The sequence below is a fragment of the Salvelinus fontinalis genome, chromosome 23 (assembly GCF_029448725.1).
Source record: "Salvelinus fontinalis isolate EN_2023a chromosome 23, ASM2944872v1, whole genome shotgun sequence".
Taxonomy (NCBI): domain Eukaryota; kingdom Metazoa; phylum Chordata; class Actinopteri; order Salmoniformes; family Salmonidae; genus Salvelinus; species Salvelinus fontinalis.
In genome coordinates, this window is record NC_074687.1 from 9,836,027 (window position 1) to 9,952,080 (window position 116,054).

At 43.2% G+C, this 116,054-nt stretch overlaps 1 protein-coding gene across 4 annotated transcripts; it reads left to right on the forward strand.

Annotated features, from left to right (window-relative positions):
* The first annotated feature begins 27,675 nt into the window (after nucleotides 1–27,675).
* Nucleotides 27,676–99,146, forward strand: LOC129820832 (anion exchange protein 3-like). 4 transcript variants are annotated; one of them, XM_055877844.1, is made up of 22 exons: nucleotides 27,676–27,765; nucleotides 47,042–47,213; nucleotides 51,887–52,143; nucleotides 52,390–52,589; nucleotides 54,331–54,533; nucleotides 69,063–69,208; nucleotides 71,491–71,671; nucleotides 72,434–72,569; nucleotides 75,623–75,797; nucleotides 78,365–78,473; nucleotides 79,200–79,384; nucleotides 79,639–79,858; nucleotides 80,439–80,657; nucleotides 81,035–81,183; nucleotides 81,724–81,918; nucleotides 82,134–82,337; nucleotides 82,563–82,652; nucleotides 82,848–83,014; nucleotides 89,727–89,980; nucleotides 91,580–91,749; nucleotides 92,556–92,729; nucleotides 96,116–99,146. In XM_055877844.1, the coding sequence occupies exons 1-22, from the start codon at nucleotides 27,712–27,714 to the stop codon at nucleotides 96,194–96,196; spliced, it is 3,741 nt and encodes a 1,246-aa protein (XP_055733819.1). In that variant the 5' UTR covers nucleotides 27,676–27,711; the 3' UTR covers nucleotides 96,197–99,146. The 4 variants fall into 4 exon arrangements, with proteins under 4 accessions (XP_055733819.1, XP_055733820.1, XP_055733822.1 ...); XM_055877845.1 differs by having other exon boundaries at nucleotides 75,623–75,755; XM_055877847.1 differs by lacking the exons at nucleotides 27,676–27,765; nucleotides 47,042–47,213 and having other exon boundaries at nucleotides 52,054–52,143; nucleotides 52,395–52,589.
* Nucleotides 99,147–116,054: the final 16,908 nt, after the last annotated feature.

Sequence of the window (116,054 nt, forward strand, 5' to 3'; positions counted from 1 at the left end):
TATCTAATTTACATACACTACCGTTCAAAGGTTTGGGGTCACCTGAAAGAAAAGTACATTTTTTGTCAATTATAGTAAGATCAAGTTGATCAGAAATACAGTGTAGACATTGTTAATGTTGTAAATAACTATTGTAGCTGGAAACGGCAGATTCTTTTATGGAATATCTACATAGGCGTACAGAGGCCCATTATCAGCAACCATCACTCCTGTGTTCCAATGGCACGTTGTGTTATCCAACTTTATCATTTTAAAATGTCAATTGATCATTAGAAAACCCTTTTGCAATTATGTTAGCACAGCTGAAAACTGTTCTTCTGATTAAAGAAGCAATAATACTGGCCTTCTTTAGACTAGTTAAGTATTTGGAGCATCAGCATTTGTGAGTTCGATTACAGGCTCAAAATAGCCAGAAACAAAGAACTTTCTTCTGAAACTCGTCAGTCTATTCTTGTTCTGAGAAATGAAGGCTATTCCATGCAAGAAATTGCCAAGAAACTGAAGATCTCGTACAACGCTGTGTATTACTCCCTTCACAGAACAGTGCAAACTGGCTCTAACCAGAATAGAAAGAGGAGTGGGAGACCCCAGTGCACAACTGAGCAAGAGGACAAGTCCATTAGAGTGTCTACATTAAGAAACAGATGCTTCACAAGTCCTCAACTGGCAGCTTCATTAAATAGTACCCGCAAAACACCAATCTCAACGACAACAGTGAAGGGGCGACTCAGGGATGCAGGCCTTCTAGGCAGAGTTCCTCTGTCCGGTGTCTGTGTTCTTTTTTTTTTATTGGCCAGTCTGCGATATGGCTTTTTCTTTGCAACTCTGCCCAAAAGGCCATAACAAAGGGGTTGAATACTTACTGACTCAAGACTTTTCATTTTTTATTAATTGGTCAACATTTAGAATTTTGTTTGTAGACCAGTATGAACAAAAAATCTACATTTAAAATCTAAAGGCTCTAACAGAACAAAATGTAGAAAAAAAATCAAGGGGTTTGAATACTTTCTGAAGGCACTGTAGATGCATATTTCTTGTATATAGTTTGTTCTTCCTAAAATGACTGTAACGCTCGTCTGAAGAAGAGGACCAGAGCGCAGCGTGTTACGTGGTCATGATAATTTATTCAAACTGAACACTGAAACAAAATAACAAAGTGAGAACAAAACAAAACAGTTCTGTCAGGTGCAGACAAAAAACAAAAAACAACTACTCACAAAACACAGGTGGGAAAAGGCTGCCTCAGTATGATTCTCAATCAGAGACAACGATAGACAGCTGCCTCTGATTGGGAACCACACTCGGCCGAAAACAAAGAAATATAACACATAGAATGCCCACCCTAATCACACCCTGGCCTAACCTGAATATAGAGGCTAAAACCCTCTCTATGGCCAGGGCGTGACAATGACACATGTAAGAGTAGGCATTGTTCCCCAAAATCACTATAAAAGTGCAACTTTTTAAAAATCCCTTCTATCCAATCATGATTCTCAAGCTTTTAATTCAAGGCTGTAATTGAGAGCAACACAAAATGTCTGAATCTGACTAATAAAAAAGCGCAAAAAAATGTGTTTTCAATGGTTTTTGAGTTACCCTGCTTAACGTGAGAACCACATGTATAATTGGTTTTACATGGTGGTAGGGAAATGATTTGCACCTAGTGGAAAATCTGTAGAGAGTTGGGACCACAGAGTATGACTCACTGCCCAGCTATCTTAAAGGGGGGTTAGAAGGATGTCTAACTTAGAGGGGGGGGGGGGGGGGGTAGAGGGACGTCTAAGAGGGAGGATGGCGGGACCTCCCAGTCTTTGAATGCTGGACTCAGACTTTTGTTTACTTTCCAGGCAGTGTAGCCTGGGAGGCTTCAGGAGGGTAACCCATAATGCAGGGCAGAAGAACATGACTCTTCAGGGTTCATTGACTCAGAGACCAGGGTCAGAGCTAAGCTATAGCTAAAGCTAGGTATGTACATACTGTAGGAGTGTCCGTATGCTGCAGCATGTGGGATATATTATAAGCAGGAAAAAATTCGTAATTACCTTCCATCTCAAGCTCTAGCTCAGTCTTGTGCTATTCTGGCCTCATCACGCAGTTGCGTTAATCAAGGAGCATTACATGCAAAAAAAGATATACGGGACATTTCTGTACCTTTTGGAGAAAAAAATACTTGATGGATTGCAAAGAAACCTTGATTATAGTAAACCATGCATAGTCTTTAATGTATGACAGAATTATGATAGTTGGACTTTGTTCCTCCAGCCAACATTTTATTGAGGAGCACAGTTGTTTTTTCCCTACTATTTGCATCTGGTCTACCTCTCTGGGTAAAAGTAAGACTGGTGGAGTATCCTCATGTTTTGTGAGACAGACGAGACAGCGCAGAGTAACAGACTGGGAAATTATGACTACCGCTCCAGTCTCAGGAACTCAACCAAGTATTTCCTGAGATGTCTGGCAGGTTCACCACAAGGGACGTAGGGGTATCACTAATCTTTAGGCCAGAACCACAGGCTAAAATTACATCAAAATGTCATGAATTTTAACCACTTTTAAATAGACATTCATCCATAATTTCAAAGCTCAATACTTTGAATCACACATGATTTAAAAGCCCATTTCATAGAGAATGATACAAACTGGGCCATATGTACTAACTTACTTTGAAGAGACGGTGATTGGGTCTAAATAGATGTTTGGTGTTTGATGTTTGGTAGATTCTGTGTACTTTGACTTGAAATGGCAGTTAAAGAAGACTCGTCCCACACACCAACAAATGTTTCTCAGCCTCCGAAGCATCTACATTCACCACATGTTGTGTGTTTATCCTTAGACGTATTCTCCAGACGTATACATAGGGTATTGTTAATAGGTTGCTCAATTTCTGTTTTAGATTACATTTTCTGATTACATAAACTGGATGCACGAATTTCCTCTGTGTTGTCTTTGGAAATCAGCCTTCTCTGTGTTGGTCTTGCCAACCCTCATTGTCACTCTGAGAAGCAATGGTTACATCATGTAGGTCTGATATCTGATTGGATGTTACCTTTACAGTAATACTTTTGAATCCAAACAGCTCAGATGCTTATAAAAGGGTCTTAGATTAATTGTTCTTACTTTTATTTGATCCTGACCTGCTGTGGTGAGATACTCTTTCTTTCTTTACATTTTTTTTCTTTCTTTCTTTCTTTCTTTCTTTCTTTCTTTCTTTCTTTCTTTCTTTTCTTCAGTCTTTCTCTTTTTCTTTCAGTCTTTCTTTCCTTCTTTCAGTCTTTCTTTCAGTCTTTCTTTCTTTCTTTCTGTTTTTCTATCTTTTTCTTTCTTTTTGTCTTTTTCTTTCGGTCTTTCTTTCTTTCAGTCTTTGTTTCTTCCAGTCTTTTAGTCTTTCTTTCTTTTTATTTCTTTCTTTCAGTCTTTCTTTCTGTCTTTCTTTTTCTTTCTTTCAGTCTTTCTTTCCGTCTTTCTTTCTTTTTTCAGTCTGTCTTTCTTTTTCTTTCTTTCTTTCAGTCTTTTTTTCTTTGTCTTTCTTTCATTTTCTTTCTTTCTTCCAGTATTTCTTTCTTTCTTTCTTTTTTTCTCCCCCATGAGATATGGGCCATGGCCATTTCTTTGTCTCTCTCTCTCTCTCTCTCTCCCGCTCTCTGACCATGCTTAGAATATTGCGTTGTAATGCTTGTTAATGCTTTGTAACTTAAGCGTCATGCCTTGTATGAGAATCCATACATTTCCAAAGTAATTAAATACACTTGTATTTAGAATTCCATTCTCAGACGTTTCTTCATTGCCTATTACTGTAAGTCAACCATAGTCTCTAACATATTGCTAATTACACTATGTATACACACGTATGTGGACACCCCTTCAAATCGGTGGATTCAGCTACTTCAGCCACACCCGTCGATGACAGGTGTATAAAATCAAGCACAAAGCCATGAAATCTCCTTAGACAAACATTGGCAGACAATGACCTTACTGAAGAGCTCAGTGACTTTCAACATGGCACCATCATAGGATGCCACCTTTCCAACAAGTCATTTTGTAAAATTTCTGCCCTGCTAGAGCTGCAAAGTGGAAACGTCTAAGAGCAACAATGGTTCAGCCACAAAGTGGTAAGCCACACAAGCTCACAGAACGGGATTGCCGAGTGCTGAAGCGCCAAAAAATTGTCTGTCCTCAGTTGCATCCCTCACTATCGAGTTCCAAACTGCCTCTGGAAGCAACATCAGCACAAGAACTGTTGAGAGCTTCATGAAATGAGTTTCCATGGCCTACTAGCCTCACACAAGACTAAGATTACCATGCACAATACCAAGCATCGACTGGAGTGGTGGAAAGCTCGCTGCCATTGGACTCTGGAGCAGTGGAAACGTGTTCTCTGGAGCAATGGATCACGCTTCACCATCTGGCAGTCCGACAGACGTATCCTGGTTTGGCGAATGCCAGGAAAATGCTACCTGCCGGAGTATATAGTGCCAACTATAAAGTTTGGTGAAGGAGAAATAATGTTCTGGGTCTAGGCCCCTTAGTTGCAGTGAAGGGAAATCTTAACGCTACAGTGATATTCTGGACGATTCCGTGCTTCTAAATTTGTGGCAACAGAAATTGGTTGTCGAGATCGATGTGGAAGAACTTGACTGGCTGCACAGAGCCCTGACTTCAACACCCCCGAACACCTTTGGGATGAATTAGAACGTCGACTGCGAGCCAGGCATCATCTCCCAACATCAGTGCCTGACCTCACTACTGCTCTTGTCGCTTAATGGAAGCAAGTCCCTGCAGCAATGTTCAATCATCTAGTGGAAAGCCTTCCCAGAATAGAGGAGGCTGTTATAGCGGCAAAGGGAGGACCAACTCCATATTAATGCCCATGTTTTTGGAATAAGATTTTCGAGTAGGTGTCCCGATTCTTCTGGTCATGTAGTGTATCTTTATGGAGTCAGATAAACATTTGAATAGGCTAATAGCTTAGTCTTATTACGAGTCGCATGTGAAGGCCTATAGAAAATGATTTACTTTTCTGTTTGATAAGTGACTGAAGTCTCAGAGAAAAGTGAATATTCAGATTGGCGCCCTCGTCAAAAGTCAGTTGAAAAAAGATAGATTGCTTGCTAATTCCCAAACAGTCTCTGACAATTCTAACGTAAGCCTTGAGGACATTCAAAGTATGTTAAGCCTACAAAAAAGTTGGTCTCTTGCATACAGAAACACACACGTGTAGTCCTGCTTATGTGATTAACGTTTAGCTAAGTTATTTTGGCAAAAGTAACAGTCTCCTGCTTAGTGCACTAACAAGAGATAAGCTTTCAGATGGTGTTCATATGGTAAGCCTACATATCATACCAATCTACCTGGTCTCAAATTTATTGATTCATTGTCGATTGACTTATTATTATTATTATTTTCTTTCTCAATTGCTTGGTAAGATCTTTAAGTATTTAAAAAAGTGAAGAAAATGTTGGTATTTTGTGTTACAGCTGAACAAAGAATGTACCTGGTTCGGTTCAGAAGTAGCATACATCACTTAACATTAGTGGAAGAAGTAGACGATAGGAGATACTGGGAGTTGGCGCTCTTTGAAAGAATTAAAGCTGGACTTAAACGTAGTTAATGGAGTCATTGGGAAACCGATCTCCTGATGTATGTTTGTATATCATAGTGGTGAACATCAAAAGGCATTATCCTAGTCAGAATAGGAACCCATAATAGTTGTTGCATCTTTAGATCTCCCCTCTTTAAAACATTTTGAAAGATATTTCCATCTCTGTCCATGAAACCGCTCAGTGCGCATTTTAGAACCGTGTTCTCCCGCACATTGCATTTTGGAACATTTGTATGTAGGACTACTGCCGTGTGCACATTACTGCATGTGGAATTTGAAGAAATAATAGTTGATTAACATTTTAAGCGAAACATTCTGATCTGTTCAAACAGCCTTATTAAATGATGCGGCGTATACCTTCACAACACTAATTTGACACGCACCGTGGGGATTAAATGCCCTCTGAAAAATTATTTGGTATACGTATATCCTTCACTACACAACTGAATAACACATACACAAAAAAATACAATCCCTATTGCCTCAATAATGGCAGAAGTTAGAGGGGTTTGCTTCCATTGCAGCCCATACACACACCATTCTGCTCTTTCATTCTGTCGAAATTGGAGCAATTAGACTCTTTTGACATAGAGACAAACATCATGTTCCTCCAAACCCTAGTGACCACAAGTTGGGGAAGCATTCTGCAAACGGAAGGAGACAATCTTAAGGCTTTACTGGGGTAATAAAGCCATCTCTCCTTACATTTTATGATGAGGCCAAATCCAATCTCCATGGTTCCTGGGAACTTTCACTAGGAGAGGAATCTCTACTCACTAAACCAACACCTTAGGCTCAATCTAATTGTATAGCCTCCAACATCACTGTAGAGCCTCAAACAATTTTAAGGATGTGTTTACACTCTTTTACTGTACATTTCTGAAACAATGTATACAAAAACTTTTGGTTAATTTTAATGCTGATAAATAAAAAAGTTGTTGGCCTAAATGCAATGAAAGACAAGCCACATTTCCTGGTGAGAAGGTTTACACTCTTCTACAACACCACTAGGTATAAAACAAATGTGCATGCAGCTGATGTCATACTTTTATAGAAGGGCCCTGTGAGTGAGCTCCTTTTTTCCACAGTAGAGAAGAAGAAAAATAAATGCTGCTCCAGTAAGTTTAATCCAGATGCTTCCACAGATGCTTTAGCCACCCCCATGTGTCCAGTGAGTGAGGGGGATGGGGGGGTATCCTATCCTACTATCCATAATGGAATGTTCCAGTGAGGTTTATCATGCTGAGGTCTGTGAGTCAGGAGGAACCAACATCTATTATTTCCTTTGGAAAAAGTAATGAACATGGGAAAGTTACTGGTAATACAGGCTAACTTAAATTTTGTGACAATTACACGGCAAATAAAGTACCAAATAAATAACAGTGAAAATATAATTCTGAGCTGGACTCCTGTGTACTTTTTCAATAAAAAAAAAATGTTTTTTAGGAAGGTAGTTGGAACCGCCAGATCTCCTTGTGTCATCAATACATCTCAGTGCTAGAGGCGTCACTACAGACCCTGGTTCGATTCCAGGCTGTATCACAACCGGCAGTGATTAGGAGTCCATAGGGCGAGGCAAAAATTGGCCCAGTGTCGTCTGGGTTAGTGTTTGGCCGGGGTAGGTCGTCATTGTAAATAAAAAATATGTTCTTAAATGACTTGCCTAGTTAAATAAAGGTTAAATAAATAAAATAAAGGTTTCAATAAAATCACCTTGACGTCCCTTGACTCCCAAGTCAACACTAAACCTCTCTTTCTTCAAGGTATCCTCCCTCATGAAAGGCATGCTGCTGCAAGCTTCTACAAAGACAATGTGTGTAAACCAGTACTAAAACTGAGCATGATTGCCGCTGCAGTGGAGCTGATTGACGGATGAATGAATGGATGGATGGATGGATGGATGGAGAGGGAAAGCAGAGCCTCAGGGAAGGTTATGTTACAAAGAGCTGGTAGGTGAGTAATGACAACTCAGCACAACGTGATTTATATAACACTGCCGGGGCTGTGGTTGCTACAGGTAATGTGTTTGCTGTGTTACTGACGGCCAGGCTGCAGAGGTCTGTGTGAGTGTCTTGTCATTGGTCTGAGGTGTTGTTCATGGAATCCAAATCAGAATCATAAAAATCACAGCGCTCACGGACTGTTCCTAGAGACATCCATTTGATGTTTGCTTTTATTTAGCTCCATCAATCCTTTCCTCTTGAGTCCGCATCCCACCCATACCTGTGCAGTTGGACTTATTCAAAGTACTCAAAGTGTGTGCACAGTGAGTAGCCGTTGATTAGACTCAAAGCCCTTTATAGAGTTGTAAAACAGTCATACATTCTCTTCTTAGGCAGACCGTCTACCTCTACCAAATAGTGTTATCTAATCCAAAGGCCTACAGCCAGCAATAATCATTTGCGATTGAGCAGGTCCACGTGTTTCTTGTTCCCCTTCTAAACTAGCTGTGCTTGGCACAGCCTGATTTTTCTTGTCTTCCAGTTTGCTTTATGTTTCGTCTGAAAATGCTGCTTTGCATCAGTCATCAGTACTTCTAACCAACTTGTAGTTTTGTCAAACCGTGTTATAACCGTGTTTCTGCTATTCCAAGGCAAAATGACCCCAGCCATTATCACAGCTTCGTTCACCTCAGTCGATCTACAAACACAATATTAAATCAAAATCAAATCAAAATTATGTTCGTCACATGCTTCGTGAAAAACAACAGGTGTAGGCTAACAGTGAAATGCTTACTTACGGGCCCTTCCTCACAATATTAGCTATAAAATGAGCTGCTACACATTAACTCAGCACTGGGATTAAAAACTATACTTGAATACATACTGAGGGATCTGTTAGCAGAAAATTAATTTTATTATCAAAAGGTAAACATTTATATTTGCTTTACAGAACTTTTTTTGTGCAGTTTTACGTAACATTTCTTGCAATTATACCCATTTTGCCATGGGGTGGGGAGACATAAAAAAAACTGCAATTCTACACATTTAGCCATGATTTATGCCAGGTTAATATGATATCTGATTGAGAGTGACTAACAAAACCCCCTCGAAGTCAGAAAATGGTGGAGCCATAATGAATGGAGGACAGAATGGACGATGACCTCAGCTCTGAAGATCTGTTCACCGCATCAGGCTGGGAATGAGAGGCTGGGCTAATGACCTAGTAGTTACCTGGAGCCACAGATTGACCAGAGGCCCTGGTCTGGCCTGGTCTGGCCCCTGACTGGGCTAGAACGTAGTGAAGGTCTACCCAACTTGGTAGTACTGAAATTACATTTCTTTGTAGAGGTACTGATGTGGCCTTAACCTTGACAGTAACTTAATACCACCAATTGCATTCTAGATGCTTAGCTAAACGGTATACTGTACATGCAGTCCAATGGACCAACTTCAAAAAATTCCCTCACAGTGTTAACGTTGATATTTTCCCTCAAATAGGGATGTTGGTCTAAGCAATAGCTGAAACTCCTCTTTACCTGACAAAAGCCGGGAGTAGCTTTCATCATATCTTCTGTCCAGTCTGAAGACATTTTGATAACTGAACATCCTCCAGTTGTGTGACATGCTGGAAAAGGGACCAGAGGGTTAAAAGTCATAGGGAAGTTTGAGATTAGGCCCTCAACTGTCTGGTCTATGCACGATACACGTTGGAATAAAATTGACTGTTCAATAATGGAAATCATTCAGTATGTATTCGAAAGGTTATTCTCATATTTAACATGTGATTTTTTGCAAATGTGTCTTGAGTAGGAATTTAACACCAAAAGAGAGGGACGGCAGAGATAATATATTTTTCACACTCCACACACCAGGGCCGTGTTCATTATGGCACACTGTGGCAAAAAGTTTTTCAACAGAAAATGAGCATTTCATAATGTACAGGTCAAGTCATACACCCAGTACATCACTGGGGCCGAACTCAGTCCATCTAAGACCACTATATCAGGCGGTGTGAAAGGAAGGCCCCGGAAAATTGTTAAAGACTCCAGTCACCCAAGCCATAGTCTGACACCAACGGGTTCATGAACAGCTTCTATCCCCAAGCCATAAGACTGCTAAATAGCTAACAAAATTGCTACATTGACTATCTGCATTGACCCTTCTATTGCTTGAGTTTTTTTGCACCGTCACTATGCACACACACACACACACACACTCCATGACACTTCACACTCACTCACTCACATCATTTGCTCAAACACACACAGCACACTCATACTGTGCATTCATATTGATTCTACACACACCCACTCACATACAATCATCAAATACGCTGCTGCTATCCTGTTTATATACACTGAGTGCACCAAGCATTAGGAACACCTTCCTAATAATATTGTGTTATGTGCATGTTATGTGTGTGTGAGCAAATGAAGTGTGTGAGTGTGAGTGTGTGTGAGTGAGTGCACTGAGTTGTCATTTTGGAGAAGTGCTTCACACTGATTGAAGCAGATTTAACAAGTGAAATGAATAAGAGTTCATAACATTCACCTGGATTCACCTGGTCAGACTGTGTCATGGAAAGAACAGGTGTTCTTAAATGTTTTGAATACTTATTGTATATACTGATGCATTGTCACCTTACCCCCATACATACAGTATCTAACCCTACCACTTCAGTATCCTTGCACATTGTAATACGGGTATTGGCACTGATCCTGGAACTGTCCCTGTACACATCTACTGACCCTGGAACTGTCCCTGGATATAGCTACTGACCCTGGAACTGTCCCTGTATACAGATACTGACCCTGGAACTGTCCCTGGATATAGCTACTGACCCTGGAACTGTCCCTGGATATAGCTACTGACCCTGGAACTGTCCCTGGATATAGCTACTGACCCTGGAACTGTCCATGTATATAGCTACTGACCCTGGAACTGTCCCTATATATAGCTACTGACCCTGGAACTGTCCATGTATATAGCTACTAACCCTGGAACTGTCCCTGTACACATCTACTGACCCTGGAACTGTCCCTGGATATAGCTACTGACCCTGGAACTGTCCCTGGATATAGCTACTGACCCTGGAACTGTCCCTGGATATAGCTACTGACCCTGGAACTGTCCCTGTATATAGCTACTGACCCTGGAACTGACCCTGTATATAGCTAATGGCCCTGGAAATGTCCCAGAATACAGCTACTGACCCTGGAACTGTCCCTGTACACAGCTACTGACCCTGGAACTGTCCATGTATATAGCTACTGACCCTGGAACTGTCCCTGTATACAGATACTGACCCTGGAACTGTCCCTGGATATAGCTATTGACCCTGGAACTGTCCCTGTATACAGCTTACTTACTATCTCCTCTTCTTCTTATATCTATTTATTGTGTATTTTTGTTCTACTTGACGTATATATTTTTTTCATAGTACTACTGATTTTAATTACTACTGCTATTGATTACTGCTGCTATTGATTACTGCTGCTATTGATTACTACTGATATTGATTACTGCTGATTTTGATCACTACTGATATTGATTACTACTGATATTGATCACTACTGATATTGATTACTACTGATATTGATCACTACTGATATTGATCACCACATTGTTGGGAAGGAGCAAGCAATAAATGCATTTCACTGTACTAGTGCCCGTGACAATTAAAAGTAGAGAGACTAGGCTGTGCCCACACACACACCTATGTTTGCTCTGTTTGATGGGTGGGGCTTGAAGCTATGAGGGATGTATTTTGAAGGGCAGCGGTGCATTTTGAACCCACAACCCAACCTCTCCACGTTGTTCAACAGGTCGTTCGGGAAACAGTTTCCATTTATTTGTATGTCGCATTACGTTTTTTTAACTGGTCGTTCTGAACAGCCCTGTTCCGTTTAATTGAATGTTGCATTATGTTTAGGGCTAGGCGTCCCGCTAGCGTGACAACTTCCGGTGAAACTGGACGGCGCGCAATTCAAATAAATAATCATAAATATTATGGATATTTAACATTTAGGTACATGTAAGTGTCTTATATCGGCTGAAACTTGAATTCTTGTTAATGTAACTGCACTGTCCAATTTATAGTAGCTATTACAGCGAAAACATGCCATGCGATTGTTTGAGGATGGCGCCCCACATCAAAATATTTTTCCACTTGCACAGGTTTCATACATTCACAAATAATGATTAAATATTCACTTACTTTTTGAAAATCTTCCTCTGATTTGTCATCTAAAGGGTCCCAGCTATAACATGTAGTGTCGTTTTGTTAGATAAAATTATTCTTTATATCCCAAAAATCTGTTTAGTTGGCGTCATCGATTTGAGTAATCCACTCGTTCAACATGCAGAGAAAGGAATCCGAAAATCTACCCCTAAACTTTGTTTCAACAAGTCAAAATACGTTTCCATTTCACTCCTCAGGTACCCTAAAATGTAATCAAACTATAACATTTCTTACAGAAAGAAGTATGTTCAATAGGAAACCGATTTTAGCAGGTGCGTACTGTCTTCAAGGTGCGCGCAAACATGAATTTCCAAGACTGTGTCCCTATACTAAAACTGATATTTCTTATTCGTTTTTGAAATTACACACCTGAAACCTTGAACATAGACTGCTGACACCCTGTGGAAGCCATAGAAATTGCATCCAGGGAGCTAATTTTCAATATGTCCTTTGGTCTCTCTCAAAACAAAATTATCTGGTTGGTTTTTCTTTGGATTTTCTCCTACCATATCTATTGTGTTAGATTCTCCTACGTCATTTTAACATTTCTACAAACCTAAAACGTTTTCTTTTCAATGGTACCAATTATATGCATATCCTGGCCTCAGGGCCTGAGCTACAGGCAGTTTACTTTGGGCACGTCATTCAGGCGGCAATTGAGAAAAAAGGGGCATAGTCCTAAGAATTAACTGTTGATTCTGAACAGCCCTGTTGCATTTAATTGAATGTTGCATTGCATTTTTTGGAGCTCTGGTGACTTTTCCTACTTCACTCTGATATAACAGAAATTAATGGTGACACCATTAAAATGTACTTTTGTTGAGATTAGTGCTTCCCAAACTTTTTCTGTCATGCTCCCCTTTATCATGGGGCAACACTATTTGTGCTCATGAATTTGCCATGTTAAATGTGAAGTCAGCTCACAGAATTGAGGGTTTGTTGAGAAGAGAGAGGAGAGAGAGAATGAGAGGAGTTATTGCTCCGTTCTCCTCATGTAACGGATGTGAAATGGCTAGCTAGTTAGCGGTGGTGCTGGTACGCACCCGGGTAGGGGCGAGGAGACGGACCTAAAGTTATACTGTTACATTGATGCTGTTGACCCGGTTCACTGGTTGCCGCGGCCTTTGTGGAGCGATGAGTAACGACGCTTCGTGGGTAACTGTTGTTGATGTGTGCAGAGGGTCCCTGGTTCGCGCCCGGGGAGAGGGGACGCCATAAAGTTAAACTGTTACATTGGTGCCGTGACCCGGATCACTGGTTGCTTCGGAAAAGGAGGAGGTTGAAAGGGGGGTGAGTGTAACGGATGTAAAATGGCTAGCTAGTTAGCGGTGGTGCGCGCTAATAGCCTTTCAATCGGTGACGTCACTTGCTCTGAGACCTTGAAGTAGTTGTTCCCCTTGCTCTGCAAGGGCCGCAGCCTTTGCAGAGCAAGGGGAACCACTACTTCAAGGTCTCAAAGCGAGTGACGTCACCGATTGAAACGCACCACCGCTAACTAGCTAGCCATTTCACATCGGTTACACTCACAAGTCTTGCGCATCTTTGCAGTTTTTCCCCTTCACAAACCACGGCCTCTAAGGACCTGTTCAACCAAAAGCATAATTGGCAGAATCCAATCAAAACAAGAAGAATTTAGTAGTACCGTGTAGTGTAAAGACACAGAAAGCCAGTAGCGACTTTGAGAAAATAATTTAGAATCCATCAATTTCCTCATGATATATTATTGTGGTGGTCTGATACACACGGACTAATACAAACGTGAAACTTGAAGAACGGTAAACTTGAAACTTGAGGTAGTTCCTCCCCGTTCAATTCTATTTTCTTATTTATTTTCTCATGGTGCCATATGAATATGTGCCAGAATACCTGTTAGAATGAGTGCAGTTTCCCAGTGTTTATCCAGGTCCTTCTAGCTCCATGTCCCAGTTTCCCTCTGTGTAGACATGTCTGGGAATCTGTTTACCCAGCAGTCAGGGCCTTATACTGCCATCTCGTTAAAGAGAGCCCGGGATATGTCAGGCCACAATAAGACTGACACCTTGATATATGGCTCACATGTGGCACAAAAAAAAAAGTTTTCAACACCTTTTTGTCCCAAAATGCCCCCCACCCCCATGTGGATCAAAAGTCATGCTGGGGTTCATATTCATGAAATGTGGAGATATGAAGATATGCTGTCTGTAAGACATACAAACTATTAAAGAGTGGGCCACCAACAAGAGGGTCAACAATAATTGTAATTTTGAACCATTGTTGATTTTTCTGAACAACTGACTCTCTGTTTTGGTATTATGTAGGACCTTTTGGTATTTGCAGCCAATGTGAATAATTTGTTAGTTTCTGTGTCTTCTTCAAGACTATTTCCCACTGGACAAAAACAGGTTGAATCAACATTGTTTCCACGTCATTTCAACCAAAACATTCAATGTGATGCCGTTAAATCAATGTGGAAAACTGATTGGATTTTAAAAAAGTCATCAACGTTAGGGAATTACATTTTGTTTTCACACAACTTTAACCTAAATCCAATGAAGGAAATGTTTTTGTTGATTTCATGTTGAATTCATGTTGGTTGACAAAGCAACCAATTTTAAATCAAAACTAGACATTGAACTGACGTCAGTGCCCAGTTGGTTCTAATCTTGATCAAAAACATATCCAGTATCCGAGTAGGTTTGCATAAATTACAAGTGCAAATAAGTTGCTTTCAGTTTCCATAAGGTTGGCTATGTGCCAGGCTCCATTTCTGTTTTGTAGTTTGCGATCATGGTTGTCAGGATTCAATGACCAGAACCAGTCTTCAATCTTCTCTATTGTAGGAAGCTCAGGCCAGAAAATAACAGAGTACATTCTGTTGTTCCAGAGTGTTACTAGGACTCCTGAAATGTATCTACTCCTTGGGGTCTTCGTGGGTGTAGAGGCTGTGCAGATGTTGTTTGTAAAGTCGGATGTCTTGTTTGCGGTTCCTCTACTGTTCAGCTCCCTGCTTTGTGCGGCTGGTTGAACCGTCTTCTCTGTCTGTTTAAGTCTCTCCCTATTGTTATGGAGCTTCATAAATATTTTTGGGGGATTCTTTAGTCAATAAGGTCTCAATTATTGTACTTAAATGTGCAAGGCACTGTTGGAAATATAATATAATTGTGCAATTTTCAGACAGGGTTTATTGGAAGGAAACCTTGGTTGTTCCTCTCTCCTCACATGGCTATCCTTCTCTAAAACAAAATCAAAATCTGACTCCACCTACTGCGTTTGAGTGTGTGCTCTTGTGTACTTGTAAGTTTGGATTGGCTTCAAGTTTGCACATTCGGATTTAAACTTTTGATTCCACGAAGTCAATCTTTTAATATATTGTGATAAGTAAGTTCAGTTACTTACCATACATAGGAAAATGATCATTGTTCAAACTCCTAACATACGTACATGTACAATTCAACTGCTTCAACCATGCATTCATCTTCTGCCCCAGAACTGTTCTTTTAAATATTTAGTTCCTGTGAACTGGGATCTCAAGGGCCATGTTTTTCATCATCTGCACATTTGCAGCCTTTCTCCTGCCAACTTTCTTTCAAAATGTCTGCCTTGGCCTCGCTGTATGTTCTGTTCCAGCAGACATGTGCTGCGTTATACTCTGAAGAAAAACACACCAAAAAAATAATCTTTGCATTAAAAGACAGCATGTTTTGTACGATTCTATTTTTCAAAAAAATGTACACTTTTTGAGTAAGTGTTTTATTTTGAACATATCTGAGTTTTGCCCACTAGTATAATTTCTTTCATTGAATTTTTGCTGTATGGCATTTTAAAAGAATATCTATGTACATTTTAAAATGAGAAAAGCTGCAGATCCATGCATAACAGACAAACAAAAACGGGAACATACAGTATGTTGTTCTTTCACAATTCTCTCAGGAAGCAGTAGAGATTCTTTGCCACATTCTTACACTGAAGCCTCGGTATTCAGTATTTGGAGATACTGCTTCAGCTAATTGTCAGAGGCAGTACTCATTGCACAATAGATGCATTTCATGAGGGCACAAAGGCGCTCTGTGATCATGTCTGAGACTCCGCAGGGTCATCTCTTCACTTTCTGTGGGCTTGATTTATATAGTCACTAGTCAGATTCAGATTCTTTACCAGTCACATTAAAAACGTGAAACGTGTCTTCTTTGGTACAAGCATGTCTGAAATATACCTCGTTTACATATCCTGCTCGATTTGACAATATGCCAGGAAGAACTAAGTCTTCAAGCAGTGCTCTCCTCTTAACAGTTCTCTACACTATTCTTCCCAGTGGTCTTTAAGCAGTGCTCTCCTCTTAACAGTTCTCTACACTAGTCTTCCCAGTGGTCTTCAAGCAGTGCTCTCCTCTTAACAGTTCTCTACACTATTCTTCCCAGTGGTCTTTAAGCAGTGCTCTCCTCTTAACAGTTCTCTACACTAGTCTTCCCAGTGGTCTTCAAGCAGTGCTCTCCTCTTAACAGTTCTCTACACTATTCTTCCCAGTGGTCTTTAAGCAGTGCTCTCCTCTTAACAGTTCTCTACACTATTCTTCCCAGTGGTCTTTAAGCAGTGCTCTCCTCTTAACAGTTCTCTACACTATTCTTCCCAGTGGTCTTTAAGCAGTGCTCTCCTCTTAACAGTTCTCTACACTATTCTTCCCAGTGGTCTTTAAGCAGTGCTCTCCTCTTAACAGTTCTCTACACTATTCTTCCCAGTGGTCTTTAAGCAGTGCTCTCCTCTTAACAGTTCTCTACACTAGTCTTCCCAGTGGTCTTCAAGCAGTGCTCTCCTCTTAACAGTTCTCTACACTATTCTTCCCAGTGGTCTTTAAGCAGTGCTCTCCTCTTAACAGTTCTCTACACTAGTCTTCCCAGTGGTCTTCAAGCAGTGCTCTCCTCTTAACAGTTCTCTACACTATTCTTCCCAGTGGTCTTTAAGCAGTGCTCTCCTATGGGAGCTAGGTCTCTAATCACTGAAGAAACAGCCTAGCCCCTAGGGCACAACCACAGTGCCTATGTCACTATCTAGGAGACTGGGAGACAACAGATACTTACAACCCACAGGACTACTGAGAAAGACCATCTGAATGACTATGTAGGGGGGAAACTGTCTGTGGTCTGGACAAATAGTTCAAGCTGATCACTTCTGGAGTAAATTGTTTACACTTTCCTGTAAAATGAAACTCAACCTTAATTTTGATTTTGTGTATCTTTAGCATTGGTTAAGGTTTGCATTAAGGCTATCAAAGCTGAGGAACATTGTAAAACTAAAATCCAAGGCATAAATTAAAAATGTATACGTAATCTACAGTATATATCTACAATACAGTATGTTTAATGTTTGTACTATAACGGCTGCTCCAAACTTGATATTAAATCTTATATTGTATCTCCCATGTAAGGCACTTGGTGAATACCAATAGGATTGTTCCACAACTAGTCCCCAACCCCCACCCCTTCGTCGTTTGACACTGCTAGGAACTTTTTGTTTGAAAATGGCTCTCGTCATAGCTTCACTTAGCTGGCGTCGCAAAACAGGGGAATGGAGTGTCAACATTTATCCAGAAGTCTTGTGGATTTGTGTTTAAAACCACATTTCTAGGGGCCGGTCGGGAACTGGATTCCAACTAACTGCCGTTTTATTTTCCACAAGGGAACAAGAATAAAATTCAACATGAGCTTTTATTAACCTTTAATTAACTGATGAAAAAAGTGGACTCTATCTTGGTTTTTACGCATTTTATTTACAGTCTTGCCGTGGTTGGTGTCCAGTAGGAAGAAAATGGTTTGAAGTGAAAGCACCTGAACTCTTCCAATCAGAAACACTCATTTTAGTTTTCTGTTCCCAAAACGTTTTGTAACGGTGCGTTCTATGCCCTGCCCTATTGAACACGACCCTGGTAGAGACTTTTCTCCTAGCCTGCTCCTCCATCTTGGTTCTGTTTGTAGTAGTGACACACTTCAGCAACTTCAGACAATCTGTCTTCCAGATTTCCACCCGTCACAGTGATGGAGCCCCCCCCCCCCCCCCCGGTTTATAATTAGGCCGACACCATGGCCTCCATCTAGGCGTTGACATTCCAGGTTGCTGGGTCACAACTTGCTGTCTGCAAATGGAAGAACATGAAAATAAACGAAATGGACAGTTCATTGATAGGGGGAAATGTAGTCTCTTCATCTGTAGGCCTAACACTCCTCAAAGAACCATATCCTGTTTTTTTTTGCCTAGTTTGGTTGTTGTTCATTTCACATTATTTCAGTATTGAAAGAAAGTTCTTGAAGTTTTTATTTTCTGTGACTAGTTAAACATGTTATAGAATGTTTGGCATTTGCCTCAGAATTGTGAAATAACTGAACTGCTTTTTATATCTGGTATCAGTATCCCACCTAGTGAGCAAAGTGTGTATTGCTAATTCTGAAACAGCCTGCCCTGCCTCTCTACCAATCCCAAGTCGACCTCTAAACCGTAAACCCTATGCACTTTTACACAGACCTCTGTGTAAAAAATATGCATTTTCTATTTTACACTGTAGTCTTACATGCTAATTACAGGCAGCTATTATAAAGTAGAATTCAATATCTTATAGAGTCCAACATGCTACATAACAGCCCTTACCAGACCTTATACCAATTAATATAATTACTTCACTTCATCAGAAAGTCTCATCAATTAGCTTTTTAAAATGTGTGAGAAGCTGAAGGAAAAAAAGACGTGAAGACATGCACTGTTAGTGTCTGTAAATGAGCAGCTCTGCCCAGACCTCTACCCAGGCAAACCGGCCACGCAATATGTTTGCATTGGAAGACAACGTGTTAACTCTAACATAGTCTATTAGCTAGAAAGCTATCTTGGTGGCACACATTTCCAGCAATTCTACACAGTTTGGCATGGAGCTGAGAACATTTTTGGAGTTATGAAGCAAATTTCCTGAAATGAAATGCATTTTATGGATTTTCAATTCTCCCTGACTGTCTAGCTTTAATTTGACTATTAGTTGTCAAATATGGTATTATTTAAAATATTTTTCGTTCAATATCTTTTCTGCATGCATTTTAAGTTGACATAAACTGTTTTTTTTTCATCCCAAAAATTGCCACCTAGAAGGCCCACCTAAGAATTTTCCTATACAGAAAACCCCCTGTAATTAGCTCCAATGACTGTTTCTGCTCCATAGGGACAGTTCGAGACTTTGCAATGAAGACCTGTATCTACTTCAACCAGAGTCAGATGAACAGGAACAGCTAGCCTGCTATCAGCTAGCCTGCTATCTGTTCCTGTAAACGTCCAGTCACTGAGCTAGTTGGCATTGGCTTGTGAAACTACTTCTAACTTATTTCATACTGGACACAGAACCATAAAAATGGTATCCACAATGGTATTCTGTTGCAGCTAGCGATATTCCCAAAATAATGATTTTACTACTATTACTACTACTAGAAGTGAACTATTCTGTTGTGGACCAGATGCCTGGGGATGGTTGCTTCATTGGTCACGTGGTTAAAGCATCATTCTATTAAGCAGCTGGCTAGATACTAGCAGCGCGTTTTCAATATGAAGCATCATCGCGATTGCTGCGCGATTTGACTGCAAGCCTTTCCTCCCGTTTCCAACTGGACGGCTCTCCAAACGCACAGGTAAGCGTTCAAATCCGATTGACAAAACGTTCAGACCAAGACCATATGAAAAATACATACAATGTTGCTATGCTATTCGGAAAGAACAATACAGACCACTAGCCATCGTCTTGACTCAAGGAAATTGGTAGGAGGAGTCGCTGCTTCTCCTAAACACCCAGAACTACGTTTATCCAGTCATCAAAGTAGCCTATTTACGGTTAATATTAACCTGAAATAAAGGACTTGATGATACATGCAACATTCAAATGCAACCTTGTAAATTAACATCTAAGGGTCCACGCATGTTATCCAAAGGCTACAGACGGATGATAGCGCTGTGTATCGCAAAATGCTCACTGTATCGATGCAGGTGAATCATGGGTTGCTGCAGAGGCGGCTTGGCGCTGCATTTGACGGCTTTATATTTGTGTCATTAGTTTAATGGTGCTTTTCTGCCACCTTTTAAGGTAAACCGTTATGACAATTACTTAGGCCACTAAATCAACATGCAGATAAGAATGCTCATTTGCATGAACAAAGGACTGTGGATTGTTGAATGAAAGCGCATCCCATCACGTTATTATTGGCCGAATTCGGAAATTATATGTAAATAGTTTAACCGAAAATAGTTTAATCTTATTATTAATATTCTTAGTAATATTTAAGTCAATACAAAACGCGTGAATTATTCCCCCAATTTCCATCTGTTCATGCCATGCAGCCTTCGCTATTCTGTTTTATGGCCCATGCCATGCATTTGATTGAAGGACAGCGGAGGATAAATTGACATCAGGTGCATGACTTCATTCCACAAGCCTATTGGTTCTGCAGAATGGGAGGTGAGCAGTGTTCTTTTGTTGAAAACCACATGGCCTCGGTATTATGAGTTTTCAATTTCAATATAGTATCAATTAACATACATGCAGTTGAACAGCATCACAATTATACCCATAGGAGTCGTTAGGGTTTGCCCGGGGTAGGCTGTCATTGTAAATAAGAAAATGGTTCTTAACTGACTTGGCTAGTTAAAGAAAGGTCAAATAACTAAATACAAGTATACTGTATCTAGGCAATAAGGACATCTACTGTACAGTAGCCTAAGAGATACAGTACTAGTCAAAAGTTTGGACACACCTATTCATTCAAAGTGTTTTTCTTTAGTTTTACTATTTTCTACATTGTAGAATAATAGTGAAGACATCAAAACTATGAAATAACACATATGGAATCATGTTGTAAACAAAAAAGTGTTAAACAAATCAAAAATATATTTTAGATTCTTCAAAAGTTGCCACCCTTTGCCTTGATGACGGCTTTGCACACTCTTGGCATTCTCTCAACCAGCTACATGAGGAATGATTTTCCAACAGTCTTGAAGGAGTTCCCACATATGCAGAGCACTTGTTGGCTACTTTTCCTTCACTCTGTGGTTCAACTCATCACAAACCATCTCAATTGGGTTGAGGTCGGGTGATTGTGGAGGCCAGGTCATCTGATGCAGCACTCCATTACTTTCCTTCTTGGTCAAATAGCCCTTACACAGCCTGGAGTTGTGTTGGGTCATTGTCCTGTTGAAAAACAAATGATAGTCCCAATAAGCGCAAACCAATTGGGATGGCGTATCGCTGCAGAATGCTGTGGTAGCCATGCTGGTTTAGTGTGTCTTGAATTCTAAATAAGTAACAATAAGCTCACATATTTGTCTGTATCAGAGTCTTTAGTTTCAACCAGCTAAGCCTATATATTGAGGAAAGCAGCATTTTGTAATTCCTGGCCTGCTGGCCTTTTGCCCAGCTTAGATCACATGCATCATCTCTGTAACAGAGTCAATTATTTCAAATGGCTGTGAGACTGCTCAGGTAGTTGAACCAAAATGCTTTTTTGGAATGTTCTACCTAATTAAACGGATCCAGGTCTTCTCCACCATAACACTGTCTGTCTGAGGCCGTTTTTCTATCATGTGAACCATCCTAGTGTTTCTGCAGTAGCCCACTAGTCTCTAAACATAGATACATACATCAGCAGATAGGACGGCTAATAGCTTGCCTAGAGTGGGACGATATCGCCTCAAGTGAGCTGTGTTCTCGGCTTGCCTACCATTGAAGTGCCCATTGAATGACAGGGTGTTCTCGGCTTGCCTACCATTGAAGTGCCCATTGAATGACAGGGTGTTCTCGGCTTGCCTACCATTGAAGTGCCCATTGAATGACAGAGTGTTCTCTGCTTGCCTACCATTGAAGTGCCCATTGAATGACAGGGTGTTCTCGACTTGCCTACCATTGAAGTGCCCATTGAATGACAGGGTGTTCTCTGCTTGCCTACCATTGAAGTGCCCATTGAATGACAGAGTGTTCTCGACTTGCCTACCATTGAAGTGCCCATTGAATGACAGGGTGTTCTCTGCTTGCCTACCATTGAAGTGCCCATTGAATGACAGGGTGTTCTCTGCTTGCCTACCATTGAAGTGCCCATTGAATGACAGGGTGTTCTCGACTTGCCTACCATTGAAGTGCCCATTGAATGACAAGGTGTTCTCTGCTTGCCTACCATTGAAGTGCCCATTGAATGACAGATCAGCATTCTCAGCTGAATGTCTGGCAACGTTTTTGTCAGGCTTACTTTGTATTAGCCTGGATACTTACTTACAGTGGCCATTATCACAATGTAATGACAATTTTTAGACTTTTTAACCGGGACCTGCATTTCAGAGTGGGGAAACTGATCTAGGATCAGTTTTGTATTTTACATCATAATGTATACGATTTCAAAGACGTGGGGGAAATGGGGTCGTATTCCTAAAGCATCTCAGAGTGTGAGTCCAGTATTTTTCAAGTGTCCATAGTATCTTATTCAGCCATCCAGGAAGTACATGCCAGGTGGTCTGAGAAAGGCCCGAAAAATTGCCAAAGACTCCAGCCACCCGAGACATGGACTGTTCTCCCTGCTCTTGTCCAGTAGGCGGTACCAGTGCAACAATATCAAGGCTCAGACAAACAGACTCTTATCCCCTGGTCATAAGACTGTTAAATGGCTAACAACTACTGTATGCTCTCCCTCTCCCACAGCCTATCCACACGGACTCTATGCCCATCCACAGGTCTCTACCCACTCAGACACAACTTACATTGCTGCTAAAGTGATTATTGATCAGATACATTACTCCATTACACTGCTGTCCAAAGATTTGTTTGTATACTCAGTGTATAGTATTATCATTCTTACCATTGCATTGTTGGGAAAGAGCTCTCCTGGTAAGAATTTCACTATACTGTTTTACACCTGTGTACATGAAGAACAAACTTTTAAACTTGAAACGTATTCATTATTATCAATCAATCAAATGTATTTATATAGCCCTTCTTACATCAGCTGATGTCACAAAGTGCTGTTCAGAAACCCAGCCTAAAACCCCAAACAGCAAGCAATGCAGGTGTAGAAGCACGGTGGCTAAGAAAAACTCTAGAAAGGCCAGAACCTAGGAAGAAACCTAGAGAGGAACCAAGCTCTGAGGGGTGGCCAGTCCTCTTCTGGCTGTGTCGGGTGGAGTTTATAACACAACATGGCCAAGATGTTCAAATGTTCACAGATTACCAGCAGGGTCAGATAATAATAATCACAGTGGTTGTAGGGTGCAACAGGTTAGCACCTCAGGAGTAAATGTCAGTTGGCTTTTCATAGAGATACTCTGAATGATTGGCTATCACACCTGCTGTCTCTAGAGAGTTGAAAACAGCAGGTCTGGGACAAGGTAGCACGTCCGGTGTGCAGGTCAGTGTTCCGTAGCCGCAGGCAGAACAGTTGAAACTGGAGCAGCAGTATGACCAGGTGGACTGGGGACAGCAAGGAGTCATCAGGCCAGGTAGTCCTGAGGCATGGTCCTAGGGCTCAGATCCGACTAGAGAGAGAATTAGAGAGAGCATACTTAAATTCACATAGGACACTGAATAAGACAGGAGAAATACTCCAGTCTTAACAGACTGACCTTCGTCCCCCGACTCGTAAACTATTGCAGCATAAATACTGGAGGCTGAGACAGGAGGGGTCGGGAGACACTGTAGCACAGTCCGACGATACCCCCGGACAAGGCCAAACAGGCAGGATATAACCCCACCCACTTTGCCAAAGCACAGCCCACTCACCACTAGAGGAATATCTTCAACCACCAACTTACCATCCTGAGACAAGGCCGAGTATAGCCCACAAAGTTCTCCACCACGGCACAAACCAAGGGGGGGGGCGCCAACCCAGACAGGAAGATCACGTCAGTAACTCAGCCCACTCAAGTGACGCACCCCTCCAAGGGACGGCATGAAAGAGCACCAGTAAGCCAGTGACTCAGCCCCTGTAATAGGGTTAGAGGCAGAGAATCCCAGTGGAGAGAGGGGAACCGGAGAGGCAGAGACAGCAAGGGCGGTTCGTTGCTCCAGAGCCTTTCCGTTCACCTTCAGACTCCTGGGCCAGACTACACTCAATCATATGACCTACTGAAGAGATAAGTCTTCAGTAAAGACTTAAAGGTTGAGACCGAGTCTGCGTCTCTCACATGGGTAGGCAGACTATTCCATAAAAATGGAGATCTATAGGAGAAAGCCCTGCCTCCAGCTGTTTGCTTAGAAATTCTAGGGACAATTAGGAGGCCTGCGTCTTGTGACCGTAGCGTACGTGTAGGTATGTACGGCAGGACCAACTCGGAAAGATAGGTAGGAGCAAGCCCATGTAACGCTTTATAGGTCATTCATTAGTGAATAAGAGTTCAACGTTCATACCAAGTTGCCATGCTATATGCTCATTCTATATTCTGGCTGGTATAGTCGAAATTCATCCTTCCGGCATGTAGGTCGTCACCTTCACATTGAAATTTGATGCTAATTTCGTTAGGTTCTCTAAGGTTGGCTTAGTTCTGTAGGTGGTCTTTGTCCTTTCAACGTGGGGACCACAAGTCCACACGTCCTTGGAACCAGTTATTATCTGAGCCCTTTTAACGTAGGACCGTCGCCCTAATGTCCTCGGAAAAGAAAGTTACATTTTCGTCAAGGGGCTTATATAGGATTGGGAGAGAGGGCCGTGTTTCATAGTTTACAACCACTGTCTGTTCACATGGGCGTGGCCACTGAGTTGGCAGAGTTTACTCTATGACAAATCGTTCTCTCATTAAGAAGCTAAATTACATTTAATCTTTTCACATATAGTTTCACATTCAAACATTTAAATTGCACAACAATACCATGTAAATCTGATAACTATAATGTGTAGACTTTCCAAGATACAGTTTGTCGTCCTATCATCAGTAATCATGTCTCAGACGCCAACTGAACAGACATCATATTCATTAAGTCCCAACGCATATTTTCAACTGGTTGGATTACCGAAATATGGTTCTGTTTCCCATCTTTTGTTTGCACCAGAATCTCTATATTAACAAAGGGCTTTTTCAAGAGTCAACTCTATAGAGTAGAGAGAGAGAAACGGGGGGGAAGGTATTTATTGGGGTCATAAACCTCCCCCATCAAGCCAACGTAATGACAGATGGTAGGATGCCACTGGAAATGATCAGGAGTTGTGGAGGGGGACTGGAGTGGGATAATCAGGAGTGGTGGAGTGGAGGGGGACTCGATTGGGATGATCAGGAGCAGATGTTTGTTCTGGCCACTATCCTGAGAAGACCTATTCCTTCAGTGCGTGTGTGTTTTTTTGCTAGGCAGCAGTCCTCTGCAACATCATACTCTCCCTGTCATTTTCCACTGGCTGAGGAAATGTTGCCCTTGGCTAGCCCCGAGCAGCTTAGGTTAACATTTGGCAGGGGTTCCCTGACCCGCTGGTCAATTCCTGGGTCATGGACAGTAGGCCAAAAAATTGAAGAAAGGTTTTAAAGCTGAGTGAAACGGAAGAGGTACAATCAGACCATGTCCAATAAGAATGATTGTTTGTGTTGTGCATTTTTTAATTATTATTCTCCATGTTATGGCCTAGTAAACATTACCCATGTAGCCTACTGTATGAAGGGTCAGGGCACCAGGGTGACATGTGGGTCAATGACCTCACTGGGACAGAGGAACTGTCCTTGTCTGTGATGGTTTCACATCTCATGTAATTTAATATTTATTGCACTTGCATTTTACAGTCATTGAATTTCACGCTGTTACCTGTCTTGTTGTTGTGTGAAGTGTATGCTATTTGAATGTGGTGCACTAACTGAGATCAACATTGTTGTACTGTGTTATAATAACCCAGTCAGCATCACCTCTCAATTTCCTCATACATGCCCTCACTCAATTCTATCACACTTACCTCTCCTATTCTCTTTTTTTTGTGTAAAGTGTCTTTCAAATACTCTAAGTGTTATACAGTTCACCAATGTTTAAGTTGTCTACTCTGCTCATTCTGTCAATGTTGCTCTAACTGAAATCAAATGATGTGCCAACTCCTTTAGTGTTCAGGTTTCAACTGGGGTTAGGGTTTCAACTGGAGTTAGGGTGAGTTAGGGTTTCAACTGGAGTTAGGGTTTCAACTGGAGTTAGGGTTTCAACTGGGGTTAGAGTTTCAACTGGGGTTAGAGTTTCAACTGGGGTTAGAGTTTCAACTGGGGTTTCAACTGGGGTTAGGGTTTCAACTGGGGTTAGGGTTTCAACTGGGGTTAGAGTTTCAACTGGAGTTAGGGTGAGTTAGGGTTTCAACTGGGGTTAGGGTTTCAACTGGGGTTTCAACTGGGGTTAGGGTTTCAACTGGGGTTAGGGTTTCAACTGGAGTTAGGGTGAGTTAGGGTTTCAACTGGGGTTAGGGTTTCAACTGGGGTTTCAACTGGGGTTAGGGTTTCAACTGGGGTTAGGGTTTCAACTGGAGTTAGGGTGAGTTAGGGTTTCAACTGGGGTTAGGGTTTCAACTGGGGTTAGGGTTTCAACTGGGGTTAGGGTTTCAACTGGAGTTAGGGTGAGTTAGGGTTTCAACTGGGGTTAGGGTTTCAACTGGAGTTAGGGTTTCAACTGGAGTTAGGGTTTCAACTGGAGTTAGGGTGAGTTAGGGTTTCAACTGGGGTTAGGGTTTCAACTGGGGTTAGGGTTTCAACTGGGGTTAGGGTTTCAACTGGAGTTAGGGTGAGTTAGGGTTTCAACTGGAGTTAGGGTTTCAACTGGAGTTAGGGTTTCAACTGGAGTTAGGGTTTCAACTGGAGTTAGGGTTTCAACTGGAGTTAGGGTTTCAACTGGGGTTAGGGTTTCAACTGGAGTTAGGGTTTCAACTGGAGTTAGGGTTTCAACTGGAGTTAGGGTGAGTTAGGGTTTCAACTGGGGTTAGGGTTTCAACTGGAGTTAGGGTTTCAACTGGAGTTAGGGTGAGTTAGGGTTTCAACTGGAGTTAGGGTTTCTACTGGAGTTAGGGTTTCAACTGGGGTTTCAACTGGGGTTTCAACTGGGGTTAGGGTTTCAACTGGGGTTAGGGTTTCAACTGGAGTTAGGGTTTCAACTGGAGTTAGGGTTTCAACTGGGGTTAGGGTTTCAACTGGGGTTAGGGTTTCAACTGGAGTTAGGGTGAGTTAGGGTTTCAACTGGAGTTAGGGTTTCAACTGGAGTTAGGGTTTCAACTGGAGTTAGGGTTTCAACTGGAGTTAGGGTTTCAACTGGGGTTAGGGTTTCAACTGGGGTTAGGGTTTCAACTGGGGTTAGGGTTAGGTAAGTGAGGTCTCTTACCCACAAGTGGGGCAGGGTGCACGGGCACATAGGTTTGATAAACTTCTAGTAACACTTCTACAGGCTGTTAAGACTGTATGTGTGGGGGTCCCACAGCAAAGTCCAAACTACCAGAATCAACAAAAAGTGCTCTGCAGTGTTTGTAAAGGGTCACAGGTGGGTCCAAATGTTCAGGAGCTGTGGTTATAAAGCCCAATATAAGGCCTTCTTGTTGGGAGAAGAGACCACCACAAGATCAAAACCTCTAAATATGTATACCCTTAAATAAATATATATTAAATGATACTGAATCAATATTGTAATTCATTAAGTTGTAAGTGCTAATATAGGCAAATCAAGAGTTATGGTTAGGGTTGCAGCTGGAGTTATGGTTGGGTTGTGTGTGTGTGTGTCAGTTGACCTAGTTCCAAGCTAAACAAGGTTCCTTTACCACCTACCTCTCACTTCTCTCTCTTGCCTACACAGGTTATGCCACCCCACAGGCTTCCTGGAACCCCCACTGTGAAAGAGAAGGGCTGATCCCCAGTCCTCAAGCTCTAGCTACTGTCCTCCCAAGTCCACCCACCCCTCTGCCCCCCCCCCCCCCCCCCCCCAACCACACCTAGCCCCCCCAATCCCAGACCCCGGCCCCATGGCTGCAGGAGGCCATGGCCCTGCCAAGGATGTGTTGATCAACCTGCATCAGGTAAGATTGATTTATTGATTATGTTGATTTTCCTTCAAGAGGAAATTTCTTCCGCAGCTCTCAATAGAAGGAGTAAACATCCCTAATACCTGAAACATAGATACGAGTCAACTGGGATCTCAACAGGGAGACAGGCAGATGAGCTCACAGGTCAGCTATCCAATAGCACATACACCCAGCAGGGATGCAAACCAGTTGCTTGTTTGGCAACATGACATATCCCTCTAAACACAGCACTAGTTGTGTACTGAACAAGTTCTTACTCATCAGTCACGATTTCAATTGTTGCCTTTTTGTCTGATGTCCAGCTTACCAAAAAGTCATACCCAGAGCAGAGATTTGAAAAACATTTGGAAAAAGGCAACAGAATTCAGGTTGTGAAGTAGAATGACTTGAATATCCCTGATTAGACTGGGTTGCTACGGTGTCTCCTAAGCAACCACCACTAGCGCATTTTCATGCCAAGCCATGTGAGATGCACTATGACATTTGCGACTACTCACTGAGGAGAAAGTGTGTGTGTGTACGGATAGATATACTGTAGGTATGCTGGCACTGCTGAATGTCTCTATGGGATTTTGTCCTGAAAAGGCCAGTGGTAAATAGACATCAATGCCATGCATACAGTGAGCTACTGTATCAAGGATTTCCTTTAGCTTGCAAGTTCTTTAATCTCCCAACATTTGTGACATTTCTACATGAAAGGAAAGCAAATGACCTGTCAATGATTGACCTGATGTCTCCATTTCCTTTGAATGGAATGTAAACAAGATAATGAAGGCTGTATTTCTGCTTTGAGTATGATGAACATTCAGTAGAGCATAGGGTAGTCAGTCCAACTGTAGTTGCTCCAAAGCTATTTCTAAATGAATCTTTTGTGACTGCAGCAAAATGTGAAAGTGACGAAAAAACAGGCTAATGACTGGTTTGTAATAAGTAAAGGGGGTTTACAACCATAGGGGGAGAGAGAGAGAGCGAGAGAGAGAGCGAGAGAGAGAGCGAGAGAGAGAGCGAGAGAGAGAGCGAGAGAGAGAGCGAGAGAGAGAGCGAGAGAGCGAGAGAGAGAGAGAGCAATTTAAGGTCATGTAATTATTTTATCACAATAGTTTAACCAGAGTTTTTTGCAATATTTACTGATCTGTCTTTCAGATTCTTTCAGATACACATTCATTAGTCATTCAATAATGACTAACTTCTTGTAGTAGCCATTAGGCTATAGAAAATTAACACAGATCTCATTCAAAAATCTCTCAAGCCCATGTGTTGGTCCTGTGTGGCTCAGTTGGTAGAGCATGGCGCTTGCAACGCCAGGGTTGTGAGTTCAATTCCCATGGGGGGACCAGGGTTCAATTCCCATGGGGGGACTGGGATGAATATGTATGAACTTTCCAATTTGTAAGTTGCTCTGGATAAGAGCGTCTGCTAAATGACTTAAATGTAATGTAAATGTGTTAGTGAATTTAGCCAATTCATCTTTATATTTCATGTTTAGCCAACTTGGCTCTTCGCTAGCTAACAAGGTTGAACAGTTTAATTGTTATGAACACAACTGTCTGTCCGTCTCCAACTGTTTGAAAAGCATGTTAACCTGTCCACTTTGTTCAGATGTTGAAATCAAGTGGCCTACCTTATTACTCAGAATGAGAACGAGTTGCCAGTTCCTTATATAATTTGGCTAAAATGCTGCTAGCGGTAAGATAAAATAACATTTTATTTGTCACATGCGCCGAATACAACAGGTGTGTAGACCTTACAGTGAAATGCTTACTTACAAGCCCTTAACCAACAGTGCAGTTTTAAGAAAATGCCTAAAAAAACAAATATTTAAAGGTAAGCGATAAGAAGAACAAATAATTCAAGAGCAGCAGTAAAATAACAATAGCGAGGCTATGTACAGGGGGTACCTGTGTCTAGGTAATTGAGGTAATATGTACATGTAGGTAGAGTTATTAAAGTGACTATAAATAGATAATAACAGAGTAGCAGCAGCGATCCAGGGGGGGGGGGGGGGGGGGGCAATGCAAATATCTGGGTAGCCATTTGATTAACTGTTCAGAAGTCTTATGGCTTGGGGGTAGAAGCTATTTAGGAGCCTTCTGGACCTAGACTTGGCACTCCGGTACCACTTTCTGTGCGGTAGCAGAGAGAACAGTCTATGACTAGGGGGCCTTCCTCTGACACCACCTGGTGTAGAGGTCCTGAATAGCAGGAAGCTTGGCCCGGTGATGTACTGGGCCGTACGCACTACCCTCTGTAGTACCTTGCGGCCGGAGGCCGAGCAGTTGCCATACCAGGCAGTGATGCGGCGCCCCCGTGTTGAGGATCAGCGTGGCGGATGTGTTGTTACCTACCCTTACGGGGGCGGCCCGTCAGGAATTCCAGGATCCAGTTGCAGAGGGAGGTGTTTAGTCCCAGGGTCCTTAGCTTCGTGACGAGCTTTGAAGGAATTATGGTGTTGAACGCTGAGCTGTAATCAATGAATATCATTCTCACATAAGTGTTCCTTTTGTCCAGGTGAGAAAGGGCAGTGTGGAGTGCAATAGAGATTGCATCATCTGTGGATCTGTTGGTGAGGTATGCAAATTGGAGTGTGTCTAGGGTTTCTGGGATAATGATGTTGATGTGAGCCATGACCAGCCTTTCAAAGGTTTTTATGGACACAGATGTGAGTGCTACGGGTCAGTAGTCATTTAGGCAGGTTACCTTAGTGTTCTTGGGCACAGGGACTATGGTGGTCTGCTTGAAACATGTAGGTATTACAGACTCAGGCGGGGAGAGGTTGAAAATGAGAGTGAAGACACTTGCCAGTTGGTCAGCGCATGCTCGGAGTACACATCCTGGTAATTCATCTGGCCCTGCTGTCTTGTCAATGTTGACCTGTTTAAAGGTCTTTCTCATATTGGCTACGGAGAGTGTGATCACACAGTCGTCCGGAACAGCTGATGCTCTCATTCATGCTTCAGTGTTAGCTGCCTTGATGAGAGCATAGAGCAAATATATACTCACAACTATACTTAAAAAACAAAGTATAGTTGTGAGTATATATTTGATTAGTAGGGACCCAATTTAAGTACATTTTACTAACCTGAGTACCATACGTAACTGAGCAAAAAAACATAGAATATAAATTACGATACTGAGTAATTTACAAAAAAAAATAGTATTTCTATACAAGGGAATATGCAAAAAGAAACAGTTTTCAACTTCAACACCTTTTTCATTTTGAATAAAGGTTTTCTTCAAACTTCAATCTCAAATTGCCCCTTTAACCCTACTCTTTAAGCATTTGTGGAGAGTTCATTATTTTGTCATCTGTAAGAATTCTGGGTAGAACTCCACCTTGCCTCCTTAGGTAAAGTTACATCCAGATTGCTTGCACCAGACTACAAATCATTTCAGATCTTCACAACTGCATAAAGTTTAGGTGATAGTTTGGGATTAGCACTTTGACCTCACATCTTGTACAGTTTGGCAAGACTTCTCTGGTGGTCTGTGTGCCCCTTAACAAAGCAGTACTTTAACAGAAACATAAATTAACGATGTATCTTAGACTTTACACAAAGCACAATATGAACTTCAGCTCAAATACAACCTCATTCAAACTGTTTTAGATTAATCAAAACATGGGTTTTCAAAACATACATTGCACATATTGTTACAAAATATATGCCAAATTCTCCCTTAAACCTGACTTCACTAGTGAAGACCATATGGACATATTATTTTGACAGGTATAAGCATTCTGGGTAAAGTTACATCCAGATAGCTTGCACCTGACTACAAATAATCTCAGAAATCCACTAGTGCATATGAGGTTAGTTTTAAAACTAAGCTGTTTTTTTAAACAGGAATTGACAGTGTCTCGTATAACTTCACCTGACAAAGAGCATCATGTAAACTGTAGCTCCTATACCACCTAGCAACTAGCTTTTCAGCTTTCCAAGTAGGATTTAGACCACAGTTTGAGTGGCCCTTTGAGAGTTCTCATAGATATCTTTAAATATCTCTGAAAACAAGTAACTTCATCTTTAGAACTTGGACCCGTGGGGAGGTCCTGAGATCATCAAGTTCCAAGAATACTTTTTGGAACACCTCAAAGGCATCTTTCAGTTCTTTGGGGCACTTTAGATTTAAGCCATAGATGAGGCCCAAAAGCAAGGTACATGACTGTAACACTGGGAATACCAGCCAGGACCTCTACTCCTTCAATGCAGATCCCATGAAATCATGGGGCCCAACAAGCCTTAATGTGAGTTACAATGAAAACACAAACATTTGAATATATTGACAAACCTTGTCAATGTATTCTGGAAAGTATGGTCTGTCCAGTACTCAGGAACGTCTGAATACCTAAAGAAGACGAGTTGTATTAAAATCTATGACAATGTCAGGAAAATAAAACTCAAATGACTTCAGCTTTAGATAGCTAGCTAGCTAAAATAACAGAAACATCGCAATCCAAGCTGACTTGGAAGAGCTGCTTGTTATCTATCTTACTAGCCAGCCCACTTATTTCATTTAGCTAGTTTGGCTGTTAGATATTGACTAGATAACTACTGCACAAGGTCAACATTTGCAGTGCTGCCTTGAACATGTGAATACGTGCACAACAAGAAGGTATCTGCAAGGACAGGTGTAGCTAGATAGCTAGGTGTAGTTAGCTAGCTACGTATTGTTCCTACTTGTCTCTTCCTGAGTAGCTTGCCTAGCAGGCAAACATTACCTTGCAGGGGCACACGTGTTCAGTTCTACTGTAATGTTTGCTGACAATGCATTTTTTGGTAAGCTACATAGCTATTTTGGTTAATATAAAACTTACACAAAAATGACAAAAGTTAGAAACAGCGCTGAGGCGAGTAAATGCACTGCTAACTTACTAGCTAGTAGCATGCCCACCACTAGCTAACTATACAGACATTTTATTTGCAAATGCCAGTCTTTCAACACATACAAATAAATGAAGTACTATATTCAAAAATGTAAATAAAATAAAAAACGTATTATTTTATGTAAAAATCTTCTTTTGCAATATTTACTAAGCCCGTGTGTCATTTTTTTATAGTGTAGCCCACCTCAACCTAGCTGAGGTGAAGGTTGAAAGAGCAGTCAAGCTTAACTGAAAGAGACAGAAGCTCCACCTTAGCGTGCGATGGTGTAGCTTAGTGGTATTTAAATTAAATTTAACCTTTAAAATGTTTTCAGTAGGTAATTACAGTTTTACGATGTAGCAGTGTAGCTAACTACTGGAACTACACACTACTGTTTTACCATGTAGCTAACTACTGGAACTACAATTACTGGAACTACAATTTAGAGCAAAACGTGTCACTCTGTTCTGGGCCAGCTGTAGCTTAACTAGGTCTTTCCTTGCAGCACTGGACCACACAACCGGACAATAAGATTAGACAAAACTAGAGCCTGCAGAACTTGCAGATGGGTGAGGGATAGTAACAGAGGGGGGGGGGGGGGGGGTTAAATGAACCACATGCCCTAACCCCAGGGACCAGCTGGGACTGGGTTTACAATGGTGAGAGGGCACATTGTGACCACAAACTTAGATTAGGTAAATGTGTGCCCAAGATGGATCATTGTTAACTGGTGGTGCTGGATGGAAGAACATGTTATATAGGTTCCAGAAGACCAGCTGTGGGAATGGAGAAGTCTGCTAGCTGCCGCCCATGCAGCGTTCTACCTCTTATCTGGCACAGCCTGCTGCCTTCTGTCTGCAGTTTACTCAGAGCCCTATTGAAGAGAGTACAAACACATCTGTAAGCCTCTCCTGAATTCCCAGCGCCATCCATTCTTGTTTTGTCTCGCTTGTGTAACAAATGGAAATGCAATCCATAACCTTTTTACTGCACTCAATTACCATTCATACAATGGACGGATAAAATGTGCGTGCCGAAAAGACGAGAGACAAACACTGTTCAGGCCCACATGTTTGTGTTGAGTATAGATTGTTATCAAAAGCAATATACTTCAATGTTGTGCTTTTGCTTGTTTACAGGTGTCCTTTTCTCAGTTGAAGCAGAGATTTAGAACAAATGCTTGTGTGCCTGTACAGTAAAGACACTTGCACATTGTCTCAACCCGGTGAATGCTGTTTGAACATGTCAAACTGGACAAAACATTAATCAAACAGAAAAGTGAATCACACCAATCTGACTTTTTTGTGCCGTTTGTATGGCGGTAGTTACAGTTGTGGACACCCAAGAGAACAGGGAATTGCTCTGTCACTGCTCATCCATATATTTTAGACTTATATATTCTCATCCCATTCCTTTACTAGAATGTGTGTATTAGGCTTTGTAGTGGAATTTGTTAGATATTAGGTTTTGTTGTGGCGTTGTTAGAGATTACCTGTTAGATACTGCTGCACTGTCAGATCTAGAAGCATTTCACTACACTCACAATTACATCTGCTAACCATGTGTATGTGACCAATACGATTTGAATTATTTGTATTTTACAGAGAGATCATCTGTGATAGTGAGCTTGACAGTACAGTATTCTACTCATATGAACATACTACCTTGACGATAGCATCAATAGCACACTTCATCATCGATGAGCTAACCACCTCCGTCACCGGCTTCATTAGGAAATGCATCGGTGTGAAAGGAAGGCCCAGAACATGTTGTGTGTATGTAATGATACAGTGCCTTGCAAAAGTATTGTCACGTTCGCTAGAATAAATATCGGACCAAGGCGCAGCGGATGCTGAGTTCCACATAATTTAATGAATAAAGTGAAACTTAGCAAAACAAAAAAATAAACAAAAAACAAACCGTGACTACAGAGGTGCTAGGTGCACTAACTCAAAACAATATCCCATAAAATACAGGTGGAAAAAATGCTACTTAAATATGATCCCCAATTAGACACAACGATACCCAGCTGCCTCTAATTGGGAATCATACAAATCACCAACATAGAAATAATAGCCTAGAACCCCACATAGAAATAATAAACTAGAATACCCCATAGACATACATATACTAAATCACCCCCTAGTCACGCCCTGACCTACTAGAGAAACAATGTTTCTCTATGGTCAGGGCGTGACAAGTATTCATCCCTCTTGGCATTTTTTCCAATTTTGTTGCATTACAACAACATTTTAAATGAATTTTCCTTTGGATTTCATATAATAAACATACACAAAATAGTCCAAATTGGTGAAGTGAAAAAATTTACTTGTTTCAAAAAATTCCTGGATCCCAGGAGATTCTACTCAGACCTTGTAGAGTGGAGCATCTCCAGTAGTTTTTTGGGATATTAGCCTGTAGCATAAAGACATCAGTACAGATTTGAGGGATGGCATCCAGTCATGTTCTATGTGTCAGTGTAACTCAAAGGAGAAATGACAATGTCCAGCGTGTCATACTGTAGTGACACTGTCATGATTAAAAATAACCAAACCCTGACCGACACACAGACACACACTTCAAATCAATTGTTTTTGTCGCATGCGCCAAATACAACAGGTGAAATGCTTACTTACAAGCCCTTAACCAATAATGCTTTAAGAAGTTAACACATTTTTCTTGAGTAAAAAACTGAAAATAAAAGTAACAAATAGTTAAACAGCAGCAGTAAAATAACAATAGCGAGGCTATATACAGGGGGTACCGGTACAGAGTCAATGTGTGGGGGCACCAGTTAGTCGAGGTAATTTAGGTACAGTTCCTTGCAAAAGTATTCACCCCATTGGCATTTTTCCTATTTTGTTGCATTACAACCTGTAATTTAAATAAATTTGTATTTGAATTTCATGTAATGGACATACACAAAATAGTACAAATTGGTGAAGTGAAAGGAAAACATTTTAAAATGGAAAAGTCGTGCGTGCATATGTATTTGCTATGAAGCCCCTAAATAAGATCTGGTGCAACCAATTATCTTCAAGTGGCACTATGAAGACCAAGGAGCTCTCCAAACAGGTCAGGGACAAAGTTGTGGAGAAGTACAGATCAGGGTTGGGTTATAAAAAAATATCAGAAACTTTGAACATCCCACAGAGCACCATTAAATCCATTATAAACAAATTTGGAAGAATAAGGCACCATAAACCTGCCAAGAGAGGGCCGCCCACCAAAACTCACAGACCAGGCAAGGAGGGTATTAATCAGAAAGTCAACAAAGACACCAAAGATAACCCTGAAGGACCACAGCGGAGATTGGAGTATCTGTCCATAGGACCACTTTAAGCCGTAAACTCCACAGAGCTGGGCTTTACGGAAGAGTGGCCAGAAAAAAAGCCATTGCTTAAAGAAAGAAATAAGCAAACACATTTGGTGTTCACCAAAAGGCATGTGGGAGACTCCCCAACATATGGAAGAAGGTACTCTGGTTAGATGAGACTAAATTTGAGCTTTTGGCCATCAAAGACAATGCTATGTCTGGCGCAAACCCAACACCTCTCATCACCCCAAGAAAATCATCCCCACTGTGAAGCATGGTGGTGGCAGCATCATGCTGTGGGGATGTTTTTCCATCGACAGGGACTGGGAAACTGGTCAAAATTGAAGTAATGATGGATTGAGCTAAATACAGGGAAATTCTTGAGGGAAACCTGTTTCAGTCTTCCAGAGATTTGAGACTGGGACGGGGGTTCACCTCCCGGCAGGACAATGACTCTAAGCATACTGATAAAGCAGCACTCGAGTGGTTTAAGGGGAAACATTTAAATGTCTTGGAATGTACTAGTCAAAGCCCAGACCTCAATCCAATTGAGAATCTGTGGATTGACTTAAAGATTGCTGTACACCAGCGGAACCCATCCAACATGAAGGAGCTGGAGCAGATTTGCCTTGAAGAATGGGCAAAAATCCCAGTGGCTAGATGTGCCAAGCTTATAGAGACATATGCCAAGAGACTTGCAGCTGTAATTGCTGCAAAAGGTGGCTCTACAAAGTATTGACTTTGGGGGGGTGAATAGTTATGCAAGTTTTCAGTTTTTAAACTAGACATCGGGCCGATACCGATGTTGCCATTTTTAGCTAATATCGGCCGATTCCCGATATGTTCACCGATATATTTTGCATCCCTACTCTATACTGTAAGTCATTCTTCATAAGAGCATCTGCTAAATGAGTAAAATGAATAGGCCCCTGTTGGTCCTTCACCACCATAGCAAACACCACCCACTTCTTCTAGTCTGTGACCCTGACAACAGACTCCTTCTTGACTTCAAAGCCCAGATCAAAGCCTCTGGAGGCCAATGAGAGCTAAATTGTTAGGCCGCCTCAGCTCTAGAAACCCCCTGTGATTATGTACTTTGGTAGATGATTTGTATTTGACTCATTATGTTATCTGTGAGAGCACGGGCAGCGCAATGGAGGACAAATCTATCTTGAATTTCGTCAATTTTATTATTCAAATACTTCTATGAGTTGGTAAACAAACTGAAAGGGTGCATACTGCCACCTGGAGTGTGTTGTTTGAACAGGTATGAAGCAAGGGAGGCTGCTGAGGAGAGGATGGCTTATAATAATGTTGGGAATGGAGAGAATGGAATGGCGTCAAACACATGGAAACCATTTAATACCATTCCGATGATTCTGCTCCAGCATTACCACGAGCCTGTCCTCCCGGCCGCCTGTGGTATGAAGCCAAGGTTGGCGATTTACTGCCGCCTGCATTTTTGGAATGTATAATTCATTGGATAATCCCTCCTGATGACCTGAAAGGAATGATATGATCCTCCCTTAACCCATAGGAAGCCCCACCCAGTTGACTACTTCAAAATGGTGAAAGCCCTCAATTCTTCAGTGTTGCTTTCCTCGAAGCGAGCATAAACGGCATTTAGCTCGTCTGGTAGGCTTGTGTCACTGGGCAGCTCGCGTCTGGGTTTCCCTTTGTAGTCCGTAATAGTTTTCAAGCCCTGCCACATCCGACGAGCGTCACAGCCGGTTTAGTAGGTTTAATATTCAATCTTAATCCTGTATTGATGCTTTGCTTATTTGATGGTTCGTCTGAGGGCATAGCAGGATTTCTTATAATCATCCGGATTAGTGTCCCGTTCCTTGAAAGCGGCAGCTCTAGCCTTTAGCACGATGCAGATGTTGCTTGTAATCCATGGCTTCTGGTTGGGATTTATACGTACGGTCAAAGTGAGGACGACGTCGTCGACGCACTTATTGATGAAGCCGATGACTGTGCTAGCAAAACAGTCCTGTAGCGTATCATCTGTGTCATCTGACCACTTCTGTATTGAGCGAGTCACTGGTACTTCCTGCTTAATTTTTGCTTGTAAGCAAGAATCAGCAGGATATAATTATGGTCAGATTTGCCAAATGGAGGGCAAGGGAGAGCTTTGTACGCATCTCTGTGTGTGGAGAAAGTTGGTCTAGAGTTTTTTTCTTTTCTGGTTGCACATGTGACTTGCTGGTAAAAATTTGGTAAAACTGATTTGAGTTTCCCTGCATTAAAGTCCCTGGCCACTAGGAGTGCCACTTCTGGATGAGCATTTTCTTGTTTGCTTATGGCCTTATAGTGTTGGTTGAGTGTGGTCTTAGTGCCTTGGTAAGGGAGGTGACCAAGAACCCGATGGTAACTCTGACAGAGCTCCAGAAGGACAACTGTCTCTGCAGCACTCCACCAATCAGACCTTTATGGTAAAGTGTGCAGACGGAAGCCTCTCCTCAGTTAAAGGCACATGAAAGGCCGCTTGGAGTTGCCAAAAGGCACCTAAAGACTCAGACCATGAGAAACAAGATTCTCTGGTCTGATGAAACCAAGATGGAACTCTTTGGCCTGAATGCCAATGCGTCATGTCTGGAGGAAACCTGGCACCATCCCAACGGTGAAGCATGGTGGTGGCAGCATCATGCTGTAGGGATGTTTTTCAGCGGCAGGGACTGGGAGACTAGTCAGGGTCGAGGGAAAGATGAACGGAGAAAAGTACAGAGAGATCCTTGATGAAAACCTGCGTCAGAACTCTCACCACTTCAGACTGGGACGAATGTTCAACTTCCAACAGGGCAATGACCCTAAGCACACAGCCAAGGTAAGAGTGGCTGCAGGACAAGTCTCTGAATGTCCTTGAGATGCCCAGCCAGAGCCCAGACTTGAACCCTATCGAACATCTTTGGAGAGACGTGAAAATAGTCGTGCAGTGACCCTCCCTCTCCAACCTGACAGGGATTGAGAGTATCTTCAGAGAAGAATGGGAGAAACTCCCCAAATACAGGTGTGACAAGCTTGTATTGTCATACCCGAGAAGACTCCAGACTATAATCGATGCCAAAGGTGCAACAACAAAGTACTGAGTAAAAGGTCTGAATACTTATGTAAATGTTATATTTCAGTTTTTAAATGTATGTATTTGCAAAAAAGCTGTTTTGCTTTGTCATTATGGGGTATTGTGTGTAGATTGATGAGGGAAAATATGTTTTTAATCCATTTTAGAATAAGGCTGTAACGTAACCAAATGTGGAAAAAGTCAAGGGGTCTGAATACTTTCTGAAGGCACTGTAGGCTGTCCTCTGTCCTAGCACCCATAATGAGACACGGGCTAAACTGTAACATTTTTATTCATTTAACTTGACATGTCAGTTAAGAACAAATTCTTATTTACAATGACAGCCTACCCCAGCCAAACCTTATACCGGGCGATGCTGGTTCAATTGTGCGCAGCCCTACGGAACTCCCAATTACAGCCAGTTGTGATACAGCCTGGAATCAAACCAGGGTCTGTAGTGACGCTTCTAGCACTGAGATGCACTGCCTTAGACCGCTGCGCCACTCGGGAGCCCTGAAATTGATGTGGTATAACTACAGCTGTGTTTAGACAGGCTGCCCAATTCTGCTATTGTTTTCCACTAATTAGTCTTTCGACCAATCAGATCAGCTCGTTTACTGATAATTGGGCAAAATATCAGAATTGGGCTGCCTGTGTAAACGCAGCCATGCATTGGGACTGTCTCTCAGATGAAGGAAGGACAGAAGTGTGTTAGCCTCACTTCCTCTCTCAGCACTTTGCTACATCGATCCTGAGTTGGTTGCCGTAGTGAAAGGTCCCCTTGTGTATACATAGTACTAACTAGCACAAGGTTTCCCAAACTGATGCAACTTGTGTTATCGACGGTACGTTTGTTTATCCCATGTGTAACTCAGTGTTGTTTTTGTCGCACTGCTTTGCTTTATCTTGGCCAGGTCACAGTTGTAAATGAGAACTTGTTCTCGACTGGCCTACCTGAAATAAATAAAGTTGAAATAAAAATAAAATAAACCTGTAACTGACCCTTCCTCTTTCTAACACTGGTGAATGGTCTGCACTGTGACAACTTGCTGACACGTTGAAAGTTGGTTTAATTTGGTAAATATTGTAATACATTGGAGTAATTAGATACATAGCAACTTGATTTAAGTAGCTTGATTATGAAGAGCTTGTAAGAGCTGAATCTGTGACATTGACAACTTGTAATTACACAGTTCCCACTTTCTCTCTCTCTATCTCTCGCGCTCTCCCTGTCTTGCGCTCTCTCTCTCTCTCTCGCTCTCATCTCTCTGTCTCTTGCGCTCTCTCTCTGTCTTGCGCTCTCTCTCGCTCTCTCTCTCTCTGTCTCGCTCGCTCTCATCTCTCTCTCTTTCTCTCTCTGTCTTTCTCTCTCTCTCTCTGTCTTGCGCACTCTCTCTCTGTCTCTCTCTCGCTCTCTCTGTCTTGCTCTCTCGCTCTCTTTCTCTCAATTTCAATAGAAGGGGCTTTATTGGCATGGGAAACATAAGTTTACATTGCCAAAGCGGCCTTTCTCAATAGCAAGGCTATGCTCACTGAGTTTGTACATAGTCAAAGCTTTCCTTAAGTTTGAGTCAGTCACAGCTGTCAAGTATTCTGTGTACTGTGTACTCTCTGTTTAGGGCCAAAAAGCATTCTAGTTTGCTCAGTTTTTTTGTTAATTACTTGACACATAGGAAAGAATTATCTTTTTGTTTTCTCATGATTTGGTTGGGGCTAATTGTTTTGCTGTCCTGGGGCCCTTTGGGATCTGTTTGTGTTTGTGAACAGAGCCCCAGGACCAGCTTGCTTAGGGGACTCTTCTCCAGGTGCATTTCTCTGTAGTTGATGGCTTTGTTATGGAAGGTTTGGGAATCGTTTCCTTGTAGGAGGTTGTAGAATTTAACGTCTCTTTTCTGGAAATGTATAATTAGCAGGTATCGGCTCTGCATGAATTATTTGGTGTTTTACATTCCACACAGAGGACATTTTTCCCGAGTTCTACAGGCAGAGTCTCAATTTGGTGTTTTCCCCATTTTGTGAACTCTTGGTTCGTGAGCGGACCCCAGACCTCACAACCATAAAAGGCAATGGGTTCTATAACTGATTCAAGTATTTTTAACCAGATCCTAATTGATATGTCAAATGTTATTTTCCTTTTGATGGCATAACTTCCACAGCTTTGTTGAATTTACCTGTGGTGCTGATGTTTAGGCTGAGGTATGTATAGTTCGTGTGCTAAAGGACGACAGTGTCAAGATGGAATTTGTTTTTGTGGTCCTGACCTTTTTTGAACACCATTATTTACTGAGATTTATTTGTCAGGGCCCAGGTCTGACTGAATCTGTGCAGATGATCTAGGTGCTGCTGTAGGCCCTCCTTGGTTGGGGACAGAAGCACCAGATCATCAGTAGACATTTGACTTCAGATTCTAGTAGTGTGAGGCTGGGTGCTGCAGACTGTTCTAGTGCCCTCGCCAATTCGTTGATATACAGTGGGGCAAAAAAGTATTTAGTTAGCCACCAATTGTGCAAGTTCTCCCACTTAAAAAGATGAGAGAGGCCTGTAATTTTCATCATAGGTACACTTCAACTATGACAGACAAAATGAGAAAAAAAAATCCAGAAAATCACATTGTAGGATTTTTAATGAATTTATTTGCAAATGATGGTGGCAAATAAGTATTTGGTCAATAACAAAAGTTTCTCAATACTTTGTTATATACCCTTTGTTGGCAATGACAGAGGTCAAACGTTTTCTGTAAGTCTTCACAAGGTTTTCACACACTTGCTGGTATTTTGGCCCATTTGTCACGCCCTGGCCTTAGTATTCTTTGTTTTCTTTATTATTTTAGTTAGGTCAGGGTGTGACATGGGGAATGTTTGTGTTTTGTTGGTTTTGGGTGTTTTTATGGTAAAGGGGTTGTTGGGTATAGTATATGGGTTTGTGTGGAGTACATGTGTCTAGTGTTGTCTATGTATGTTTAGTTGTCTAGGAGAGTCTATGGTTACCTGAATGAGTTCCCAATTAGAGACAGCTGATTTCGGTTGTCTCTGATTGGGAGCCTTATTTAGGGTAGCCATAGGCTCTCATTGGTTGTGAGTAATTGTCTATGTGATACGTTTGTAGCCAGTGTGTGCACATCGTTGTTTTAGCTTCACGATCGTTTTCTTGTTTTGTTTAGTGTTTAAGTGTTTTTGTTTCGTGTGCCTTCTTCGTAAATAAAAAGGAGATGGCTTATTTTCCTAAAGCTGCGTTTTGGTCCGTCAATCCTCCACACGATCGTGACAGAATTACTCACCATTATAGGACCAAGCGGCATGGAAAGCGGCAACAGGACCTACCTACACAGGATTCATGGACATGGGAGGAGATACTGGATGGTAAGGGGCCGTGGGCTCAACCGGGAGAATATCGCCTTCCTCGTGAAGAGCTGGAGGCAGCTAAAGCCGAGAGGAGGCGATATGAGGAGGCAGCACGGAGACAAGGCTGGAAACCCGTGAATACAACCCAAAAATTTCTTGGGGGGGGCCTTAAAGGGAGTGTGGCGAAGTCAGGTAGGAAACCTACGCCTACTCCCTGTACTTACCGTGGAGAGCGAGAGTACGGGCAGACACCGTGTTACGCAGTAGAGCGCACGGTGTCTCCTGTACGCGTGCATAGCCCGGTTCGGTACATTTCAGCTCCACGTATCGGCCGGGCTAGACTGAGCGTTGAGCCGTATGTCATGAAGCCGGCCCAACGCATCTGGTCACCAGTGCGTCTCCTCGGGCCGGCGTACATGGCACCAGCCTTACGCATGGTGTCCCCGGTTCGCCTACATAGGCCGGTGCGGGTTATTCCACCTCCCCGCACTGGTCAGGCGACGGGGAGCATACAACCAGGTAAGGTTGGGCAGGCTCGGCGTTCAAGGGAGCCAGTACGCCTGCACGGTCCGGTATTTCCGGCGCCACCTCCCCGCCCCAACCCAGTACCACCAGTGCCTCCTCCACGCACTAGCTATATGGTGCGTGTCTCCAGCCCTTTACCACCAGTGTCTAAACCACGCACCAAGCCTCCTGTGTGTCCCCAGAGTCCTGTGCGTCCTGTTGCTGCTCCCCGCACTAGCCCTGAGATGCGTGTCACCAGCCCGGTGCCACCAGTCCCGGCACCACGCACCAGGCCTACAGTGCGCCTCAGCCGGCAGGAGTCTGCCGTCTGCACAGCGATGACTGAACTGCCCGTCTGCCAAGCGCCATCTGAGCCATCCGTCTCCCCAGCGCCATCTGAGCCATCCGTCTCCCCAGCGCCATCTGAGCCATCCATCTGCAATGAGCCTGCAAAGCCGCCCGTCTGCCATGAGCCTGCAAAGCCGCCCGTCTGCCATGAGCCTGCAAAGCCGCCCGTCTGCCATGAGCCCACTGAGCCGCCCGTCTGCCATGAGCCCACTGAGCCGTCCGCCAGACAGGAGCCGCTAGAGCCGCCAGCCAGACAGGATCCGCCAGAGCCGCCAACCAGACAGGATCCGCCAGAGCCGCCAACCAGACAGGATCTGCCAGAGCCGCCAACCAGACAGGAGCAGCCAGATCAGTCAGCCAGCCATGAGCAGCCAGATCCGTCAGCCAGCCATGAGCAGCCAGATCCGTCAGCCAGCCATGAGCAGCCAGATCCGTCAGCCAGCCATGAGCAGCCAGATCCGTCAGCCAGCCATGAGCAGCCAGATCCGTCAGCCAGCCATGAGCAGCCAGATCCGTCAGCCAGCCATGAGCAGCCAGATCCGTCAGCCAGCCATGAGCAGCCAGATCCGTCAGCCAGCCATGAGCAGCCAGATCCGTCAGCCAGCCATGAGCAGCCAGATCCGTCAGCCAGCCATGAGCAGCCAGATCCGTCAGCCAGCCATGAGCAGCCAGATCCGTCAGCCAGCCATGAGCAGCCAGATCCGTCAGCCAGCCATGAGCAGCCAGATCCGTCAGCCAGCCATGAGCAGCCAGATCCGTCAGCCAGCCATGAGCAGCCAGATCCGTCAGCCAGCCATGAGCAGCCAGATCCGTCAGCCAGCCATGAGCAGCCAGATCCGTCAGCTAGCCATGAGCAGCCAGATCCGTCAGCTAGCCATGAGCAGCCAGATCCGTCAGCTAGCCATGAGCAGCCAGATCCGTCAGCCAGCCATGAGCAGCCAGATCCGTCAGCCAGCCAAGGGCCGTCCCTCAGTCCGGAGCTGCAGTCCCTCAGTCCGGAGCTGCCGTCCCTCAGTCCGGAGCTGCCGTCCCTCAGTCCGGAGCTGCCGTTCCTCAGTCCGGAGCTGCCGTTCCTCAGTCCGGAGCTGCCGTTCCTCAGTCCGGAGCTGCCGTTCCTCAGTCCGGAGCTGCCATTCCTCAGTCCGGAGCTGCCATTCCTCAGTCCGGAGCTGCCATTCCTCAGTCCGGAGCTGCCCTTCCTCAGTCCGGAGCTGCCATTCCTCAGTCCGGAGCTGCCCCTTACCCTGGTGCTGCCCCTTACCCTGGTGCTGCCCCTGACCCTGGTACTGCCCCTGACCCTGGTACTGCCCCTGACCCTGGTACTGCCCCTTACCCTGGTACTGGCCCTTAGTCCGGAGCTGCCATTCCTCAGTCCGGAGCTGCCCCTTAATGCAATGGGGTTAATGTGGAGGGGGGTCATTTGGAGGAAGCCTAGGAGGTGGTTAGGGACTGTGGTGACGTGGGGACCACAACCAGAGCCGGAGCCGCCACCGTGGATGGAAGCCCACCCAGACCCTCCCCTAGACTGTGTAATGGTGCGCCCGGAGTTCGCACCTTAAGGGGGGGGTTATGTCACGCCCTGGCCTTAGTATTCTTTGTTTTCTTTATTATTTTAGTTAGGTCAGGGTGTGACATGGGGAATGTTTGTGTTTTGTTGGTTTTGGGTGGATTTATGGTAAAGGGGTTGTTGGGTATAGTATATGGGTTTGTGTGGAGTACATGTGTCTAGTGTTGTCTATGTATGTTTAGTTGTCTAGGAGAGTCTATGGTTACCTGAATGAGTTCCCAATTAGAGACAGCTGATTTTGGTTGTCTCTGATTGGGAGCCTTATTTAGGGTAGCCATAGGCTCTCATTGGTTGTGAGTAATTGTCTATGTGATACGTTTGTAGCCAGTGTGTGCACATCGTTGTTTTAGCTTCACGATCGTTTTCTTGTTTTGTTTAGTGTTTAAGTGTTTTTGTTTCGTGTGCCTTCTTCGTAAATAAAAAGGAGATGGCTTATTTTCCTAAAGCTGCGTTTTGGTCCGTCAATCCTCCACACGATCGTGACACCATTCCTCCATGCAGATCTCCTCTAGAGCAGTGATGTTTTGGGGCTGTTGCTGGGCAACACGGACTTTCAACTCCCTCCAAAGATTTTCTATGGGGTTGAGATCTGGAGACTGGCTAGGCCACTCCAGGACCTTGAAATGCTTCTTACGAAGCCACTCCTTCATTGCCAGGGCGGTGTGTTTGGGATCATTGTCATGCTGAAAGACCCAGCCACGTTTCATCTTCAATTCCCTTGCTGATGGAAGGAGGTTTTCACTCAAAATCTCACGATACATAGCCCCAGTCGTCCTGGTCCCTTTGCAGAAAAACAGCCCCAAAGCATGATGTTTCCACCCCCATGATTCACAGTAGGTATGGTGTTCTTTGGATGCAACTCAGCATTCTTTGTCCTCCAAACACGACGAGTTGAGTTTTTACCAAAAAGTTATATTTTGGTTTCATCTGACCATATGACATTCTCCCAATCTTCTTCTGGATCATCCAAATGCTCTCTAGCAAACTTCAGACGGGCCTGGACATGTACTGGCTTAAGCAGGGGGACACGTCTGGCACTGCAGGATTTGAGTCCCTGGCAGCGTAGTGTGTTACTGATGGTAGGCTTTGTTACTTTGGTCCCAGCTCTCTGCAGGTCATTCACTAGGTCCCCCCGTGTGGTTCTGGGATTTTTGCTCACCGTTCTTGTGATCATTTTGACCCCACAGGGTGAGATCTTGCGTAGAGCCCCAGATCGAGGGAGATTATCAGTGGTCTTGTATGTCTTCCATTTCCTAATAATTGCTCCCACAGTTGATTTCTTCAAACCACGCTGCTTACCTATTGCAGATTCATTCTTCCCAGCCTGGTGCAGGTCTACAATTTTGTTTCTGGTGTCCTTTGACAGCTCTTTGGTCTTGGCCATAGTGGAGTTTGGAGTGTGACTGTTTGAGGTTGTGGACAGGTGTCTTTTATACTGATAACAACTTCAAACAGGTGCCATTAATACAGGTAACGAGTGGAGGACAGAGGAGCCTCTTAAAGAAGAAGTTACAGGTCTGTGAGAGCCAGAAATCTTGCTTGTTTGTAGGTGACCAAATACTTATTTTCCACCATAATTTGCAAATTGTCACGTTCCTGACCTTATTTCCTTTGTTTAGTCTGTGTTTAGTTGGTCAGGACGTGAGCTGGGTGGGTATATTCTATGTTATGTGTTTCATTGGTTTAGGGTTGTCTAATTGGCCTGATATGGTTCTCAATCAGAGGCAGGTGTTTTATGTTGTCTCTGATTGGGAACCATATTAAGGTAGGCTGTTCTCATTGTTTGTTTGTGGGTGATTGTTCCTGTTCGTTGCGTTCTTTGTTTTATAGGTTCACATGTTCAGGACTGTAGCGTCGTTGGTTTCGTTTTGTTTATTGTTTTTGTTTGTGTAAAAGAAGTATTCAAATAAATATGGATACATACCATGCTGCGATTTGGTCCTCCTCTCTTCCATCCAACGACAAAAGCCGTTTACACAAATAAATTCATAAAAAATCCTACAATGTGATTTTCCTGATTTTATTTTTTCTCATTTTGTCTGTCATAGTTGAAGTGTACCTATGATGAAAATTACAGGCCTCTCATCTTTTTAAGTGGGAGAACTTGCACAATTGGTGGCTGACTAAATACTTTTTTGCCCCAGTGGCACTCAAGCTGCATCCCTGTCTCACCCCCCCTGTGGCCCTGTGGAAAGAACTCTCTCTCTCTCTCTCTCTCTCTCTCTCTCTCTCTCTCTCTCTCTCTCTCTCTCTCTCTCTCTCTCTGTACAGATTAATGTGAAAGAAGAGGAGGAGGATGACGACTTTTCCAAAGAGGAGCAGGAAGAGGACGAGGACTGGGAGAATGCATTATCAGTGGAGAGGTTCGGGAACATCATCACTGACTCCGCGTTCAGCGGCGGAGAAAAAATGGGCCGCAACTACAACGAGAAGGATTTTGAGTGTAAGTCATTCAACAATCTTCTTTATCTTCTCTGCTTTTGTAGAACACAGAGTAAACGTTCCATGAATGTCTGCTTACTAGTGTTGTCAAGATACCAGAATGTTTACTTCAATACCGATACCAGGTACACTATCACAATACTCGAGACCATTACGGTACTCCATACCTAAACGATACCGCAACAAGAAAGAAGCCTAATTAGTGAAAGTCACAGAATTCCACTTGCTCCAGACAGATAACCTCAGCTCCTACTCTGTTCAATTGTTGGGCATCTTGTGAGTTCAATATAATTTAATCTGAACATTTTATGTACTTGTTTGTAGTTGAGACAGCCATGTATGCATTAATTTGATCAACTGTACAATCATCCAATCAATTTGACTTGGTTTTCACCAATCTAACTACAGAACATAATGGTAATAGTTTATTTGAATGGTAAATTTCTATTGATAAACTGAGTAAATCAAGATGTAGACTAGGTCTATACACAATACAGGTAAATTAATATTATTCAATAGGAGTGTGTGCATGCATATTATTCAATAGGAGTTTGTGCATGCATATTATTCAATAGGAGTGTGTGCATGCATATCATTCAATAGGAGTGTGTGCATGCATATTATTCAATAGGAGTGTGTGCATGCATATTATTCAATAGGAGTGTGTGCATGCATATTATTCAATAGGAGTGTGTGCATGCATATTATTCAATAGGAGTGTGTGCATGCATATCATTCCATAGGAGTTTGTGCATGCATATCATTCCATAGGAGTGTGTGCATGCATATTATTCAATAGGAGTGTGTGCATGCACATTATTCAATAGGAGTGTGTGCATACATATTATTCAATAGGAGTGTGTGCATACATATTATTCAATAGGAGTGTGTGCATCCATATCATTCAATAGGAGTGTGTGCATGCATATTATTCAATAGGAGTGTGTGCATGCATATTATTCAATAGGAGTGTGTGCATGCATATTATTCAATAGGAGTGTGTGCATGCATATTATTCAATAGGAGTGTGTGCATGCATATTATTCAATAGGAGTGTGTGCATGCATATTATTCAATAGGAGTGTGTGCATGCATATTATTCAATAGGAGTGTGTGCATGCATATTATTCAATAGGAGTGTGTGCATGCATATTATTCAATAGGAGTGTGTGCATGCATATTTTTCAAAAGGAGTGTGTGCATGCATATTATTCAATAGGAGTTTGTGCATGCATATTATTCAATAGGAGTGTGTGCATCCATATCAGTCAATAGGAGTTTGTGCATGCATATTATTCAATAGGAGTGTGTGCATGCATATCATTCAATAGGAGTTTGTGCATGCATATCATTCAATAGGAGTGTGTGCATCCATATCATTCAATAGGAGTTTGTGCATCCATATCATTCAATAGGAGTGTGTGCATCCATATCATTCAATAGGAGTGTGTGCATGCATATTATTCAGTATGAGTGTGAATGCATTGAGTTATTCAGCTTGTTTTAGCTGATAGCATGGGGCTACAGATGACAAATGTTCCCTTAAATGTAGGACTTATTTTATTGCCAACTGCTATTAGAACATATTATTTTATTGAAGTGATCAATAACATTTGCATAGAAGAAGCAATCGCTTCTTTTATAAATGGGTGCGCTGTCTCTTAAAAAAAGTAATGTCTTAATTTTCTCGGCAGAAAGTGTCTGTGGAATCTAGTGGAAACCAGATGATAGGCAAGGGAAATGAAGAAGTGAATTGTTTTTTTTGTGGCTAGGGAGACTTTAAAATCAGTATATTTTGCTTAATGGTTAGCATATTATCACAAACACAAAAGTACTAAGGTAGGGAATTCAGCTGTAAGCTATCAAGGAAAGTTCGCCTACAAAGCTAGATGCTACCGATATCTTCTTGCATTGTAAAGTGTTCTAGCCTGTAGGAACATTGTTTTGAGAACAGCAATGAACAGGTTCCACATTTCTACATTCTGTGTAGCATTATTTAAGTGTGTTAACTTCTGTGCAGAATGAGTGGAGAGCTAATGCAGCCCAGGCTGCTCTAGCGATGAATGAGGTAGTGGAGCTCTTTGCTCTTCACGGGTTAAATGAACTGCGCTCTGAGACAGACTTAATCCGCTCGATCACGTGAGACAACATTTGAACGTAACAAAAATTCTAGTACCGTTTTATGATTTTTTTTTTATCAACAAAGTACCAAAGTGTCGGTATACCGTGCAACACTACTGCTTAGCCAGTTTTTTGTGGGTGTTTTCCATACTTTTTCGAATATCTTTTTTTGCCAACAGGAATGTGTTTTGGCTTAACATTTTTATTTTGGTATCACTTAAAGGAAGATTTTATCTCCATATCAAATCATTTCTGGGTAGCAATTAAGTACCGTACTTTGATTGTTTTCAATTAAAATGGTTAAAAAAAAAGACAGCTTCTTAACAAAGAGCAATTTCTCAAGCAAGAATTTTACTAGGACTGTCTGGGAGTGGTCTGAGTGGGAATGGGAAAACAGGAAACGAACTGTTATCAGCAGAGAGGTTTGAAACTATGTCTTTTTGGTTTGTTAACTAATTTACTGCCTGCTGAGGACAAAACTCCATCCCGCCTTAACAGGCTGAAATTTCAGGCGGTCTTTTCAAACAGCTGTTACACTAAAATGGCATTATCATTATTTTCACAATTTCACAGTATTTTTCCAACCTCATAGTGTGGAAATATACACTGAGCAAAAATATAAACACAACATGCAACAATTTCAAAGATTTTACTGAGTTACAGTTCATGTAAGGAAATCAGTCAATTGAAATAAATAAATTAGGCCCTGTTAGGTTCTAAACAAACAGAGGAAAAGCTCAAACCAAGTTTATTCCAGCACAGCTGGAATAACATCTGCAAAGACAAAGACATGTTTAAACAAGCACATATATTTATACCCTCCTACTAGGCGGAGTCAACTCCTTGCACGTCTAGACAGCCAATACATCTCTGTTGCTAAGTCAGGAACTTAATTGGTTCCTCTCACTGGTGTAGTCATGGCCCCGCCTCCTGCTAGAACCTTCATGGTTATGGAAGTATATGTGTGTGGGATAGGACTGTTCCTTCTCACGTCATCTGACCTGACCTCGGGCTGAATTCCTTGCTCCTCCCTAATCCACGACTGTCCTACCTTATCAGTGACTGAAACCAGACCTCCATAGGATCCATCAGATTTAACGGTAACATTTTTTAACAGAATGTAAACTTTCTACCTCCTCCTTTCTCACTCAGTAACTTTCCATAGACAAAGTTATTATCCACCCTCCACTGACTCCAACACGTACATTCCTTGTATATGTAAAGTAATCAATAAGTTCTAGTATGGAAACATGAATTAGTATATTTCAAACTGGAATCCAACAGCTCTAATCTATGGATTTCACATGACTGGGAATACAGATATGCATCTGTTGGTCATAAAAAAAAGTAGGGGCTGTCACATATACTCCCTTTCCGGCGCTCGAAGGTCGCCAGTCTGCTTACTTTAACACACACCTGTCACCATCGTTACGCGCACCAGCACCTCATCAGACTCACCTGTACCTTCCTGATTACCTTCCCTATAACTGTCACTCCCTTTGGCTCTTTCCAAAGATCTTATTGACTCTGTTTTGTGTTCCATGTCTGTATGCTACTTGTGTTTCTTGTTTTGGTCTATGTTCATTTATTTCTTAAATACACTCCCAGTACTTGCTCCCCGACTCCCAGCTTACACGTTACAGGGGTGTGGATCAGTAGACCAGTCAGTACCTGGTGTGACCACCATTTTCCTCATGCAGTGCGACACATCTCCTCCGCATAGAGTTGATCAGGCTGTTGCGACATGGGGCCGTGAGTTATCATGCTGAAACATGAGGTGATGGCGGCAGATGAATGTCATGACAACGGGCCTCAGGATCTCGTCATGGTATCTCTGTGTATTCAAATTGCCATTGATAAAATGCAATTGTGTTCGTTGTCCGTATTTTTTGCCTGCCCATACCATAACCCCACCGCCACCATGGGGCACTATGTTCACATCGTTGACATCAGCAAACCGCTCGCCCACATGACGCCATACACATGGTCTGCGTTTGTGAGGCCGGTTGGATGTACTGCCAAATTCTTTAAATTGACGTTGGAGGCATTTTTGACACACCTGTCAGGTGGATGGATTATTTTGGCAAAGGAGAAATGCTCACTAACAGGGATGTAAACAAATTTGTGCTCAACATTCTAGAGAAATATGTTTTTGGTGAGTATGTAAAAATCTTGATCTTTTTTTTCAGCTCATAAAACCTACACTTTACATGTTGCATTTATATTTTTGTTCAGTGTATTTAAAATATAGGGAAATCACGTTTTTGACTGACAATGGGCCTTTAATTTAAGCCTGCCAGTATAATTCTTTATAACTTGTTATAAGCATATGAGGCTTTGTAATATCAGGGACATTTCTGTCTGTTCATCAACATTTCAATTGCCTTAAAATGTCTGGTATTTTGTCAGGATCTGTATGAGTTTTTTTTTTTACTGTCAGATAGTTCAAAAACGTCATAAGCAGTTACAACGCTTTTATAACAAGTCTTGCATTCATTATGCCGGCAGGCTTGGACGGTATTTTCACTTAAACGCCTATCATTCCTTTCACAGATCACCGGCACACCTTTCACCATACCCACCACCCGCTGTCCACCCATCTACCCCCACCCCAGCGCCTACGCAAGCGGGTGCTCAGCATGGACCGCAAACGCCGGCGCAAGAAGAAGCGCAAGAACAAAAAGACCTCCATGGCGCCCTCGGAGGTCACACCCACCATCCATGAGGTAGACGAGGAGGAGGAGGAGTCTGAGACAGAGGGGAGGGACGTGGCAGCCACGCCCACCGAGCAGCCCGACGACCAACAGCAGGTAACATAACAGAGAAATGTGTGATCATGTCTGACAGCTTATCAGAATACCTCTTTTTGTTATTGATCATTTATTGTTTATAGAGTCCAATACAATGTTTGGAATGTTGCAAGTAGAAGTTTAGTTGATTAATTTGTTATATATTCATTCAGTGTCTTCATTTCAAAGACACTCCAGACAGAAATATCTGTCACACATGACATGAGAGGTACTAAGACCAATGTAACCAACTCCCTCTCCTCTTAGTTTAGCCTGGGGAGTGAGGAGAATTTGGAGCCGGCTGTCCCGTTAACTTCCTTCCACATGGAGAGCGAACAACAACACCCGCCGTCGGAGAAGGCCACACTGGCCACGGCAGAGGTGGTGGAGGGGGAGTTGGAAGAGGCGCAACAAGACCTTCGGGAGCAACCAGAGGATGAGGAGGGTGATGAAGAGTCCACCAACAGGTGTGACCAGAATCAGATGTTTGGATGCATAAAGCAATGTGACAGTAGCTAGCAGGAGATTAGGTACAGTAACTTGGCTGTGTGGTGAAACAATGTTTTTTCAAATCAACCAATTGTATGGATCACTTCAATATGCAGCAACCAGCAATCATCTCTTATTTTGTTAGCAAAGCTCGCCGTAAGACACAAGGTGATACTAGGATGTAACTAGAAAGATGATAGGCTTCATGAATTGTGAACGAAGAAAACACAGAACTAGAGTGCACTAAAAATAGTACAGTGCCTACAATATTTATGTTGTATGACAGAGGTGAGTAGTCAATATTTGAAGATATTTAAAGGGCTCATCAAACAAATAGCTCTTCATTTTAAAAACTTCAAAAATTCTGTGCTCATTTCTCCCGATTCTGGAAGATTTATCTGTTTTTTAAGTGATCATCTAAAAACAATCAAAACATTTATGTGGCTTAAAAGGACACCTTGTACCTATCACCATCATGTGTCGTGTCCTAGATAGGTTTGCTCATAAAGATCCTATCTGACTCATCAACACAGAGCTATGAGAATATGAATTATTTGGTAATGGATTGAATAACATATGCATTCATCCTGGGACGTCAGAGACTGTGTGGAGTCGAGGGTCATATTCATTAGGGCTCAACATAGAAAAATATTTTGCAACGGAAACAGAAAATGTACATTTCTTATTGGACAACTCCAGGTATTCCTTCCCTGTTTCATTCTGTTTTCTTCCGCTTGGAGCCTAATGAATACAACCCAGGTACTTGTTTCCCTCTCTGCAGGTCGGTTAATCTCACTGATTTATTATTATTGCAGCAGCAAAAAAAGGAACGTAGTCACAATGTCATGTAATGTTATGCTATTGTTGCCTGAGTTAAAGCAGCCAACGATTCACCGGGTGAGGAAACCAGTGTTGCAGTGCTGTGTTCTGGTGCCCTCTGTTGCATGATGGACCACACTACACCCAACGATCTGACCCCTCCCAGATTATTCATACTGTGTGTGTGTGTGTGCCAGTCAAGATGTTTGTTTGTATAGACTGGGTTGACGTTTGATACCATGTTCATTTTAAAGAAGGATTTAGTGGATTCTGGAGTTTTAACACTGGGACGAAAAACTCAAACTCTGAACTGGTTTATGGCTGATGGTCCTTCATGATTTGTATTTATTTATTTTATTTAACCTTTATTAAACTAGGCAAGTCAGTTAAGAACAAATTCTTATTTACAATGAATGTCTGGCAAAAGGCCTCCTGCGGGGACGGGGGCTAGAATTAAAAAGAAAAAGAAATTAAATAAAAATATAGGACAAAACACACATCATGACAAGAGAGAGACCTAAGACAACAACAGAGCATGGCGGTAACACATGACAACACAACATGGTAGCAACACAACATGGTAGCAGCACAAAACAGGGCACAAACATTATTGGGCACAGACAACAGCACCAAGGTCAAGAAGGTAGAGACAACAATACATCACACACAGCAGCCACAACTGTCAGTAAGAGTGTTCATGGTTGAGTCTTTGAATAAAGAGATTGAGATGATACTGGTAGTTGATAGTTGACACAATGGATAACAGATAGTTATCTGACATACTTCAAAAGCAAATTTTTGAAGAATCAAATACAATATTATCTCTATGATGGGTTTTCACACATACTCAAGTGATCCCGCTGCACTCTCCGTGATTCCCCCCTATGTTCCCCTCCCCAGGTGCCCCCCCTCTGCGGACCCCCCCACCCGAGGCTGGTTCAGGAGGAATCCTCTCCACCCTTCACCGCGGACCAGTTACGACCTGCGGGAGCGCGTCTGTATCGGTAGCATGACGGCCATGGAAACAGCCGTGTACCGGGAGGTGCCCACCGACGAGGCTGAGGCTCAGATGTTGGCTAGCGCCGACCTAGACGACATGAAGAGTAAGACACACACATACACACCAGAGAGAACGGACCGTTCCCAAATCAACCCCTCTAGCCCACCCTCCTGCGGCCCTAATCTACCACACCTGATTCTACTAAACAGCTGCTTATCTGGACTTTGGTTGAATCGGGTGTATTTATGTAGGGCTGGAGCAAAAGCCTGCATACCCAGCTGCTGGAGGAGGGTTGACCACCCCTGCCTGGTGTAGCCCCTTTTTCCTGAACAAGGGCATACCATTTTTAATGAAAGTAGAGGGTAAAGGTAGTGTAGTTTAATACAAAGTAACGTTTGGTGGCAGGTTTAAATAAAAAATTCATACCTTGAGACTTGGAACTTAGTAAATATATTTTAACCAAACCTTTGGGTTCCTCACTTGGTGCCTCTTGATGGACAGACCCAGTCAGCATCCTGTACGCCTGACAAAGGCAGGTTGCTCCAATTAGATGCCATGCTCCAGTTGCCTTCCCAGCTGTTCTGCTGTTGGACAGTTTGAGGGTGACAGTTTGAAGCAGGTCTGAGTATAGGGATAAAATATGAATCACTTACACCGCAGGATTGATGTACTGTAATAATGCCACAGTAGATAAGTGTGGCAATATGTTTAATGATACTGTACTGTACAACCATAGTTCATATTCTTGAACGTAACAAGTGGAGGGAAAATCTGCTAGTTTAGGGCACCCTCTATTGACGTAACAATATAGGACATATCTGTCTAATATATCATCTGTGTGATATTCTATTTAGGGTATATGTCCTTATGACAGAGTGTAATACATGGTGTTGCTATGTTTTAGTACTAGGATATACTGTGATTTGATAGGGTGGATATGTGAATACTGGGATTTGATAGGGTTGATATGTGAATACTGTGATTTGAAAGGGTGGATATGTGAATACTGGAATGTGATAGGGTGGATATGTGTATACTGTGATTTGATAGGGTGCATATGTGTATACTGGGATTTGATAGGGTGGATATGTGAATACTGGGATTTGATAGGGTGGATATGTGAATCTGTGATTTGGTAGGATGTGAATACTGGGATTTGATAGGGTGGATATGTGAATCTGTGATTTGATAGGGTGGATATGTGAATACTGGGATTTGATAGGATGTGAATACTGTGATTTGATAGGGTGGATATGTGAATCTGTGATTTGGTAGGATGTGAATACTGGGATTTGATAGGGTGGATATGTGTATACTGGGATTTGATAGGGTGGATATGTGTATACTGGGATTTGATAGGGTGGATATGTGAATACTGGGATTTGATAGGGTGGATATGTGAATACTGTGATTTGATAGGGTGGATATGTGTATACTGTGATTTGATAGGGTGGATATGTGAATACTGGGATTTGATAGGGTGGATATGTGTATACTGGGATTTGATAGGGTGGATATGTGTATACTGGGATTTGATAGCGTGGATATGTGAATACTGGGATTTGATAGGGTGGATATGTGAATACTGGAATATGATAGGGTGGATATGTGAATACTGGAATGTGATAGGGTGGATATGTGAATACTGGGATGTGATAGGGTGGATATGTGAATACTGGAATGTGATAGGGTGGATATGTGAATACTGGAATGTGATAGGGTGGATATGTGAATACTGGAATGTGATAGGGTGGATATGTGAATACTGGAATGTGATAGGGTGGATATGTGAATACTGGAATGTGATAGGGTGGATATGTGAATACTGGAATGTGATAGGGTGGATATTTGATAGGGTGGATATGTGTATACTGGGATTTGATAGGGTGGATATGTGAATACTGGAATGTGATAGGGTGGATATGAATACACTGTGATTTGATAGGGTGGATATGTGAATACTGTGATTTGATAGGGTGGATATGTGAATACTGGAATGTGATAGGGTGGATATGTGAATACTGGAATGTGATAGGGTGGATATGTGTATACTGTGATTTGATAGGGTGGATATGTGAATGCTGGAATGTGATAGGGTGGATATGTGAATACTGGAATGTGATAGGGTGGATATGTGAATACTGGGATTTGATAGGGTGGATATGTGAATACTGGGATTTGATAGGGCGGATATGTGAATACTGGGATTTGATAGGGCGGATATGTGAATACTGGGATTTGATAGGGCGGATATGTGAATACTGGGATTTGATAGGGTGGATATGTGAATACTAGGATTTGATAGGGTGGATATGTGAATACTGGGATTTGATAGAGTGGATATGTGAATCAAAAGGGACAGAAATAAGACAGCGAAAGGAATGTGTGAATGTTGAGAACATTTGCTATATGTGAATGACAGTGCGTGTGCGTATGGCCTCCCGAGTGACGCAGCGGTCTAAGGCAGAGGCGTCACTACAGACCCGGGTTCGATCCCAGGCTGTGTCACAACTGGCCGTGACCGGGAGTCCCACAGGGCGGCACACAATTGGCCCAGTGTGGTCTTATAGCGCTCTGGCGACTCCTTGTGGCGGGCTGGCTGACTTCGGTCGTCAGCTGAACGTTTTTTCCTCCGACACATTGGTGCGGCTGACTTCTGGGTTAACGGGCGGATGTTAAAAAGCGAGGTTATGGCGGGTCAAGTTCCGGAGGACGCATGACCGACCTTCTCCTCTCCAGAGCCCGTTGGGGAGTTGCAGCGATGAGACAAGATCGTATTTGGATATCACAAAATTGGGGAGAAAAGGGGGGTCATTTTTTTTTCAAGAACGTGTGCTTGTCTGTTCACTAGCCGAGTGAGAAATAAACCACAGAGAGAGACAAATAGAGCGAGTGATACAGAACAGAGAGAGAGAGAGAGAGACAAGAGAGAGGCAGGAACCTGGACTTTGTCATCCTACAAGAAACATGGTATAGAGGAGATGGACCACTGGTTGCCCTCTAGGTTACAGAGAGCTGGTAGTCCTATCCACCAAATTACCAGCTGTGAAACGGAAGAGTCTCAGGGGGTATGCTAATTTGGTATAGAGCAGACCTAACTCACTCTATTAAATTAATCAAAACAGGAACATTTTACATTTGGCTGGAAATTCAAAAGGAAATTATCGCAACAGAGAAAAATGTTCTCATGTGTGCTACCTACATCCCCCCACTAGAATCCCCATATTTTAATGAAGACAGCTTCTCCATCCTGAAGGAGGAAATCAATCATTTCCAGGACCAGGGACATGTAGTAGTCTGCGGCAGTTAAAACAGGGCTGTGGAGTGCAGCTTGAGCCCCACCCTCTTCAACATACTGTATATAAACAAATTGGCAAGGGCACTAGAACAGTCTGCAGCACCCGGCATCACCCTACTAGAATGTAAAGTCAAATGTCTACTGTTTGCTGATGATCTAGTGCTTCTGTCCCCAACCAAGGAAGGCCTACAGCAGCACCTAGATCTTCTGCACAGATTCTGTCTGACCTTGGCCCTGACACTAAATCTCAATAAGTCAAAAATAATGGTGTTCCAAAAAATATCCAGTTGCCAGGACCACAAATACAAATTCCATCTAGACACCATTGTCCTAGAGCACACAAAAAACTATACATACCTCGGCCTAAACATCAGCGCCACAGGTAACTTCCGCAAAGCTGTGAATGATCTGAAAGACAAGACAAGAAGGGCATTCTACGCCATCAAAAGGAACATAAAATTCAACATACCAATTAGGATTTGGCTAAAAATACTTGAATCAGTTATAGAACCCATTGCCCTTTATGGTTGTGAGGTCTGGATTCCGCTGACCAACCAAGAATTCACAAAATGGGACAAACACCAAATTGAGACGCTGCATGCAGAATTCCGCAAAAATATTGTCTGTTTCCAACGTAAAACACCAAATAATGCATGCAGAGCAGAATTAGGCCGATACCCGCTAATTATCAAAATCCAGAAAAGAGACGTTAAATTCTACAACCACCTAAAAGGAAGCGAATCCCAAACCTTCCACTTACAGAGATATTAACCTGGAAAAGAGTCCCCTAAACAAGCTGGTCCTGGGGCTCTGTTCACAAACACAAACAGACCCCACAGAGCACCAGGACAGCAACACAATTAGCCCCAACCAAATCATGAGAAAACAAAAACATAATTACTTGACACATTGGAAAGAATTAACAACAAAAAAATTGCAAACTAGAATATTTGACCCTTAACAGAGAGTACCCAGTGGCAGAATACCTGTCCACTTTGACTGACGCAAAATTAAGGAAAGCTTTAACTATGTACAGACTCAGTAAGCATTGCTATTCGAGAGGCCGCAATAGGCAGACATGGCTCTCAAGAGAAGACAGCCTATGTGCACACTGCCACAAAAGGAGGTGGAAACTGAGCTGCACTTTCTAACCTGCCAAATGAATGACCACATTAGAGACACGTATTTCCCTCAGATTACAAAGACCCACAAAGAATTGTAAAACAAATCCATTCTTGATAAGCTCCCATATATATTAGGTGAAATACTACAGTGTGCCATCACAGCAGAAAGACTTGTCACCTGTTGCCCAAAAAAAATGGCTACCAGTGGAGCACAAACACCATTTTAAATACAACTTATATTTATCTGTTTATTTATCTTCACTTCACTTATCACTCACTTTCACTTTCAAATTGAATTGAGAGAGAGAAAGGGAGAAAGAGGGAGAATATATTTGATTGCATTCTCCATGCCATCAACACCTTTTGAATGTAATTTAATTGAGAGAAAGAGAGGATGGACCATTTTGGCAAATAGATGGGCAGCACTCTCTGGTCTATCCCATGATCCTGCGGCAATAATTAACACGAGATCAGTGGTCGATTCTCCTTGACAGCGACCCTGCCCCAGGCTCTTCCTGCTTTTACCCACCCAGCATGGGAATCATTGACCGGCCGCTCAGACTAGATTAAAATAGAACCAGAAACAGACAAGCTATCAGGGGACGGAGAGAAAGATTTCAGGCTATACAGCATATATCCATTAGCTGATGTATTTTCCACCTCTTCCACTTTGATGAGTACATATTGTAATTCAGTCACAGCACACAGTAGTGTATTTATCATGCGGGATGATAGTTGAATGTGGTACTGGTTGATGGTTTGATGTTTCGTGATGGTTAACTGACATTATGTAAGCCGTAGAATAGATTTTTTTTTAACAGGACATAACTGTCATTAATTACTATTCCAAACAAATGAAACTTCTCCATTGACTTGTTTGACTTGTTCAGCAAAGTCTTGTCACAGTAAAACGTCCAGTAGAGTACTGCAGTTTAATGTAGTACTGCAGCAGTCATGACAACCGTTTCAAATGTTGACAAGAGGTTTGCCCTGTCTTGCCCAAGGCACTGTGAGTTCCATTGCCCCACTGAGAGTGTACTTGTTCATTCACTGTGAGTAACATGGCTGATGTGGGCTACCAATGGCTGATGTTGGCTACCAGCGACCATGCTTGACACAATGCTATGGAGCAGGCTTGCTTTGAAGCTTAACCAACTTGTGCTTATGTTTAGAATGCCTCTAAGCAAGTGAAACGCACACGCTGTAAACACAGGTCTGAGGAAAGGTCAGTGTTCAACTCAGGTACCCGTTGTGGGCGAAGGATGACAGGACATTTAGAAGTAATCACCGTTTCCATGGAGACAGCGCTGGAGACAGGCTCTTGCTCCTAACCAGAGTTCCATTCTGTACAGAGGCAGTAGGACTACTGTTTTTCTGTCTCTGTGTCTGTGGTTGGTTATAATGCATTTCTCAGTTGTTTGGATTTTTTTCCTGAGAGAAGAAGAGAGCTTTCACTTCCATGTTTTTTATTGAGCCTCTGGTTTAGCCTTGACTGTGCTCCTGCTGCCTGCCCTGGCTGTGACGGGGTGCCATGGAAACCAAAACGGGGGTGCGTCACCCCACCCGCATGCCCCGCCTCATCCCAGCATCTATCCCAGGATCAATGGACGGCTGGCATCACGGAAACTGGTGAATCAGCCCAATAGATTAGAGGAAGGTCTGAAAACAAGTGCAGCAGTTTGTATCAATATTTATTTTTGGAGTGACAGCTTGAGCCAATCTGCTGCTGAATCGTGCCCAGCCTAAATCTACCAGAGACACCACTACCTCTCTCTGCGCCACTGAGAGGACAGCAGCAGTGACCTTTCTTTTCCACTTTTGTGTTTGAAGATAAATATCTGTTTTTAGTCTTTTATTGTCAGCTTTTTTATTCCAAACCGTTATCTAGAGTGGACTTCCAGTGACAGCAGATACTTCATAAGAGGACCTATTTATAGTAGTCTGCAGAGTGGACATAGCCTTTTTGTAACCAGTAGCCACTACTTCAGCTTGGCTTGTGCTGCAGCTTCTGTTCCTGACGAATAGCAACCCCATCAAAACACAGAACCGCTCTCTGGTTCCGTGAGGCTCAGGCTTGGATAACGGTGAGAAGCAGCAGGTGAGAGAACGCCAGAACCCTGGATGAGCAGGGCGCCCACCCGGAGTGGGGTGGGGAAGAGGCACCACAGACACCGTCACAGACCCAGGAGATGACAGACCCCGTGGGGCAGGAGATCCAGGGACCACCAGCCCCCTGTCCAGAGGTGGTGGTGGGGGAAAAACACCCAAAAACCAAGAGGACCACCAACAGTCTCACACCAGGGACCTTGGGCACCCCACATCAGCGCCCCTCTGTGAACCACCGGCACAACGAGGGAGAAGAGGTTGTGCGCCGCGCCTCGCAGTTCAACATGGAGGGCTTGGAGGACTTTGAGGAGTTTGTGTTGAATTTTGACGATTATGACCTGCTTGAATCCATCCATGACCACCTGGGGTCCCCTGAGGACGCAGTCCCCCTGGAGCCCGACCATGACCAGCTGGGGTCCCCTGAGAACCGAGAACCCTTGGGACCCATCAGTAAGTACCAGAGCTCTCACCCCCCCAGAGGGAAGCAATGTGTGGCCATGGAAGAATGGGAAACACTTAGCATTACGTTGATCTTCATTTAGGCTAGTGTAACTGTATAAGGAAATGACAATCATACATACATTATGTTGCTGCTAGTTACTCTGGCAGAGTTCTATGAAACGTGACTGTATGATTTAATCACGAATGAGGAGTCAGTGTGTGATAACCTTTTTTGTTTGGTATACTGTTTCCAGATAAGGTTCTTATTTATCAATATTAGAACGTTTTATTCTCAGATGCATGGGTCTCATTCAAGCATGTCTGATGTAAAGTATAACTGGTGAGATATCTAGTTACTATTTGCTTAATAGTTTTTTTTTCATTGACATACGCTGGATTTTTGGAAACACATTATTGCAGTGTTTCCCAAACTGTCCTCGGTACACCAAGGGTTGCACGTTTAGTTCCCCCCCTAACACAGCTGATTCAAATGATCAAAGCTTGATGAGTAGTTGATTCTTTTTCATCAGCTGTGTGGTGCTAGGCCAAAATGTGCAGCCCTTGGGATCCCGAGAACCAAGTTTGGGAAACCCTGCATTATTGGTAAACTTAATTGTTTCCCTTGGCTATAAACACTGTATCTCTGTTTACAGACATGCATCATAATTCCCATTCACTAATGTACTTCATAGCAACTCCAGCATTCCAGTAATATTACATAGCTGTTTCCATACTCACGAGTGTGAGTCTGACGTGATGGAATAGCACTCTGCCCTTTTGGTGGAAAGCCCTGACATTGGCAATTGATTGTGGAGAATTCAGAGTTGTTTTCATTGATTTGTATGTAGAAACAAACACAAGCTAATTAATGCCAATGCTTGGTTGGCCTGGCAATGGTGGTGTGGAAATCAAAGCTCTCTCAAGTCCTGGGTCATGGGTGAATTGGCACCCTCTCTACCTCTCGCCGTTCCCTGCTAACCTATTGATCGTTTGGCCCTGGGGGGCCTCTCCACTTACTGGACTGGAAAGATATCCCATTGACAAACTGTACTGCTGTTTTTCTGACTACCATTGGATTGGGACACACTGGTATTCTGCAGTAGTGCTGTGAGGGTTAGCTAGGTGCTGGTCACTATGACATTGTAGCGAAGAGGAGGCTAGTGGGAGGAGCTATACGAGGATCGGATCATTGTAATGGCTGGAACGTAATTAATGTAACGGTATCAAACACATCAAACATATGGAAACCACATGTTTGACTCCATTCCATGCATTACAATGAGCCCTTCCTCATATAGCTCCTCCCACCAGCTTCCTCTGGTGTAGCGCTGCTGTACAACGATGGATAGAATGGACATGAAGGGCAAGCTCCTAAAGATCTCCTCAGCGAGAGACAGAAAGAGAGAGAGAGAGGGGGCGGGGAAACATGACAGAGAGAGGGGTGGGACAGGACAGGTAGAGAGAGAAAGAGTGAACCAAGGCCTGATCATTCAAATTGACAAAAAAATAAAAATAATCCTCATTTGTTGATTTAAAAAACAACAACATTTGACTCAATTTGGCTTGAGGGTCTGCTATACAAATTCATGGACACCGTTGTTGGGGGGGAAGCATATGACATTATAAAATCAATGTACTCAAACAACAAGTGTGCAGTTAAAATTGGAAATAAACACACGGATGTCTTTCCTCAGGGCCATGAGATGAAACAGGGATGCAGCTTGAGCCCCACCCTCTTCAACATGTATATCAATGAATTGGCAAGGGCTAATTAACTAGAACAGTCTGCAGCCCCCAGCCTCACCCTACTGGAAAGGCCCGGTGTCTAGTGTTTGCAGATGATCTTTTGCTACTGTCCCAAAACAAGAGGTCTTCTGCACAGACTTGAGCCATGACAGTGAATCTCAGTAAGACAAAAATAATGCTGTTCCAAAAAAGGTCCAGTAGCCAAGACAACAAATACAAACTTCTATCTAGACACCGTTGCCCTACAGCACACAAAGAATTACACCTAACTAAACATCAAAACCACAGGTAACTTTCTCAAGGTCGTGATCGATCTAAGAAACATGGCAAGATGGGCCTTCTATACCATCAAAAGGAACATAAAACTCAACATCCCAATTAAATCCTTGGCTATGTACAGACTCAGTCAGAAAAGTATTGCTATTGAGAATGGCTGCTATAGACATGCCTGGCTCTAGAGATGACAGGCTATGTGCCCACTGCCCACAAAATGACCTGGAAACTGAGCTACGTTTCTTTATATTCTTATTTTTTTCTCCCAATTTCGTGGTATCCAATTGGTAGTTCGCCTCTCCCGTACGGACTCGGGAGAGGCAAAGGTCGAGAGCCGTGCGTCCTCCGAAACTCAACCCAGCCAAGCCGCACTGCTTCTTGACACAATGCCCGCATAACCCGAAAGCCAGCCGCACCAATGTGTCGGAGGAAACACCGTACACCTGGCAACCATGTCAGCGTGCACTGCGCCCGGCCCGCCACAGGAGTCGCTAGAACGCGATGGGACAAGAACATGCCTGCCGGCTAAACCCTCCCTAATCCGGACGACGCTGGGCCAATTGTGCGCCGCTCCATGGGTCTCCTGGTCACGGCCGGCTGCAACACAGCCTGGACTCAAACCCAGAATCTCTAGTGGCACAGTTAACACTGGGAGTGAGCTACATTTCTTAACCTCTTGCCAAATGTATGACCACATTAGAGACACACATTTCCCACAGATCACACAGACCCACAAATAATTTGAAAACAAATCAAACATTGATAAACTCCCATGTCTGTTAGTGTAAATACCGCAGTGTGCCGTCACAGCAGCACGATGTGTGGCCCGTTACCATGACAAAAGGGCAACCAGAGGAGCACAAACATTGTAAATACAACCTATATTTATCTGTTTCTTTATTGTCTCTTTCGTACTTAAACTACTTGCACATTGTTACAACACTGTACATAGACAGTTATATAACATTTGAGATGTCTACATTATTTAAACACTTTTGTGAGTGTGATGTTTACTGATCATTTGTATTGGTTATTTCCCTTTTTGTTTGTCTATTCCATTTCCTTTGGTATTGTAAACATATGTTTCCCATGCCAATAAAGCCCTTTGAATTGAATTATGCAAGAGGGAGAGAGACAGAGGATGCATAATCTAGTTGATGGCTCTGTATAGATGAGCCATAATGTTTATTCGTTACACCTTCCATAGGGTACGTATAGGGGTTACCTTAGGGACACAACCAGCCCCAGGGATTTGTATTTATTTAACCAGGGAAGTCAGTTAAGAACAAATTCTTATTTATAAGGACAGGCTACTCCTTTCTCTCTGTCAGGGAATTGAACCCCAGTCTCCCACGTGACACACAGTGACACACACCACTATACTAAAGAGGAGAAGGTGAGGATGATGGTGAGTGGATGATCGATCAATATCTCAATTGGAAAAGTCACAAAGTCACTCTGTCGTCAGGAATTGACAATATACTACATGTATAAACCACATAATACGCATTTGTGCAATACTTCTACACTGTTGATGAAAGGCAATAAAGGGGCTACAAAGAGACCTGTGGTAGAATACAGAATGAACGAACATGACTTCCTCACTAAGGGGCGATAGAAGATTCACAGAAGGAGACGAGACCAGCTATATGGGGTGCTACGTTGGAGAGACTATGGCAAGGAAATGGGGTGTCCATTTCCACTACTGTGTTCATCTGAATCAAAGCTGTGCCATTCAGAGTGGTAATTGTAGAATCGGAGGGGCAGACAGGGAAAAGTGGTGTTCTCAAGGGCATATTCAGTGGCACAAAGAGGGTATGGGAAGGGCCGAGCGAGAGAAGTGCTTTTATAGAGGGTTTAGAAGGGACACAGAAACCAAATTGAGCCTACAGACAGGACAATATGGACTACTGAAGGACACAGAGACCAGGTAGAGCCAACAGACAGGACAATAGGGACTACTGAAAGACACAGAGACCAGATAGAACTAACAGACAGGACAATAGGGACTACTGAAAGACACAGAGACCAGATAGAGCCTACAGACAGGACAATAGAAACTACTGAAGGACACAGAGACCAGATAGAGCCTACAGACAGGACAATAGGGACTACTGAAGGACACAGAGACCAGATAGAACTAACAGACAGGACAATAGGGACTACTGAAGTACAAAGAGACCAGATAGAGCCTACAGACAGGACAATATGGACTACTGAAGTACACAGAGACCAGATAGAGCCAACAGACAGGACAATAGGGACTACTGAAGGACACAGAGACCAGATAGAGCCTACAGACAGGACAATAGGGACTACTGAAGGACACAGAGACCAGATAGAGCCTACAGACAGGACAATAGGGACTACTGAAGGACACAGATACCAGATAGAGCCTACAGACAGGACAATAGGGACTACTGAAGGACACAGAGACCAGATAGAACTAACAGACAGGACAATATGGACTACTGAAGTACACAGAGACCAGATAGAGCCTACAGACAGGACAATATGGACTACTGAAGTACACAGAGACCATATAGAGCCTACAGACAGGACAATATGGACTACTGAAGTACACAGAGACCAGATGGAGCCTACAGACAGGACAATATGGACTACTGAAAGACACAGAGACCAGCTAGAGCCTACAGACAGGACAATATAAACTCCTGAAAGACACAGAGACCAGATAGAACTAACAGACAGGACAATAGGGACTACTGAAGAACACAAAGACCAGATAGAGCCTACAGACAGGACAATAGGGACTCCTGAAAGACACAGGCGATACTTTGAGAAGTTATGATGATCACTTGAATTTACATTGACATGCGTATTGTAGTGACATTAACCCAACAGCTATCGGCCTCGTCAAGGATTTCTTGGCGTTCGCCGCTAAGGTGTTGGATTGACAAGCTATACGGAGCTCCCCTGAAGGAAGTGGGTAGTGTAGCGACCTTAACCCAACACATAGTGTCCTTGTCAAGAGGTTAAGATAAGGTATTAGGTTGACAGTCGCTGGCCCTGGGTTCTAGTTCCAGTTGGGGTGACATCCTGAATTAGCTCCAAAATATTATCCCATTATGAAGTCACAACAATGACTTCTTATTATGGTTAACTGGTGAGACAAAGGGACTGTGAAATGGCATCTGTCAAAAGAATGTGTGTTGTTGTTAAGCGAATGCACTTTACGAGCAGCAGAAGAACTTGTACTTAGCTAGCAAAGCTCAGTGCGAGTCCAGCCAAAGGGCGTCTCTTCCAGTTCAATACCGACTTCTCCCTGGGAGCACTCCCAGACTTGTTAGCACAGAGCCTTTTTTATTATGAATATATTGTCTGAACAGAACCACACAAAGAAGAATGGAAGGATAGAGGGATGAACTTTGGGTCAGAAGGATGGAGGATGAGAAAGGGAACATTGTTTCTGGCAATCTCTGTGGTGGGTGTGTCTAGAACACAACACAGAGCAGCTGAGGCCTAGAGGTGGTCTGGTCTTCTCCCCAGATTGTCTGCAAAACCAGCCCTCTGATTGGCAGTGCATCTAGCATCTACCCAAAGCTGTGAGTGAGGTCCCACCCCCATTCCCCAGGGAGATGACACAGCCCACGGTCGAGCATCTGAATACACACAAGAGTATTCTCTCTCACACACACACACACACACACACACACACACACACACACACACACACACACACACACACACACACACACACACCTGGCTAGCCTTTTCCCCCAAACGTTGTCCTTAGAGGGCCCTCTCCCTCTTTCCACCCCCTCATAGCCTCACTAGGCCCTCTCCCCCTATATCCTCTCCAGACCCTCTTCCTTGTTCCACCCCCTATACTCTCCAGGCCCTCTCCTCCGATAGCTTCACCAGGCATTCACCCTCTATCCCAGCCCTCTCCCTCATTCCACCACCTATAGCCTCGCACTCTCCCTCATTCCACCCTCTATAGGCCCTCCAGGCCTTCACCCCCAATTGTTTTGCCATGCTCTCTCCCTCGTTCCACCCCATATAGCCTCACCGAGCCCTCTCCCTCGTTCCACCCCCTATAGCCTTGCCCTCTCCCTTGTTCCACCCCTCTTGCCTCTCCAGGCCCTCTCCCCCTATAGCCTCTCGAGGCCCTCTCCTCCGAAAGCCTCACCAGGCATTCACCCTCTATCATCTCGCCAAGCCCTCTCCCTCATTCCACCACCTATAGCCTCTCCCTCTCCCTCATTCCACCCTCTATAGGCTCTCCAGGCCTTCTCACCCCTATAGCTTCGCCATGTCCTCTCCCACTTTCCACCCCATATAGTCTCGCCATCTCCCTCCTTCCACCCCCTATATCCTCGCCAGGCCCTCTCTCTCGTTCCAACCCCTAATAGCCTCTCCAGGCCCTCTGCCCCTATAGCCTCTCCAGTCCCTCTCCCTATATTGCCTCTCCAGTCCCTCTCCCCCTATAGCCTCTCCAGTCCCTCTCCCCCTATAGCCTCTCCAGTCCCTCTCCCCCTATAGCCTCTCCAGTCCCTCTCCCCCTATAGCCTCTCCAGGCCCTCTCCCTATATAGACTCTCCAGGCCTTCACCCCCAATTGTCTCGCCAAGCTCTCTCCCTCGTTCCACCCCATATAGCCTCACCAGGCCCTCTCCCTCGTTACACCCCCTATAGCCTTGCCCTCTCCCTCGTTACACCCCCTATAGCCTTGCCCTCTCCCTCGTTACACCCCCTATAGCCTTGCCCTCTCCCTCGTTACACCCCCTATAGCCTTGCCCTCTCCCTTGTTCCACCCCCTATAGCCTTGCCCTCTCCCTTGTTCCACCCCCTATAGCCTTGCCCTCTCCCTCGTTCCACCCCCTATAGCCTCACCAGGCCCTCTCCCTCGTTCCACCCCCTATAGCCTCACCAGGCCCTCTCCCTCGTTCCACCCCCTATAGCCTCACCAGGCCCTCTCCCTTGTTCCACCCCCTATAGCCTCACCAGGCCCTCTCCCTTGTTCCACCCCCTATAGCCTTGCCCTCTCCCTTGTTCCACCCCCTATAGCCTCACCAGGCCCTCTCCCTCGTTCCACCCCCTATCGCCTCACCAGTCCCTCTCCCCCTACAGGCTCTCCTGGTCCCTCTCCTGATGAGTAGATAATGCCATTTACGCAAAATTCAATAAAATATTTTTTGTGGCCTGAAGAGCTTTAAAATTGAATAAGGATTATTTTTAGCTTCTACTGGTCTGTTGTGGACGAAGAACCACCCAAAATAAGCTCCCCTGTGCGTTACCCTAGCTGTGCACAGAACCTCAGTTACCTCATGCACCTGCTGCTTCCCCTTATTTCTTTGTTCTCTTTATTTCCAATGGAAACTTAAATGAACACCTAAAATATGATTATATTTTTATTGACATAGCACCGCCATAGAGAAAGTGCTCAGCCAGTCTTTGGCCCTAGTACACACAGGTTGTATAACGCATTTGGCACAATGATTGTGATAAAAAAAAAAAGATGGAGACGGTTCTGTTGTGCAGACAAATAAAAACAAATGTCAAATGTGTCATACATCAGTTGGACAACCTGAGTGTGTACTATCGTAGGCCTTTGAGTGAACACAGTTGACCTTTTCTGCAGCTGACCTCATTAACAATAGCTCCTGTTGTGGTGCTTTAAGGTCACCGATTCGAGGACAACCCTGGGGTGAGGCGTCATCTGGTGAAGAAGTCATCTCGATGCCAGCTCACTCAGAACAGCAACAGCTCTCCGCCCCAGTCCAGCCTGAAGAGGAAGAAGAGAGTGGCTGACAAGAAGACCCATGAGGTGAGACATCAGACAACACAGCGCCAGTTGATTGGTTAATTGATAAATTCATTGATTGGATGTATTAGAAAATTAATAGCACACGATCTTCCGAGTAATTTTTTACTAAAGATTAAGCAGCTCTAAAGCCAGGGGACTTCACTTTACAGTAAGGACTTCACTTTACAGTAAGAACACGTGTTGCCAGAATCTTCTGTTGGAGTCATGACATAGGCCTAAACCCTCAGTCATGAGTTTAGGAGATCTATTTTTAGACTGTATGATTTAATCAGTGACCATGGGAACATATGTTTTACATTTGTTTACTATTTCTATCAGTGTTATCTGAGTAGATCACATTCTGTCCCATTTGCAACGGAGTGACTGTTTGGTCCCCTGAATGTTCCTGGAAGGTTAGATCTAACATCTACTTTATTTTTCTCGGTTATTGGACTAGAAAAGAAGACACAGTTGACTTTTTGGTAACTGTAGGTGAAGTAATGGATGACTAGTTGTCTGTTTGGTACCTTTTGGTGAAGTTATGGAAAACTATATCAATCAAATGTATTTATATAGCCCTTCTAACATCAGCTTTACTCACAAAGTGCTGTATAGAAACCCAGCCTAAAACCCCAAACAGCAAGCAATGCAGGTGTAGAAGCACGGTGGCTAGGAAAAACTCCCTAGAAAGGCCAAAACCTAGGAAGAAACCTAGAGAGGAACCAGGCTATGAGGGGTGGCCAGTCCTCTTCTGGCTGTGTCGGGTGGAGATTATAACAGAACATGGCCAAGATGTTCAAATGGTCATAGATGACCAGCAGGGTCAAATAATAATAATCACAGTGGTTGTCGAGGGTGCAACAGGTCAGCACCTCGGGAGTAAATGTCAGTTGGCTTTTCATAGCCAATCATTCTAAGTATCTCTACCACTCCTGCTGTCTCTAGAGAGTTGAAAACAGCAGGTCTGGGACAGGTAGCACGTCCAGTGAACAGGTCAGGGTTCCATAGCCACAGGCAGAACAGTTGAAACTGGAGCAGCAGCATGACCAGGTGGACTGGGGACAGCAAGGAGTCATCATGCCAGGTAGTCCTGAGGCATGGTCCTAGGGCTCAGGTCCTCCGAGAGAGAGAAAGAAAGAGAGAGAGGAGGAGAGAATTAGAGAGAGCATACTTAAATTCACACAGGACACCGGATAAGACAGGATAAATACTCCAGATATAACAGACTGACCCTAGCCCCCCGACACATAAACTATTGCAGCATAGATACTGGAGGCTGAGACAGGAGGGGTCGGGAGACACTGTGGCCCCGTCTGATGATACCCCCGGACAGGACCAAACAGGCAGGATATAACCCCGCCCACTTTGCCAAAGCACAGCCCCCACTCCACTAGAGGGATATCTTCAACCACCAACTTACCATCCTGAGACAAGGCCGAGTATAGCCTTGAAGATCTCCCCCACAGCACAAGTGACGTACCCCTCCGAGGGATGGGATGGAGGAGCACCAGTAAACCAGTGACTCAGCCCCCGTAATAGGGTTAGATGCAGAGAATCCCAGTGGAGAGAGGGGAACCGGCCAGGCAGAGACAGCAAGGGCGGTTCGTTGCTCCAGTGCCTTTCCGTTCACCTTCACACTCCTGGGCCAGACTACACTCAATCATATGACCTACTGAATATATTTTGTCTGTTAGTTGTCTGTTTGGTACCTGTAGATTAAGTTATGGATAACTAGTTGTCTGTTTGGTACCTGTAGATTAAGTTATGGATAACTAGTTGTCTGTTTGGTACCTGTAGATTAAGTTATGGATAACTAGTTGTGTGTTTGGTACCTGTAGATTAAGTTATGGATAACTAGTTGTCTGTTTGGTACCTGTAGATTAAGTTATGGATAACTAGTTGTCTGTTTGGTACCTGTAGATTAAGTTATGGATAACTAGTTGTGTGTTTGGTACCTGTAGATTAAGTTATGGATAACTATCTGTCTGTGTGGTACCTGTAGATTAAGATATGGATAACTAGTTGTCTGTGTGATACCTGTAGGTGATACCTGTAGTTATGGATAACTAGTTGTCTGTTTGGTACCTGTAGATTAAGTTATGGATAACTAGTTGTGTGTTTGGTACCTGTAGATTAAGTTATGGATAACTATCTGTCTGTGTGGTACCTGTAGATTAAGATATGGATAACTAGTTGTCTGTGTGATACCTGTAGGTGATACCTGTAGTTATGGATAACTAGTTGTCTGTTTGGTACCTGTAGGTGAAGTTATGGATAACTAGTTGTCTGTTTGGTACCTGTAGGTGTTTGTGGAGCTAAATGAGCTGATAGTGGATAAGAACCAGAAGATGCGCTGGAAGGAGACGGCTCGTTGGATCAAGTTTGAGGAGGACGTGGAGGAGGAGACAGACCGCTGGGGAAAACCCCATGTGGCTTCACTCTCCTTCCGCAGCCTGCTGGAGCTCCGCAGGACCATCACACATGGTGACGCGCACACACACACACGCACACAGATACACGCACACAGATACACACACACAGATACACACACACACACACACACACAGATACACACACACACACACACACACACACACACACACACACACACACACACACACACACACACACACACACACACACACAGATACACACACACACACACACACAGATACACACACACACACACACACAGATACACACACACACACACACACACACACAGAGACACACACACCACAAACACACAGATACACACACACACACACAGATACACACACACACACACAGATACACACACACACACACACAGATACACACACACACACACAGATACACAGATACACACACACACACGCACAGATACATACGCACAGATACATACACACACACGCACACACACACACACACACAGATACACACACACACACAGATACACACACACACACACACACACACACACAGATACACACACACACACAGATACACACACACACACACACACGCACACACACGCACAGATACACACACACACACACACACGCACAGATACACACACACACACACACACACACACACACACACACACACACACACAGATACATACACACACACAGATACATACACACACACAGATACACACACACACAGATACACACACACACACACGCACAGAGAGATACACACACACACAGATACACACCCAGTCATAAAACCTTGTCTCCCCCCTCCATGCCACCCCCTAAGGTGTCGTCCTGTTGGACCTGGAGCAGACCACTCTGCCTGGCATCGCCAACCTGGTGGTGGAGACCATGATCATGTCAGACCAGATCAGAGCGGAGGACCGGGCCAACGTGCTCCGTGCCCTGCTGCTCAAACACCAGTGAGTGGTCAGCTGCCCAGGCTTTAGCTCAGAGGACGTTAAGATTCCACACCCGTTAATATACATGCTGTCAAGAACGTGTATCATCACCACGAAGTCTTAATCAGATGTCAATCAGAGAGAGGAAGTCCAGGGCTGTTTTCCAAACTGCACCCTGTTCCCGATGTAGTGTCTTACTTTTCAAATTAAATCAAACTTTATTTGTCACGTGTGCGGAATACAACAGGTGTAGTAGACCTTACCGTGAAATGCTTACTTACGAGCCCTTAACCCACAATGCAGTTGAAGAAATAGAGTTAAGAAAATATTTACTAAATAAACTAAAGTTAAAAAAGAAAACAAACAAAACTGTGCTGCCCTACTGTTTACCAAAGCCCATAGGATCTGTGGTTCTGGTCCTACTGTTTACCAAAGCCTATAGGATTTGTGGTTCTGGTCCTACTGTTTACCAAAGCCCATAGGATCTGTGGTTCTGGTCCTACTGTTTACCAAAGCCCATAGGATCTGTTGTTCTGGTCCTAATGTTTACCAAAGCCCATAGGATCTGTCGTTCTGGTCCTACTGTTTACCAAAGCCCATAGGATCTGTGGTTCTGGTCCTACTGTTTACCAAGCCCATAGGATCTGTGGTTCTGGTCCTAATGTTTACCAAAGCCCATAGGATCTGTGGTTCTGGTCCTACTGTTTACCAAAGCCCATAGGATCTGTCGTTCTGGTCCTACTGTTTACCAAAGCCCATAGGATCTGTGGTTCTGGTCCTACTGTTTACCAAGCCCATAGGATCTGTGGTTCTGGTCCTACTGTTTACCAAAGCCCATAGGATCTGTGGTTCTGGTCCTACTGTTTACCAAAGCCCATAGGATCTGTGGTTCTGGTCAACAGTAGTGGACATTTTAGGGTATAGAGTGCCATTGAGAGGCCACATCTACAGGGGTTCCAGTAAGTGATGTTAACCCTCAAACCAAGATTACAAGTGAGAGGTCAACAGTAGATAGCAGAGATTGTTGCATAAGACAGATAAAACATTTGTTAAAAAAGCCTCACTTGACAAAGAGATGTAAATCTCAATGTGAATTCCCCGGTGAAATAAGCTACTGCAGAGTTTTAATTCAAATATAAGTCATTTCTGTCCTACATGAAAATACAAAAGAGTATCACCCCGATGCCAACCCTCCCTCCCAGCCTCCATTGGTTTATCTATCTATTGATCTACAGTTCATTACCATTTGCCCTAACAGAGCTGCTGCGTTGGCGGCACATGATAGATTTCAACCAGAATTATACAGAATCATGGAGAAAAAAGGCTTGATTAATATCAGCAGTCAAATGTGATTAGGATGAGGGAAGAGAAGGATGAACACATGAATGAAGGATAAAGGAAGACTTTCTCTATGTGTGTTTTGTTGTCTTTAATGTGGTGGTTTGCCACAGTTCAGTACAACCCCAAAAGTTGCCTTATGTTTGTTCACAGGCCTATGTGGCATCAATGCATCTCAAACTATACACATGCACACACACCTTTTCAATATGTGTGAACCCTCCCTTCTATCGGTCTCTGAACTCAGATTCAGTTTTTGCTAAGCCCAGATTGATCCCTAGGCCCAGATTGATCCCTAGTCCCAGTTTGGTCCCTAGGCCCAGCTTGGTCCCAGCTCTGTCCCCAAACCCTCCAGTGAAGAAGAGGACAGAATGGTACCATGTTTGTCCATCAACAGTATTAATTTAACATGGTGTTACTCTGTGGTGGAACATGAATGTTTTACGGAGACTCATCAGTCATGGTTTTCTGACTAGTGTTGTGGTGTGTTCCTGGTGTTTGCTTGAAGCAATCATCCATTTTTATTTTAATGGTATGCCTTTTGGATGATCGGATGGATAACTCTCGGCCTTTTGGGGTCAGTGTCTGAGATCGATCGTTGTGTTGTATTAGTGCGTTCTTTTAGACCTGTTGCTACAGAGCCTTTGGATTGGTATAGGTTACAATCACCTCATTTCAGAGTCTGTCAGAAGGGACAATAGGGAAATAGCATCAATAATGTCTCTTATGGAAATCAAAGTCCTTTTTATAGTTGTGATATTGAAGCTTGAGGACAAATATGGTTTCAGTTGTATTAAGTCCATACATTGTCAAGGTATTCTGGCTTCATCCCAGAAGTAGCACCTGCCTAGTCTCTGTCTTATGATGCCAACCTCCCTGTACGCCATGTTACACCAAGGGTCAGTGACAAGTCACCTGACAGTCTGTCACCAACCATAGAGCAAACTGGGCCAGGTGGCACCTCTGTCAACCTTCAGAGAGATTCACTGTATGTGCAGCATACACACACACACACACACACACACACATAACAGACGGCGATCAACACCCACGCCACCAGGCCTCGTCACACACACCCCATCAGTTGAACCCTTTCGGCAACGTTTCCCACCATGTCACCAGCTGCTTTCCATGGGAAAAAGCTGTATAATTGGCTGAGCCAGTTCAACATAGGAATTGATGATGTGGAAAGAAAGACATCAAGGTGGCTGTAGAATTTAGCTCATGGCTTACTCAGTCTGGGCGCTGCCTGAGCACAATCCGGTGTGGTGTCACACCTTGTTCCTTTGTTTTGTTGCGCTTTTGTGTCCAACTCGGGAGGCGGGTAACGAGAGCAAACGGACCTAATGATGGTGGTGATGTCACTTTTGGGTTGGAGCGGGAGTGTGATCAAACTGTCTGAGTGTTGTGAGGGGCCTGCTCACACACACACACACACACACACACACACACACACACACACACACACACTGCAGTGTCTTTGTTAACAGGGACACACCCATTACAATCCAGTGGAGCCCATATGCTGAAAGAGCTGTTGGACAGTATGTATGGAGGATTGTTCCCTTTCTGTTTCCTTTCCTTTCTGTCTGCATAAACTATCAGCCACTCACCAACTTATTGAAGTAACACATTATAGAGTATAACAACCTGAAGTTCCAATCCTATTGCATTGTGTCCCTCTCCCAGTCCCATGCTTTTAATGTAATACAACCTCCTGTATCTCCTGCTTCCAGCCACCCCAACGACGAAAAGGAGGGCCTTTTCCATCGCAACCACTCTACTAAAAGCCTTCACGGCAGCTTCCAACGCAACCACAACCACGTTCCCGACACCACGGTGCCCCTAGTGGCTGAAGATCCTACAGAGGTCCTCCACCATGAAAAGAAGCAGCAGACCAGAGATGTGTTTGTGAGCTTGTCTGTTTAGTTTAGTGCACATCTATAGGCTTGTGTGGAGATGGGTGCTGCTTGGGTGCTGCTTGGGTGCTGCTTGGGTGCTGCTTGGGTGCTGCTTGGGTGCTGCTTGGGTGCTGCTTGGGTGCTGCTTGGGTGCTGCTTGGCTGCTGCTTGGAGGCTGCTTGGGTGCTGCTTGGGTGCTGCTTGGGTGCTGCTTGGGTGCTGCTTGGGTGCTGCTTGGGTGCTGCTTGGGTGCTGCTTGGGTGCTGCTTGGGTGCTGCTTGGGTGCTGCTTGGGTGCTGCTTGGGTGCTGCTTGGGTGCTGCTTGGGTGCTGCTTGGGTGCTGCTTAGAGGCTGCTTGGCGGCTGCTTGGCGGCTGCTTAGAGGCTGCTTGGCTGCTGCTTGGAGGCTGCTTGGGTGCTGCTTAGGAAGAATGTTGCTCTTTATTTTATTTTGTCCAGCAGGCAGCCTAGTGGTTAGGCAGGCAGCCTAGTGGTTAGACAGGCAGCCTAGTGGTTAGACGGGCAGTCTAGTGGTTAGTGTGCCCAGTGTGGCAGCCCCACGCACCTCTCCAAAACCTGTATATCAAATCAAATTGTATTGGTCACATACACATGGTTAGCAGATGTCAATGCGAGTGTAGCGAAAAGCTTGTGCTTCTAGTTCCGACCATGCGGTATGTGGGGCAGCAGCGTAGCCTAGTTGTTAGAACATTGGACTAGCAACCGAAAGGTTGCAAGATCAAATCCCTGAGCTGACAAGGTACAAAATCTGTCGTTCTGCCCCTGAACAAGGCAGTTAACCCACTCTTCCTAGGCCGTCATTGAAAATAAGAATATGTTCTTAACTGACTTGCCTAGTTAAGAATGTAGGTGTGTCTTTTGGTTTAAAAGCAGTCAAATTTCAATTCGTGTGCAATTGACCAATAAAGTGATCTAAGGGCTCTAATTCATCTGGATCACTGAAGTGTTACAGATTGTGCGATAGAAATGTAAAGGTCATTTCAGAATGAGCCGATATAGGCAGCATTTACCTTGAATGCTGTCTGCACTAACGCGGGAACAGTGCCAAACACGGCTGTAACGCTGAACTTCCATTATACGGATTGAATAGAGCCCAGTAGTTCTTCATCTTAAACAGTCGGCTGGAGTGGAGATGGATGTTTACAGTTGTGGTCCAGTACAGTTAGAGTTGCGGAGACAATTGTAATTTTACATTTGTGTCTACATCTGAGTCACACGCCTGCATCGTCCTTCAGATGGACAGACTACACTGCTTCGTGGCTCAATAGCCTTGTCCAATTCCTCTGAAAACATTAGAGGAGTCATTAGAGTAGATGAGTACAAGTTCTGAGACATGGAGGATATTACATACAATCCACCTTGAAATGTCATATCCTATTCTATTTTGACCCCATTATATACACCTGTCTATAACATACATTAGGCCAGGGGTATTCAACCCTGACCCTACGAAGTCCACAGCCTGCTGGTTTTATCTTCTACCTGATCATTAAGTACACCCACATGGTGTCCCAAGTGTAAATATGTCCCTGATTAGAGGGAAACAATTTTTAAAAAGCAGTGGAACTGGCTTTGAGGTCCAGAGTTGAGTTTGAGGGCATTATCGAGTGTGCTAAAACATCAGATATATGCGGCTAGTACAGTAATGCAGCCACGGTGGGAAACAGAGATACACAGATAGTTCTTGGAATTGGAAACAGAAAGAAAGCTCCTATTAGCCACTCCACATGTGGCGAATTAGGTTCTTAGTCAGCTTACAGAGGTGCTCCTTGTTAAAACTTCTTGACTGTGAAATTGTAATGTGCCCCGTGGCTTGAAACGTTGGAAAATGTCATACAACTCATAAAAATCAATAACTCCAGTCGTATTAAAAACATTTCAAAGGGATTTTACCATTTCGTACTTTTGTCACTTTGTCGATTTCTGTATGTCAGGGGTAGACGACTAGATTCAGCTTCGGGCCGATCTTTGCGGAGTGGATGGTCATGGGGGCCGAAACATAATTATAATATTTTGTACTCTGCAAATTGATCCCAACTAAGCTCAAAAAGAGATTGTATTTGAAAATAACAAAAAATTAATAACTTGATTACATTGAGACATGATCACGTATGTTTCTTTGTTTGTCCCCACAAAGTTTTTGTCATAAACAAGACTGGAAAATCACTGTAAAATCACCAAGAATTCAGCAAAAAATATATATATATGAATTCTTGGTGATTTTACAGTTATTTTACAGTCTTGTTTATGACAAAAACTTTGTGGGGACAAAAGAAAAATCCCTCACGGGCATTTAGCCGACCCCTGGTGTATGCTATAAAACACTGATATTCACTGTTCGACTGTTCGAGGTTCATAACAGTCAGTAAAATTGACAAACGTAGCCTTTTTTTTAAATAAATGTGAGCTTTGGACCAACTGAGGCCAAGGAAAGAGCCTGTGCTGTGAATGTCTGGTAAAAGCTTTGTGTTAGCACATGCCACAGGCTTAACATGAAATAAATTCTGAAGTTGATCTTTTACCCACCTGTTAACGTTTGTCTGGTTTATCACATCAGAAATCACTCCATCCCCCCCTGCCGATGGCCCTCCAACAACAGGTTACCAAACACACAAAACTCCTAGCCAAGATTCCCAAGGACGCAGAAGCAACTGTGGTCTTAGTGGGTAAGCTTAAGGAGTGTGTGCGTGTGGGCGATGGTGCGGGTGCCTATTTGCAAGCATGTGTGCAGGAGTGTGTGTATTTGTGTGTGTGTGTTTTTGTATGTGTGTGTCTGAATGTATGTTGCGTGTGTTTTGGATGTACATGTATTTCCAGGCTACATTTGTAAATATTGACTTTTTCCGTTCACGTGACAGGCCAAAGGCGTTGTGTACCAGGGTTCTCCCCAAAGAATGCAAGCGTGGCGCTGCGTCACCTTGTGGACTGGCTGTGCCACTATGTCAAATATATATATTTATATATATATATATATATTTTTTTTTAACCTTATTTGTTATCATTTAAGGCCGTGCACCATACCTTAATATAGTATTTTTTTTTGCTCTAGATTTCAGGAAATGGCAGTTACTTATAGGTGTTAAAAAAACTAAAATCTCTGAATCACTCCCCCTCTCCAGTCACCGCCTCCACCCCCCGCCGTACTCAGCAGTACCACCTTGTTCAAAAATCCTGGGGTGAACCCTGTATACCAATTCATTTAATTTCTAGCTGGCACAACCTCTCCCCTGATAGTGATAGCAAATGCGATTTCTCAAACAAAATAGCTGCCCTGGAATCACCCGTTGGATATATCCAGTCCATGCATTGTTAGCATAACTTGCCTTTGTTAGCCATCACCCATCAGCACAAGCATTGCTCCCAGAGATCCTCCACTGTGTGTCATTCCTCAGGTTGCGTGGAGTTCCTGGAGCAGCCAGCCATGGCCTTCATCAGGCTGAGTGAGGCGGTCCTGCTGGAGTCGGTCCTGGAGGTGCCGGTGCCGGTCCGTTTCCTCTTTGCACTGCTTGGACCCGCTCAGTCCAACATGGACTACCATGAGATTGGACGCTCCTTCTCCACCCTCATGTCTGACAAGGTAGCCAACCTGGAAGAAAAAAAATGTCACAACTTTTTCCCTAATTCCTCTGAGCTGTAAATGGTACCAATAGTACAAACATTCAGGGCTGGTTTCCCGGAGTCAGATTAAAACTAGTCCTGGACAGAAAAATCATCAGTAATCAACCTCCATTGAAAGTGCTTCCAAGTCAAGAACTAGGCTAAATCTGGGTCAGGGAATCAGTTCTTCAAGATCTTACAGACCATTGCCCATCTCTTTAAAAACCTCCCCAGAACTTCCACGAGGTGGCCTACTTTGCGGATGACCGGCAGGACCTGCTGAACGGCATTAATGAGTTCTTGGACTGCAGCATCGTCATCCCCCCGTCGGACGTGGAAGGCAAGGACCTGCTGAAGACAGTGGCCTCCTTCCAGAAGCAGATGCTGCGCAAGAGGAAGGAGAGAGAGACCACCAAGACCCACACCACCCCCTGGACAGACCAGGAGACCAAAGGTGATTATAATGTCTTTGATTGATTGAATTACTTTTTATTTTTGGATTTTTTTGGATTCATACAGTCCATATATAACAATAAGGGTATATTTTCTAAGACCATTCATTTATTCAGCCGATACCTTATGTGTGAAGCACATATGTACCCGTTTAGGGTCCCAGGACTAGATTGAGAATCACAGGCATAAGTTTCTGTCTGTCTGTCTGTCTGCCTGCCTGTCTTTTTTTTTTATTTTTTTTTTATTTTATTAAATTCACCTTTTTTTTCACCTTTATATAACCAGGTAGGCCAGTTGAGAACAAGTTCTAATTTACAACTGCGACCTGGCCAAGATAAAGCAAAGCAGTGCGACACAAACAACACAGACTTACACATGGGATAAACAAACGTACACAATAGAAAAATCTATATAGAGTGTGTGCAAATGTAGTAAGATTAGGGAGGTAAGGCAATAAATATTCCATAGTGGCGAAATAATTACAATTTAGCAATTAAACACTGGAGCGATAGATGTGCAGAAGATGAATGTGCAAGTAGAATGAATGAATGTGCAAGTCTGTCTGTCTGTCCAAACCGCAGAGGTGAGCCAGGATGAGCAGGAAGATGAGGAGGATCAGGAGGTGGACCCCATGAAGAGGTCGGGCATCCCCTTTGGAGGCCTCATCCATGACATCAGGCGGCGCTACCCGCGCTACGCCAGCGACATCAAGGACGCCTTGGACTCACAGTGCATCGCCGCCGTCATCTTCATCTACTTCGCCGCCCTCTCACCCACAATCACCTTTGGAGGGCTGCTGGGTAAGAGAGCATGGGGGCTCATGCCCACAATAATTGTTTTTCTTCTACCTCAAGAATGTGATTGACTGACTTGTCAGAACAAACAATGACTTGTTTGCTATCTGTCCTAAGAGGATGTGTACTCTATAAAGAGCTAGCTAGCTAAATAACCAGCTAGCTTGATAGATCCTCAAATTTGGAAAAACATTTGTGACGACCTAGCTAGCTGGGCATCACCATTTCCTTGTATCTCTACTGTACATGTCACTGTAGGTTTTAGATACTGATTCGTTCATTGTTACTGTACAGTGTTCTCATTAACTAGAAAGTAGCTGTTACTGAATGAGAGGAAGTTTCAAACTGTCTGTCAATATCCTTCTGCCTTTCCATTTAAACAGGAGAGAAAACAGAGGGCATGATGGGAGTGTCTGAGCTCATCATCTCCACAGCGACTCTGGGGGTACTTTTCTCTCTGATGGCTGGACAGCCCCTCCTCATCATCGGCTTCTCAGGACCCCTGCTGGTGTTTGAGGAGGCCTTCTACAAGGTGCCTGAACAGAAACATATTTACAGCATGGCGATGGTAGATTATAATCCATCCAAAAATCACAGTCATTTTATGCATTAAAAAAATTGTCATGACAACGTTAGGAAAGTTCATGTTCCATTTGAAAACCTATTTTCTTCTATTCTGAGCCTAATAGGCCTCTCCTGCAGTCAAACGACCTAGTGGCCTCATGGGTGGAATGTTATACATTTTATCAGAAATAGTAAACAATATTTTTTTAAACCCGCTGAAAGGTGTTTCTATGTCAAACCGTTTTGTTATATTTCAGTCTTCTGTGATGTATGTAAAGTGTAATTTTGGGATGCACATTTAAAATGTAATACATTTCAACTCTATATCTGATGTGGTACATGTGTCTTCTTTATTCTAAGGCAAAAACCATGTGTGTGAGGTGTATACTTTTGTTTCAAAGTAGATTTGTTTAAGACGACCAAGAAACACTCTGTCTAACCCTGATTTAGACCTCTGCAGTAAAAGATTAAACATCTATTTAACCCTCCCTCCCTTTTCCACCCTCAGTTCTGCCAGGCCCAGGGCTTTGAGTACCTGACGGGCCGGGTGTGGATCGGCTTCTGGCTCGTCTTCATAGTGCTGTTGATAGTGGCGGCCGAGGGAAGCTTCTTGGTTAAATACATCTCACCCTTCACCCAGGAAATATTTGCCTTCCTCATCTCACTCATCTTCATCTACGAGACCTTCTCCAAGCTCATCAAGGTACAACCAGTAGACAATGTTTTACATGACGACAGTCTAAGGGGCTGTAACTTTGTTGTTCTTTGGAAAATAATAGAATAGATCAAATTGACCAGATGTGGTATTTGGCATATAATAATCACTGAAATTCAAATAAATCATTTTATGGTAAGTCCCAGCTGGTTGCATGGGATCCGTCCATTTGACTGTGACATGGGTATTTTTGCTTTTTACAGGTATTCCAGGAGCATCCTCTGATGAGAAGCTACCCGCCTGCCTTTGGCCTTCCCGGCATGGAGTTCACCAACCCCACAGACCCCCACGGCCCCATCCTAAACCAACCCAACACGGCCCTGCTGTCTTTCATCCTCATGCTTGGTACCTTCTTTGTGGCCTACTTCCTTAGGAAATTGCGCAACAGTCGATTCCTGGGCGGGAAGGTAACCTATCGCAGCCATTTTCTCAGAAACCCCTCATGTGTTTTCTATGGGCTCATGTCAAATTTCTGTCTATGTGTATCTGTCTTACAAATTACAATAACAATTTGATCACAAAAAACTTGAAGTGTCATGGATGCAGTATGAATTTCCTGTTTTAGGCCTATATGATCTCTGCAAGTGAGCCTGTGATGTGAAGAATTCACTTTTATCATGTGATCCCCCAAGGCCAGAAGAATCATCGGAGACTTTGGCATCCCCATCTCCATCCTGTTCTCTGTACTGTTGAGTTACTCCGTCCCCGACACATATACCCAGGTAACCATGACAACTAACTCCTACATCTATCCGTACAGATATCTAAAGGCTCCACTCCATCCCTGATAACTACACGCCCTAACTCACACACCACTAACACATTGAATATTTAAATAACGTAACTCTCACAACCAACTCTCCTGTACTTCCTCGTCATAACAACTGGTCCTGTTCTTGTCGCTTGGGGTTTTACAGAAGCTGAATGTACCGTCTGGTTTCTCAGTCACGTCTCCTGACAAGCGGGGCTGGTTCATCAGTCCGTTCGGCGACCTCAAGCCCTTCCCCGCGTGGATGATGGGGGCATCGGTGGTGCCCGCCCTCCTCGTCTTCATCCTCATCTTCATGGAGACACAGATCACCTCGTAAGTGTTGCAGGTTGCTATGGTAAAACAGTTCACTTTTGTTCAGTGAAGAGAGTGTCAATCGGTATAGTGGTGCCTGTCAGATGTTAGACTAGATCAGCTTGTGATCAGGATACAGGTTGGCTCATGCATACAGTTGAAGTCGAAAGTTTACATACACCTTAGCCAACTACATTTAAACTCAGTTTTTCACAATTTCTGACATTTAATCCCAGTAAAAATTCCCTGTTTTAGGTCAGATAGGATCACCACTTTATTTTAAGAATGTGAAATGTCAGAAAAATAGTAGAGCGAATGATTTCTTTCAGCTTTTATTTCTTTCATCCCATTCCCAGTGGGTCAGAAGTTTACATACATTCAATTAGTATTTGGTAGCATTGCCTTTAAATTGTTTAACTTGGGTCAAACGTTTCAGGTAGCCTTCCACAAGCTTCCCACAATAAGTTGGGTGAATTTTGGCCCATTCCTCCTGACAGAGCTGGTGTAACTGAGTCAGGATTGTAGGCCACCTTGCTTGCACACACTTTTTCAGTTCTGCCCACAAATGTTCTATGTGATTGAGGTCAGGGACTTGTGATGGCCACTCCAATACCTTGACTTTGTTGTCCTTAAGCCATTTTGCCACAACTTTGGAAGTACGTTTGGGGTCATTGTCCATTTGGAAGACCCATTTGCGACCAAGCTTTAACTTCCTTACTGATGTCTTGAGATGTTGCTTCAATATATCCACATCATTTTCTTGCCTCATGTTGCCATCGATTTTGTGAAGTGCGCCAGTCCCTCCTGCAGCAAAGCTGCCACCCCCGTGCTTCACGGTTGGGATGGTGTTCTTCAGCTTGCAAGCATCCCCCTTTTTCCTCCAAACATAACGATGGTCATTATGGCCAAACAGTTCTATTTTTGTTTCATCAGACCAGAGGACATTTCTCCAAAAAGTACGATCTTGTCCCCGTGTGCAGTTGCAAACCGTAGTCTGGCTTTTATATGGCGGTTTTGGAGCAGTGGCTTCTTCCTTGCTGAGCGGCCTTTCAGGTTATGTCGATATAGGACTTGTTTTACTGTGGATATAGATATTTTTGTTCCTGTTTCCTCCAGCAACTTCACAAGGTCCTTTGCTGTTGTACTGGGATTGATTTGCACTTTTCGCACCAAAGTACGTTCAACTCTAGGAGACAGAACGCGTCTCCTTCCTGAACAGTATGACGGTTGCGTGGTCCCATGGTGTTTATACTTCTGTACTATTGTTTGTACAGATGAACGTGGTACCTTCAGGCGTTTTGAAGTTGTTTCCAAGGATGAACCAGACTTGTGGAGATCTACAATTTTTTTTCTGAGGTCTTGGCTGAATTCTTTTGATTTTCCCATGATGTGAAGCAAAGAGGCACTGCGTTTGAAGGTAGGCCTTGAAATACATCCACAGGTACACCTCCAATTGACTCAAATGATGTCAATTAGCCTATCAGAAGCTTCTAAACCAGGATATAATTTTCTGGAATTTTCCAAGCTGTTTAAAGGCACAGTCAACTTAGTGTATGTAAACTTCTGACCATCTGGAATTGTAATACAGTGAATTATAAGTGAAATAATCTGTCTGTAAGCAATTGTTGGAAAAATTACCTGTGTCATGCACAAAGTAGATATCCTTACTGACTTGCCAAAATTATAGTTTGTTAACAAGAAGTTTGTGGAGTGGTTGAAAAACTAGTTTTAATGACTCCAACCTAAGTGTATGTAAACTCCCCACTTCAACTGTACCCCGCCAGGCTCCAAGACAATGTGCTGTAGGACGTTGGTATTGAGCTAAAGGCTAGAGCTGCTGCTTTCAAGGAGCGGGAGACTAATCCGGACGCTTATAAGAAATACCACTATGTCCTCAGACGAACCATTGAACAAGTAAAGCGTCAAGACAGGATTAAGATATCATCCTACCACACCGGCTCTGGCTCTATTACGGACTACAAAGGGAAACCCAGACGCGAGCTGCCCAGTGACGTGAGCTTACCAGATTAGCTAAATGCCTTTTATGCTTGCTTCGAGACAAGCAAAAATGAAGCATGCACGAGAGCACCAGCTGTTCTGGATGACTGTGTGATAATACTCTCAGTAGCCGATGTGAACAAAACCTTTAAACAGGTTAAGATTCACAAAGCAGCTGGGCCAGACAGATTACCAGGACGTTCTCAAAGCAAGCGTGGACCAACTGTCAAGTGTCTTCACTGACATTTTCAACCTCTCCCTGGCCGAGTCTGTAATACCTACATGTTTCAAGCTGACCACCATAGTCCCTTTGCCCAAGGAAGCGAAGGTCACCTGCCTAAATGATTATCTCCCGTGGCACTCACGTCGGTAGCCATGAAGTGCTTTGAAAGGCTGGTCATGGCTCACATCAACAGCATACCGCCCCAACAGATCCACAGATGAGGCAATCTCAATCGCACTCCACACTGCCCTTTCTCACCTGGACAAAAGAAACACCTATGTTAGAGTGCTGTTCATTGACTACAGCTCAGGATTCAACACTGCAGTGCCCACGAAGCTCATCCCTAAGCTAAGGATTCTGGGACTTAACACCTCCCTTTGCAACTGGATCCTGGACTTCCTGAAGGGCCGCCCCCAGGTGGTAAGGGTAGGCAAAGAACACGTGTGCCACGCTGACCCTTAACACTGGGGCCCCTCAGGGGTATGTACTTAGTCCCCTCCTGTACTCACTGTTCACCCACAACTGCGTGGCCAAATACGACTCCAACACCATCATTAAGTTTGCTAACGACACAACAGTGGTAGGCCTGGTCACCGACAACGATGAGACGGCCTATTGGGAGGTCAGAGAACTGGCAGTGTGGTGCCAGGACAACAACCTCTCCCTCAATGTGCACAAGACTAAGGAGCTGATCGTGGACTACAGGAAAAGGTGCGCCGACCAGGCCCCCATTAACATTGCCGGGGCTGTAGTGGGTCGAGAGTTTTAAGTTCCTTGGTGTCCACATCACCAACGAACTATCATAGTCCAAAAATACAAAGATAGTAATGAAGAGGGCACGACAAAACCATTTCCCCCTCAGGAGACTGAAAAGATTTGGCATGGGTCCCCAGATTCTCAAAAAGTTATACAGCTGCACCATCGAGAGCATCCTGACCAGTTGCATGACCGCCTGTTATAGCAACTGCTCGGCATGTGTAAGGCGCAACAGAGGGTTGTGCACACGGCCCAGTACATCACTGGGGCCAAGCTCCCTGCTATCCAGGACCTATATAATAGGCGGTGTCAGAGGAAAGACCATAAAATTGTCAAAGCCTCCGGTCACCAAAGTTATAGACTGTTTTCTCTGCTACAACACGGCAAGTGGTACCGGAGCGCCAAGTCTCAGACCAAAAGGCTCCTCAACAATTTCTACCCCCAAGCCATAAGACTGCTGAACAATTCATAAAATCGCTACCGTACAATTTACATTGACCCCCCCCCCCCTTTTCGTACACTGCTGCTACTCACTGTTTGTTATCTATGCATAGTCACTTCCCCCCTACCTACATGTACAAATAACCTCAACTAACCTGTACCCCCGCACACTGACTCGGTACCGGTGCCCCCTGTATATAGCCACGTTATTGTTATTCTTTTTGTCTTACTTTTTATGATTCTTTTTTACTTTATTTTATTTGGTCAATATTTTCTTAACTCTTCTTAAACTGCACTGTTGGTTAAGGGGTTGTAAGTAAGAATTTCATGGTAAGGTCTACACTTGTTGTTTTCCGCGCATGGGACAAATAAAGTTTTGATTTGGTACCCAGCCAGGCTCCAAGACAATATCCTGTAGGACGTTGGTACCCAGCCAGGCTCTAAGACAATGTGCTGTAAGACGTTGGTACCCAGCCAGGCTCCAAGACAATGTGCTGTAGGACGTTGGTTCCCAGCCAGACTCCAAGACAATGTGCTGTGTGACGTTGGTACCCAGCCAGACTCCAAGACAATGTTCTGTAAGACGTTGGTACCTAGCCAGTCTCCAAGACATTGTGCTGTAAGACGTTGGTACCCAGCCAGGCTCTAAGACAATGTTCTGTAGGACGTTGGTACCCAGCCAGGCTCTAAGACAATGTTCTGTAGGACGTTGGTACCCAGCCAGGCGCCAAGACAATGTTCTGTAGGACGTTGGTACCCAGCCAGACACCAAGGCAATGTTCTGTAGGACATTGGTACCCAGCCAGGCTCCAAGACAATGTCCTGTAGGACGTTGGTACCCAGCCAGGCTCCAAGACAATGTTCTGTAGGACGTTGGTACCCGGCCAGACTCCAAGACAATGTGCTGTGTGACGTTGGTACCCAGCCAGGCTCCAAGACAATGTCCTGTAGGACGTTGGTACCTAGCCAGGCTCCAAGACAATGTGCTGTAGGACGTTGGTACCCAGCCAGGCTCCAAGACAATGTCCTGTAGGACGTTGGTACCCAGCCAGGCTCCAAGACAATGTTCTGTAGGACGTTGGTACCCAGCCAGGCTCCAAGACAATGTGCTGTAGGACGTTGGTACCCAGCCAGGCTCCAAGACAATGTTCTGTAGGATGTTGGTACCCAGACAGGCGCTAATGAGTCTCTCTCTCCTCACTGAATGAATGACAAATGGGTGAATGGGTGATAATTGTGCATCTTACATCAAAATGTAATTTAAATTAGGAATAACTGAATGACAAGAAGGGGAAAGAGGTTGATTTAATTTAGAAAGACAATAGTGTACTGATGAGTTTGTGTTCTGCCTATTCATCAGCAGCAAGTTATTTGACTGCAGGTCTTGTGGGTTGATACCATTCTCTGTTTTAATTCATAAAAAGTTATTATGGGACTTTTATTTACTATAACTCTATTACTAATCAAATGTATTGTAAGTGAAATGAAAACATGCTATGTGTTGCAATATGCCTTTAGAATAATCCAAAATCCTTGACTCTATCCAAGTTGATGAGCAGGAAACAAACGATGCCAGTCAAGCTGCACAGCCGGCCAATCGAAACTAATTTCACACATAATAAGATTTAGCCTGTATTCTGTTAGCATATTCTGCAGTTTCTATTACACTTACCTTTGTCAAATAATTCTCAGAATTCAGGAGGTGCAGCACTATTTCCAAATGTCACCTTTTCCAAGAATATCCGTGCTGTCCATGCATTCAGCACATGACCACTCGCACTGCAGCATTGCTCTGCCTACTAAGCAAAAACTAGTAACATAATAAACTTTAAATTAAAATATGCTATTCCGGATGAATGGGCAATAGAAACGTATAATGGTGCATGTGACTTCAATGAACTGAATGATGAGGAGGGGGAAGACGGTGATTGAATTTAGACCAAAAGTTTAATGATGATGAAGAATTGTGGATGTTGTGGGCGGTCTAATTATTTTATTATAAAAGGCTGGAAAAAAGTGTTAAATTTCCCCTCAATGAGTCAAATCAGACACTAAGTACAACACAATGTGTGTAGTTCACAATGGCAAGCCCAACCAAACGAATGAACCCACTGACAGCATTGTAAATGCTGCAGAATTTCGTTGAGTTGGAGTTGGAGTCGGATGAAGGATCAGATATTGATCTTGAAATCGACATTGCTGATGAAGAGTCTTCATCAGGCACTGCCTCGTAACCGCTTCAGAGAGACCGTGCCACGTAACCGCTTCAGAGAGACCCTGCCACGTAACCTCTTCAGAGAGACCCTGCCACCTAACCTCTTCAGAGAGACCCTGCCACCTAACCTCTTCAGAGACCCTGCCACCTAACCTCTTCAGAGAGACCCTGCCACCTAACCTCTTCAGAGAGACCCTGCCACCTAACCTCTTCAGAGAGACCCTGCCACCTAACCTCTTCAGAGAGACCCTGCCACCTAACCTCTTCAGAATATTTATTCATACAATTCATCCTTTACAATTGTTCATGCACTGATTCTTTTGTTTTGAAATACAGCAAATCACTTCACCTGGCTGGTTAAGTTATTATTATCTTTTTTCATTTCTACTTTGTCAGAAGAATCTGTAACTGGACTTTATTTATTTCTATATCTCTATTACTAATCAAATATACAAATAAAGTTGATCAAATAGATTACACTGTAATGTTTTTATTGTAACGGAAACTAAAATAGGCCAACTTTTTTTATCGAGGACTTTGTAGAATTGTAAAAAAAAAAGATCCTTGACTTTTAGTGTTAACCAACAGACATCTGATCCATCTCTTGAATTAACCAATCAGATTGTAGTAAAGTGAAGAGGAAAGACGTTACACAATTACGATCTTCATATCACAGGCACAGAACCAGATACTCTGTGTAACGATAACCAACAAATAACAACATGACAATAGGGCTTCTTTCTACCTGTGGTGTCCTGGAACACATAAAGGATATGTGCTGTGCATTTTCTTGTGTGTATGTGAACATGCTGACGTTTGTGTATGTGATTTTGCACTTATAGTGTGTGTGTGTGTGTGTGTGTGTGTGTGTGTGTGTGTGTGTGTGTGTGTGTGTGTGTGTGTGTGTGTGTGTGTGTGTGTGTGTGTGTGTGTGTGTGTGTGTGTGTGTGTGTGTGTGTGTGTGTGTGTGTGTGTGATTTTGCAGACATATCTGTGTGTGTATGATTTTGCACTAATGTGTTTCTGTATGTGTGTGTGTACAGGAGTGTCTATTTACACCTCCCTTACACCTCCCTTACCCCCCTCTCCCCCCATCCCAGACTCATCGTCAGCAAGAAGGAACGTCGCCTGGTCAAGGGCTCTGGCTTCCACCTTGACCTGCTGCTCATCGTCACGCTGGGCGCCATGTGCCCTCTGTTAGGCCTGCCCTGGCTCACCGCGGCCACGGTGCGCTCTGTCACGCACGTCAACGCCCTTACTGTCATGAGCAAGGCCACAGCGCCCGGCGAGAAGCCCGTGATCCAGGAGGTGAAGGAGCAGCGGTTGACAGGCCTTGTAGTCGCCGTGCTCGTGGGTGAGCAGGATGCTGTTGTTCTAGAAAGGGTTGGATTGGATATCTAGGTCCTGGGGTGGTTGTTGTGATGTGAAGGAAGGTGTTCCTCATAGTATATAGTGGTCCATTCTGAGGTGTCTTTGAATCAGGACTCGGGAAAGCAAACCAAGAAATAGGAAAATAAACAGACAATGAGTTGACAGTGACTTCAGTCTGGTTGTAGATATGTTATTTATCTGTGTATAACAATGCTTCCTCTGGTTGTAGAGGTGTTATTTATCTGTGTATAACAAGGCTTCCTCTGGTTGTAGAGGTGTTATTTATCTGTGTATAACAAGGCTTCCTCTGGTTGTAGAGGTGTTATTTATCTGTGTATAACAAGGCTTCCTCTCGTTGTAGATGTGTTATTTATCTGTGTATAACAAGGCTTCCTCTGGTTGTAGAGGTGTTATTTATCTGTGTATAACAAGGCTTCCTCTGGTTGTAGAGGTGTTATTTATCTGTGTATAACAAGGCTTCCTCTGGTTGTAGAGGTGTTATTTATCTGTGTATAACAAGGCTTCCTCTCGTTGTAGATGTGTTATTTATCTGTGTATAACAAGGCTTCCTCTCGTTGTAGAGGTGTTATTTATCTGTGTATAACAAGGCTTCCTCTGGTTGTAGAGGTGTTATTTATCTGTGTATAACAAGGCTTCCTCTGGTTGTAGAGGTGTTATTTATCTGTGTATAACAAGGCTTCCTCTGGTTGTTGATGTGTTATTTATCTGTGTATAACAAGGCTTCCTCTGGTTGTAGAGGTGTTATTTATCTGTGTATAACAAGGCTTCCTCTGGTTGTAGAGGTGTTATTTATCTGTGTATAACAAGGCTTCCTCTGTGATTAAAACTAACAAACCTTGTATTTATGTTCCTGTTTGCTGTTCCACCTGAACAAAAAGCTTGTCAATTTTTTGTTATGGATTAACATTTAGTTCTGGCTTAACATTTAGTCTGTACTTAACCTTTAGTTTTAGCTTAGTATTTAGTTCTGGGTTAACATTTAGTTCTGGTTAACATTTAGTTCTGGTTAACATTTTGTTCTGGTTAACATTTTGTTCTGGTTAACATTTAGTCTGTACTTAACCTTTAGTTTTAGCTTAGTATTTAGTTCTGGGTTAACATTTAGTTCTGGTTAACATTTTGTTCTGGTTAACATTTAGTTCTGGCTTAACATTTAGTCTGTACTTAACCTTTAGTTTTAGCTTAGTATTTAGTTCTGGGTTAACATTTAGTTCTGGTTAACATTTAGTTCTGGTTAACATTTAGTTCTGGTTAACATTTAGTTCTGGTTAACATTTTGTTCTGGTTAACATTTCATTTTGTTTAACATTTAGTTATGTTTTAAGATCTAATTCTGGATTAGCATTTAGTTTTGGATTAACATTTTGTTTTGGATTAACATTTAGTTGTGATTTAACATTTAGTCCTCGCTTAACATTTACTTGTGGCTTAACATTTACTTGTGGTTAACATTTAGTTCTGGTTTAACATTAGTCTTGGGTTAACCGAGATTGACTACCCTACAGATCCCTAGGCAACCTAGATGTCACACATTGTACCTTTCACCTTTGACGTTCCATAGGCATGTCCCTCGTGATGACAGATGTGCTTCGTCACATTCCGCTGGCCGTGTTGTTCGGTATCTTCCTCTACATGGGCGTCACGTCAATCACCGGCATCCAGCTCTACGAGCGCATCACTCTCATGTTCACGCCAGCCAAGCACCACCCCGACCACATATATGTGACCAAGGTGAGCCCTTTACCAGAATATCATGGAGAGTCTAACCACATATACTGTACGTGACCAAGGTGTTCCCTCTACCAGAATTTGATGATCAGTTTCTGTTATAGATGTCTGGTTTCTATTCCTGGTCTGTTTGTGATTTTATTGAGATTGTGTGTGTGGACTTAATTTGAAATAAAATTTAAGAAATATATAAAAATCAATAACAATATGATGAAGCCCCAATACATTGATCTAATGTCACTTTTGTGATCAATGTAAGTAAAAGACTAGAGGAGATCCACCCAGTAGATGGAGCTCAATCCATCTAATTCTATATAACAAATTCCATACGCAGGGTAACAACTATTTTTTGTCTGTCTGTCTGTGTGTGTGTGTGTGTGTGTGTGTGTGTGTGTGTGTGTGTGTGTGTGTGTGTGTGTGTGTGTGTGTGTGTGTGTGTGTGTGTGTGTGTGTGTGTGTGTGTCTGGCATGTCAATTGTCCTGCCCAGAACATTATCCCTAAACAAATGATTTCCAAACACTGTTAATTGGCAATAAAGTATGGCATCAATACAATTCGTAACACTGTACTTAAATCATGCAGGTATAATACATTACGAGGCAGTTATAATGGATTGTAAGGCTTGTCATAAGCATGTATAACCCCATAATTTTGTGTGTGTGTGTGTGTGTGTGTGTGTGTGTGTGTGTGTGTGTGTGTGTGTGTGTGTGTGTGTGTGTGTGTGTGTGTGTGTGTGTGTGTGTGTGTGTGTGTGTGTGTGTGTGTGTGTGTGTGTGTGTGTGTGTGTGTGTGTGTGTGTGTGCTGCAGGTGAAGACGTGGCGTATGAACATGTTCACCATCATCCAGCTGGCCTGCATCATGTTGCTGTGGGTGGTCAAGTCCACCGTGGTCTCGCTCGCCTTCCCCTTCATCCTCATCATGACCGTGCCGCTCCGCCGCCTCATCCTCTCCCGGATCTTTGAGGAGCGTGAGCTCCAAGCGGTAGGTGGAGATTCCTGGAATTATCCGAATTCTGGCCCAATCATCTGGTCTGGGCAACAATGGGTCACACATTAGAAGTAGTAGCATGGCCCTGCCTACACCTAAAGACTTACTTTTTAAATTAGATAAGCAAAAAATATTCCACTTTATTTGGAACAGCAAGCCAGACAAAATTAAACAGCCCTATTTATATAATGAATATGAATTTGGAGGGCAGAAATTATGAAATATTAAAACATTGGACCTCTCAATAAAGGCTTCAGTCATTCAAAAGCTATACTTAAATCCGAAATGGTTCACTAGCCCACTGGTTCTCAACTCTGGTCCTGGGATCCAAAGGGGGCACGTTTCTGTTTTTGCCCTAGCACTACAAAGCTGATTCAAATGATCAACTCATCAAAAGGCTTTAATGATTTGAATCAGGTGTGTAGTGCTAGGGCAAAAACAAAAATATGCCCCCTTTGGGTCCCCAGGACCAGGATTGAGAACCACTGCTAGCAGATTAGTAAGAGTGGCTCACCCCGTGTTCAAGAATGGCCTTTTTCCCTTTATTCAGATTACAACCTCTCACTTTCGGTTGTTTGACAACTAAATCATCTCCAAAATATAGCTATTTTTAAAACAAGCCATAGAAAGCTGGTTGAAATGTCAGTTTAATCCACCAGAAAAGACAGAACAAATATTAGATAAAATATTATGGTTAAACTCAAATTAACAAATTGGTAAAAATATATATAAAAATTACTTGAGGAAAAAAAATAAAATCAGCATAATCTTTGTAAATGATGTCATAAATAGGACTGGTGGAGATATGTCAGACATGCAGCTAGCAAAAGTATATGGAAATGTCTGCTCTACTCAAAATTACATGCAACTGAATGCAGCATTACCTCAAAAATGGAGGAGAAGTGGAAAGGGAAGAAGGTAAGGAATGTATATGTCGGCCCTGCATTAAAGACCAAAATTGTTTTAAGTAAAAAAGTAGACCAGTTTAATTTAAGGACACAAAAATTGTCAGCTTGCAAAATAGTTGGAGGAGATTTTCAATGTACCGATTCCATGACACATGGTTTATGAACTGATACACAAAACGACACCGGATTAAGAAATTCTTGCAGCCAATATAATGTCATATACATGAACAAAAAATATAAGCGCATTCAACAATTTCAACGATTTTACTGCGTTACAGTTCATATAAGGAAATCAGTCAATTGAAATAAATTAATTTGGCCTTGATCTATGGATTTCACATGATTGGGCAGGGGCACAGCCATGGGTGGGCTTGGGAGGGCTTAGGCCCACCCACTCACCCACTGGGGAGCCAGGCCCAGCCAATCAGAATGATTTTTTTCCCCACAAAAGGTCTTTATTACAGACAGAAATATTCCTAATTTTCATCAGCTGTCTTAGACGATCCCGCAGGTGAAGAAGCCAGATGTGGAGGTCCTGAGATGGCGTAGTTACACATGGTCTGCGGTTGTGAGGCCGGGTGGACGGACTGCCAAAATCTCTAAAATGTCGTTGGAGGTTGCTTATGGTAAAGAAACGAACATTCAATTCTCTGGCAACTGCTCTGGTGGACATACCTGTAGTCAGCATGCCAATTGTACGCTCCCTCACAACTTGAGTGGCCACCTTAAAACGGCACATTTTAGAGTGGCCTTTTATTGTCCCCAGCACAAGCTGCACCTGTGTACTAATCATGCTGTTTAATCAGCTTTTTGATATGTCACACCTGTCACATGGATGGATTTTCTTGGCAAAGGAGAAATGCTCACTAACGTGGACTTAAACAAATTTGTGCACAAATTTGTGCACATTTGAGAGAAATGATCTTTTTGTGTGTATGGAAAATTTCTGTGATCTTATATTTCAGCTCACAAAACATTGGACCAACACTTTAGATGTTGCGTTTATATTTTTGTTCAGTGTATATGGGGGAAACAACCATCCCAGCTTTAAATCAAAACTGGATGGTGTTCAGAGATAGATGGCAGGGGTTAAGGGTAGCTGAAGGCTGGGACTGGATGGTCTTCAGAGATAGATGGGAGGGGTTGAGGGTAGCTGAAGGCTGGGACTGGATGGTCTTCAGAGATAGATGGGAGGGGTTGAGGGTAGCTGAAGGCTGGGACTGGATGGTCTTCAGAGATAGATGGGAGGGGTTGGGGGTAGCTGAAGGCTGGGACTGGATGGTGTTCAGAGAAAGATGGGAGGGGTTGGGGGTAGCTGAAGGCTGGGACTGGATGGTCTTCAGAGATAGATGGGAGGGGTTGGGGGTAGCTGAAGGCTGGGACTGGATGGTGTTCAGAGATAGATGGGAGGGGTTAAGGGTAGCTGAAGGCTGGGACTGGATGGTGTTCAGAGATAGATGGGAGGGGTTGGGGGTAGCTGAAGGCTGGGACTGGATGGTCTTCAGAGATAGATGGGAGAGGTTGAGGGGAGCTGAAGGATGGGACTGGATGGTCTTCAGAGATAGATGGGAGGGGTTGAGGGTAGCTGAAGGCTGGGACTGGATGGTGTTCAGAGATAGATGGGAGGGGTTGAGGGTAGCTGAAGGCTGGGACTGGATGGTCTTCAGAGATAGATGGGAGGGGTGTGGGGTAGCTGAAGGATGGGACTGGATGGTCTTCAGAGATAGATGGGAGGGGTTGAGGGTAGCTGAAGGCTGGGACTGGATGGTCTTCAGAGATAGATGGGAGGGGTGTGGGGTAGCTGAAGGCTGGGACTAAAAACAAACAAAAGATAACTAATGTAAAATATACTGTCCATAAAATGTATATAGTGTAGCATGTATAAAATGGAAGTAGAAGCCTAAATATTGTTGTCCATTAGTTAACTCCAATTAGGGAGGGGTGGTAGGGTTAGGGTAAAATAATAAAAAAGGAAAGTATTATACATAATATATATATTTACAATAACAGCAAAAATATATATGGGGGGGATTGGAACTGATGCAGACAAATACATTGATGGATGCTACAATCTGTCTCCATTAAAGCTGGTCTACACCCCTAATTAAAAATAAAAAGTTGTAGCATGAAATGCACTGTATTCTCAGTGAATTTTAGTTTGTTTGTGAAAGGTACACAACTACAGTACTGTAGTATTTCATTTGACTATTCAAACATAATCAGCTTTCTGTTAAAATATTTATGTCCTTGAAATCAAGGCTCCACACCTCATTATCTAAATGACAACAACTTGAGAACGGACTTTGTCAAAACACAGAGGATAATGGTGTGTGTGTGTGGTGTGTGTGGTGTGTTTCACTCTATTGGCCCAATGCATCAAGACACAAATCTAATGAATCAAGATGATGATGACATCCCAACCCTCACCCTCACCCTCTCCCTCAACCTCTCCCTCACTCTCATCCTCTACAGCTCGACGGGGAAGACGAGTCATCCCCCAACTTTGACGAGGATGGTCAGGACGAGTATAACGAGATTCACATGCTTGTGTAGACACGTGACACGGGGAGGCCCAATAGGCTTTCACTGTCTCCCAACACTAACCAATTACGAGCAAGCTTCTTTGGAAGGCAAACCTTATTAGGTCTGGGTAGCTGTGTTTTTCAACCCCCCCCCCCCAGATGTGCTGAGGGTAGAATATTTGTCCAACAGAGAAACATTATTATGTATACATATATATATTATATGCGTATATTACTGTGTACATATACATTCAAATCTGTCTCCTCTTTGATCTAAAAATGCTGTAAAGGAATAACCGCATTGTTATGATTTGTTTCTGTTTGTCCTGCTCCAACTATATATTTTTTCTCTCAGACGGTCAGTAACAACTCTACTGCCATACTGTGACAGAGTGGGTGAGGAATCCTAAAGTGTGTGACGCGGACAATGCACCATTTCAACACAGACCAATCATTTAAAAAGGCTCCTCCCTACACAAACTCTGAACATGGGTTCCTCCCATTTGCTTTAACGGTCACGCTCACGACAGATTCCAGGCGTACGTGTAATGTCGACAACCCCAAGGATTCCAGTAGGTTGGTTTCCTCTCCCAGTGTTGGAGTCCCATATTTTTGGGGCACCGGTGGGATGAACACTGGTTGTACGACACCCTCACATGTTTCACCAGGAGCCAATACTCCACTGCCTCCTCAGCGTAACTGCCTTCCCCCTCTTCTTCATACTGTAGGCATTATCAGTGCAGTTTGATGACGTCGCTAACCAAACAGTATGACGTTCCCTTTTATTTGTTTTTAGTTGTTTGCTACTCGCAAGGACACGTTCACCTTTGACCTTTGCGATTCACCTGCACTGCCACACCAGTTCCCTGGTCCAAGAACAGAAGAATCATTGGATGAGACCTCTCAGGGCATTTCCACTGAAACGAAGATGCTCTGAGGACTGCTTGTGTGTTGGAGCTGTTTTTCTTTATGAGGTATATTCGGCGTTACATGCCAGTCCAATGATGTCACTGTGGATGTATATGTGAACACATTGTGATCTGCTGACCTTGAATACGTTTCAATTGTTTCTTTAGTACTTCTGACCATATGAATGAAATGTTATCCTACCTATTTATTTACATGTTGTTTTAGTTGCCAAAATTCTATGAAGCCATATTGACATATGGGATTCTTTCTTAATGTCTGTTTGTTCAATTAATAACTTTATTTGAAACCTTTGTCACAGTCACTGGAATTATGCCACAGTTATCAAAATCACTGTATAGCACCACTGCCATTGTGTACTTACATGTTCTGAGGGCAACTGTTGGATATGAAGGGTACTGAAGCTTCATACGAACCTAACCCTTGAACTGCAAATAGATCTTTGACCATTAGTTTGTTGTTCCTGTTGTGAACACAAATCAGTCATGACATTTTAAAATGTTTTTCAAGTTATACACAGTTAGTTCAGAAGGGATTCTATACAACTTAGCATTTGTTTAACATGTACAGTCTCTGGAATGGACTCTTTACCCCAAGGTTCAGAGTTATACCCCACACAGAATGGCTTTGTGTTTAAAATGTACGTTTTCATGAGCTGTGTTGCAGAACCATTTTTGACTCTGGTTGTATTAATGCTAAATGCTAGGATTGGAGACTTATTGAATGCAGATTGTGTATGGACAACCTACTTAGCCCCACACCATGTGAGACTTATTGAATGTATAGGCCTACCCAATGGGCACACACTGGTTGAGACAACGTTGTTTGACGTTGAATCAACGTGGAATAGACGTTGTATTGCGGTCATTGGGACAGAGAAAGACCGACACTCAAAAAAAAGTCCTCAGTCAAGAATTGGAATTGTGGTTTTTATTCCAAAGAATAATAAGGGTTGATCTGTCAGTATTGTCTGAGTGTTGGAACAGGGAACATGAACATTGAATTGTTATGGAGCAAAGGGAAAAAAGGCCTGGCATGTTAGACGTTGGGAATCCACAATGTTTCGTCACCTGATACCTCCATGCTAGCACAGACCAGACCACCCACCCAAAATCTAGGAATATAGCCTTGTTATTTTTGAAACGACGCTACCTAGACCTCTCGCTTGATTGAAAGTCTCCGGGCACATTTTTTTCCCCCTCGTGATTGGATGTCTAGGACAAGGAATGTTTTTGTTGTCTGTACATTATGCACACTTGTGAAGGCTATTAATTAATAAGTAGACAATCAGAAATGTACTCCTGTATAGCTTTATGTATCTACTGTCATCAGGAATATGATAGAACCGCTAACCCTGTGGCGACATCCTATTGTATAATGAGCTCGTTTTTCCCCAGTCCTTTTTTGTACTGCATATTCATTTGAATTAATGAGTCATTCTAAACTTGTTTGCGCCATGTAATAAATATGACGTTATAAAGGTGAAGATCCCCTTTAAATAGTTATTATTCTCTTTAGAATTGTCTAAGCGTCAGGTCAGTGATTATTTAAAGGGGAATTTTACTTTAATTGAGTGTCTTGAGGCATTGAAAAGATGTCCTGCAGGCCACTTGTAATGAAGCACTTATGACATACTATTTATGCTTCAGTACAGGACAATGACTTTAGTTTGAATGGTTTTTACATGCTATACTTGTGTGTTAAAATCAGCATGAGGTCATGTCACACACAAATATAGTGACACACACATAAACATATTGCCACACTCAAACAGAGCTATAACTCGTTCTGCTCTGAAAACGATACCTGACTGTAATGACGAAGTGTGGTTTGTCAGTCTGAGAATCTATTTTTAATGTGAGTTTATTTTATGGTAAATTATTAATTACTTTAGCATTAGCAATACTGAAATATACTTGTGTTATGTGGATACTTGAATAGCAATTCAGCCTGCTGTTATTGTGAAGGGGTTTTCAAACTATGGTAAAACAAATTATTTTTTTGGTCTGAAAATAAATATTTATTATGTGTTTCAAATAAATCTATCAACTCTTTATTCAATTCTCAATTCTCACTATTAGCACCATAGTTTAATATATGGGTGTGCAGTGGTGATATGTCACGTGTGGTAGGTGGGGTGGAGCCCTACCAATATCCAGGAGATTTGCATTAAATTCTGTTATTGCATGTCACAACAATATAGGATAACAGTTAGCAACCATAACCTTTTATTATATAAAAAAAAATGCTTGATTTTATAAAGCATAAGTGGTCACGTTCCCATTGTATTGTTGTTTTCGTCAGTTTTCGTTGAGTAAGGCAGCTCCAAAATTCCGCTATTTCAGCCTCCTTCTGTGCTTTCTGTGTTGGAGGGGCAGACAGAAAAAGTACAGAGTGTAGGCGTCGTTGATCTTGTCTGTTTGCGCGTTATTGGCTCAGGGTGTTGTCACTCATGGGGACACTACATCACAGGTGCTGCGGTCATGTAGTGTGGGAGAGCTAGCCAGGAAAAACGCCTCTTTGGTGCTCCATTGGTTTACAGTAGAAGTGCCCGCCTAAGAAAGCTCATTGTCCACTGATAAATCAACGTCTTGTGTCTGGTAACTTTGATTGCACTGTCAACTTCATAGCTAGTTAGTTTTTTTCTATGTACTTTTACCATGTCTTCAAGCTAGGTAGCTTAGCTAGCTGAAACATGTTGACTAGCTTAGCTATCTCCTAGCAAATAATTTTCAAACAGCCTTATGAAAGAAATGTAGAGATAAAACGTCTTGATGCTCATTAGCCACTTAAACTTTAAAATATGTCCATCCGTTAAAATAAAGCAAGCTGGAAAAGAAGATTCAACTCAAGTGGTTGGTGGTGGACCATGGAGCAGTGGCTAAGATCTGTTTTGAGGTAGGCTAGCTATAATATCCTATATGTCTTATTGTTGATGTTTGATGGTAGACTGTAATACCCATGGAGCCACATGTTGAAGAAGGGTTAGTTATAAATATGTTTGATGTAATTGAAACTGTGCAATAGCTGAAGCGAGGGAAAAACTTTATGAACTATGCATATTGTTAACAGGCAGGCAGACACACGAAGTGTCGCAATATTACAGACCGATTACTAGCTAGTTTACTCTATAAAGTATGCTCCACTACAGTCGTCTTCTAATATGATTTAAAGATATGGGAAGTAGCCGTAAACTGATCATAACCCAAATGTTTTTTTTTTTTTTTTTTTTTTGGGGGGGGGGGGTGGATCAGCTTAATATTGCGGAAAGAATGTTGCTTCCAATGTAATTGTCTGCATCATTTCCAATCCCCCATATTTTTTTGGGTAAATATATATATCCATACACGTATGCATACATATACACATATATACATACACATACCTACATAGACATACATACTTTTTTTAAAGAGTATACCTTTATTATTATTCCCCGCAAACCCTACCACCGATCCCCCAATTGGAGTAAACTGATAAACATTTCTGTTTTTACCTTCAATTTATACATCTTATACACATTTTACAGACACAGTCTACTTTATAATAGTTCTCTCTTGTTTGTTCTTAGTCCTTCCTCTTTCTGTAGTCCATCCAGTTTGATTTCCACTTGTAACTGTGCTATTTCACAATAGCTCCGCACCTATACACATTTCACAGATCCCGTATGCCCTACATTGTTTATCTTGTTATTAGTCCCACCCTTCAGCTCCACTCAACCCTTCCCATCTATCTTCCAACATCATCCATTTCGGATTTTTATTTGCCATATATTTTTCAACTGTGCTGTGATGCTTCACAAAAGATTTGAATCTTCCTATTCTCATAGCTTCCACGGATTGTAAATTAAAAAGAAACATTTTTGCTAAAATAATTATTATATTATTGATTGATTGACTATGGCTTTTCAGATCCCCCAGTATTGCTATCTGTAGCGTTAGTTCTACGCAAATGTTGCAATTCTTCAACCATTCCTGGACCTGTGACCAAAAACGAGCTACATGCGGACAATACCAAAATAAATGGTCTAATGACTCTGCCTCCTCACAGCAGAATCTACATAACCCAAATGTTACAATGTTTGTATGTCTGACACAAGACTAAATTCTGGGAATAGTGATGGGGTGATGTGGACACAGCAGGGGGAGGAGCTGAGTGGTGATGTGGACACAGCAGGGGGAGGGGCAGAGTGGTGATGTGGACACAGCAGGGGGAGGAGAAGAGTGGTGATTTGGACATAGTAGGGGGAGGAGCAGAGTGGTGATGTGGACACAGCAAGGGGAGGAGCAGTGTGGTGATGTGGACATAGTAGGGGGAGGAGCAGAGTGGTGATAAGGACACACTAGGGGGAGGAGCAGAGTGGTGATAAGGACACAGCAGGGGGAGGAGCAGAGTGGTGATGTGGACACAGCAGGGGGAGGAGCAGAGTGGTGATGTGGACACAGCAGGGGGAGGAGCAGTGTGGTGATGTAGACACAGCAGGGGGAGGAGCAGTGTGGTGATGTGGACACAGCAGGGGGAGGAGAAGAGTGGTGATGTCGACACAGCAGGGGGAGGAGCAGAGTGGTGATGTGGACACAGCAGGGGGAGGAGCAGAGTGGTGATGTAGACACAGCAGGGGGAGGGGCAGAGTGGTGATGTAGACACAGCAGGGGGAGGAGCAGAGTGGTGATGTGGACACAGCAGGGGGAGGAGCAGAGTGGTGATGTGGACACAGCAGGGGGAGGAGCAGAGTGGTGATTTGGACTGTAGCATCGTATTACAGTTCTCTATTACCTAAATATATTGGACTGTAGCATCGTATTACAGTTCTCTATTACCTAAATATATTGGACTGTGGCATGGTATTACCGTTCTCTATTACCTAAATATATTGGACTGTAGCATCGTATTACCGTTCTCTATTACCTAAATATATTGGACTGTAGCATCGTATTACAGTTCTCTATTACCTAAATGTATTGGACTGTAGCATCGTATTACAGTTCTCTATTACCTAAATGTATTGGACTGTAGCATCGTATTACAGTTCTCTATTACCTAAATATATTGGACTGTAGCATCGTATTACAGTTCTCTATTACCTAAATATATTGGACTGTGGCATGGTATTACAGTTCTCTATTACCTAAATATATTGGACTGTGGCATGGTATTACAGTTCTCTATTACCTAAATGTATTGGACTGTAGGGAGAGGCAATAGATTTATCTGAGAGTAGCACTCTCTCTGTGGGGCTGTGTCCAGTGTTTTCTCCCCCCTACTGCTATCTCCTGAGTATGCCGTAAATCTGCTCTTAGTCCTGCTCTTGACCCCTGTGGGTCTCCAGAAGCTTAGCAAGTCAGAAGGCAATGGGGAGTATGGTGTGCTGTTCTGTTTCATGAGTAAAACTGTGTGGATTGTGACGTGAGTAAAACTGTGTGGATTGTGACGTGAGTAAAACTGTGTGGATTGTGACGTGAGTAAAACTGTGTGAATTGTGACGTGAGTAAAACTGTGCAAATTGTGAATTGTGAGTAAAACTTGGGCTACATTTGATTTGACCTAAATAGGCCCAACAGCTATCTGCAGTAGTTGTTGGCCCTACAGATGTTGTCTACAGTTTGATTCAGTTTAACACTATGACCGACAGTATCATTGCATTACAAATTTACTGAACGTTATTGCTGAACGTTAATAACTCTACCTACATGTACATATTACCTCAATTACCTCGACACCGGTGCCCCCGCACATTGTCTCTGTACCTGTAACCCTTGTATATAGCCCCGCTATTGTTATTTACTGCTGCTCTTTAATTATTTGTTATTCTTGTCTCTTACTTGTTTTGGTATTTTCTTAAAACTGCATTGTTGATTAAGGGCTTGTAAGTAAGCATTTCACTGTAAGGTCTACACCTGTTGTATTCGGCGCATGTGACAAAGACCATTTGATTTAATTTGATTTACTGGATTTTATAAGCTGGGTGGTTCGAACCCTGAATGCTGATTGGCTGAAAGCCATGGTATATCAGACCGTATACCAAGGGTATGACATAACATCTATTTTTACTGCACTAATTACGTTGGTATCCAGTTTAAAACAGCAATAAGGCACCTCGGGGGTTTGTGGTATATGGCCAATATACCACAGCTAAGGGCTGTATCCAGGCTCATAACAGCCCTTAGCCGTGTTATATTGGCCATATACCACACCCCCTCGGGCCTTATTGCTTAAGTGTACTGTGAGGGATGTTTTTCATGCACACACAGTATTAGGCAAGCTGTTTTTCAACACACATACCACACTGACTGAGATGGACAACTTCATATTACTCACCCAAAAGTGTCTCAATCCTAATGCTGGAAGGTAGTTAACCTAGCGGTTAAGAATGTTGAGCCAGTAACTGAAAGATCGCTGGTTCAAATCCTGAGCCGACTAGGTGAATAATCTGCCAATGTGCCCTTGAGCAAGGCACTTAGCCATAATTTCTCCTGTAAGTCGCTCTGGATAAGAGCATCTGTTAAGTCGCGTAAATGTAAAATGTACCAAACACAACTCAATCACTGCCTCTACTGCTCAAGCAAAAGGTTTACTTGTTTACTTTTGGTCATCTCTTTGTATAGTCAATATGCTCCACAGAAGTCTTTAAAAAAAACTTTCATCACTTAATAACCGCCTCACTTATTTTTAAACTGACTGAATTATTCACACATTTTTTTCTCAATCTGTTCCTTTTTATCTAATAGTAAGAAAGGCGCATGCCCTAAGTGCTTAAAGACAACACTCAGTCTTTGCTTTTGATTGACTACTAAACTGTACTATACTATATTATACTATGCTAAACTATATTATACAGTACTATGCAATACAATACTGTACTATATTATACTGTACTATACTTTACTATATTATACAGTACTATGCAATACAATACTGTACTATATTATACAATACTATGCTATTCTATATTATACTGTGCTATGCAATACAATACTGTACTATATTATACTATACTATATTATACTGTACTATGGTATACTATATTATACAGAACTATGCAATACAATACTGTACTATATTATACTGTACTATACTAAACCCAAAGGAGCAGTAGCAATGTCTGAATAAGCCTCATTCACTCATAAGCCCATGGTTAAGTCCATGCCTGTCTGGCTCTTTCTTTACTATCTAAAACACAGCTAACCAACATAGAGCTGTGTAAACAGAAAAGCTTTTAGAAGTCCTGCAGACTGTGACACTCACCTCTCAACACATTGACAGGGCCCAGACAGCCAGTGCAACAGGAGTGATATCACGCCCCTGTCATTGCTTAGAGACCGTATGTTTGAGCCTATGGTTGCCACTGTGAGGGAGACATGTTTATTACCTTGGCAACCACTTGCACAACAATACAGTCCCCGCCCCTCTGTATGCCTGACAATGTTATTGTTGAATCCCAAAATTTAATGCAATCTGTTCTCTAAACTTTGAAGAATATTAATTAAATTACATTTTGAAGTGTCTGTTTAGGGTTGTGTGGCTATAGAAGTTTCCTAGGAGAGAATGGTTGAACTTTTCAAGAAGTCTGTCTTGTTCTAGTAATATCTCGGATCTCAGGACAATTCTTCTGGAATGCAGCACTCTGGGAATGTTCCCGAGATGGATTGAAGAATGACAAGAGGCCTGGATTGCACATCACAACTGTCAGAAGGATCTGACCAGCATCCAGCCCTACCACAGTAAGTCATGGACACACACTTCTTAAAGCATTCACACTTGAAGGTCCCCACTGTGTCTTTACAATTCAACGAGAAATTAAAGCAAAGCTGGAACATTTTCCCCTCAAACCTTTCATCTCGTCAGTCTAATGTTCTGTCTTGGGTGTTAGCTTTGGTCCAAACAGCACCCGTCCATTCTCTCTGCTCCTTTCAATTAAACTCAAGAATGAGCAATGGAAAATTTTAACACCATTGTGTAGTGTTTCATTTGCCTCGACTACACAACCACTTTAAAGATGGACCTTTCAGGAGTCCTGTGAAAACACTTTTCAACACCCCTGTCAGGTATTTTTTCCCTAAGTGCAAAATTGAATGATTTGACGATTTCGCTAATGCATCTTGAGTTGCCAGGCAACATACACATGATATAATAACAACGCATTTGCAACTGGAGAAATGTGCAGGAGGGGTCATAAGAAAATGTTTCCATTTCACTTAGTTGTCAGCATAATACCATTAGTGTCAGAGCAAACATACAGTATAGACAGGACAGGGTCCGAACTAAAAACACATTTTTTTTTGTGAAAGTTAATTCATGTGCTGTTTGGACAGTGCGTCTCATTGGTGTAATGGAAAATATTGTCTCAGATAGGTGCTGCTCGGTGGAAAAGCACGAGCCATGAATAACCTGTACACGTGCCTCAAGACAGAGATAGCCTCCTTCCAGGACCATGTCCAGCAATGCAAACACTCCTTCAACATGGACGCTCTTCACCCAGTCTTGAGTTCCCTAACCACGAAACAGCAGGATGAAATCAACACTTTGGAGCAGCTGCGGGTTCTCCTCTCCAAGGTTCAAGAGGAGCCTGCAGTGGCAGTCAGTGGCTACAGCGGCTCAGAAATAAAACGTTGCATCACCTGGCTTCTCTCTTTCGTGGAAAATCTCGGCGCCATGAAAGAGACCTTTGACGAGAAAGTGGTAGTCCCTCTCTGCGAGAACCTGTACGTAATTGAGGAAGACGAGAGCACTGCCGCTTCTTCTGATCAGACTGTCCCTTTCACCTCTGACCCTCAAAGCCCGCCCCCTACATCTGTGACTAAGGTGGCCAATGAGCTCCTTGTTCTCCGACGCAGATGGGCTTTGATGCTCGTCCCTGGTCTAATCAAGGCAGAGAACTTCAGTGTACTGACCAACACTGATGGCTCTGAGCGGTTCACTGAGCGATTCGCCAAGGTCCAATGGCTTGTACCAGATATCCTCTATATGAGCTCTAGGGCTGCCCAACTTGCCTATCAGTGGGTGGACCTGCACCAGTGTGGGCACAGGGGTAGAAAAGTAGGGGCCAGTGGGTTGGAGGTTCCCGAGACAGCCCCAAGGAGGTCTACTGGCCAGAGACGGGAAGCGAGTGATGAACAGGGCATCCTGGTTGCGGTAGAAAGGAGAGGGGAGGGAACGGCCGGAGAGGCCCAAGCCAGACTGATGGAGTCTAGGATGGAGCTCATGGCTTTTGCCGGGAAAGAGCATAGGGTGCTATCTCTGGAGGTGAGGTTAGAGAAGGCCACCTACAGGATCCAGGACCTCCAGGCCAAGCTCCGACAGGAGAGGTTGATGGAAGAAAGTGCGGCCCAGCAGGAGGCCAGTGATGTGGAGGAAAGGAAGACAGAGGAGCTGGTCCTCAACCCAAGTCTACAGCTGGAGAGGAGGCTGAGGATGGAAAGGTACCATCGGAAGATACTTCTGGGAGACCTGCTGATGGAGCTTAAGATTCGCCCAGTTCTCATACGCTACACTGATATGGTGAGTGGAGAAGTGAAAAAGAATATTCACGTTTCATCTAGCTGGCATCGTATCCATTTACGGATAGCATCAGAGTCATAACGAGTTGGCGTCAGACTCTGGCTGTCCTAATATGGACGAGTTGGAGTCGGACTCAGGCTGTCCTAATATGGAAGAGTTGGAGTCAGACTCAGGCTGTTCTAATATGGATGAGTTGGTGTCGGACTCAGGCTGTCCTAATATGGATGTGTTGGAGTCAGACTCAGGCTGTCCTAATATGGATGTGTTGGAGTCAGACTCAGGCTGTCCTAATATGGACGAGTTGGTGTCGGACTCAGGCTGTCCTAATATGGATGAGTTGGAGTCGTACTCAGGCTGTCCTAATATGGACGAGTTGGTGTCGTACTCAGGCTGTCCTAATATGGACGAGTTGGTGTCGTACTCAGGCTGTCCTAATATGGACGAGTTGGTGTCGTACTCAGGCTGTCCTAATATGGATGAGTTGGAGTCAGACTTAGGCTGTCCTAATATGGACGAGTTGGTGTCGTACTCAGGCTGTCCTAATATGGATGAGTTGGAGTCAGACTTAGGCTGTCCTAATATGGACGAGTTGGAGTCAGACTTAGGCTGTCCTAATATGGACATTGTACGTTTAAGCTTCTGACATAAATGCTTATACAAAATTCCCTATTGTAGTGTCCTATTTCCATCAGCCTGGTTTAATCTTGAATAATCTGAGCTGGAATCTAAACATGTGATATACTATTTATATTTTGTTTTTTAAGTTATCATTTCAGTTTTACTTGGTGTTATCACTGTTACACACTACAGTGGTGATATAGCTTCAATCTAAACCACAGTTGTCAGTGTTCTAATCTACTGTGTTCCTTAATTTCTAGTTGAGGGATCGATGCAAACAGCAGGAGGAGACACTACGGGCCATGGAGGGCAGTATGGGTAGCAGGTTCCCTTCAAAGCCTGAGAGCCTCAACCTCTCCAAACAGTGAATCCATCTTCTCTAGCCTGTTGTCCCTCACATAGACACCCAGCGAGAGACACTCATCCTGGGGTACAAGTCTAGGCTGCCTCCGGCTCATACTCCTAGGGTTGAAGGAGTCCTTCATCCCTGGGCCTCCAGATGGACACTCAACCCAACAAATGGATTGTTGCCTGGGGGATGCATCCTAATGAATCCTGGACAATGCTCCAGCCTCACATTAGGCCCCTCAGAAGTGATACCACCCATATTTGATTTAGTTTCTTAGTTTAAGTCTTTCTTTTCATTCCACCTAATTTAGTCAACGATGAACACACACACACACACACACACACACACACACACACACACACACACACACACACACACACACACACACACACACACACACACACACACACACACACACAGTCATGTGTGACTACAAATTGTGTTTATTACCAGAATCAGCCAAATTAAGACTGAAACATTCTTTATTAATAGTTAACTACAGTAGTGACTGTCCTTAACCCAGTCTGTAACTACAGTAGTGACTGTCCTTAACCCAGTCTGTAACTACAGTAGTGACTGTCCTTAACCCAGTCTGTAACTACAGAGGTGACTGTGTTTAACCCAGTCTGTAACTACAGTCTGTAACTACAGTGGTGACTGTCCTTATCCCAGTCTGTAACTACAGTGGTGACTGTGTTTAACCCAGTCTGTAACTACAGTAGTGACTGTCTTTAACCCAGTCTGTAACTACAGTCTGTAACTACAGTGGTGACTGTCCTTATCCCAGTCTGTAACTACAGTAGTGACTGTGTTTAACCCAGTCTGTAACTACAGTCTGTAACTACAGTGGTGACTGTGTTTAACCCAGTCTGTAACTACAGCAGTGACTGTGTTTAACCCAGTCTGTAACTACAGAGGTGACTGTGTTTAACCCAGTCTGTAACTACAGTAGTGACTGTCCTTATCCCAGTCTGTAACTACAGTAGTGACTGTGTTTAACCCAGTCTGTAACTACAGTGGTGACTGTCCTTATCCCAGTCTGTAACTACAGAGGTGACTGTGTTTAACCCAGTCTGTAACTACAGTAGTGACTGTCCTTAACCCAGTCTGTAACTACAGTCTGTAACTACAGTGGTGACTGTCCTTATCCCAGTCTGTAACTACAGTAGTGACTGTCCTTAACCCAGTCTGTAACTACAGTCTGTAACTACAGTGGTGACTGTGTTTAACCCAGTCTGTAACTACAGCAGTGACTGTGTTTAACCCAGTCTGTAACTACAGAGGTGACTGTGTTTAACCCAGTCTGTAACTACAGTAGTGACTGTCCTTATCCCAGTCTGTAACTACAGTAGTGACTGTGTTTAACCCAGTCTGTAACTACAGTGGTGACTGTCCTTATCCCAGTCTGTAACTACAGAGGTGACTGTGTTTAACCCAGTCTGTAACTACAGTAGTGACTGTCCTTAACCCAGTCTGTAACTACAGTCTGTAACTACAGTGGTGACTGTCCTTATCCCAGTCTGTAACTACAGTAGTGACTGTCCTTAACCCAGTCTGTAACTACAGTCTGTAACTACAGTAGTGACTGTCCTTATCCCAGTCTGTAACTACAGTAGTGACTGTCCTTAACCCAGTCTGTAACTACAGTAGTGACTGTCCTTAACCCAGTCTGTAACTACAGAGGTGACTGTGTTTAACCCAGTCTGTAACTACAGTAGTGACTGTCCTTAACCCAGTCTGTAACTACAGTAGTGACTGTCCTTAACCCAGTCTGTAACTACAGTAGTGACTGTCCTTATCCCAGTCTGTAACTACAGTAGTGACTGTCCTTAACCCAGTCTGTAACTACAGTAGTGACTGTCCTTAACCCAGTCTGTAACTACAGTAGTGACTGTCCTTATCCCAGTCTGTAGCTACAGTAGTGACTGTCCTTAACCCAGTCTGTAACTACAGTAGTGACTGTCCTTATCCCAGTCTGTAGCTACAGTAGTGACTGTCCTTAACCCAGTCTGTAACTACAGTAGTGACTGTCCTTAACCCAGTCTGTAACTACAGTGGTGACTGTCCTTAACTCTCTGTACACAAGCCAATACAAGAAAACAATGAATGTCCCAAGAGAGCACAACACACTTTTGTGTCCTCGTCATTAAGAAGAAGAACAATGTGATTGATCACCATGACACGGCTTGCTACGTGTTGCTTGATGACACACAGTACATAGCACTGATGAGGATTCATCCACACAGAGAGACTGCTAGTTCCATCCTCCTTACTCAGCAACATTATTTATATCCCTGCACAATAAGCTGCCTGTGTGTTCTGGCATCAGATGCAGGGTCGCCATGGGTCAACTCGTAGTTCAAAAGCCACATCAAGCAAATTGGCTGTGTTGTTTGGGTAAAAGTTAATTATAGGGCTGAGAAATGTGTACACTGTGAGAAGGTTCACACGCTCCACATATTATCATTCATCTGACCTTGTGGGTCAGGGGCCTGACATTCCATACAGCATGTGAATCAGAAACAAATGAATACTTGGTAAACTGTATGGACTGGTGAGCTAATTGAGGGGGTGAAAATAGTGCTGTATCTTCAGCTCACCACTGTGCTCAAACTTCAGGGAGAAAGTCATTGATTGGTTATTGGCAGTCGTTTATTACATAAAAATGTATGTATCGTATATTACATAAAAATCTCCACCCATCTGTCATTGAACTTGCCTGTGCATGCTTAATATGCTTAATATTTTAATATTTTAATTTAACCTTTATTTAACTAGGCAAGTCAAACACATTCTTATTTACAATGACGGCCTACACCGGCCAAAACCCGGACAACGCTGGGCCAATTGTACGCCGGCCTATGGGACTCCAAATCACTGCCAGTTGTGATACAGCCTGGAATCGAACCAGGGTGTCTGTAGTGGCGCCTCTAGCACTGAGATGCAGTGCCTTAGACCGCTGAGGCAGTCGGGAGCCACTTAGAAGACTCAGGGGTAGAAATAATGTGGTAATGACAGACAGTTGTTGGATATCTCCAGAGAATTCCATTCCATACCCAGTACCGGGGCTACTAGAGCACTTTGAGGATATGAAGTTACCCCTAGTTTTGTGTTTCCCTTTCTAGTGGTTAGGGTAAGATATTGGGGAAGGTATAAGCTCATTCTATACATGTGCCTAAGGATAATTTCAGCACTGAGGATATTACTGTAGAACAGTGGCAGTCGGTGCCATTTAAGATGAGGGAGGGCGCGCATTTTTTTTAATGAGCATAGCATTATTTCTATTAGACCGTATTGGATGACTGCCATTCATATTCCATTCACCCAGTTCAACGTAACATCGATAGGTGTAGGCTACTACGTGATGCTAGAATGTTCCCTGTACCCATCATGAGGTTGCTACAACCTAGTCTATGAATGAAAGTTTCCAACGTAGGTGCACATAGTTCAAGAGAAGATTTTGAGGTGACAGTTGGTGATGCATTCAATACCGCCTTGCACACTTTTGCCTGCTTCTAGGTGATCTAGGGTGTAACCATTAGCCGAACAGTTGCAAACGATCATTTCTATTGGGCAAATGTATGTTTCTGTCATGCCCTGATCTGTTTCACCTGTCCCTGTGATTGTCTCCACCCCCCTCCAGGTGTTGCTTGTTTTCCCCAGTGTATTTCTCCCTGTGTTTCCTGTCTCTCTGTGCCAGTTTGTCTTGTATGTTTAGTCAAGTCAACCAGCGTGTTTTTCCCGTACTCCTTTTCTATTCTCTTTTTGATAGTCTTCCCGGTTCTGACCCCTGCCTGACTCTGGACTACTTTCCTGCCTGCCTGATCATCCTGCCTCCCCTGACCTTGATTCTGCCTGCCCTTCGGTACCTTTTGGACTCTGATCTGGTTTTGACCTTTAGCCTGTCCACAACCATTCTCTTAATAGTAGTCGTGGACATGGGATTACCATTAACAGCAACTACAACAACAATATTAATGAGAATAACAATACATTAAAGCAATAGTAGTAGACCAGTCTCAACCTGAGAAGCCACATGACATGGTATGAAAGCCAAAACAAAACTAAATGGGAAATATTATTGACATGACATTGTACTTTTCACTGGCTGTCCCTCAGGTTGTGACAGGAGGACACATATTTGGCTTTTCCCCCAATAAATATTAGATTTTTTCTTAATCTTTTATAGTCTCAAATTCTTTGTACTGAATGATCATTTTGGGAAATAAATATTCTCTTAGATCTGAGTATTTGTCACAGTGTAACAGGAAATGCAGCTCTGTCTCTACCTCTCCCATGGAGCAGAGTGAGCACAGCCTGTCCTCTCTGGGCAGCCAGGTTTGCCTGTGATGACCGGTCTCTATAGACAGACTGTACTCACTGAGTCTGTACCTAGTCAATGTTTTCCTAGGTTTTCTATTAGTCACAGTGGTCAGATAGTCAGCCACCATGTTTAGAGTCACATAGCATCGAAGTTTACTTATATTTTTTGTGGTGTCTTTCCAATAGGTGATATATAATTTGTTTTGTTTTGTGATGATTTGGTTGGGACAGATTTTCTGAGTGATGTCATCAGGCTCTATGGGGTTGGTTTGGGTTAGTGATCTGAGCGTCAGAACCATCTGGCTGAGGGGACTCTTCTCTTGTTTCATCTCTTGACATTGTAGAGCTGTGTGATGGAATGTTTTTGGGTCACTGTTTTTAGATGGCTGTAAAATATGATGGCTCTTTTTTATATTCGAATAAGGAGGGGGTATTGGTCCAATTCTGTTCTACATGTGTTATTTGGAGGTTTTCTTTGCACTTGCAATACAGTCTTGCAAAACTCTGCATGCAGTATTTCGATTGATGTTTGTCCCATTTGTTAAATTCATTATTAGAGAGTGGACCCCATACGTCACTGCCATATAGAGCTATTGGTTCTGTAACTGATTGAAACATTTTGAGACAGATTTTCTGACCTTTTTTGAATATCATTATATTCGTTTTTTTGTGTCATTATATTTGTATTTTTTATATTCGTGGTCTGTTGTACGATAACTTTTTAGACATCCAATGCTCAGGACGTTGAGTTCATCAAGGAAATTACATAGTTGGCTATTTATGATACTGCAGAGAATTTTCCCCAAGTTGCTGTAAACGCAAATTCCTCTGTAATTATTTGCGTCAAATTTGTCTACATTTTTATAGATTGGTGTGATCAATCGTTGGTTCCAAATATCGGGGAAAATACCTGCAGTAAGGATCATGTTTTTTTACAATCCTTATTAAACCATTTTTAATTTTCTCTACTTTTGGTTTGATCTTATGTTTCTTTAGATTAGCCAAGGAGGCTAATTTGTACAAAATAAAGTTTATGTTCCAAACGGCTGTGGAAAATGTTAAGGATAAAAAGTTGTCAAGTTGAGATTGTATTTTTTAGCTACTAATTGCTTTTTGGTAGATTTCTGTAATGTTTGCATTCCATCTATAGGCCGGTTTAGTACTATGTAATTTATTGGGCCGTGATGCTTCATGGTTGGGTTCCACTCTTCTCAGATACACTGTGATTTTACTGTGGTCTGAGAGAGGTGTTAGTGGGCTGACTGTGACCCAGTGTTCGACAGAGCTTCAGGAGCTGTACTCCGTTTTTGTTTTTCACTTTGTCATAGTTGTTTCTGTGGGGGTATGTGGGGAGGGAAAGGTTGTTGCTTCCTGGTAGGTGTTTGTCTCCATGACTGTTAATAGTGTCTAGTTCTTCTGCTGTTCTCGCATGCAGGTCTCCACAGACCGGTAAGTTGCCTTGTGTCACTCTAACTTTTTAATATATTTAGTATAGTTTTATCTAAAAAAGGATAACTTTTTAAATGCTTCACTTTTTACATTTTTATGAAAATTCACTGAGGAGTATGGTCCTCCTTTGAGGAGCCTCCACTGCTGTAGATGATCTTGTAAGTTTCTGCTGTCCATGTCACAGGAGGTTGCTACATTAATTGGGGAGGAAGGGCTCGTGGTGATGGCTGGAGAGGAATCAGGGGAATGGTATCAAACACAGCACACACATTGTTTCCTTGTGTTTGATGACATTATATTGGCTTCATTCCAGCCATTATTATGAGCCATCCTCCCCTCAGCAGCCTCCTGTGGTCCATATGCATACTAAATATAATAACCCATTACACAATGCACATTTAGTGAGTATTCACTGTTCCCTTAAAGGGTGACCACTGGCAAGACAGCATATCCATGGCAGACCTGGGTCCATGGTTTCTTTTGAAAGACTCTAGTTGATTGATCTTGCCTGGCACAATGGAACCAATTTATGGAATAGTCCCAAAAGTGTAAAGCTGCACTCAGCGGAGACTCAATCAGACGCAGGTATGTAAAAATGCCTTGGTTATGCTCTGACATGAGACTGTCAACTGTGATACCTGTGAGAACTTTTTTTTTTACCCAAGTCGGATCCACAGTTGCTGAAGTGTAGGGTAGGTGTGGACAGACATGGTGATGAGAGAATGCACGGACAGAGAGACATTACCTCACATGCTGGGCACAGTGGAGGCCTCCCAGGCTGGTCCCAGATAGCGGCACACAGAGACCAGCTTTGACATGACCGGCAAGGCTACGCTGTAGGCTGGAAATCCCAGTGCCTACTCCAGGGTTAGACACAGGAAATGTGGGAAAGTATGTCAACTGGAAAAGGTACACCGGTGTTCTCCCTCCCACCTGATTGCCCAGTGTGGCATCCTACAAATATTATGTGGCTACCCTGAGTCCTGATCACACGAAATGTGAGAATTTTCCTGCAGGAAATGCAGATAAGCATTTGAAGGCACTCCGAAAGAGCTCCAGAGTGCCTCTGTGGAGATGGGAGAAGCTTCCAGAAGGACAACCATCTCTACAGCACTCCACCAATCAGGCCTTTATCGTAAAGTGACCAGACAAAAGTCACTCCTCAGTAAAAGGCACATGACAGCCTGCTCGGAGTTTGCCAAAAGGCACCTAAAGACTCTCAGACAATGAGGAACAATATTCTCTGGTCTGATGAAACCAAGAATAGACTATTTGGCCTGAATGCCTTGCGTCACGTCTGTTGGAAACCTGGCACCATCCCTACGATGAAGCATGGTGGTGTAAGCATCATGCCGTGGGGATATTTTTCAGCGGCAGCGACTGGGAGACTAGTCATGATCGAGGCAAAGATGAACGAAGCAAAGTACAGAGAGATCCTTGATGAAAACCTGCTCCAGAGCGCTCAGGACCTCAGACTGGGGTGAAGGTTTACCTTCCAACAGGACAACGACCCGAAGCACACAGCCAAGACAACGCAGAAGTTGCTTCATGACAAGTGTCTAAATGTCCTTGAGTGGCCCAGCCAGAGCCCGGACTTGAATCCGATCTAACATCTCTGGAGACACCTGAAAACAGCTGTGCAGTAATGCTCCCCATCCAACCTGACAGAACTTGAGATGATCTGCAGAGAAGAATGGGAGAAACTCCCCAAATACAGGTGTGCCAAGCTTGTAGCATCATACCCAAGAAGACTCAAGGCTATAATTGCTGCCAAAGGTGCTTCAACAAAGTACTGAGTAAAGAGTCTGAATACTTATGTAAATGTGATATTTAAGTTTTTATATTTTTTATAAATTAGCAACATTTTCTGAAAATCTGTTTTTGCTTTGTCATTATGGGTTATTGTGTGTGTGGATTGGTGAGGAAAAAAATATATATTATATTTTAGAATAAGGCTGTAACGTAACAAAATGTGGAAAAAGTCAAGGGATCTGAATACTTCCGAAGGCACTGTACACAAATTAACCGAAAACACACACTAACACACAGCTATATTAACAGTATTGCAATTTTCATGTAGCCTCATTTTGGCCAGCTAATAGCCTAACCACAGTTCAAAAAAACATTATGGATTTAACATAAAAATCCTGTTGATGCAGGATTATTTTGCCGCAACAAAACTTGTCAAATTCTTCTTCTTAATTTACTTTTAATATTAACATATGGTGTAACCTAAGCCCCCAAAGCATTCTTTGACCCCTCAAATGCTGATGTATCACTGGCTCCCAGCTACATAATTGCTTTGCTTGTCATGTGAAAGTTTATGTTTTCGTGGGTAAATTACATTTAATTTCATACTGTAGATGTTTGAGAGATCTGTATAGCATATTGTGAATCCTCAAATTAATGGACTTTGTGTTGATAAGTTGCTTTTTAATAAGTGGTATAAGGTTCTACATAAATAGACATCTCCATCCAAACTAGCTTCTCAGTTTCCTCCTCCTTCACGTCACAATTCATTCCAGAAAGGTAACCTGCTGCCCACACATATGTATATACACAAATGTGCTATCTTTGCCCCCCTTGAGTCAACAACCATTGCTCTCCGCGGTGGCCAAGAGATACAGACACCCTGTATATGTTTACAGAAGCCTGTTTGGTGGATAAGCACAACTGCTACTCGCTACCAAGAAATCAATGAGACGTACTGGGGAGGGAGAGACAT

Bases quoted from the DNA above. Each gene is read 5' to 3' on its own strand.
- LOC129820832 (XM_055877844.1), top strand. From the start codon at position 27,712: ATGGCTGCAGGAGGCCATGGCCCTGCCAAGGATGTGTTGATCAACCTG. The intron at 72,570-75,622 runs GTGAGTGGTCAG...TCCTGCTTCCAG, and splicing joins GCCCTGCTGCTCAAACACCA to CCACCCCAACGACGAAAAGG. The intron at 75,798-78,364 runs GTGAGCTTGTCT...TTATCACATCAG, and splicing joins AGCAGACCAGAGATGTGTTT to AAATCACTCCATCCCCCCCT.